This window comes from Natator depressus, chromosome 2 (assembly GCF_965152275.1).
Source record: "Natator depressus isolate rNatDep1 chromosome 2, rNatDep2.hap1, whole genome shotgun sequence".
In the NCBI taxonomy this organism is placed as follows: domain Eukaryota; kingdom Metazoa; phylum Chordata; order Testudines; family Cheloniidae; genus Natator; species Natator depressus.
In genome coordinates this window covers 92,316,539-92,460,717 of record NC_134235.1, presented here as the reverse complement: position 1 = coordinate 92,460,717, position 144,179 = coordinate 92,316,539, and the positions used below count along the sequence as shown (strand labels likewise).

Genomic DNA, 144,179 nt, shown 5'->3' with positions numbered 1-144,179 from the left:
TATATTAATATCCTCATTTAATATGAGGCACTCTAATTCACCCATCTTATAATTTAGACTTCTTGCATTGGTATAAAAAGCACTTTAAAAACTTATCACTTTTTACCTGTCTGTCATTACATGATGTAATTGAATGAGACTTTTTTTCATTTGACTGTTTCTCATCAGATCCTACCCGTATTTTATCATCTTCCTTCCTCTCCTCCTTACTAGAACATAGAGAATATCCATTAATAGGTCCTCCCCTAAGGGATGTTTCTGTCTGAACCATGTGCTCCTCTGCACTTGTCAACTTTCCCCCAGCCCTTAAAATTAAAAAGGTCATTAAGCATTTTTTTTAAACTAAGTGCCAGCAATCTGGTTCCATTTTGGTTTAGGTGGAGCCCATCCTTCCTGTACAGGCTCCCCATTTCCCAAAAGTTTCCCCAGTTCCTAATAAATCTAAACCCCTCCTCCCTACACCATCGTCTCATCCATGCATTGAAACCCTGTAATTCTGCCTGTCTAACTGGCCCTGCACATGGAGCTAGAAGCATTTCAGAGAATGCTCCCATGGTAATCAATGTCTGTCCCCACATACAACACAAAGTGGACCATTTAAAGCCACCACCTGAGTTAAATTTTGTGGGCCAGATTCTTTCTTGGAAACATTATAAAGAGACTATAGATGACAGGAAGGATTCTACCATCTCCAGTCCTTGTCCCCACTTACCTTTCTAAAGTTGGTCCATCAATCAGTGAGAAATACAAAGAAAGTGGCCTTATTTTTTAACTGTTGTTGAGGTATATGCCTGAGAAATTTTGAAATTCCAGCTGTCACCCAGAGATATGGTTTGAATCTTGTGCTGAGATTTTCAAAGCTGCCTGAGAGATGTGGATGCCAATTTCTATTAATTTGCATGGAAACTGGGTATCCCAAACTACCAGATTTTTAAAAAGATCTCAGACTTACAGAATGAAAGGTCAAGATGTATGAGGGGATGAGGTTACCAAGTCAGGCTGAGAGGTTATGGTAGGAAGACTTCACTTTGTTTTCTCACATTCCAGGCAAATCCAGACCAGTGAGAAGTTGTGTCACTGCCTACCCCTTAACCTTAGGTGCCTCACAATGCTTTGCTGCTGTAGCTCCCAACCCAGGCTGCTCACAAACACCCTAACAACATGCAGGTCACACCCTGAGTGTCTGTGTGTAGCTACAGCCCTGGTCCAACAGCTCTGATCCCAGGAGCCTGTCAGCAACACACCAGCTACCCACTGGCTTCCGCCAGCCTTGGTTACTCTTGCAGGGTGGCCCCCAACACATTCCCAGTCACGAATTTCCCCGAAAATGCATGTTCTGCACTGTCTAGTCCTCTCCTGGGCAGTTCAGGTATTTGTGGTCTGTTGCCCCAGAAGGGGTCAATATTCAACAGTATTCAAGCAATTTTACTTGTTGCTGTTCATCTTACTGTGATTATATTGGAGTTACTTTGGACTGGAGGGTAATGTCATTTCATAACATTTGAATATATTTGTTCAAGATCTCTGTCCACAAGATGTGTTGATTTTTTAAAATTGTTTTTATGCTTGTTTAAATTAGCCAGGGAGACAGTGCGATACTTGATCTATTGGGACTGTCACACCCACCATTTTAAATTGTTCTCACCTGCCTCGGAAACAAAACCACAGAACCTTGCTAGCTGTAATCTGAAAGCACCCATGCAACTTCTTAGAAAAACAATGTAACCTGCTTTATATAATTGTAATGATAGAACTAATTTTTCACCTATCCAATTGCTGATGGTATTGAAGCAGCACCTCAAGATGTCAGATAATAAATTATAGATTCTGCTGGAGTTAGCATAAACTTGGATAGGATTGTTAAATCTAACACTCCCTCTGGATAGCTTCACCCATTGCCACTTTGCAAGGCCACTACATTCTGAAAAGCAGGAGACATGAGTCTACTGGAATCTTGTGGGGCTCTCCCAGAAGATAAATTTGATATCAGATTAAAGATTGTATAGAACCTCTATGTAGGAAACAGTTTTCACACCAGCTTTGCTGAATTATGGTTACATTTGGACGAGACTGTTTCCGTGTCTCATTATTCAGGATTTGAATTTAAATGTACAGATCTTAAATAGTGTTACATTGCACCATTTATCGCCACTCATTTTTATTCTATGATCTATTTATGACAAAGCAGGACATTATTGCCTTTGCTTTTAGTAATTGAGAGTAAGACTTGGTCTACACTACATACTTACTTTGGTATAACTATGTTGCTCAGGTGTGTGGAAAAAAAAAAACACACCCCTGAGCGACATAGTTATACCGACCTTAACCCCCCGTGTAGACAGCACTATGTCAGACTCCAGCTGACATAGCTACTGCCTTTCACGGAGGTGGAGTTATTAAGCAGAAGGGAGAGCTCTTTCCCATTGGCTTAGAGAGTCTTCACTAGATGCTCTACAGTGGCGCCGCTGCACCAATCAAAATTTGTAGTGTAGACCTGCCCTAAGAGTTAGCTAAGGACCATGGAGCCTGAACCTTTCAGACACATGTCTTTGATGGAGAATTATCAATAAACATTTATAATCATTCATAGGTTTTAAAGCCAGAAGGGACCAACATGATCATGGGATGGGATTCAAAGAGGGGACTTTGGCATTGCCTAATGAACTTTGTAACCCTGAGTTAAGCACCCAGATTCCCTATACACTGTAGGGGTAGAGTTATGTACTTAAAGGCATTCACAAAAGTCCACATGCTGACTGCAGAGCTGCCTAAGGTAAATGCCTGGAAGAGGTGTATGGCCTAAACACCACCCTTCAAAGAGAGTTGGGCTTTTAACTCCAGGACAAAGGGAGGCAGTTCTCTTTGCTTAGTTCACAGCTGTGAAACCCCTCTCCCAGTTTAGTGTTTTATATTTGGGGGTGGGGGGCAGGGGAGTTGTGGAAAAGCAGGAAGAGGCTGTACTCCCTCCTCCACATCCACACACCCATTAGCCCAGTGGTTCTAGCACTCATGCAGAATGCAGGAGACTTGGATTTGACTCCCTATTCTGCCCGATGTGGAGCAGAGACTTGAGAAGAGAGGTCCCTGGCTATGACACATTCTGAGGTAGGTCTCCCTAAATCTTTCCTGTTGGAGCTGTCTCACTTGGTATAAATAATACATTTTGGAATTAAATTTAATGGAATGAGATTGCCATTTAAAGGGCTGGTCTTACAGTCCTACTCAGGCAGAACATGCACTGAATGTTGTCCAGGATGTGTATCCATTTCTTTGTAAAGTAATGAATCCTCTTTCACTCATCAGACTTACGATATTTAGACTTAATATGAAGATGTTCATATTGTTTTAAAGGCAGAAGGGACCATTAGATCATGTAGTCTGAAGTTATCCCAGTAATTTTTAGCATTTGGGGTCTTTCCCTCTCTGAAGGAACTATTGATTATTAGTGTTTCTGTGACAAACTAGAGAGGTACTCCAGCATGCCAGGGATTACTGGGTACCTGCCTATCATGTGGCTGATCTGGGTGGGGTTACAAAAAGGAAAGGAGAAACTGGTGGGAAGAAGGCTATCTTCTGGGAATAGGGCCTCCTCTCTCGTACCAGCTGGTTGAAGAGGAAGGGCCTTGGCTAGGTAGTAGTTTGCTCTGGGCTTCAGCTTGTTGTTTTGTAAATAATGCATGTCCTAACTATAGTTGGGAAGTATTTTTCTTTACCTGGCTGATGAATCTTGCAGATTGGCTTACAATGCCCAATCCAGATTTGGGATCTGTTACCAGATTTGCCCTTTACTTTGGGGTCCACTCATTTATTAGGATTACTCTTCTGGTGGTGTGTGGGGTGTGTGTGTGTGTCTGGGGGGGATTTCTGTAATTCTATTAATGTACTGCTTGTGTTACTTGTGTTTTCATATGGAGCTCTACTTCTCCCTTCTGCAAGTTCCCTCCCAGTGGAGCTATCCTGCAAGACCTAGGTTCCCCAGGGCTGGGTTCTTCCAGCCCCAGAATCAGATGAACACACATACACATACACACACACTCTCACTCTAATAGAGTGCATTTGAGCAAACAGTCAATCAGCACTCCCACACTGACCCCTTATATGCCCCTGGACTTAGCAGGCTGGGTCGAGCAGCACTTCCAAGCTGCCGCCCTCCTATGCCACAGGTTCAGTGCGTCCCTATCCCCACTTTCATGTTACAATTGTTCTGGTAGTAACCCACTTGATGAGCAAAGCCCATTTTGGGGAGCTACAGGGATCTTTAGCTTAGGTAAGAGAAGCGTTGTTGCAGAGCAAATGGGGAAGCTAAAAACATAAGAGAGAAGCAGCCAGCTTAACCATTTGCCAGGTAATAACCATACAAGGAGAGCCAAACTAACAAAACAGTTACCATATTAAATCTAGCTTAAATCTGATTACAAAAAGTCAGGTTTAGAAAACTATATCTAGAGTAGGAAAAAAAAAAAAAGAGAGAGAGAGAGAGAGAGAGAGAGAGAGCTGGGTTCTCACCACTCTGTGAAGCTTGAACTGGTTGGAATTCCCAGGTGGTGGTGGTAGCTGAGGGGCTGGAGTGCTGGAGACAGGCAGAGCCCCCAGTATGGTCAGTCAAGAGAAGATGAAGTCCCAATGGAAGTGATGCAGATTTTGGGATCCAGGCATAAGAACCCTTACTTGAGCGTGGGTAAGGGTTTTTGTAGAGAAACAACTATGATTCAAGGGAGAACATTAGATTTGTTTATGGGTAAACTGATGGCTCAAGGGAGTATACCAAAGTTGTTTTGTTCAGACTAGACAATAGGGACTGATCATTCCTGGCTCTGGGCGGTGTTCCTTCGAGGGAGCTCACAATGTAATTAGGCAGCTTCAGTATTTTGGATACCAATAAAGGATTTATAACTAGAATTGGTCTGAAACTACTGAGAAGGGTGTATGCAGGTGTGGATTCATTAACATCTCGAGCAGAGATCACTCATCATGCAGTGCTTTTCTGATCCCAGAGTTCAGTGCGGTTCTTGCCTTGGAATCTCTGTTCTCCATTCTGTATGCTAATGGAGATGCCTCCCTGTCCCATCTCCGATACAAATGAGGCTTGGGGAGTTGCCTTAATCCTGTCACCTTTGTCCGGAGGAATTAAGGTGTGTCTCCCACTGTTTTTTCATTGCTTTTCGTAAGTTTTTCTTCTGATCGGTTTTGGTTCAAGTAGAGGCTGGAGTCAGGGGTGGAAGGCATCCTTCGTCAGTCTCACAGGCTGGATACTGCGCCTTGGTTCACCAAGAACACAGAGCTGACAGATCAGGGGGGAAAAAAATGTGAACCTTCTCTAATCAGATGCAAAAAGTTTTCTCCAAACCCATCTTTTCTTTAATCAACTAAAACGGTGTTGCTGCTAAGCAGGATCTCGGGATAGATACACTGCATTCCATCAAGAGGTTTTGACATGCAGTTTAAGAAATATCTAGGTGCTTACTGCCTTAGACTATGGCAGTGAAAGAGTTAGTAAGATTTTCCCCCTCTCTTTGACAATGAAATACATAAAATATGTGGCAGCACAGCTTTAAAAAAAAAAAAAAGCTAGGTCATGCCCTTGCTCTCTATTTATCTCCTCACTGTTCTTGAAGCCATTAATGAAAGACAGCACTGACAGATTTCCTGCTGAGTAGGCAGCTGTACGCAGATCTTGACATAGTGAACTGAGTTGGAGATTTAATACGGCGCTTAAAAGTTCTGTGTATGTTTTCGTCACATCACTGATTACAGAGATTGCAAAAGTAACTTTTTGAAATGGGAAAGAATGACCCTTCAAGGAGTTGAGGAAATACTTAGGGAGACTCCAGCCACAGTGAAAAATCTCAGTACCTCAAATCGAGATCAGCCAGTTGCAATTTAGAGGGAGGAAGGAATGTAACACTGCAATTTTTCAGGACTCAAAATTGATAGGCTCCTTAAACTAGGACAAACTGTACACATTTGTATGGCTACACATCTGTGATGGATAACTGTTAATTGATACGATAGCTCACTTCAAGAGTCAAATTTATATTGACTTTACTCTTGTACAGGAAGATCAACTGCCTATCAAACTAGTGTAAACTGGAGGTTGCCTATTGCAATTGTAGTTATGGAGCACACTGAGAGTATATTGGTATTTTGAACCATGTTAATCTTGACTGTCCTTTTCACATCACTTGTAAAATGAACTCATACTGACAGTAATCAAGCATGAGATTTCCTTATGAAGATTTAGTAGTGATCATGGCAAAAAAGCATGAATAGTTTAGTGGTGAATACTCCATATCAGGAACAGAATTAGGATCATTCTTTCTATATACACTGGTGCATCCTTAACTCCTCTTTGAGGCTGCTAATTTGGAACACAGATGTGTTCAGCTGTAAAGTCCTTTTACGTTGGAAACACACTCCTTACCAAAGTTATACAACCTATAGTAAGCTCAAAAATGCAAGTTCTGTATTTTAAGGCAAGGTCAAAAGAAAGTAGGCAGTGGCGATCCAGGGCCTACAGTACTAAAAATAATTTTAATATTAATTTAATACTGTTATATTATCTGAATGTTTATGTAGAAGTAATAAAATACATTGCATTGACATAGCACCTTTATTCCAAAGATTTCAAAGCACTTTACAAAATGTGGGCAAGTATAATTATTCAGTACTTACAGGCAAGAATACTGAAGTTTTAAGTGACTTGTCAAAGCTAATCAGTGGCAGATTGTGAAATAGAACTAAGTACCAGTCCCCTCTTCTAGTACTAGACAATTCTGCCAAATGTAGATTTGTCCTTGAGCATGAAAGGAAGTGAGGGACTGAGAGTAGGTTCAGTAGGAAGTTCTTATGGCTAGGGTCCGTTGATCCTTTATCTGTTGACAAAGATTATGCAGTAATAAAAAACTGAAGTTACACTTTTCAGTTTACTACTACAAAACATTAGTAAAACAAATCTTTAAAAAAGTTTTTCAAGACTCAGCATAATCACAGACAAAAACCTAAAATGTGACTTCCCAGCTTTGTTAAGAGATTTATTAGAGATAGTTTTTCTGGGGCCAGTCTCTCTCATCTGTTTTAATTATGGCTTCAGACAGTTTCAAAAGTCATCATGGGTATTCTCTCTTCATTTTGAAAAAAACATTAAGGACATGGGGAGGAACAGGAGAAATGGAAGATATTGAAGAGCAAAAAGAAATAGAAGAGAGGGAAACAACTCAGAAAAGAAAACTGTCTTCAAGAGAATGGAGAGCAGAAGGAAAAAGTGTTAGATTTAATGCTTTATCATTCATTTTTTAACCTAACAAACCCCAACTCAATCTCTACTCAGCGAAAACTCTCACCAAAGCTAAACCAAAGAGTTCTGAGTATGTGCTTCATGCACACACAAATGCTGTAACCTTCTTGGGAAAGTTTGTGAACTCTGACTAATACAGTTTGAGTTTTGAATTTATAATGGACCTTTAAACCACTTGGATTTCATATGGCCCGAGTTTCTTACAAACAATTTGTGCAATTCTATTGGGCTAATTCTAGCCCCACTTCATCCTATATTTAAAGCATCAAAAACATTATTTGAGTCTGAAGAGAAAATATTGGAAGAGCTACTTTGACTGCTATAGATCGGGTGTGTTGGTATGGAATTATATTGCTACTGTAGCAGTCACCTGTAAATTCATGCCCTGACCAGAAGAAAAATTACAGACGAGTTTAAGGAAATGACTTAGACTAGAAATATTATGTGACAATCTTTTTAACCTGCAGTCTGCTGTTGAAACTGCACCACAGGGAGAAGGTACAATTCTGGAAGCTTAACACTTACAGGTGCTAAGGGTATTGACCTTGCTATTATGATGATTGATGTTCAGAAAGAAGTCACGTACTACTGGAATCAAAAGCCATCCCCATCAGAACTGAGTTCACTAGCTGACAGTGTGCACAGGTGAAAAACTGGGAAGCCTGTCTACTCTTTAGAACACTTTGGGGGTCTCTGCTTTGAACTCCTCATAACAGATTTTGTTGATTTGTTAATTTGGATCAGTGTATCCAAGGCAAGAGAAGGCTGACCAGTCAAGAAGAGCTTCACGCTCTTTGACACTGTCCCTGAAGCCTGGAGAGGAAAAACAGTTCTTTATGTGCACAAAGTCTAACCCAAAACACATTCCCAAACTGCAGGCAGAATGTAAGGTGCGCTGAACTTTGTCTTCCCTGGAATTCTTCATTGCTAGAGTAGTTTCTACACTACACCTCTATTGTCTTGTATCTTTTACATTGGCTCAAATATGGTCATGTATTTTCTTCCTTGGTATGACATACTAGAGAATTACCATCGTCTGTAGATTCAGATTGACCAATGGATGAATATACTGGCCAACTGAACTTTCCCTTCTTTTGTTGGTGTTGTTTCTCCAAAGAAAACAACAATCATGATAAACATTTATACAGTGGAGTATAACTGGTACTTTAATATTCAACAAAACAATAAATCAGATCACACTTAAAGTACTAATCAAAGTGGGACTCAGGTAGAATTTTCTTTAAAGAAAGGGAAGTTAAGAAACTTTAAATAAATTGCCCAGTAGTAGTCAGTAGGATAAATAAAAGAAAGTTGGGTGTTTTATTTGTTTGCAAAGAATGAAGTAAGAATGGGTGTGCATTCTCTCCATGGATTAGATAGACAGATAATGTACAGTATAGCTTGATTCTGGCTTTAATCAGAGCAATTAATGGACCCTGTGACTTTCTAGTTCATATATATTCATGTGTTCCCAATCATTGGTGCCGTCTTCATGAGTTGTCAGAGATACTCGACCCCCGCTTCGCCCCAGGCCCTGCCCCGCCTCCACCCTTTTCCCCATGCCCCCAGCTCTGCCCTGCTTCTTCCTGCCCCCAGCTGTGCCCCTTCTCCTGAGCACATCCTGCCCTCACTCCTCCCCCTAGTGCCTCCTGCATGCCACTGAACAGCTGATCATGGTGGGGGAAGAGCTGATCGGTGGCCCGTGGTGGGGGAGAGGCGCTCTGGTGGGTGCTGAGCAACCACTATTTTTCCCCCGTCAGTGCTGGAGCATCCATGGAGTCAGTGCCTATGTTCCCAATTAATATATTTGAAATGGACAGACACCAGTTAGTTACGTTCAGTCTTTTACAGAGGATCAGTGGCATTAATGTAACACCACCACAGGTAAAGTTACTGAAAATTGCACATATGTCCAGGAAAACACAGATATTAAGAAATATGAATCTTTGCTAGGAAAGTAAAAGGGATAATTCCAGCTGTATGATTTTCAGCTAGCAATGGACCAGCCATAAAAAGTCCAGCTTTTCTATAAACCAACACTTACATTTCAGTATCAATTAACAGCAAAGCAAGATTTTTTTTTAATAGCTAGAAGTTTAGATATTTCAGCATATAAGCCTCATCCTCAACCTCCTTAAACCCAGGGTCTTTCCCCCTGTAGCTAAGCTCCAGAATGCTCTCAAATCCTGTTTCTTACACTCTCTTCTTATTTGTGTCTTTTACTACATACAGACAGACACATTGCTCTCCCAAACCAGCCTTATGTCCCAGCCCAAAGTGTTTGACTAGTGATCCCATCTGCTCTTTTGATTCAGCCTCACTCCTGAGCTGCCAGTGGACCCCTATCCAGCACTCTCACAATCCTTCAGCACCCTATTCTCCTCATTGTCCTCTGAAGCATTTGGTACTCTTAGCCCCACTTCATCTTCTCCGGGTGCCTTCTTTTCCATCAACCAATTAGAGGAGGCTGCATCTTCCTATCTGGACACCAACCATTAGTTTGCTTGCTCAAGACAGACAAACTAGACAGAGAAGAATTATTAAAGGTATATGGGGCAGTTGAATATCAGTATTAAAAGGAGCAACTAAAAATGTACGAAGATAGCAGAGGATGAAGTTTTAAATGAGCAAACAGCTCAGAACTGAGTCATGTAGGACTTTGTAGTGGTGAGTTCTGGGAACACAGGAACAACTGCTGCTAGAGACTGAGGTTATATTTACAATAGAGTCTACATTCACAAAATGACTTGCGTATCTAACTACCACTCTGCTTAATCCAACGTTGAAACTGTTGCATTATGAATCAATGTGAGAGAAAGCAAGTAAACATGAGAATGTGTAGCCTGGTCCCAAGAGCACTCACCTGGGTGGTGGGAGACCCCAGATCCATGCCCTCCCGCCTCAATCCACTGATTTTTCCAGAGTGGCACAGCTTCAATAGATGTGACTGAGAGAGCCCTACATCAGAATATCCCATTATCTACTATCATGGCACTCACCTTAGAGGTGGCAGATCCCTGTTCAAATCCATTCTCCCCTCAGGTAAAGGGGAGGGACTTGAACTGGAAGACTCCTACATCCCCTGTGAGTATCCTGGTACTGCTGCGCATCCCCAGACCAAAAGTTTCTTTGTGAATCGAGCTCTGAATTTTCAGACAGGGATGGGGCTCAGGACCTACCCCTTACCTGGGCATTCACCCATTGACTAGCTTACGTGGGAAGCTGCCTTGTGGGCTGGATTTTGTGAATCCCTTTCTTTCTCTTCCCATTCATTGTATGGAGAGCCTAGGTGCCCAACCCAGGCTTTGTGAATCCCAGTGATTTCCCATCAACCTAAAAAGTTATGTGTGGTGGTGCTCAGCACCATCACACCTAAATTTATTTGTGAATCTAAGAGATAAAAAACAGAGCGTAGGAATTAATGGTCAGTTTTCACAGTTGAGAAAGATAAATACCGGGCTCCCCCAAGGATCTGTACTGACCAGCCTATTCATAAATTATCTGGGAAAAGGGGTGAACAGGGAGGTGGCAAAACTGCAGGTGATTCAAAATTATTCAAGATTTTGCAGTTTGCTTTGGACTGAACTGAGTTACAAAGGATTCTCACAAAACTGGGTGACCGGGCAACAAAATGGCAGATTAAATTCAGTATTAAATGCTAAGTAATGCACATTGGAAAACAATCCCAGCTATACATGTGAAATGATGGGGTCTGAATTAGCTTTTAACACTCATGAAAGAGATCTTGTAATCAATGTGCAGCGGCAATCAAAACAGCTAACCAAATGTTAGGGACCATGGTACGCTCACACCTTAAATACTGTGTGCAGTTCTCGTCTCTCCATCTTAATGGAAAAGGTACACAGAAGAGCAAAATAAGTGATTAGGGGTATGGCACAGTTTCTGTATGAGGAGAGATTAAAAAGACTAGTATTGTTTAGTTTAGTTTAGAAAAGAGACAGCTAAGGGGGGGGATATGATAGAGGTCTATAAAAATCACGAAGTGTTATTTAATTTTTCACATAACACAAGGACCATGTGTCACCCAATGAAATCAACAGGCAGCAGGTTTAAGACCAACATAAGGGTGTATTTCTTCATGTAATGCACAGTCAACCTGAGGAACTTGTTGCCAGGCAATGTTGCGAAGGCTGAAAGTAAAACTGGGATTCAAAAATAATTAGATAAGTTTGTGGAGGATAGGTCCATCAATGGCTATTAGCCAAGATGGTCAAGGACATAACCCCATGCTCTGGGTGTCCCTAAACCTCTTACTGCCAGAAGCTGGACTGGATGACTGGGGATGGATAACTCAATAATTGCCTCTGAAGCACCTGGCACTGGCCACTCTCAGAAGGCAGGATACTGGGCTAGATGGACCATTAGTTTGACCCAGCATAGCTGTTCTTATGTTCATCTATCCCATGGTAATTAACCACATTCTGACTTGTTGGCATGTGGTTGCATGTTAGCCAAGCCCACTGCCAAGAATCCACTGCTTAGCCACACTTGTGCCATATGCAGCATATCCATATCTACACTGGCACTGTAGCTACATGTATTTTGTGTTTGGATTGTGCGGTGTACATCCCAAGGTCTTTAGCACTTGCCATCTGAAGCCACATCAGAAATTGGCTTATGGTGTACTCTGGGGGAAGAAAGTGAGGAAAACAATAAATGATAGCAGAAAATTAAGTTTCTATTGATATGGGATCATTTATAAAAACAGTTTTCTATAATCCTAGTTTCAGGTTTCAAAATTTCTGCCTAAAATGTTCATTAATAAGCACTATGGGCCATATTCATACATGGTATAAACACCCTTAAGTCAATGAAATTATACCAGGGACAAATCTGGCCTTGAGTCTTTCCAGTTTATCAATGCTAGGGTAAGTTCTAGGTTTAGAACTTTTATATTAAACTAAAATGTACCCCGTCACTCACAAGCCAGTCTTGAGACTATACCCAATTTGTCAGTGCTAGGGTAAGTTCTATGCTTAAAGTATTTATATTAAACCTAATATATGCCACTTCTCACAAACCAGAAACAGTCTCAAAGCAAAATTCATCTTCGGTATGACTCAACTGACTTCACTGTGTTTATAAAACAGAAATGAATTTGGGCCAGAGCCCTTATTAATGTAAAGTTTAATAATCAAGTACAGTTGAGAGATATAGCCATATATATCCAGGTCAGATGTGGGTTCACACTTTCACATGATCAACTATAATTAGCTACTGTGCACATTCATGGTATTCAGAGATAAGGATCAAGATCCTTGACTAATATTCATTTTAAAAAAAAATTCTTTCCCAGTACAGTCTGAAAAGATTAGATTTAATTGCATTTTTTAAAAAAATCCAATATAAACTTCAAAACATTCTCTTGTTACAGTACTTGCAGAAGACACTATCCAGGTCACACTTTCATGAGCTCAGCTTTTTTCTTGGCAAACAGCATGACAAGCAGGTTAATGGATGAATTACCCCCTTAATAATTGGGTATTCTCAGCTTCAATAAATCAGCATTCTAAGTTTAGAAACACTTAGCAGAAGTCACCTTCTTAATGTTACTTTTATAGCAGATACAACCTACTAACCATCCAGTATATCTCAGAACATTTTTTTTAAAAACCTGTACTAAACTGGTTCCTGTCTCAGAATCCTGTATGTTACTGAAATCTGAAGCTATAGCAATGCCAATTCTAGTCAGCCCTTTCATGGACACACACTTGGGTGGCAGAGGGAAGGAAAGGGAAGGGAAAGGGAAGCATTCTAAAGCCCATTAGATTTTCACAGCAAGGAACAGAATTGTAGCAATTCACTCAGGTCAAAGTTGCTTTTGAGATACTCCAAGGACACACAATATCCCAAACGGGGCAAGGAGATGTGTAAAGTAGATGGAGTCATGGCTCTGCCTTGGGAGGGTCGGGGGGAAGGGGCAAGGAGGAAGTCATGACAATCTGTACCAATATGTTCACCCCTTTTATAGAGCTATGATTCATACTTTGTACAAAAATGTCTTGTGAGGTATCATTTGAAAACTGCATTTACTGATTATTGTACTGGTAAAATATCGGTGGCAACATTGTATGTAAAAGTTATAAGATTCTACTATATTATATTACTAAGAAATCACAAACCAGTTCTCCAGAGACAAAAGGCTGACCGACCCCTCAGGCAAGCATCAACAAAATCAAGTGGACCATCACCTGGTTAAGTAGCCATTTCTTGGCAGGAAGAGGGTGTGTGGGCAAAAAATAAAAATAAAAATCTATATCTTGACAAAGAAACAGCTTGGGGTTCCTGTCCACACAGGCTTTGTCTCCTGAACCTCAGCTGGAGATGATTCTCAAAGAAGAGAAAATATAAGGGAGAGCAAACACCCCAAATTATTCCTCCCTTTCTCTCTACCCATAGCATCGAAAACACCTGAAGAACAAGGGAATCAGCTTTGGACTGGGGGGAGGGATCCTGACCCAAAGAATTTAGCCAGTAAGACTGCTAGAACATGTGGTAAGAGAGACTTTGCTTTCAATTCACTTAGCTTGTTAAATTAGGCATTAGTTGCTTTTTACTTTTATTTTCTTGTAAACAATTCTGAGTTTTATGCCTCATTTCTTGAAGTCACTTAAAATCTTTCTGTAGTTAATACTGGTTACCTAACCAGTGTGTTTGGATTGTAGCAATGTTTGGGAATAACAGGATTTGTGCATATAATTTTTTTTATAAATAAAATGACAGTCTTTATATGAGCTTGTATTGTCCAGGAGAAAGCTGGGCAGTACACGATGCATGTTTCTGGGCGAAAGTTTGGGACTGGGAATTTCCTGGTGTTACTCTGCAGTGTAATTCAAGAGTGGCTGGCTAAAGCACTCATGCAATATAACTGGGAGTAACTTACATGCTGGAAGCTGTGTATGAGCTGACCAGGAGTGGATGCTCTCACAGCAAAGCTGTGAAAAAGACACCCCTACTTGGAGAAGTGAGGGGAAACAGCTATTCATCAATTCAAATTGTATCCTGAGTAAGGTCACAGAAATATAGTGTTCATTTAATAGAGGGTAGAAGTTGTGGTCCCCTCCTACCCCTGCGCACATCACTTTGGCGGGCAGGGAAAATTCTGGGAGTCAATTGATCAACACTATCCTCAAATCAGTGATGTGCCTTACATCAAGCCCTTAATATGCTACATATTGTAAGCAGTTTTCCTGTCACTGGGAAATAGACACAAGCAATATCATACTCGACTATCCTAACAGAACATCTTAGAACAGTTCCTGTTCTCAGTTGAATTCAATGGGAAAATATGGGCATAACCAGGGCAGAATTCCACCTGTCATGTTTTATTCTCTTCCCCCCTGCTAAAAGCCCTAGTAAGAGGGTGACATTATTTGAATTAGGATATAAGGAATGAAAAAAGGAACAATAGATATCTTTTAGACAACATCAGGCCTGGAGGAGGAGGGTAAGAACAAAATATCCCTGGGCCTACTCGCAGAGTACTCAAAACTACATGATACCAGGGACCTGTTAAGTATCCAAATCTCTGATAGGTAAACTGCCAAACATACATCAAATTGGTTCCTAAATTATATCAAAAGCAAATTAATTATTTAAAACACACATCTCCAACTACAGTATAAGACAACCAGGATAATTTACTCATCAGTAAAGGTCTAATTTTATTTATATCTTCAAATCAAGATGCTATACATTTCTGGAAGTTAAGATTTAGTCATATATAAGTTATTGGGCTCAATATAGGAGTAATTGAGTGAACTTTAGTGGCCAGTGATATACATGGGGTCAGATTAGATGATTTAATGATTCCTTCTAGGCTTAAACTCTATGAAACTATGAGTGAGAAAGTAAGAACAAGGGAAGTTTGACTCACAAGCTGAGCTGGTTGAAAGTTTGAGTTGGAAGTCTGCGTTTCCTCAGAAAATACTGATTCACCAAACCCAAAATGTTTTTGAAAACATCTTGGGTTGTCAATTTTGAGAAAAATCACAAGAAAACTATATCTGGTTACTTGGTGGATTGCTATGGAGCCCAGAATTCCAGGGTCCACAATTCTAGGTAGGTCTGCCAAGTGACCTGTCTTGGGAACAGGGACCCCAGGAATTCTGGGCTCCCTGCCACAGAGCTGGGATCCATGGAGAAGTATTTCTTTCAGAAACACCAATGTCCATGGACTAGCAGCTTTCTGAAATTGTCATGGTTCTTGTCAGTTTTGTAGCTGCTCACCATTGAATAGCAGTGGTGAAACTGTCAGATTCCTTGGACATAATGAAACTTAGAAGAATCAATTTCATAGAGCTGAAAGAAGAGAATGGAGAATTATTCCTTTCAGAAAAACCATGTCTCTGTATTCCTGAAATGAACTTTTTTAGAAATGTGTGGGAAATTTCAAAATTTTCTGCAAACCTGAAATTCTGAGTTTTATCCAATTCTACTCACAAGCTTTCTTGATCCAGCATTAGTTCACAGAACAGGTTCACAACTGTTTATATGTCAGGAAAGCAGATTGATTAATTCCTCAATGTTGGCCCTCTCTTGTAGCCACTAGTATCAATGGCTGAACTCCCATTGACTTAACTGCGAGCACGTTTGCCCATACTAAGTAAATTCCACTTGTTAAAATATGCTTTAGTTAAGGTGCAATAGATTATAATTACTCTAAATAAGAGAAGTGCAAGGGGCAAAAAGGAGCCAATGTGATTTAACAAGAGACTGCTGAACAGTTTGAGGTTTTGAATGCCCTGTACTGCAAATAGAAAAGCCAGGAGTCAACCAAACAAGAATGCACAGATTAGGTTAAGGATTGTTCAGGGGAAGAGAGAAACACCACAAAATGTATAATGAGAAAGTGCTATTCAAAGGATTAAGTGGAATAAGATCAGCTTGTATAGCTATGTCAGAGGAAAACTAAACAGAAAATAAAAGTTTATTAATAAAGGAGGAAGAGACTGAAATTAGTGATTCAACAATGGCTGAGAAAATAGATTTTTACAAAGTAGTTCATTTTCAAGATAAATAAATGCAGTTTGGACAACCAGAAAACAGTAAGCTTCTATATAAATAGCTATTTCTTTATAAATCAGGTAAAGGAATTCTTGCAAAATCTGAACATATTCAAATCAGTGAGTGCACATGACATTCTTTCTAGGATACAGAAGGAATTAGCAAGTGTACTCACTATGATTATTTTGATGGTTATCATAAACCGAGTATTGACTAGATGGAGAGAAACAAGTATGGTACCACTATTCAGCAAGGAAAGAAGAGTGATCCTGGTAATTGCCATCCCTAGTAAGAAAGCTGAACAAGGGAGCTGAGCAAGGGCTGCAAGATTGTGAGCAAGGGACTGAGATCACTTATAGCTTTGTTATTTATATGTTATGTAGAAGTAATACCATGAAATAAAAAGTAATACTAAATAATTTTCTGTTTCTAAAGCACCTTTTATCCCAGGATTTCATTGTGGCAGATTGAATTATTTAAAAAAAAGCTCTCAGGCTACTGTCAAAGAAGAACTGGGAGCTACAATTAGGATGTTATAGGAAGAGAAATTGCAACAAACATATTTCTGGGTAGAACTTCACAATGTCATTAATCATGATAAAAACATTTGTTATGTAGTAGGTAGTTTATGATGAAATGATATAACTATACATCTCAACTCTAATTCCAAAAAGTCATGCAATTGTGGCTTGCTTACTCTCTATTGCAATAAGCGCTTGCAATTCATTTTCCATCACTTTTGGAAACCCGCTATAGATGGTTCCAGTTAAGGGATGCACAATGAGATACAAGTCACCTGTAAAAATAAAAGTCACCCCATGCGAAGAATACTAGCTACAGCATTATGGATACATACACTGAGGATGCCACAAGGTAAAAATTATTCTATACTGCACACAGTGCAGAATTTGAGCAGCAGAAATAATATCAGCATTCTTTATTTCAAGAGTTAAAATATGTAACCTTGGGGTAACAAGCAAGGATTACTGCTTGCCTGAGGAAAAATATATTAGATGTTATCCTACTGATTACAAGAGAGTATTGAAAATAGTACTGAGAAACGGAAGGAGAATGGTAGAATCAGCTGTTGAATTTTAAGGGGAAAGACAAGTTGAAGCTGAGAAGCAAGTTCTTGTCTTGAGCTGTAAGTAGTATATAGGAATATGGTACCAGAATACAGAGAAGGAACAGTCCCAGAAATATGTCAGTAATTGTAAGGCATTCAATTTCCACAAAAGATTTGAAAAGTTAGCTTCGCTCCAGAGTTAACAGATATTGAAAGGAACAGGAGGAAAAAAAATCTGGAATATACATAGAAATAATAAAGAACGTATGAACAGATGGATTTTCCTCCCTGCCCCGCCAACTTGTTCAGCAATCCACCATTGAATAATGGCACATCAATGGATATTAATGTTAAGGAAAGAAAAAGAAAATGCCACCAGACATATTAAAAAAAAATTCTGTCATACAAAATTAGTCTGCATTAATGAAAATCTCTTTTAAAATTGTCAAAGACCACCGGGAAGCACACTAAGTATATTTTTTCCAATATGTTTTGAATGTATGTAGATATTGGCATGAACCAGGATTAAATGGAATGAGTTTGACCTAGGTCCAAGTGAAGTGGAAGTGGATGCTGGTTGGCAGTGGGAAGCGCTTTGAATAAATGGCAAAAGCTATGATTTCCTCACTCAGCTGTCCATCATTTATTAAAGTAGGTTACATTTTGGGGGTTCTACCATGTTCACTTATGCTCCTGAATACACAGATATGAACAGAGGGCAGGAATACTCCCCCGCAATCTTTGGCTAGCCAAGACTTTCCTTTCTGATATAGACTTATTTATGTAAGCTATGTGCCTCTAGGCTAGACTTTTGGAGTGTATTCTACATCATATTGGCCCTAGAGGCCATCTGGAAACTCCATTGGCTCATAATTCTGTCCAATTTACCTTGATCACTGGTCCCTGATGGAGATTCCATCACTGATTATTCTCTTGGGTGTCTGACAGGGTGCTATCAGCAGCACCTGATCACTGACATTGCTGCAGCCTGAAGATGACTGCAGGCCCAGCTGGAAGCAATTTCTGTTGGGGGATTATTAGCACATGGGTGGCAATGATTGAACTAACAAGGTAATTGTGAGGATATATATCAGAGGAACAGGAAACAAGGGGCAGCTCAGAAGGTAAGCCTGGGCTGAGGTGTGAAGGTGGTATGGAAGTCTGCATCACACTTACTTAGTCTTTTCTTACAAAATATCCTTTCATGAAGTGTGTAACAAGCTGGTGTATATTTGACACAGCAAGACCACGTGAACCTACGCGGCACTAGAGTACACTGGGTAGTGACAAATGCGCTGTGATGGTATTCAACAGGGCTAGTCAAAATTTTGCCATTGAAATGAAAATGTTTAATAAAGTGCATTTTCTGCAGAAAATTAGATTGTTCTTTGAAAAAAAATCAACTGACTAAAAACCCATTTTTCTTCAGTTTGGATATGCTGCCATAGTGCCTCATGTCTCATTCTCCTTTATTGGCTAGGCTTTCTTGTTAGACTACATAACCCATAACACACCATGGGCAGGGCCTCCCATAAGCCCAAACTTTATTACCTTTAAGGTGCACAGAAAAACCTTAGACCTTCTCCCATAACTTTGAAAATCACCTCAGCAATTTTCCCCCTTTGATTCTAAGTATCTTGTTGTGGGTTGGATGTTAGCACCACCTTTCATTTAGGATGAATGTAAAGACATGAATGAAATAATAGCAGTCTCCAAGCCTATAATAGGAAAATGTGTCTGCCAAAAAACAAAAGCAAATGCAAGTTTGCTGAGAAATTTGAATGACAAGGGTGGAAAAGTTTATTTGTATTGCTTACTAGATGTAGCTCCGTCAGAACTAGCATGGGTATGTTTACCTGAGCTGAAAATTACATCTTTTAGCTCCAATGTAGTTGAACCCAGAGATAGCACACAGGAATCACAGAGATACACAGCCTGGACAAGCATGATACGTGACCCTGAGAGAAGTATAGGGATAGGGCTTTTTGGTTTGGTGCTGGCTAATGAGACTTGGGGCTGTAAACAAAGAAACCATCATCTGTTTGATTCCTTCTGTGTTCAGGGAAACAGGACTTTGCACACTGCTCGTAAAAAAACAAGATTGCATCAAAAACTATATCAGACTCATTAATTTCTCCTGCTAAACAGAACAAAACACAACAGCCTAAATTTGACTTGCATCCAAAAAAGTAACATGATATAAAGATGTCAGTATTAGAAATGGATCAGCCATTTAGGTTTCAGGTCTGGAGGTCCTTAAGCAAAATTGACATTGAAATAAATAGTTGTTTAGGTAGGAAACTTCAAAGGAGCCCAAGGAATTCTGGTCAGTGCCCAGATCCTATTGAAATTCAATGGGACTGAGGCACTGAACTCCCTAATACTCCTTTGAAAAGCTCAGCCTTAGGTTGAATGACAACTGAAAAATTGGCTGTAAATGGTTAAGATGAAGTTAGGATCTTTTTTTATAAAATAATCAATATATTAAAACAAAAAATGCACTGTATAGTGTTTATATAGAAAGGTTCACCCTTTGAAATGAAAAGGATTCTTGTTTCATATCAATCACATAAGATTCTCATTAAAAGTTATATGGTTAGAAATATTCAACTACTTGAAGGATTTAACTATTTATGTCTCAAGTTCTCTCTATATAGTACAGTATATTATTTGGTATTTCATTAATTTGTCAATAACACAAACATGTGAATATCTTACCAAATTAATTCTAAAGCCATCATCTTTATTTTATTGTGTCTATAGTTTTAGCTTGGTTTGTTGTTTGCTTGCAGTTGTGTTACAGTAAATGTATATGGCAAAAAAATAATTGGATGATTCTGACAAATAAGTGATGGAAAGCAACTCTTTAACTGTTGGTAATGAATTAGTCCTGTACTGTCAGGTTACATTAGTGGCTTTGTTTAGTTAGTATGTCTCTGTATTGTGGTTGAAAGAAACACGCACACACAAGAGGTTAAAAACCAACATCCTTTGCTGTTGAAAAGTACTTCAGACTGATTTACAGTAATGCTCATGGGCTTGTTCTATTCCCTACACAATGCTTCTCTTATCAGATTGCTTAAAATGAAGACAATAGATTTCCCAATGCAAGCTGCTTGTATTCAGTAGGTATTTGCAAACAGTTAATGGAGTTATTAGATCAACCATTTCCTATATAAATTAGTGGAATTTGATATTTCATCATCATGGAAATCCGTAGGATTCCATAACTATCACACAACAATCACATAGAAATCCATGTACGTAACTGGTGTGGCAAGGCAGTCCTTCTGCCTCTCTAGACTTAGCGCTCTCTCCTCTGGCAGGGACAGGGTCTGGGGTAAATCAGCCCCACCCCCTCTGAAGCATGTCTGTCTTCCCTCTTTAGGGTTTGTTTCTGAGAGACTTCCCAGTAGACCTTTGGGGCAGGCCTGAGGAGTGCTCCTCTGCCAAACAAAGGAAAAAAGTCTATAACGCACCAAAACAAAAGGGGAATACCTTTCCCTGTACCCCTTCATGGGGCAGGCATTATCCTGTCACTGGTCCCGGGGTGTCAGTCCTTCCCCTAAACAGGCACTGGGTTTTGGGTGTCTCCCCTATAGGGAGGAGTGCAATCTCCTTGCTGCCTCCAGCCTTGCAGCAGTTTCTCTCTCCCTGCCCTCCTCTCACCAGGAGAGAGATTTTAACAGGTTTCAGGCAGTCCTTAATTGGACTCAGGTGTCCCTAATTGATCAGAAGTAACCCCTTCACAGCTTGTAGGGAAAAGGGCCTTTAGCATCCTAGAGCTAACATACCTGTTTTCCCAGACCCTCATGCAGCCGTCCGGCCTGACTTTGTCACACTGGGTGAGCAATTCTTGAGACTGGTTAGTTCAGGGATTGGCAACCTTTGTCATGCAGCCCATCAGGGAAATCCGCTGGCGGGCCGGGCCAGTTTGTTTACCTGCAGGTTTGGCCAATTGCAGCTCTCACTGGCCGCGGTTTGCCGTTCCAGGCCAATGGCCTGGAACGGCGAACCACTGCCAGTGGGAGCTGCGATCTGCCAAACTTGCAGACGCTGCAGGTAAACAAACAGTCCCAGCCTGCCAGCAGATTTCCCCAATGGGCCGCATGACAAAGGTTGCCAATCCCTGAGTTAGTTAGTGAATTAATTGTTTTCAAGAGTGATGTGTTGAGTTTTGGATCCTATTCATTTATACAGAGCTGTGTTAGGAGTTGATTTCTCTTTATTCTTATCGGGATGTGCTTGCTAAAAAGGGAAGAAATCAGGGTTTACTCTACAATTACAGTTAGGATTGAATTAGAATGGACCCTGATATTGAATGATGATTCAATAGCAGTACTAATTGAATAAAAAGATAATTGTAGAAGAGGTTTTCCAAAGACTTTTGGTAAATGTAAACAAAAAAGCACAAGGATACTGACTCAGCTCTCTCTCTCCACTCACACACTTTTTATATATATTCTGACATCCACAAAAGCATTAGAATTCACAGAACTTAGAAATACCAAGTCACCATTGAAGTTATGCTAATATGCTGATTGGATGTAAAGAGAGAACCTAAACATTATTTAAATATAGAAGGGCTTTTAAAATAAATATTAATGAGCTTTGAAACTGTGCATTAAATCTTAACATTGTAAAATATTTCTTCTTAAGGGCTAGATTCTGACTCCCTTACCCAGATCGAGTAACACTGCATAAGTAGTCCCATAGGTGTAAGTGTATGAGAAGCTGGACTAGAGCATGTATGAGAAGCTGGACTAGAGCAGCTTGTAAAAGTCAACAACTATTTAAAATGTGTGGAAACAAACTGAATCCTGTTTCAGGTTCACAGGATTCAAAATAGACATAATTGAAATTATTGCAACATCAGCTGAATAAGTGTTTGTAGGATCAGAGGCTAATTAGTTAGTTTGTTGACTATTTTGAAGATGAGAAGTGTTACACCCGTGCTATCAATATTTGAATCCCATCGTCTTCAATGCAAGTTGGATCAAACCCTATGATTTGCTGAATTCAGTCGACATCAGAATATGGTTACAAAGGTGGTCTAAGTAGTAACAAAAATATAAGTGGCATACAAACATTTAGGCAAGATTATGACAAGCCTTGCATTGGTGAATGGAGGTGAGAGGGTACAAGAAACCCTTCCTTCTTAAATCGGGACCAGATACAATGTAGACTTCGCTCTACCCTTAACATACAATAAGAATATAACTGTGGTGCTTGCCTTTCAAAAATTACCAGAGAAGGGGGCCAATAGAGCTCACCAAGTGAAGAGGGAAGTAGATGCTATACCTTATGTCATGGGGTCCACTCACCACAGGTAGCACTTCCTCCTGGTCACTTTGGAGATTAGCTCTTTCCAGGTCCAAGGCCCCCTTCTGCTGCTCACCCTGCTACCATTCTCTCTCACTTTCTGTGACTCAGTGTGCTCCCTCTTCATGACTTGGCCCTCCAGCCAGGTCACTATGCATGTTTCTCCCTTCCGGGGTATCAAAGTCTTTCTTTACCATCAGTCCTCTCATTCACTGCCCTTATGTGCCACTTCCCCTGTGGCTGGTAGGGGAACCCAAGCCCACCCTCTACTCTGGTTTCCAGCTCAGAGACCCTCTAATTAGTGACCAAGGTTTGCACCCTCCTCGGCCTTGCTGCCTTTTCCCTCTCCTTCTGGCTCCCCAAGTTTGCCAGCCCAAACTTCCTCCTTCTAAGGAGTAACTGATGCCTAATTTCTATAGCCTCAAACACACCTCCATTTCCCCAGGAGCTGACTGCCCACTACTTCTCTACAACCCCCTTTCTGCTGTCAGCTCTTTGGCTGTACAGAAGCCCTACCTTTTCCTCCATAGGTGAGCTTCTGCTTATTGGGGCTTTCCTCTAGGCCTTTATTCCCTCAATTGCAGCATAATGAGTTAATTGGCCCCTCTGGCCTATATTAACATCTTCAGGGTTCAGAGTAGCAGCCTGTTAGTCTGTATCCGCAAAAAGAAAAGGAGTACTTGTGGCACCTTAGAGACTAACAAATTTATTTGAGCATAAGTTTTCATGAGCTACAGCTCACTTCATCAGATCTTCAGGGTGAGCATGGGGATCGCATCCTACCACACCTTCTTAAAGGCCAAAATGCATCCCAAAGCTCCATATAGGGGAGGAGTGCATTGCCACATTACCCTTAACAAAGGGTGCCTTAAATTAAGAAAAAAATATATATATATATATATATATATATATATATATATATATATATATTACACATACACACACCACAATAATATACTACATATTTTCACATCCACAATATAGCCCCATAGTTCATGTACCCTCATTTTGGATCTCCTGCACTATAGTGTATTGTGAAACCTGCTAAGCAATCTTTCCCACACACACACTGGACATTTTTATTAGTTTATCAGTTTTTCCATTGCTGAAACAACTTATAAGGTATCATCAAAGTGACCAGAGTTGAGTGACTAATTTGCAACAGATAATTTATTCTAAAACATGTAGGGTTTTTATCTGTTTATGAAAAGATTGAAAAATTCTCAAGTGTGTTTGTTAATCAAAAATCATTTGTGCATTTCCTCCTTAGATAGTTTTTGGTCTGCATGTCGTTCATGAACTTGGAAATTAGCAGTATTTCCATTAAAACGTGTGCTGTATTTGTTAGTTTTATAAGTCACATGGTATTGTTGCTATTGTCTAATTGGATGATTCCTGCATAGTGCATATTGCAATTACTACTACTGAATATGCAATTCAAAAACTAACTCTGAATCAGTGAACTACATTAATCACCCAGTCATGAGCCATGAGCCTTGGTTTATCTCTCAACTTCCATAACCTATTTCCTCCTCAATTGCATATCTATAGCCCAATAAAAGCACTCAATGTTCCAGGATGAGGGGACATAGTGTGTTTGGATGCAGATTCCCATCCATTCTGTCCCAGCCTGAGCATGGGGGGAATCCACATGGTTCATCCCCCCTGAGGTTATGATGATTTTTACTTTATTGTAGGTAATGCCTGTGAAAAAAACTGTGTAAAAACTGTAAAAGGCAACAAAAACAAATTAATGGAGCAAAATCTTCAGTAAGTCCCAAAATGGGAAGTTCAGTAGGATGTCTCTGAACTGCTTCCTTTATGCATTCTGGTATAATTATAGAGAGAAGATAAACAGTATCTTGGTTTTATCCTTACCGGTTGTTAAGGCTGAATCCCCACTCTCTCACTCCAAGTGCAGAAAGTGGGGGCCCACAAGGATTCTAAATATTAATACTTGCCACTCCAGGCTTGTATTAAACTCCCAATTACAGTTTTTCTCTGACCTTGGCTTGGTAAATGCTGCCACCGCCTAAATGCAAAAAAAACCCTTGGACTCAGGAAGGAGCATTTGGGAATTCCTCACTGTGGGGTACTCGCAAGCCCTTTCAACCTCCCCTTCAGGGAAGAGATGAGAAAGAAAACAAAGGAAATTAGCTGTTGCCACCAGCTGATCAAACAGCATATGCACAAACCTGTTAGGACACCAAAAATCCAAACCTGTTCTTAAAAAGGTAAATTTTATTAAAAACAAAAAGGAAGAAAATACATTTGGAACCTAGGTTTTTGCTAGATTTTTTAAAAAAAGAGTAATTCCAAAAACCAACCTCCCAAAATAGCCTTCTTGGGGGTTCAGATTAAAGGTTACAAGCAAACAAAAGCATCTGGGGTTAGCACATAGGAGTCCACAAGCCAATAAGAAATAAAAGAAATAACCCTAATCACATCTTTTTAGACATTCCCTAATTTTACTTACAAATCTGAGGCTAAAGATAAGTAAGTTCAAGGCATGAATTGATAACCTATAATCATACCTGATTTAAGCTGCTTACAGCATTGCTGCTCCGTAGCCCTGAGAACAACAGACAAAAGGAAAGTTTCTTTCCCAATTTAAAAAAGTTCTACCTTCCCATTGGCTCTTTTGATCAGGTGCCCACTTTTTTTTCTTTACCTGTGGGCTTGCTAACTCTTTACAAGTAAAGCAAGGAGAGAACAGACCAAGAGGGATTTTATAGCGAACTGGCTGGCTGGGTATCCATTAAAGGGAGCTACTCCATCCCTGATCATGTCTGACACCTGTGAATTACCCCCATCACAGATTTTAAATTATTTCTTTATTTTGGTCATCAGAATCTTAATATTCTCTTATACAGATTTAGTTCTATGTTTTGTTAGAACATTCTGTCATTCTCATTCAACTTAAGCAGGCAGCTGTCACATGACACTATATAAGACATATTTTTAAAATAATTTAGGTCAAATGTATATTATTATATTTTTGAAAAGTGGAGCAATTTCAACGTTCTGTACCATCTCCTGCACCATGCACTTAGCAACATATGTCTATAGTTGGAAAGTGCACCCGTCATAAATTTTTACATTGAAGACAGAATATTTCAATAGAGGCTCTACCAATATCTTTATTTATTGCAAGATTTATTAACCAAAACACCTAAATAACAACACATTTATTTTGAAGAATACACTTTTTTTTACTGCAAGTGCAAATTGTTCAACACAAAGGGTTTCTGCAAGATTGCAGAAGCAAACGCCTGCTTTTTCTAACCTTCAAATATATAAAGAAAAAATTCTAAGAAATTCTCTAAAGAAAATAATTACTTTGATAAACAACCTATTGAAAATAGTTGGAGGAATTTTTCTTCAGGGTACATTGCATTTGAGGAATAATTCAATGAAATTAATTAAAGCCCCACTCAAACCACCTTTCGTTGTTCACTGACTGAGTCATTTGCTGGCCAAAACAAAATCAAATTTAGTATAAAACAGAATCAATTTGTCTGTCAGTGAAATCGTGAAAAAACATAATTAATTGAGAAATTTTGGTTTTATTTATCTTGGATAAAGGACACGGCAGGCATGATGCAATAAATTGGCTAAGCAGAAAATCTCTGGAAACTTTGGTTCAGATTTTAGCTTAACCACAATGTAATAGGTTGTTTTTATTTCCTTGGACATAGGTTAAAAATATTTTATGTCCCTTTTTGTGCACTCTGTGCTCACATTAATTGCAACAGAAAGAATTTCTTGACCACAAATACTTGAACACCATTGGAGCACAATATCAAGCAAAACAACTTCAACAGCTTGGGATTTAAAATTCAGTTTAGTAGAGTGCATATTAAGAGCTCTTTTCCAGTGAAATAACTGAAAACAAAAAAAATGTATATTGCGTCATATTTGAATGCACTGTATTTTATTAAACTGATATCAAGGTAATATGAACCTGGGAGAAAATATACTGGTTAACATAATATTTAACACATAGTATTCTAACTGCACATTTGAGGACAAGCAAGTCCATAAAATTGATGAAGTTACAGACCTGCCAAAATAAACAGGATATTGAAAGAAGATAGAGAAATATTAATGTACCATTTATGTACTAACATGCTTCATATGACCAAAATCAATATAAAAGCATTCATAAACCTCCATATTAAAGAGTATGCGTATCAGAGTTATGCTCCAGTCACTTTGGCCTAGAACATCATCAAAAGTATGTAGAAGCCTAACTCCCAATGGGAGGATCTCAGCCAATATCTTCCTCTGGCCCATGCCCTCAGGAGCAATGATAGGAATGAGCCATTATGCTGGCACTATGCAGCATGGGGATTTCTCTCACGCAAGGTAAATCTTCAGGAGGACAGTTAAACTGTTATTTATTTTTGGCAGTTTGTTGCCTCAAACTACTGCCACATTGAACAAAACAAAATTTTGAAAGAACGAAATTTCCTGAAATCAGAAATCCTATATTTTGGCCACCTCTACTAGCCATTGAGATGAATGGGACTATTTATAGTCTAAAGTGCTACTCCAGGTGAGTAAGGTGTGAAAACCTGGCCCTAACGTTCAGTTTTTAAGAAGCTTGGCAGGGATTCTCTTCCTCTCCCCAGCCCAGCTTCTGTGAACTGCTCCAGCAACCTTTTCTTTGAACAGCTATAGAGTTCCCAGGCTTTTGAGCAAGGACTTGACATTCAGTAGGGATGTGCCTTTTGCAGTCCCCATGGCAATCAGCCCACGCTTAGCAAAGTGATAAGTCTTTGACAAAATTGTAGTTTGTACATGCTCTTTAGGGAGGTCTTAGATTTTTATCAGCTAAATTTCTGGAAGATTTCACTCACATTGGGAATGCTTGTCTTCCCTTCAACTGCAGCTCTAGACTTCTGTGGGTTGTGTTCGGTCCAGGTCCAGCCACCTGAACTAAGAGCAGAAAGCTTCTCTCTCCTGTTCTGTGAGGTTTCAGAGTAACAGCCGTGTTAGTCTGTATTCGTAAAAAGAAAAAAGAAAAGGAGTACTTGTGGCACCTTAGAGACTAACCAGTTTATTTGAGCATGAGCTTTCGTGAGCTACAGCTCACTTCATCGGATGCATAGCATATCGTGGAAACTGCAGAAGACATTATATACACAGAGACCATGAAACAAAACTTCCTCCCACCCCACTCTCCTGCTGGTAACAGCTTATCTAAAGTGATCATCAAGGAGGGCCATTTCCAGCACAAATCCAGGTTTTCTCACCCTTCCCCCCCCCCACAGACACACATACAAACTCACTCTCCTGCTGGTAATAGCCCATCCCGCTTTGAAACCTCTCTTTATAATGCGCATGATAATCAAGGTGGGTCATTTCCAGCACTAATCCAGGTTTTCTCACCCCACCCCCACACACACACCCCCCTCCAAAAACCACACACACAAACTCACTCTCCTGCTGGCAATAGCTCATCTTACAATGTGCACAGCAATAATCCAAGTTTAACCAGAACGTCTTGGGGGGGGGGGGGGTTGTAGGAAAAAAACAAGGGGAGATAGGCTACCTTGCATAATGACTTAGCCACTCCCAGTCTCTATTCAAGCCCAAATTAATAGTATCCAATTTGCAAATGAATTCCAATTCAGCAGTTTCTCGCTGGAGTCTGGATTTGAAGTTTTTTTGCTTTAAGATAGCGACCCTCATGTCTGTGATTGCGTGACCAGAGAGATTGAAGTGTTCTCCGACTGGTTTATGAATGTTATAATTCTTAACATCTGATTTGTGTCCATTTATTCTTTTACGTAGACACTGTCCAGTTTGACCAATGTACATGGCAGAGGGGCATTGCTGGCACATGATGGCATATATCACATTGGTGGATGTGCAGGTGGACGAGCCTCTGATAGTGTGGCTGATGTTGTTAGGCCCTGTGATGGTGTCCCCTGAATAGATATGTGGGCACAGTTGGCAACGGGCTTTGTTGCAAGGATAGGTTCCTGGGTTAGTGGTTCTGTTGTGTGGTATGTGGTTGTTGGTGAGTATTCGCTTCAGGTTGGGGGGCTGTCTGTAGGCAAGGACTGGCCTTTCTCCCAAGATTTGTGAGAGTGTTGGGTCATCCTTCAGGATAGGTTGTAGATCCTTAATAATGCGTTGGAGGGGTTTTAGTTGGGGGCTGAAGGTGACGGCTAGTGGTGTTCTGTTATTTTCTTTGTTAGGCCTGTCCTGTAGTAGGTGACTTCTGGGAACTCTTCTGGCTCTATCAATCTGTTTCTTCACTTCCGCAGGTGGGTATTGTAGTTGTAAGAATGCTTGATAGAGATCTTGTAGGTGTTTGTCTCTGTCTGAGGGGTTGGAGCAAATGCGGTTGTATCGCAGAGCTTGGCTGTAGACGATGGATCGTGTGGTGTGGTCAGGGTGAAAGCTGGAGGCATGTAGGTAGGAATAGCGGTCAGTAGGTTTCCGGTATAGGGTGGTGTTGATGTGACCATCGTTTATTAGCACTGTAGTGTCCAGGAAGTGGATCTCTTGTGTGGACTGGACCAGGCTGAGGTTGATGGTGGGATGGAAATTGTTGAAATCATGGTGGAATTCCTCAAGGGCTTCTTTTCCATGGGTCCAGAGGATGAAGATGTCATCAATATAGCGCAAGTAAAGTAGGGGCGTTAGGGGATGAGAGCTGAGGAAGCGTTGTTCTAAATCAGCCATAAAAATGTTGGCATACTGTGGGGCCATGTCGGTACCGTCAGCAGTGCCGCTGATCTGAAGGTATACATTGTCCCCAAATGTAAAATAGTTATGGGTAAGGACAAAGTCACAAAGTTCAGCCACCAGGTTAGCCGTGACATTATCGGGGATAGTGTTCTTGATGGCTTGTAGTCCATCTTTGTGTGGAATGTTGGTGTAGAGGGCTTCTACATCCATAGTGGCCAGGATGGTGTTATCAGGAAGATCACCAATGGATTGTAGTTTCCTCAGGAAGTCAGTGGTGTCTCGAAGGTAGCTGGGAGTGCTGGTAGCGTAGGGCCTGAGGAGTGAGTCTACATAGCCGGACAATCCTGCTGTCAGGGTGCCAATGCCTGAGATGATGGGGCGCCCAGGATTTCCAGGTTTATGGATCTTGGGTAGTAGATAGAATATCCCAGGTCGGGGTTCCAGGGGTGTGTCTGTGCGGATTTGATCTTGTGCTTTTTCAGGAAGTTTCTTGAGCAAATGCTGTAGATGCTTTTGGTAACTCTCAGTGGGATCAGAGGGTAATGGCTTGTAGAAAGTGGTGTTGGAGAGCTGCCGAGCAGCCTCTTGTTCATATTCCGACCTATTCATGATGACAACAGCACCTCCTTTGTCAGCCTTTTTGATTATGATGTTGTTGTTTCTGAGGCTGTGGATGGCATTGTGTTCTGCACGGCTGAGGTTATGGGGCAAGTGATGCTGCTTTTCCACAATTTCAGCCCGTGCACGTCGGCGGAAGCACTCTATGTAGAAGTCCAGTCTGCTGTTTCGACCTTCAGGAGGAGTCCACCTAGAATCCTTCTTTTTGTAATGTTGGTAGGCAGGCCTCTGTGGATCATTATGTTGTTCAGAGGTATTTTGGAAATATTCCTTGCGTCGGAGACGTCGAAAATAGGATTCTAGGTCACCACAGAACTGTATCATGTTCGAGGGGGTGGAGGGGCAGAAGGAGAGACCCCGAGATAGGACAGCTGCTTCTGCTGGGCTGAGAGTATAGTTGGATAGGTTAACAATATTGCTGGGTGGGTTGAGGGAACCATTGCTGTGGCCCCTTGTAGCCTGTAGTAGTTTAGAAAGTTTAGTGTCCTTTTTCTTTTGTAGAGAAGTAAAGTGTGTGTTGTAAATGGCTTGTCTAGTTTTAATAAAATCCAGCCACGAGGAATTTTGTGTGGAAGGTTGGTTTTTTATGAGAGTATCCATTTTTGAGAGCTCATTCTTAATCTTTCCCTGTTTGCTGTAGAGGATGTTGATCAGGTGATTCCGCAGTTTCTTTGAGAGCGTGTGGCACAAGCTGTCAGCATAGTCTGTGTGGTATGTAGATTGTAATGGATTTTTTACCTTCAGTCCTTTTGGTACGATGTCCATCTGTTTGCATTTGGAAAGGAAGATGATGTCTGTCTGTATCTGTACAAGTTTTTTCATGCAGTTGATAGATTTCCACTCCATGCGGCTAAATGCAGTGCCTTGCATAATGACAGGTTTCAGAGTAACAGCCGTGTTAGTCTGTATTCGTAAAAAGAAAAAAGAAAAGGAGTACTTGTGGCACCTTAGAGACTAACCAGTTTATTTGAGCATGAGCTTTCGTGAGCTACAGCTCACTTCATCGGATGCATAGCATATCGTGGAAACTGCAGAAGACATTATATACACAGAGACCATGAAACAAAACTTCCTCCCACCCCACTCTCCTGCTGGTAACAGCTTATCTAAAGTGATCATCAAGGAGGGCCATCTCCAGCACAAATCCAGGTTTTCTCACCCTTCCCACTCCCCCCCACAGACACACATACAAACTCACTCTCCTGCTGGTAATAGCCCATCCCTCTTTGAAACCTCTCTTTATAATGCGCATGATAATCAAGGTGGGTCATTTCCAGCACTAATCCAGGTTTTCTCACCCCCCCCCCACACACACACCCCCCTCCAAAAACCACACACACAAACTCACTCTCCTGCTGGCAATACCCTATACCGGAAACCTACTGACCGCTATTCCTACCTACATGCCTCCAGCTTTCACCCTGACCACACCACACGATCCATCGTCTACAGCCAAGCTCTGCGATACAACCGCATTTGCTCCAACCCCTCAGACAGAGACAAACACCTACAAGATCTCTATCAAGCATTCTTACAACTACAATACCCACCTGCGGAAGTGAAGAAACAGATTGATAGAGCCAGAAGAGTTCCCAGAAGTCACCTACTACAGGACAGGCCTAACAAAGAAAATAACAGAACGCCACTAGCCGTCACCTTCAGCCCCCAACTAAAACCCCTCCAACGCATTATTAAGGATCTACAACCTATCCTGAAGGATGACCCAACACTCTCACAAATCTTGGGAGAAAGGCCAGTCCTTGCCTACAGACAGCCCCCCAACCTGAAGCGAATACTCACCAACAACCACATACCACACAACAGAACCACTAACCCAGGAACCTATCCTTGCAACAAAGCCCGTTGCCAACTGTGCCCACATATCTATTCAGGGGACACCATCACAGGGCCTAACAACATCAGCCACACTATCAGAGGCTCGTCCACCTGCACATCCACCAATGTGATATATGCCATCATGTGCCAGCAATGCCCCTCTGCCATGTACATTGGTCAAACTGGACAGTGTCTACGTAAAAGAATAAATGGACACAAATCAGATGTTAAGAATTATAACATTCATAAACCAGTCGGAGAACACTTCAATCTCTCTGGTCACGCAATCACAGACATGAGGGTCGCTATCTTAAAGCAAAAAAACTTCAAATCCAGACTCCAGCGAGAAACTGCTGAATTGGAATTCATTTGCAAATTGGATACTATTAATTTGGGCTTGAATAGAGACTGGGAGTGGCTAAGTCATTATGCAAGGTAGCCTATCTCCCCTTGTTTTTTTCCTACAAACCCCCCCCAAGACGCTCTGGTTAAACTTGGATTATTGCTGTGCACATTGTAAGATGAGCTATTGCCAGCAGGAGAGTGAGTTTGTGTGTGTGGTTTTTGGAGGGGGGTGAGAAAACCTGGATTAGTGCTGGAAATGACCCACCTTGATTATCATGCGCATTATAAAGAGAGGTTTCAAAGCGGGATGGGCTATTACCAGCAGGAGAGTGAGTTTGTATGTGTGTCTGTGGGGGAGGGGGGAAGGGTGAGAAAACCTGGATTTGTGCTGGAAATGGCCCTCCTTGATGATCACTTTAGACAAGCTGTTACCAGCAGGAGAGTGGGGTGGGAGGAAGTTTTGTTTCATGGTCTCTGTGTATATAATGTCTTCTGCAGTTTCCACGATATGCTATGCATCCGATGAAGTGAGCTGTAGCTCACGAAAGCTCATGCTCAAATAAACTGGTTAGTCTCTAAGGTGCCACAAGTACTCCTTTTCTTTGTTCTGTGAGGGATTCCCTTGCTGGACTCTGACATATAGAGGAGGAAGCTTCCTGATTCAAATGCAGAGGTGACAGGACAAAGAGCCTGGTGGAATGCCAGGCAAAAACTGGGACTAGGAATCTGAGGGGAGACTTGGATTGGCTGGGCAAGGAGAATGGGAACCAGTGGGGCCGGGGAAGGAGATAGGGGGGAAGGGAGACAGACTTGACCAACAGCCAGTTTCCCTGGGGACAAGAGGGTCCAGACAGGCAAAGGGACTGGAAAAAGGAGATGAGGGAAGGACAAGGCACTGAAACTGAACAAGAAGCCCAGGCAGTGTATCCAGTCAGGATGGGGGAAAAGGGTGGTGTGTATGTGACAGGATGCCAGGGTTACAGAGAGACAAACTTGATGAAGAGCTGGGGATTGATGGAACAGGGACTGACTGTTCAAGAAGACTGGGGACAAATTCATGGGGGATGGGGGAAATGGATTGTGATGAGTGGGAAGACTGGAACTGCGACTCCAGAGGGGTGAGAGGATGAGGAGCCAAAAGTAGGGAAGTCATAGGACTGGACAGACATGTTGGATGAGACAGGGCAAAAGGATTCTAGTTTGGGATGGGGGGTGGGCAAAATAGGCTGTGCCTATTAGAATGCACTCCTTTCCAGAATGTGGAATAGAACCAGAGATTTCTGTGTCTCACCATTCCTCTGCTGTCAGCAGATATCTGGGGAAACCCGCTGAAAATCTGCCCCATCTTCTTCTATTGCTTGTCCATGTAGCAATAGCAAGTTGTCATCCTCCATCAGTCACTGTTAGCACATGTGGCAGAGATCTGTATGGTGGATCTAAAGGTTCCAAACCTGCTGGTCCCCTATGTGGGTATCAATATGATGCCACTTCATTAAATTTCTGGGTGTTTCTTCAGTTTGCTTTTTTTAAAAGCAGTCTAAGAAATTATACCCCCAAATTATGTCCAAAGAACAATAAGGTTGCACAGTCAAGCACTCAAAAGTTAGGAAAGACCACAACTGAGGTGCCTGAACAATTCATGGCCTGACTTCCTATACACGTTTCTAGCAGCTTGTGAGTTATGGGGCTCCAAGGATGGTCCAAGCTCCTGTACTCTCAAAGAAAACTTGGGAGATATAAAAATGAAAGCAACCATAACTCACCTACATGATACCTGTGCTGTATATTAAGACATTAAAGTTAGTACTGTGCAGAGCAATACAAAATTCTACAAATAGCACAAGAGAGCAGAATTACAGCTGCTGTGGAAAATATAACTTTGAATTTCTTGACATAAGTGCATGCAGAACACTCAATACCCTCTCTCCTTACCGTCATACACCACTACTCCCTTTGCTTACTTAATTACCACGTATGGACAATCACCACAACATGGAGAGGAATGAGACTGGCAGGATAGCAATAATGGAAATTGCATTCAGTACCTAACAGTAACATAAACTGTGTTCAATAAAGAGCAATAATGCACAGTGGGTGTTTCCATACCTATAACTTTTGTTTTGTCTGAGTTAAGAGAACCAGGGGATATACTTTTTGAAGTCTGATGAGTGTGAAATTTTGGGCTCCAGTTCAGGAAAGTGCTTACTTATGGACTTAACTTTAAATATATGCATAAGGGCTTGTCTATGTGGTGTTGCAGTCCAGACTGAAGGGTGTGAATTGTAAAGCACTCTAACATGTTGCGCTCAAACTGCCCCATATATATCCTACTGAGAAAGTAAAAGTTACCTAGTTTGCATTGTTTGAAGCAGGACTACATTAATGTGAACAACTCACCTTCTAGTTTCAGAGTAACAGCCGTGTTAGTCTGTATTCGCAAAAAGAAAAGGAGGACTTGTGGCACCTTAGAGACTAACCAATTTATTTGAGCATAAGCTTTCGTGAGCTACAGCTCACTTCATCGGATGCATCCGATGAAGTGAGCTGTAGCTCACGAAAGCTTATGCTCAAATAAATTGGTTAGTCTCTAAGGTGCCACAAGTCCTCCTTTTCTTTTCACCTTCTAGTCTGTACCAACAGGGTCTACTTGAGGCAATTAGAGTGCAACACATTACGACTCTGTAAATCACACCTCCATGGTCTGGACTATGGTGGCATGTAGACAACCCTGAGGTCCCATTGACTTTTGTGGAGTTTGAGCACATTCTTAAGTGCTCTGGCTCACTGTGGTCTTGATAAGGTGATAGTTGAATATGGAAATTCTCTTTGCTTATCTTTCCACACACTTTAAGGACAGAGATACAACCCACACAAGCAGTAAGGGCTTGGCTACACTTGAGAGTTACAGCGCAATAAAGCGGTCCCGGGCACCCTAGCTCACTCCCCGTCCACACTGGCAAGGCACGTAGAGCGCTCTGACTCCACAGCTACAGCGCTGCTGGTACTCCACCTCGGCAAGAAGATCAATGCTTGTTGGGTAGTGACTGAAACACCCGGGTGTCAGTGTGAATGAGGTGTTGCATTACTGCACCCTGATCAGCCTCCAGAAACTTCCCATAATCCTCTTAAGTCAAGTGGCCACTCTTCTCATTGTTTTGAACTCGCTGTAGGAATGCAGATATGCCCTTTGAAAGCTCCATTTCTGACAGCCGGCTCCGAGACAAAGCAAGCCATTACTGTGGAATGCTGTGTGTCTGAGAGAGAGGTGGGGAGGAGGGGGAGGTCTGCTGCTGTCTGAACTTACAAGACAGCATGCTGACATGCTTTAAGCCCCCCAAAAACCCACCCTCTCCCCCCACATACACACAACACACTCCCTGTCACACTCCACCCCCCCATTTGAAAAGCACATTGCAGTCAATTGCATGCTGGGATAGCTGCCCATAATGCACCACTCCCAATGCCGCTGCAAGTGCCGCAAATGTGGCCACGCCAGTGTGCTTGAAGCTGTCAGTGTGGACAGACTGCAGCGCTTTCCCCACTGTGCTCTACGAAGGCTGGTTTAACTCAAAGCGCTCTACATCTGCAAGTGTAGCCATACCCTAAGTCAAAATGGATTGACAGGTTCTGCCAACACAGTATAAGCATTTTCACAGAACTAAACATTCTACAGGTCGACTGCACTTCCATCAAATGCTTGATGTCCAAGTGTAGCTAATTTCAAGCCTTTATTACCCTTCCTTCACAATTATTGTTTAGGAGAAATATATATATGAGGATGGTATAAATATATATGTATAAATATTTATACATATATAAATATAAGTGTATAAATATCAGTCTAGTTCCTATTGGCTTCTGCACTGTCTCTTTCACCTTTATACCAATTTTTTGTATCTTCTAAGAAAACCTCCCTCTTCTCTTGATTTTTCACAGTGCAGAAAAATGCTCTATTCCTTCTCCAGGAACAGTGATTGCCACTGATAAAAAGTGAAAGTGATCTGATCACTTTAAAACAGCATAGCATTTGAATGCGTACAATGGAAAGAGAATGTATTGAAACCATCAAGGAATCAATTAAAACTGAGAATGTTTCCTTAGTGAAGACTGTGCAAATTTGGTAAATGCAGCGAGTCCCTCCTTACCCAGCAACTTGAAGGTATTTGGGAAGGGGGCAGGAGAAATAGGAATGCAAGAAAAAAATCAAATTGGGTAATGCAGAAGCTAAAGGTGTGGCATGAGTCCTTTGTCCACTAACTATTAGGGGAGAGCCAGTCATACACATTGAGTATACTAAAAACAATTACTGATAATTATAGCAACCTGTCAGTCTGTATTATTAGATTCCACATCAGCCTTTTATGTTCTGTGCTTTAGTAATCTTTAGCTCATCAATTTTATCTAGATGTCAGTGCCTTTTCTATATACTGTTACCTGAAGCACATGAAGACAGAAAGCATAATCTAAGTGAGTAGTTTTGCATGTAATATTTTCTAGATTTACTCAGCATATTCTCACATCACTGACAAATGGCTGTAAACACACACACACACACACACTTGCATTGAGGCAGAAGGAAACAAAGGAATATATGTACCCACATTTCAAGGCTGAATCCCAACTCTGTCACTCCGAGTGCAGAAGTGGGGCCTGCAAGGATTTTAAAAATTCATACTTGCAACTCCAGGCTTGTATTAAACTCCCAAGGTTACAGTTTTTCTCTGACCTTGGCTTGGTAAACGCTGCCACCACCCAAATACAAAAAAAATCCCACACCCTTTGAACCCAAGAAGAAGCACTTGGGAATTCCTCCCTGTGGGGTACCCTCAAGCCCTTTCACCCCCTTTCCAGAGAAGAGCTGAGAAAGAAAACAAAAGAAATTAGCTGTGGCTATCAGCTAATCAAACAACATGCACAAACCTCTTAGGACACCAAAAATCCAAACCTGTTCTTAAAAAAGGTAAATTTTATTCAAAACAAAAAGGAAGAAAATACATCTGGAACTTAGGTTTTTGCTAGATTTTAAAAGAGCAATTCCAAAAATCAAGCACCCAAAATAGCTTTCTTGGGGGTTCAGCTTAAAAGTTACAAGCAAACAAAAGCATCCGGGGTTAGCACAGAGGAGTCCACAAAGCAATAAGAAATAAAAGAAATAACCCTAATTGCATCTAGCTAAACATTCTGATCTACTTACACAGTTGGAATTCAAATAAGTAGTTCTAGGCATGATCTGATAATTGAGCAGCCATGCTATAAGCAGCTTAAGCCAGGTATGATTCTCTATGTTTTGAATCTGATTACCCTGTAAGGAATTTACCATCCTGATTTTACAGAGGTGATTCTTTTACCTTTTCTTTAATTTAAAATTCTTCTTTTAAGAGCCTGATTGATTTTTCATTGTTCTTAAGATCCAAGGGTTTGGGTCTGTGTTCACCTGTACCAATTGGTGAGGATTCTTATCAAGCCTTCTCCAGGAAAGGGGGTGTAAGGTGTAGGGGATATATTGGGGGAAGATGTCTCCAAGTGGGCTCTTTCCCTGTTCTTTGTTTAAAGCTTTTGGTGGTGGCAGCAAACTGTTCAATGACAAGGCAAAGTTTGTACCTTGGGGAAGTTTTTAACTTAAGCTGGTAAGAATAAGCTTAGCAGGTCTGTCATGGAGGTCCCCACATCTTTACCCTAGAGTTCAGAGTGGGGATGGAACCTTGACGAGGTATCACATACCAGAGCCAGGATTTAATGGTTTTAATTCCTAATTTGTTTTGGTTTGTCATGGAATATGAAGCCACTACTCCCCCCACTCTGATTTCTCCATCTCTAGTTACATTATTAAGAGATAGAGAACTGATTAAAAAGTAATCAGAGGAATAACAACAAGAAAGTAGTGAGACAATATTGTCAGAATATGGTATAACATGAACCAAGGCCATAAAACCAAAGAACAAGCAACACCCATCTTAGTTTATCTCAGGACTCCTGGATGGTCAATATCCCTGGTTCTATTTCTGCATAAAGCTAGGGGATATACCTACTAGCTATAATGTGCTGTATTTCACTTAAATTTTACACTTGCTCCATAATTTGAAACAGGTCTCAGAGTAGCAGCCGTGTTAGTCTGTATTCGCAATAAGAAAAGGAGTACTTGTGGCACCTTAGAGACTAACCAATTTATTTGATCATAAGCTTTCGTGAGCTACAGCTCACTTCATCGGATGCATAAAGTGGAAAATGCAGTGAGGATGTTTTATACACACAGACCATGAAAAAATGGGTGTTTATCACTTCAAAGGGTTTTCTCTCCCCCCACCCCACTCTCCTGCTGGTAATAGCTTATCTAAAGTGATCACTCTCCTTACAATGTGTATGATAATCAAGGTGGGCCATTTCCAGCACAAATCCAGGGTTTAACAAGAACATCTGAGGAACAGTGTGTGTGTGTGTGGGGGGGGGCAGTGGGTAGGAAAAAACAAGGGGAAATAGGTTACCTTGCATAATGACTTAACCACTCCCAGTCTCTATTCAAGCCTAAGTTAATTGTATCCAATTTGCAAATGAATTCCAATTCAACAGTCTCTCGCTGGAGTCTGGTTTTGAAGTTTTTCTGTTGTAATATCGCAACATTCATGTCTGTGACCAGAGAGATTGAAGTGTTCTCCGACTGGTTTATGAATGTTATAATTCTTGACATCTGATTTGTGTCCATTTATTCTTTTACGTAGAGACTGTCCAGTTTGACCAATGTACATGGTATAGGGGCATTGCTTGCACATGATGGCATATATCACATTGGTAGATGTGCAGGTGAACGAGCCTCTGTTAGTGTGGCTGATGTTATTAGGCCCTGTGATGGTGTCCACTGAATAGATATGTGGGCACAGTTGGCAACGGGCTTTGTTGCAAGGATAGGTTCCTGGGTTAGTGGTTCTGTTGTGTGGTATGTAGTTGCTGGTGACTATTTGCTTCAGGTTGGGGGGTTGTCTGTAGGCAAGGACTGGCCTGTCTCCCAAGATTTGTGAGAGTGATGGGTCGTCCTTCAGGATAGGTTGTAGATCCTTGATAATGTGTTGGAGAGGTTTTAGTTGGGGGCTGAAGGTGATGGCTAGTGGGGTTATGTTATTTTCTTTGCTAGGCCTCTCCTGTAGTAGGTGACTTCTGGGTACTCCTCTGGCTCCGTCAATCTGTTTCTTCACTTCAGCAGGTGGGTATTGTAGTTGTAAGAATGCTTGATAGAGATCTTGTAGGTGTTTGTCTCTGTCTGAGGGGTTGGAGCAAATGCGGTTGTATCGCAGAGCTTGGCTGTAGACGATGGATCGTGTGGTGTGGTCTGGGTGAAAGCTGGAGGCATGTAGGTAGGAATAGCGGTCAGTAGGTTTCCGGTATAGGGTGGTGTTGATGTGACCATCGCTTCTTAGCACCGTAGTGTCCAGGAAGTGGATCTCTTGTGTGGACTGGTCCAGGCTGAGGTTGATGGTGGCATGGAAATTGTTGAAATCATGGTGGAATTCCTCAAGGGCTTCTTTTCCATGGGTCCAGATGATGAAGATGTCATCAATATAGCGCAAGTAGAGTAAGGGCATTAGGGGACAAGAGCTGAGGAAGCATTGTTCTAAGACAGCCATAAACATGTTGGCATACTGTGGGGCCATGCGGGTACCCATAGCAGTGCCACTGATTTGAAGGTATACATTGTCCCCAAATGTGAAATAGTTATGGGTGAGGACAAAGTCACAAAGTTCAGCCACCAGGTTTGCCGTGACATTATCGGGGATAGTGTTCTTGATGGCTTGTAGTTCATCTTTGTGTGGAATGTTGGTGTAGAGGGCTTCTACATCCATAGTGGCCAGGATGGTGTTATCAGGAAGATCACCAATGGATTGTAGTTTCCTTAGGAAGTCAGTGGTGTCTCGAAGATAGCTGGGAGTGCTGGTAGCATAGGGCCTGAGGAGGGAGTCTACATAGCCAGACAATCCTGCTGTCAGGGTGCTAATGCCTGAGATGATGGGGTGCCCAGGATTTCCAGGTTTATGGATCTTGGGTAGTAGATAGAATATCCCAGGTCAGGGTTCCAGGGGTGTGTCTTTGAGGATTTGATCTTGTGTTTTTTCAGGGAGTTTCATGAGCAAATTCTGTAGTTTCTTTTGGTAACCCTCAGTGGGATCAGTGCGTAATGGCTTGTAGAAAGTGGTGTTGGAGAGCAGCCTCTTGTTCATATTCTGACCTATTCATGATGACAACAGCACCTCCTTTGTCAGCCTTTTTGATTATGATGTCAGAGTTGTTTCTGAGGCTGAGGATGGCATTGTGTTCTGCACAGCTGAGGTTGTGGGGCAACAGTTTTCTCTAGCCAGGAACTTTAAAGTGCCTTCATGTTAAAATCTTTTTTGCTGGACCAGATATCCAATGATTCCAAAAGATAAGTGACCAGATACTCAAGTGATCTAGAAAGAGAAGATACTTATGATGGATGACTTGATGGATAATCTTATTTTGAAACATATATTCTTGAAATCTGCTTTTGTCATATAGAGCTGTGTTAAAAAGTTTGTGGGAAGGTGACACTCCAGTGCCTCTCTTTAATGGTCACTGGTCAAATCATGTGAACCATCTGAAATCACCTCTACTTGGAGATGATCTCTTTGAGATACACTTCACATGGTTGTGGTTTTGTTTGTTTCTACTCACATAGCTCCATACACATTACTTCCAGCTGAACCCCTCATGCACCATTACATGCTTCGACTGTGAGAATCCTAAACAAGTTTTTTTTTTATGCTTTTTATATGGAGTTCATAAAACATACAGAGATATGGCAAAATTTGGATGAGGCTTAAGTGAAGTCTTTTCTAATGATCAATACACTGTTACATACCACAGTTTGAGTCAGCACAAATGTACATTCTGTATTTTTGATTGTATCACAGGTAATTACTCCATAGACATAATATTCCAAATTTACATCTGGTGCATAACTATACTGAGTTCAATGGAGGTACGCTAGGAGTAGATTTTAACAACTGGATTATTACAACAGGTGCCTACTGATTGTACAGCCTTGTGGAAAGAAGCATCCCCACAGAATAACTTTTTTTTTTTAAATAGGAAATGGGAGAGACCTCTATTAGCAATGTTTGACTTTAATTGCTTAATTGCATTTTTTTGTCTTCTTATTTCCATTATGTTCTGATTTCAGTGCAGACAATGGATTTGCATTGCAGTTATTTCAATTTGTTGGGTTTTTTTAGTAATTTCATACTTGTGTTCTGCAGAATTCAATTTCAAAATATGTTGTTTTTTTTTCATTTCCAGGTTGCAGCTTCAAATCCATGCACAATTAGAAATCACCAAATTCCTATAATCTGTTGGCCAGTGAATGGGTATCTATATCACAAAAGCATCACCACAAGTGGCACACATATGGGAAGAGAGGACATGCACCTAATCGGATTAACTACCTCTAACCTCCTAGAGATGACACTGCTATGTCTGAGTTAAGGCAGTTTGGAAGGGAAATGGTCAGCTGTCTCCTCCTTCTTATAAACTAGACATGATCTTACAGAACATAGGTCTCCCTTGGTCAGCCACTTTCCTATGTGTCCAGTCCTCTCCTGCCAACCAAGGGCGTCAGAACCTTTGAGGAGAGGGTGGGGGGGCGCAAGGCCAAAGTGCCCCCTCCCTCTCCATGGCTGGTTGCTCTGGCAGTGAGCCAGATGCCCTCTCCTCTGGTGCCCTAGCAGTTTCTGGAGGGATAAAGGTATAATTTCAGCACTTTCCCAGCAGAATCTATTAATCTGCCAGGGGGAAAAGAATCTGTGGGGGACATAAATTCTGTGCTTATGTTTCTTTTGTTAAAAAGTGGGGGGTGGCATGTCCTTCCTACTTTTAAAAGAGGCAGGTGTGGCTACCTAGCTCCCGCAGTTCCGGCACCAGTGCTGCCAATTATATTCAAGAAATGAATTCCCAGAAAGGAGGGGGATCCAGATTTGTCACTGGGATGTCCTGTTGTGACACTGAGTCCATTGCAACTGCATGTGTAACAGGTCAGGATTGTTGATGACACTTGAAAACAGTTGGTGTGAAGAAGATCCATTTCTGCTAGACTTGTCCACTTGAGCCTACAGCAAAGAAACTGTCTTCTTCAGTAGCTCTATCCTGTCCCCGCTCATGAAGGAGTTTCCTATGTGTTCTCAAGTGTCCAAACCCAATTAATGAGACTGCAGATGTGGTTTGCAAACCAAACTACCCACCGTAATCTTTGTGCTGTCATCCGAAGAATGAGCAATTATATTGCTGTCCCCTGGGATGAATACTTTTGACAGCTGACCCAGCTTCATTTTTATTTTTGTGGCTGCATTTTAAAACTTGCATTCAATTCATTATGATACTTCAGAATTATTCCAGTTTAGAATTCATTATAAAATAACAATTACAGTAAAATAGGATATAGAGTTACTATGTAACTCAGTGTTTTCCTGTTACTAATGTGAATGAAATTCTACAAAATTCACCGTTAAGAGATGTGCTTTGCAGAAGGATCAAATCATTACATGTGGACAGGATCTATTATCTATCTCCTAAAAATGCCAAGAGTTAATGCCAATGAGCAAATTATTCTGAACTTAAAATTAGTAAACATAGAAGAAAAAGATTATACAAAATATCTCAATTAGAAAAACTACAGTTATCACCCAGAGCCCATATTTACCCAATTGCTTATCAGTTCATATTAAAGATTAAACAATAAATGGAATCTATTCATTGCAGAAAGTTTTATTGTTTTTGTTTTGTTTTTAAACCTGCTTCAACAGACTGCAAGTGGTCCCCTGAAGTACACAATTCTTTTAGCAGGTATTGGTGCTACTGGGAAAACATTAGGTGGGTTCTGATAAGTTAATGAGGTGGGTAACTCATTACATCTCCTGGATGTGAGGGAGGAAGTTACTTTTTAGAGAGGCTCTAGGATGTGGACTGAACACAGTCCTAAGGGAGGAACTGTAAGATCAGCCAAGTCTGTGGAGAAGATCTGAGCTGCTCTTTGTTAATTAATCAAAACGCAGGAAGGATTTGGATTTATTAACAAAGAAGACATAAGTAAAGAACAGAACTTGTGTGTATTATTTTAGTAGGGCAGTGGGAAAGGTGTCTGTGCGTACTTGTATTAACTTTCAGTTTCCTGGAATGATTCTTAGGGTCATAGGAAAAATACATTAATGCTACGGGCCAGAAAAGGGGGTAGCTCCCATCCTTTGTATTCCCAGCAAAAATTAATTAGAGATAGCCATAAAATATTTGTGCCTTCTCATTTAAGGCCCATACCTGTTACCAGTATTATTAAATACTAGGGTCTCTGTCAGAAATATGCCTTTATGGCTCCACAAAAAAATCACTGTGACTAATTTAACATACAGTTATTATTACATTAATTTTAAAGATGTGCATCACTTTACCATCTGGGCACCATTAATACAATTAAGAAGATTCAAAACTGGGGAAATATTGTAACAATACTCTGTCTTTTCCTTCAAACCGCATCGACTAATATTGCTTTCTTAAAGACATCTTGGAGGGTTCACAAAGCATAGGCAGAGAGAAACAGATGATAAAGGTCCATATGCAATCATTTCTGTGTAAAGCTTCTAACATAGATCCCATGTTGTGGAGTAGTATTCTCCTCTTACCACATTGTACCCATGAGTCTGAAGGTGATTGAACATCATTGAGTTGATTGTACCCCAGGTAGTGAAAATACTGGGCGTAAACCAGTATTTCCCAGAGTGTGGGGCATACCCTATTGGGGAGGCATATAGGACTAGCTAGAAATTTGTCCACACATGCCCACAAATTGTTCTCCAGAGTCTCCACTTTCATTTACCAAAAAATAAAAATAAAAAGTCACGTTGTAGCCTCATAGACATTAAGGCCTGAAGGGGCCATCATGATCATCTAGTCTGGAGATCATCCAGAATTGGACACTGTATTCCACATAAGGTCTCACGAGTGCCTTGTATAATGTTACTAACTTTTCCCTATCTCTACTGGAAATACCTCACCTGAGGCATCATAGGATTGAATTAGCCTTGAGCATGGCCACATCACATTGGCGGCTCATAGGTATTCTGTGATCAAGCAACACACACAGGTCTTTCTCCTCCTCTGTAGCTTCCTACTAAGCCCCCAGCTTATAGCAAAAATTCTTGTTGTTGGTCCCTAAGTGTATAGCCTTGCATGCTGCACTGTTACATTTCATCCCATTTCTATTATTCCAGTTTTCAAGGCATCCAGATCTTCTTGTAGGATATTCTGGTCCTCCTCCATTTGGCAGTACCTCCCAACTTTGTGTCATCCACAAATTTTATTAGCACACTCCCACATCTTGTGCCAAGGTCATTAATGAAAATGTTAAGTAAGATTGGTCCAGCCTGACAGTTCATTTTTCAGTATGACCTGTTTTAGTCTCCCCTTTAACCAGTTCCTTATTCATCTTTCAATTCTCATATTAATCTTCATTTTCTCAAATTTAACTAAAATTTACCATGTGGAAATGTATCAAATGCCTTACTGAAATCCAGGCAGGTTAGATCTATTGCATTTCCTTTTCTAGAAAATCAAAGAACGAGATCAGATTGGTTTGGTACAATCTACCTTTTGTAAAACCGTGTTCTATTTTATCCAAATTACCATTTACCTCTATGTCCTTGTTAGCCGATGGCCAGGGATGTTTGGTGAGGTGCCAGCTATGCCCGTTTATACCATCCTTGACTTTAACCGCTAGGACGCACTGTCCCTTCGCGGCGGGCAGCCCGGGCTAGGCTGACGGATGCCCCAAGGTCCTAACCACCCGTGACTTTAACTGCTAGAGCTCAGAGCTCCTTCGCAGCGGGCAGTCAACACTGACTGACAGGTGCCCCAAGAGTTTGCCCCGTGGAGGCGGCACAACTCAACGCTAGGCTCTTAGTACTCTCACCTAATGGCCAGGCTTTATAGCCAAAACGGCTGAGGTTCTTTAATTGTGTTGGCTGCTTTACAGTAAACCAGAGAAACAAGTCAGGCTTATGCATAAATGGTTACCAAAATTTATTAAACTAGATTCTAATCATGTGGTTACAAAATTGCTAGTGCCTACTTATTTAAATGTAGAGATGTTACACACACAAACAAGTTACAAAACTGAAGCTACAATCCCAAAGAAAGAAAACAAAGTATAGAGCTCTATTTCAAAATATGTGTACACTAAAGATAGGAGATCAGGTGTGGGTGCTTCTTACCCTCCTTGCATCTCTCGATTCCAGCGGTGCCAAGCCAGGATCGGTCACTCAATTCCGCGGAAAGACGAATAAGGGACAAGGCTTAGGGACCCTCTTAGCTGCAGAAGCCTTGGGAGGCTGTCACTTATCTGACCAGCAGATAGATAGTGAAAAGCACTCAAAAATCATGGTGCTGTAGGTCCCCTACTTATACCTCTGTACTCCTTTATTCTCTTTCTCCTTTCTTGTGCCAAATTGGGGCTGGTCTATCTGGGTGACGCCAGCTTTCGCAAGAGTAGTTTACACTTGCAAGGGAGAGAAACAATAAGTGTCAACTACTGGACATTCCTTTTATTAGGGTAAATATTTTCCCACCTAGGATGTTGGTGTGTGTGCATCATGCTATTTAGTAGGGGCTAAGAGCCATATCTGTCACAGCGCCTCTGCCTGCTGTGAGCCCAATTGTTGTATATGTTCCCAGTGGCACATTGTAGCAGCACACCTGTGCTTCTCACAGCTTCAACGGCTGTGCTGGAATTCATGTTAAGTGCCCTGTGGTTTTTGGCTCCCGTGTGTTTCCAGCAATGCTGGTCTGAGGGTGGGGGGTGGCTGTCTGGCTACAGTCCTTAATTTCTTTCTCTTTCAATATTTGTTCCAAAACCTTGCATATAACTGAGGTCAAACTGACAGGCCTGTGGTTTCCCAGATCACTTTTTCCTCCCTTTCTTAAAAATACGTATTATATTAGCAATTCCCCAGTCATAGGGCACAACCCCTAAACTTATGGATTCATTAAAAATCTTTGCTAGTGGGTTTGCAATTTCATGTGCCACTTCTTTTAATATTCCTGGATGGAGATTATCCAGGTTCCCTGATTTGGTCCCATAAAGCTATTTGAGTTTGACTTCCACCTCAGATGTCTGTAAGAAAAACTTGTAAAACATGAAGCAAGTATGACCATTGTGCTGATATTTGCCTGAGTTTGCAGAGTGTTTAAAACAATAGCCCTGAGGTACAACATGTCCCATTTATATCAATGGGTGTTAACTCAGATGTCTTAAAGTCTCAGTATTGTTAACTACTTCATGAAAACACTAGATCAAAGCATGAGAGAAAAGTGAGAAATTCTCATATTATGAAGCTCTACAAAAGTTTATCAGAGTGGAGGGGTGTGTAATTGATTAACTGTAGGTAGGGTGTGGTGTGGCAATGCCAAAGAGATATACAGTAAAGCTGTGTTATCTGGCACTTTACCAACTGGAAAATTCTATTAACCGCCATTTCTGTATCTCCCAATACAAATCTTCAATCTAGTAACTGGGACTACTATGCTGCCCAGGAGGTTATGCAATTGCATTTCTGCACTCTACTTTTATGCAGAAGAGGCAGAAGACAAGTAAGCAAGCTGACATCAGGGATTTATTCAAAAAAGCAGCTTCCAGGGTGTGTCATAGGGTCATTACAGATTCAGCCCAATCTCCTACACCTTCTACATCTACAATGATAATTGATATTGATAATGATGATCCTGAGGCACTGCAAGATCCAGAAGTGCATTCTGAATAATCAAAGAGAGATTTCATTATGTTCAGCATAGTTTTAGTGTTAAGTGTAGTTTTAGTGATCTGGGCGTACGCCATGCACTGCCCATAGTTATATGTAGTGTCATAAGATAACCTACTGTATAGAAAACTTTACCTGTATACACCTAACTGCTTCAAGAAACCAACCACTCTGCAGTGCAGTACTGGATTGGTGAGTACTTGTATACTATTTTATACTTTATTCATTTTATTGGATTTGAATTCTTTGAAAATTGGTATTCCATTGGTAAGTGTAACTCTTAATTAACCAGAAACAACAAGGAATCCTTGTGGCACCTTAGAGACTAACAAATTTATTTGGGCATAAGCTTTCATGGGCTAAAACCCGCTACATCAGATGCATGGAGTGAAAAAAAATAGGCAGGTATAAATATACAGCACATGAAACGATGGGAGTTGCCTTACCAAGTGGGGGGTCAGTGTTAACAAAGCCAATTCAATTAGGGTGGATGTGGCCCATTCCCAACAGTTGACAAGAAGGGGTGAATATCAACAGAGGGAAAAAATTGTTGGCCTTTAAGGTGCCTCAAGGACTCCTCATTGTTTTTGCTGATACACACTAACACGTCTACCACTCTGAAACCTGAGGGAAAATTATTTTTTGTTGTGCTAACAAGGCCAATTCAATCATGGTGATTGTGTCCCATTCCCAACAGTTGACAAGACGGTATAAGTATCAATTAATTAACTGGAATATTTGATTAATCGTCACCCCTCGATCCCCCAAAATGCCGGATAACAGAACTTTTACTTTACATTAAGTTGTGATGGTCTTTAACATATAGTGGAGTTACAGAAATGGAGAGGATCCTGGTGCAGAGGGTTTCATTTTCCTGAAGCAGCACTCAACTTTCAAAAATTTGGGAAGCGCTTATTGAAATGAATACAGATACTCACAGCTGGAGGAAATGCAAGTTCCTTGAATGTACTTTACAAACATCCTGAGTCAAGTCCTGTATTATATACATGCAAATTCCTCACTGTGCAGGCCCTACTTCTTTCTTATGGTTCCTATTGGTATTTCTCTCACAAGGTAGCAAGAGGAGTCTGCATGTATACAGCAAGCTCCACTGACTCCAACCTGTACGTCGGTTCAATATCTACTTCACAATATTTGCTTATTGGGGCTGATCTCTTTCCACTAGGTGGAGTAACAGAGTTTAGCTTCCTTAAAGTCACAATGCCCTTCCTAAGGGAAAAAAGACTTGTCACAGTATGTGCATAACTTCCATTAGCATTAATGTGAGTAATCCAGGCACACCAAAAGGACAATATACCCCTATACCCATATTAGCAAGCATCATCACTGCTCCATACAGATTGAGGCAATGCACCATAATGGCTTTGAAGGAGATGTTAAGATGAATCACATCAAATATTTCGTATTATTAATGCTTTCACTTTTTAAACCACTGGCCAGTGATACAAGGACATACTGAGGTGCCCTTTGCCACACATTGAAGCATCCTTGAAACCCCCATTTCATGGACTGACATGTACTATAGATGCCTGGAAGCAAAACAGAGTACAGAACAACTATCAGCGGTCAGACTGTTTCCTTTTATATTAGACTTATGCATAAAAGGGAATTGCATACAAAATAGTGACTGTGATTTAATATAACAATGTTTGTGACTGACAAAAGCAACATGACAGAGTGAAGTAGGATAAATAGCATTCCTAACATTTTAACATTCCTAACATTAGTATTTCTGGCAATTCCTTCCAATTTTCATCCATTATAGACAACTAAACAGTAAATATAAAGAATGGAGCTAAAGGAATGTAATATGGCCATGCTACTTTTTTTTGTAAATAACATATCCTCATATTTCAATATTTTATATTAGAAGCTGTAACTATGTGCCTATGTTTTCAGGTTGTTCATCTCTACAGTGGATCTAGTCAGCCAAACTATGGAACTTGAAGGAAAACTGAAGTCTTCTCTGTGCTCATAATCTTGTACCCAGGTAGTAACCTATCCCATTCTCAAAGCACTTCATTTTCTTTCCAGGGGCACCAGCCAGCAAGAAGCCAAGTAATTCTCCTAACCCATCTCCATTTGGATAAAATAGAAGAGTATTTTATACAGAGTAAGAATATTATACAGAAAGTGACAAAAATCATAAACATTACTGAAAGCATTGGTAGATGGTCACTACAATTTGTTTCTGGGTAAGCCAACTGAAAAACAGCAACCAGTTTTCATGAAAAATATAATTGGAAAAAAAATCTGTTTTTTGACTAGCTCTCATTCTGAATTACCAGAGTTGATAGAAATAGCCCTCTCTCACAGGGCATGGCTATCTATTTTTCTAGCAAGGACTATCTCAGAGAGTCTTTCAGTATAATAGGATGTCCATCTACCCCAAAGCCCAATTTGACTTTTGATGACTGGGAATCAAGGATTCGAGGATTGTTTCATCTTTAGGTTGACACACATTTAAATTCTGGACAACACATTTTAAACACACTTCAAAATGCTGTATAGATGTCCTCGAATAGCCCTAAATCAGCATGTTTCAGACATGCTTGGAATTACTTGAGTATGTCCTCTCATGCACTGCTAGAAGCTTACATATGAGCAGCAAGTTTAATTTAGCTATCAATTAGATAAGACATGTCAGGCAGCATTAAAAAAGTGGAAGAGGTGGAGCTCCTTGAGACAAACATATATAAAGATAGGGTCAGATTGTGATACACCTACACGCATTGAAAAGTACCTCTTACTTCGTATGTGGTCCCATAGATTTCATTGTGGTTACTTATAGAATAAGATACTAATCAGGGTAGTAAAGGTGTCACAATACAACCATAATCATTAGAAGTGTCAAGTATCAGGAAGCCCTTTGATGAATTAAGTCCATGCATTGCATACCAGAGATGAGGCAAGGTCCTTTAGGATGTGAGTAACCATTATTTCTTTATAATTAATGGTGTTCTAATAATCTGGTCAGAATTTTTAATAAAATGATATAATTAAAATTTAAACAATTTAAGACAGCAAAATACCTTGCTAGGAACTAAGGGTAAGCAGCTCAGTGCCAATAACCAGTCATAAACGGAGATAAAAAAAAATTGAGGACCTTGGGAATATATTGGTAATTCTTATATTTATATATATATATATAAAGCAGGAACTAATTACCTTAGAAAATAAAAATGAAACAGTGATTTTTAGGGCTAGCTTCAGTATTCACTACTACTCAACCATAAGGCTATCAGTCAGTGCAGAATAATACTGTCTTGTATTACTATGCTCTGTTAATAAGCCAATTATTTTACTCTAGATAATATAGTTGTGGCGATTAAATAATTTTTTAAATGAACAGTTAAAAATGTAAACAAAAATTAAACATTCTTATTATTCATCCCCTAGTGTGTGTGTGTTTAACATTTCTTTCCCCCTCCGCCCTTTTATTTTTTTAAAAAGAAGCCTCACATTGGTATAACACATCAATATAAGCAATTTCTTTAAAATTATGAGCTAAAGAGTGATAAGGTTATTAGGGCAGGGTACTGCAGGAGATGTAGGAAAAATTACATATCTGGGCAGCATTTTCCTCTTTCACTGTGTCTTCCCAGCTCTGCTAGGTAACACCAAGTGGTGGATGCGAACATAGCACATCCTTGTGCCTCTCCCTACACCTTTTGCAAATGCTTAGCATTTCCAGTGGCACTAGCTCTATAAAGCCATTGTGCTTCTCTGCCAAAGGGACATAAAGAGAAGCAGCATTAGTTGAAGCAAAGCCAAGGCCTCTGCAAAGCCATTTGTCTGTATTGCCAGTTGCAAAGCTCAAGACTTGGTATTCAATCTTCTCATTCAACCTGCGATGCATTACTATTTGACAGCAGATAATCTAGTCCAATGGAGAATAGCATTAATGAGCACTGTGCTCAGAAGGAATGAAAACAAAATTTGAAATGCTGAATATCCCACACAATAGAAATTCTATTTTCCAGACAGCTTTAATGAGCACCCATTTTCCATTTCATTCTTCTTGGAAACCAGGCAAATTAGAGCCGTCTAATTAAAAAAAAAATAAACAAATTGTCTTTTTTAAAGAAAGCAAAAACAATTGCTAAATGATTTCTGTTTTTCAAAATCTTTTTCCAGCCAAAACTGAAAATTTCCAATTCTTGTGCCGCCACACTCTTTCCCTTTCTGTCCAACCCCCACAAGATACAATAGAATGAATGATGTCTGGGTTCCCCTCCCACACTTTTCTTTCTTTCTTTTTCCTTTTTTTTACCTCTCACCTTTTCCAAATCTTCAACTTTGCAAACATTACAGAGTGGCAAAAGAAAAGAGAAAAGGAGCTAGGACATCATTGAGCGAATCTGTATAAGGATCTCTAACAAAATGGAGCATCTACTCCCACTCATTTGGGGTTGGCCAATCCAGTAGGCCTATGGTTAGTATTCTTCCCCACTGAAGATCTGGGTTCTGTAGCATGCGTATGAAATATTAGTAGGCTAGTTACTCCACTTTCTCTGTGCTTTAAAATGTGTTCCAGAATCTCAACTAGTATTGAGATAGTTTTAAGCAAATGAAAATAGGGATTTACCATGTTAATATTAACATATTCTTAGCTCTATTTATGTTAGTAGGGTTCACTAGTCTTCAGATAGCCGAAGTCAGAAGAATAAAGTGTTCCCAAAATAGCAGCAGAGTTGAATTTATTTCAGTGAAATTGCTGCCAAGTATCATAACAGAAATTGCACGATGTATTGTACTTCATGTCTTGTGCTGTGGGACTGATTATTTAACATATTCTCTTATAGTGTTGTGGAGATAACTTATCAATTTCCCCACAGTAGTCTCTTGGAAGGCTCCCTCTATAGTACTTGACTTAACAACATTTTAATTCAAAGTGGTAGGACAAGGTGTGTCAGGTGTTAGTCAGACATTATGGGTAAAATAGTGCCAGAAGCTACATGGATGCAAAAGGAAGGGAGAGGGTACATGGTTCCCCTCATGCCTTTATTCCCTCAAACACACAGGAGTTCAGTTCAGTAGGAGTACTTGCATTCAGAGTAGTGTGCCAGAGGGCTAACACTGCTACTGGTGGTAGCTTCTACGAAGGGGATGCAGAGGAGCATAGTTCTAGGCCCTCTGGCCATGGGCCTTTCCACAGAGTTGGCCATCTGGAGAAACTATAATGTACATGCTGCTCATGATTATGGGGGCTGCAACAGCTTCACCTCCAGGATGTTCCAGAGGGTGTTGTGCTTCAGTAAGGTTCAATGGTTCCTAGAGCTCCTGCTGGAGCATTCTACCAGGGCAGAACAAAGATTATTATGTGGGTTTTTGCAACCAACTAGACATACCCATTCTGACTCATGACATATAGGAGGATTACTATTTAATATGGCTTTTGTTAACTTGTTTGCTCTCAATTTGAGACATTGGATGCAGCCTTTTTAATTTGCCAAAGTGGGAATAAGGTTACCCATTACTAAATAAAATAAATAATAATAAAGTAAAATAATAATAATACCATTAGCGTGTATTTTTATCCCAATCACAATTCTAAATGCCTGCCAAATCTCTTGTAATTTCAAGATTTCTCTCTCTTTATGTTACAGGGCATGTCATTTTAAGAGTAGTAGGACATAATAGAATGAGACTTCCTGCTACTCTGCTGAATAAATAGGATTCTAACTTTACTTACTTGAGTAAGTATCTGGCTTTGGATAAAGTGATGTGTTTACTGTTCCCCTATCTGTCATAGCAAACATGCAACTTCTGTCTGCAGCTCTACTAATGAATTACTAATTTTAGTAATATATTGCAATGTGTTTTTAATGCAGCCTCACATATTAATAACATACACTAACAGTAAATCATAAGAGTATCATTATGCATTTAATAAATTTGAAGAAATTAACCAGAAAAGTAAATGTCTGCTTCACTGCAACTTGCAGGTAGGATATGGTAAATTGGAAGGTCAGGCAAAGCAGATGTGCTTTAACCTTCTGGTCCTTAATAAATGTCTCTGGCCTGGGGTCACATCTGCATGGTGAGTTCTAGTGTCCATCTCTAGTCTTCCTTCATGCTGGAGCAAAGTTGCTTATGCTGTCGTAACCTGTCATGCTTGCCCTTGCTATGATACAATGGAGTGCAGTTAATTCTAAGGCTGGTCAAGCTTACAATTGACTAGACACATCACAATGAAGAAGCGGGACAAAGAAATAAACAAAGACAAAGAAACCCCGTCATTTGAGCACACCAGGATGCACCTCTGTGACGTGTTCAGAAGGGACATAGCCAACCACCATTGTTTAGACTTGAAATTAGATGAATTTCTAACCATCAGAGGAGTGAAGTTTTGGAATAGCCTTCCAAGGGAAGCAGTGGGGGCAAAAGATCTATCTGGCTTTAAGATTAAACTCTATAAGTTTATGGAGGAGATGGTATGATGGGATAATATAATTTTGGTAATTAAATATTCATGGTAAATAGGCCTAATGGCCTGTGATGAGATGTTAGATGGGGTGAGATCTGAATTACCCAGGAAAGAATTTTCTGTAGTATCTGGCTGGTGAATCTTGCTCATGTGCTCAGGGTTTAGCTGATCACCATATTTGGGGTCGGGAAGGAATTTTCCTCCAGGGCAGATTGGAAGAGGCCCTGGAGGTTTTTCGCCATCCTCTGTAGCATGGGGCAAGAGTCACTTGCTGGAGGATTCTCTGCTCCTTGAAGTCTTTAAACTACGATTTGAGGACTTCAATAGCTCAGACATAGGTGAGAGGTTTTTCACAGGAGTGGATGGGTGAAATTCTGTGGCCTGCGTTGTGCAGGAGGTCAGACTAGATGATCATAATGGTCCCTTCTGACCTTAGTATCTATGATCTCTTTAAATCAATCAAGACCATTCCTGAGGAGCTAAATAGAGGTATTTATTTCCATTTCAGGGAATTTATGGTCCATCGTTATGTCCACTTGTAACCTAATGAGAGCCCTAGAGAGTTATTTCAGCATCACATTGTAGTCTAAATACATTCAATTCATCCAATTAATTTGACTCCATTGGGCTTCTTTGGGCTTGTGATTATCAACAACTGTAAGTTACTTGTTTATAGGTCAAGAGGAAACCCTGTAACTTTTCAGACCTTTTACAAATTCTGTCTGCAAAATTTTGGGAAAAACCTCAGGGTCTAATTTTTAAAGCACAGGTCTTTGCTGAATGCATTCTTAATTGGAACAGATTTGTGCTGACTTTGCTAGCTCATTCATCACATTAGATATGTCTCTCTACACAAATAAACTTATCCCATGTTCTTTATGTATAGGAACCAATTTTCATAGCAGTTATATGTTTTAGAGCTGCTAAAAAAATCAATATTTTTTTACAGGCGATTTTATTAAAGACTTGTGTTTTTGTCGTCCCCCCCCCCCAAAAAAAAATCCCACAAACATTCTGCTGTTTAACCCAAAATGATATTGGTTTTCAAAAACTAGTTTTGATAAACCTATTGGAAAAAAAACACAACATTACTGAAACCAACCCAACCCCCAACAATTTATATCAATATTGTTTGGCTTTCAGGTTCCAGGTTTTTGTATAAAAATAAAAGTTTCAAGCAGTAACAACATTTTCTACAAAAAGCCGTTTAAAAAAAATTGTGAGGAAGAGATTCCAACCAGCTCTGATGTTTCCTTTTATACATTCACTGTTTCAGCATTTGACATACTCTGCCTTTCAGGAATTTCAGCCCCCATCACTGAAATGAGCAGTTTGTTCACAGAAGTATTAGCTCTATCCCTTGTGGAAGGTGTGCTATTCTAGTGCACTATATTCTGTTTAGTTTCTTTTAGCATGCTCATCACTGACTATATAAGCATCAGTAGTAACTCTCAATCGCATATTTTTTTCAGAATTAGAAAGCATTGATGTTTGCACTTCATTTTTACAACCTAGTGGATTTAATTTTACAATATCAAGAAGACTGGAAATGTACAGACAGCAGAAATACATATTTTGTCCTTTTTTGTTGCCTGCATAATGCCTACCAATGTAAAAAAGAAAATGAAATGGAAGAAACATGCATTCTATTCTAGTATATTCTATTTCCCTCCATTTTCCAGAACTCCTAATTTGCTGTGGTACTAAATACATTGTCATGGAATTTTCTCTATGTTTAAGCATATCCTTGACCATGATAAAGTTGCTTTGGTGGCACAAAGCAGCCTTGATGCTAGCAAAAGTGGCAGCTGGGGGATTCATATGGTATAGGGGAATCCCCAAGTGCCCTTCACTATGCCACTTCCCAGATTTGGGAGGTGTGCCACAACGGGGTGCAGGATCTGGCTAAAGCACAATACATTCCAGCAAGCTCCAGCAGCTTTGTTGCCGATAGCCCTAATTTAGAACAGGCTAGGTGCTGTGCTAATCCTTGACAGGAGCCACATTAGCTCTTGGAAATCAGATAAACCCAAACATGGCATACATCTACATTCTCTCCCTCACTCTCCACTCATTTGAAAAGAGCTGGACCCAAGGTTCAAGGCTGTAAGCCAGTGATATTCAGACTGAGGCTTGCAAACCACAAGTAGCTCTTTAAGTGTCTCCTGCAGATCTTTGCAGCTCATGATGTTAAAACACTGTCTGATTTAATTATTAGCCAATCTAAGTTATTAACCAATGAGAATGCTTTCACTATGTTATTAGTCAATTGTAGTTGATAAAATAATAATATATTTTGCTGTGAGAATAATATAATATTATATATATATATATATATATATATATATATATATATATATATAAACTAAATGTTTTCTCCATACTGATTAAATATGAATATATAGTACTATAGTAAATGAAACAATGAATTCATACTACTGGGGCTCTTTAGAAGGGCTGGATTAATGCAGAAGCTTTAGGATCTGCAGCCGAGGGCCTCAGGCTAAGGGACCCCCCCCCCAAATAAATCCATAATTATATACAATTCAGTGGTCACCATTAATCCATCGATCGTGATTGACTGGTTGATCCTGGAGCCTCTGCCAGTCGATCATGATTGCCGGGCCACTAAAAGTCCAACAGCGCAGCAGGGCTCAGGCAGGCTGCCTGCATGCCGTGGCCCCATGCCGCTCCCAGAAGCAGCCGGCTGCTGGCATGCCTCTGCGGCCCCTGGCGGTGGAGCGGAGACGACTCCGCACACTACCCCTGTCCCCAGTGGGAGCTGCAGGGGCACCACTTTCTGGCACGGGCATTGCACAGAGACACGCTGTCCCCCTGCCCCCAGGGGCACGCAGAGATGTGCCAGCAGCTGGCTGCTTCCAGGAGCGGTGTGGGGCTATGACAGACAGGCAAGCAGCCTGCCTGAGCCCTGCTGTGCCACTGGCCAGGAGCTACCTGTGGTAAGCGCCTCCCGGCCGGAGCCTACACCTTGCACCCCCCTCCTGAACCCCAACCTCCTGCCCCAGGTCAGAATCCCCCTCCTGCACCCAAACTCTTCCAGACCCCGCACCTCTTCCTGCACCATAACCCGCTGCCCCAAGTCAGAATCCTCTCCTGCACCAAACTTCTTCCCAGAAAGAAACTAATATAACAGCTGTTCTAAGGTAAGAAGTAGGCTATTTTGAATTAACTTAACTATATTCTACACGTTTAAGACTGAAATGTAACCACAGAACAACTTTATGTTAATTAAAAGGCAAGTTTAGTATAGCATTAATAGCCTCGATGTCATAATTGTGATAATTTTGTTTTAAATTAGGAAAAAGACTTGTCTACAGGGGCCCCACAAAATCTAATAGCTCCGGGCCCACAGGAGAGTTAACCTGGCCCTGCTGTTTTGGGTAATGCTGTTCACTAGTTTGGCTGCTGAACCACTGAGGTCTGGGTATCACTGCTCTAAGCTATAACATGAAGCAAGAGAATAGACTTAAATGTATAGTAATAGTAATTTTTTTTTCTTTTGTAAGATATTTTCTCCTTTTAATAGAATAGGTATGACTTCAGGGCTAGAGCTGGGTGAAATTTTCTGGACAAATCATTTATTTGCTACAAAAATGCAATTTCAGGTCTACCAAAACAGTTAGGGAACACAACATAAATTTGCTGAATAGTTTCAGTGGGGAAAATAACTGGGTGAGGTTCAGTTAGGTGTCATTTACAAAACCTGAGGCTGTAGTAGTGGTGTTGTAATGTTCCTTACTCTGCTTATATCCTGTAGGGCTGTGGGTACTGCACTCAGCAGAATGGAAGTAGACCCAGGTATAAGTCCCCGCCCACACATGATTTGGTGCAGAGATTTGAACTGGGATCTCCCATATTGTAGGTAAGTGCTTTAATCCCTCTGCTATTAGGTATTTTGGAGTCGGAGTCTCTCTTGTTGAAGTTGTTCCATGTTATATAAATAATTAAGTATACACTGGAGAAAGAAGTAGAATCTAGGGTTCCACACTGCCAAGTGAGTGCCCTAACCAGCACCATTTAGGGTACATCTACATGCAGTGTGGGTGTAATTTTTTGTTCTGGCTGATGTACCCATGCTAGCTTTGATCAATCTAGTGTGCTAAAAATAGCAGTGTATCCACAGTTCCACTTGAGTGCAAGTCCATAGGGAGTGGGCCAGATTGTACTTGGTAAGCTATCCTGTATAGCTGTGGCTATGCTGCTATTTTTATCACGCTAGCTCAGTTAAAGCTAGCACGAATACTTCTACCCGAGCCTAAAATTACATCCCAGGCTGCAGTGTAGATGTATCTATATTCATTCTCTATCTGCCCTAATAAATATTCAAGCATTTTATACAAAGTAGAACAGGCTTGACAGAGGCTCTTGGGTGGAAACTAGTATACTCATCCGAAAGGCACGCAAGTCGAGCATGTTGCCCAACGCTTCCAAGGAACTTGTCACATCAACCAGGATATTTTTTACTCCACAAATACAGTGAGATTTTCCACCAAAATATTTGCAGGATCTCACAACTCTTGAATTTGGATATCTTATAAAGTATGTGGAGACGGAAGAGGTTTTACAGTGAAGTCTGTGACAATTTAAAAATCCTCTCTCATAACAAATTTTGATATGGAGAATTAATAAGGGAGGTAACAAAGCACCCAGTGAAAGCCTGGTAGTTTGGCATAGAGAGTCAGCCATCCTCCTTTGATGTTAAAGCAAAAAAATATTGTGCCTGCCACTTGAAATTCATGTATATGTGTTTCCTGATAAATGCCAACTCTGTGCTACTGTCCCTTCCTATATTAAGCCAGTGTCTAAATGAATCAGAGTGGACTGGTCTTCTTCCCTCTCATCACTCATCTGACCCTTTAACCAAATGAAATGTACATTTTGGTACTTCAGATTAACTAAAATATTCCAACCACAGCAGTGTTTGATAAGGGAAACAATGAAAGGATGGCATTCTGTCCTGCACTGTTAGGAAAATGTCTCCTAGATGGCGGAAAAAATATAGAGATTTCTTTGGCACTGTCTAAAGAATAGGTCCAGCACATGCTCTTCTGATGCCAGGAGTTCATTACTTCTTCCTTCTTTGGGGCTTCATTCCCCATTACAGCTCTCATGTGACAATACAAATTAGGGAAACACAAGGTGCAGTGGAATATTTCAGTCCTTGCTGTTTGTGGTAACCATGTGTCTACAGCAAGTGGAAGAGTGTCAGTTTGAAAATGCTTTGTGAAGCACAGAAGGCATCCTGCAGCTAAATCATTTGGCTGAATTGAATAGAGTAAATCATATTTACTCTAATGTGCTTTGTTTTTCCAAACACAGGATCCCATTAACATTTGGGGGAGTTTTATTTTTTCATCCAAGATTTTGTTAAACACACGTGGCTGTGTTTGGTGATGATTCACTCATGTCTCTTTTAGTTGTCTGTTCAATCTCTGTTGTAAGAGACTCCGGCTCTTCTCGGAAACTCAGAAAAAAGTCACTTTGTGGTTAAATGTTTTTTAATAAATCTGGAATTTTTGTCCAAGACTGGTGTGTGTGCATAAGAAAAAGGCGCATTGTTACAAGGATTGATAGCAGTATGTAGCTTGTATTTTCATTCCATGTAAACATAGAAATATTTATTTACTGGTTTTATATAAGGGGTGGCCCAGAGAGGTAGACGTAGATCACTGCCTCCTAAAGAGCAGCTTGCAGCCACCATCTGATTCACTGTATCTCTGTGATATGGCCCTTAAGGACAAAATCCATGTCTGCTGTTTCTCAAATGGCTCTGTGAATTATTTTTTTGTTTTTATGCAGGTCCTACTACAGGTGACTTCTTGCTTTGCAGGGTTTATATCACCCAATACATGGAGTTGTCCCCTGCCCCAAAGCTCTCTCTCACTCCCCCGCACCTCATTCAAAACAAACAAACAAACCAAAATTCCTTACAGCAGAAGTGTCGTTTTAAAGCTCCAAGATGGTGTCCGGTAAACCTAGCCAATGAGTAGTATCTTATTCACCTATTCAGGGAGATAAACTATTGACCTATACATACAGTTCAAGTGTGTATGAAAGTTTGGTGTGGCCCAGAGACACTTCACTGATTAAACCTATTGTTGCAAAATTTGGATAGACCTATTCAAATCAAAACCAATATTAAAGATAGATTTGGAGGGCAAGATGGGACAGTATTGCCAACCACAAGTGCTCAAAAATCATTAGTCAGCCCTCCCCCAGAATCATGGGATTTTATAAAATAATAAATGCAGCGTTCTTTTTATTTACCTCCTGGTTTCTGAGCTTCTGGTAGTCACATTGTCATGCTTTTCTCTGCAACTATGAAGGCTAGAAACATTTTTGAATGAAATCTGAGATTCATGACTCCATGAGTTGGCGCTTTTATACATTTTAGGACTTAAGACTTGTGATAAAACAACTTTGAGGGGAAAGCTTCTGACACAAAGCAGACCAGGTACGTACTGCAATGACTATAATTGCAGTACATACCTGGTCTGCTTTGTGTCAGAAGCTTTCCCCTCAAAATTGTTTTATCACAAGTCTTAAGTACCAACTCATTGTACCAACTCAACAAGCAACAACATAACACCAATAACAAGTTAGCATAGATCAGAAAATAAGAGCATATATGGAATATTTCAGTCAGCATTTAAGAAGTTACCCTGGCCAATATGTATGTATTTATGTACCTACATGTGTGTTTGTGTAGATGTGTATTAGTGTGATCGCTCCCAGTAGATAGGCAGGTTTCAAATAAATTTGTTAGTCTCTAAGGTGCCACAAGTACGCCTGTTATTTTCCTCAGTATATAGAGCCTCAAGTGTGCATGGCATTCAGCAGGTTAATAGAATCACAGGACTATTACTGGTTAGCCAGATAAAGTTGATATGTAATAGCACTAACTGATGTTACATATTTGATAGAGAAAAAAAAAACCTCTCTCCAGTCCCTTGCCAAGCACTGCCTGTTCATTTGTTACTAATCACTTCATTCTCCTTGCTGAATCTCTCATGGGTATTCTGGGCTGGGTAAAAAGAACATGTTATACTCATTTCTGAATCATGTTTATCTTGCAATGATTTTCCAACCTTTCTTACAAGTGGAAAGGATACAGGTGCTTCTGTGGATTAGAATATCACTGAGGTTGTGTTCAAGTGTTGTGTCTAGGGATTAGACCAGTGGACTTGGAGGTAAGGGTCCTGGGCCTACTACTGTTTCCTTTGTGACCTTCAACAAGTCACTGGACAAGTTTTTCAGAAGCAAGACCTTAAAACTCCCACTGTAGTCCATTGGAAGATGCAGCTACTCAGCACCTCTGAATGGGAAGTCCTTAGCCCATCTATTTCTCAGTTTACTTACGTACCTTGCAGAGGCAATGTTTAATGTATGTAAAGTTCTTTGAGACTTTAACTTGAAGGCACTATTATGAGGACTAAATCCTACAAATCCTCTGCATAACTTTACTAATTTAGTATTCCCATGGATTTCAGTGGGCTACTGCCATGAATAAAGGTAGGCATGTATGCCCATGATTGCAGGATCAAGCCCTGAACACCAAGTATTATTTATATTACTATTGCAATTTATAATATTGTTAAATCACCAGAATTACTATTACTATTAGGTTTTAACTATGTGATTCCCATTGGCAAATTGTCTCCCTCTTCCCTTCATCTCTGTGTATTTGTTTCCTAATTCAAAATATTTCACGAGTTTATGCAATTTAAGAGTGTGTATTCAGGGGAACACCATGTTTCTTTCTATTGTTACATGTGCTCTCTCTCACCAGTTGCTCTTTGTGGAGAGGTACATGATTGCCAGTAGCATTACAATAGTTGATTTTCTTTTTTCGTAGCCTTCCTCCTTATTTCCTGCCTTGTTAATACTAGTGTTGTCATGATGTTTGTTTCCTTGAAGAGCTTAAGAGGGTTTCACATCTCAGTTAAAAGAGTATTCTTCTCTGTCCTCCCTTTGCGACAAAATACGTTTTGAAAGTATATATTCTTTTGTAAATGTAATTTAACTTCTGATAGGCCTCTGCTGCAAAGTTCAGAACTGATTCTGTATTTTCTCAAAGGTCATTAGACATTGGTTTCTCATTTGAACAATTAAATTAAAACAAATTGTTGAATAGTGCTTGCTGAAATGAAATACACTGGAGTTACTTGATTAAAACCTTCAGGGTCATAAAACAATTCATTGGAATAGAAATGATGTTCATGTTTACGCCTATGCTTCATGCTCTTTAACTATCACTTGTCTGTAAAGAGTTGGGAAAATATCTTGTGTGAATAATTTTTTCCACTGAAAAATGCAGAAACAAGTCAACCGAAACTATTAATGAATTTGGGTCAAATTTGGCAAATGATTTTGGCCAAAAAAAAGGGGGGGGAAATACTTCAAAAAATTTTTGAAACATTTTGTTTTGGCATTTCCAAAAGGAAATATTTTGACTTTTCATTTCAGAAAGTCTTTCTGTTACATAATATACCTATATTTAATTTTGAAAAGCCATTGACAAACTATTTAAAACCCTCTTGAAAAATATTTCAGATTAAATACAATGTTTTGTTCAGGCTAAAAGCATGTTTTCCAGTTTTTATTTAGTTGAAAAAATAATTTTGGTTCAATCTGAAACAAAATTACCCCCTACACAATTTTTCAGCTCATCCACTAAACCAAAAACCTGGTTATTCATCCAGCCCTATATACGTAAACAATCCATTGATATGCTGCCAAAATTTTAACAAGCAGATTGCTCAAAACATTTCTGTCTCAGTCACTGATTCATGCAACTTTCCGTAGGTAAAATACTCTCCCCGACCCACTCAAAAACAAATTAATCAGTTCCACAATCTCCCTACCACATGTCACTCCCAACTAAATCCATCAATCTTTTTATCCCCCTTGGCCCCCACAGTTCAGTACCTTTCAACCCGCCATGCTTCTCCACCCATGGAAATTCCCCTAGTAACCACTCCTTCTTGGTAGCTGCTCCCTAGAGCAGCAAAAGCAGGTAAGTTTATCCTAGGGCCTGTGTTGGCTGAATTAGTGGCAAGCTGGCCATTCTGTGGTCTTTACCCTCAAACTGGTCTTGTCTAATTCCCTTCTGGTAGTGGGTGGTATGGGAAGTTGGGGAAATGGGTTCCCTGTGGTTCTTGAGGTGGCAGGTCTTTCCTTATTGCTGGAGCTCTTCCCTAGTTGCCATAGGAATAGAACTTCCCAGGCTGATTGGAAATGGGGATGAAGAGGTAGAAATTAGCTAGCAGAGCATATTTGTCCTAGTTGGAGGGTGGGGGAACAGGACTCCAGGTTCCCTCCCAGTACCGGCTATTCAGACTCTGGGAACCAGCCACTAGTAGAGAACTCCCACACATTTCAGAAGCAGCTTTGTTCTGCATGCTCTACTCCTCAGACTTGGCTGGAGCGACTGGCAAGCAGAAGGCTTTGGGGATTACACAGTTAATACTATGTACACTTAGCATCACTGTTGAGGGCATAAAGAGGGAACTGCCCCTATTTTAACTGTGACAGTTTTGTCAGTAATGGATAGATTGAGAGACTGCTGACAATGTTCATAACTAGAGCTGGCTTTAGCATTTTTGGGTGGGTACAAAACTAGTGGGGTTGTGGGTTGTTGTTCTTTTGCCAGTTTATGTCCATCATATCACTCCATGATGCATATGGCTAATCTATGGAATTTGGGAATGATCTTTTGGGATAAACCCCAGACTCTGTGTGTGTGTGTGTGTGTGTGTGTGTGTGTTTCAGCTTTCTGTCTTCCCTTGCCTTCAGCCTCCTGCTGCAAAATACAAATATCAAGAGATTGACTATTTTGCTAAAGATTTTTTCCACCCCTTTAGAGGGCAGGGGGGTAAGTGGATAGAAGAGGATCACTTTGTTACTTTAATCATTATACCCTGGCTATTGTTAGCAACAAAAAAGGGAAGAATTTGGGTTTTTTGTCCTTAGAACTCAGTCTCTCTCACGATGATGGTTTATTTCACTCCAGGAAAAGGTAGTCATTAGCTTCTATCTGTCATCTGAAGCAGAATCTGTTCACAAAAGACAACAATGTACTGATGAAAGCATCTCTATATGGAGATTTTTTTTTCCTGTGATGAAAAGCATTTTGCACCTGTGAAGTCAAAGACAGTAGTTTCTCCCATCTAAAATTGCACATTACATAATGATAATAGTGATGCTTCTATGACTCAACTACTGTAGTATTTCAATGGTGTGTGACTTATTGAGTTCCAGTTCAGTAAATTGCATTTCTTGTCTAGATTTATGAAATATGGAAGGTATTAAGCACTGGAGAAATGCCTACTGAGTTACCTGTAAAATGAATTAAGAAAAAAAGAATAGGCTATAGTGTATGCATTTAAAGTAAAAGGCCTCAATAGTTTGTGTTATTAAAAACACCTGGCATTTGGCCATTTGTTTCTCTCTTTCCTACTAAGAAATTGTTTGCAGATGGGCATCTCTTTGAGAAAAAAGTAAACCCCTTCTAGTGTCTAATAATTGATAAATGTACACATGCTTTAGCTCCAAATGGTCCTGAACAAGGACTCTGGAAGCTTGTGTACATATAGTTGTTGTTACATTTCCAAGATATTGGCCCAGATCTTGAGCTGTAGCCAAAGAGCCCTCAGGAGATGATAGAGGGTACCCATCTGGTCCCTAAAATAAATGAGAAGCCATGCACAATCCTTTTGCTGGCAAGGTAGTCTTCAAGGTAGCTTTGTGTTAGTGGGTTAGTACACAACTACCTTCATGCGTGACAGGATCTGGGTGAGTGTATTATCTACCTCAGCCATTTTTATAAGACGATTAAAGTACATGATTTTGCACTTCCAGCATTATTTAGGAAACACATTTAAAAGTCAGTTATGATATTTTTGTTTAATTCCCATCCAAAATCCATGTCATGTGAGATTTTATCATTACAGAATAATCTCAACTAAAAGACAGAGACTATTTAAACTCTCTTTTATTAATACTTTGACACTATTCACTGATAAAGGAAAACAACACCTTGGCCTTATTCTTTTTTCTTTTTTTTTATAAAGTTATTTTTGCATTATTGTCAGTATAACTAGCTGCAAATCAAAGTAACAATGCTATATTTTTCTATCCACTTATCACTTTTCTAAAATAAAACTCCTGTAACAAAAGTATTGGTCTCTTGGTATTTGTATTCGTAGCAGACATGACTCAAAGTCACTATAAACCTATTGTTAGCTGTATGATTTAAAATGTAATAACAAGAAAACACTGGGACTCTGTGTGTGTTGTGCATTTGTTACAGAAAAGCAAATGGCATTGGTATAGCCCTCACAGTCACACCCTCACAGTAATGGAATTGACTGATTGCTTATTGTTATGCTCACAGCTGCACAAGGAATCCAATTATCTGTACAAAGCTTTTGGGATTTGAAGGTGCAAGCAGAATAGCTAATGTTTTATAGGAAGAAGTCATTGAACTCATTGGCAAAAAGTTTTAGCACCCACTTTTCAAGAGAGTTGGAATTCACTTTGTAAAGGAAATCAGACAGGGTAGCATTGTTTTTCTCTCTATTACAGTCATAAGCCTCAGTAACAGAGAAAATACGAAAAGGAAATCTAAAGTTCTCCAACAAATGCTCAGAATTTATTCTGTCATAGCATATTAGGAGAGCACAACAAACCAGTGAGAGAGAGAAAAAGAATGAGAGTTTCCCCTACCCAGGCTTTTAGTTTATTCGTCAACAGTTTGATCCAAAGTCCACTAAAGTTAAAGGGAATATTTCCACTGACTTCACTGTGTTGGGATCACGCTCCAATAGTGTCCAACTTGACACACTGAGGTTTGCCCACCAGAGTGCAGACATTTACAATTTGTATTCCCTAAAACTGCTCTTGCCCTACAAGGGATTTCACTCAACATGTAATTAGCCTACAGAACTTGCTACCACAGCATGATGTGGAGACAATAAGAGGTCAAAGTATAAACCACAGGTAGTATCTGGTATGGCAATTCCTATAATCCTATGATTTCTTGCTGTGCAGGGGTCTGTTTAAAGAGAGAAACAGAAAAAAACATTTTCTGCAGGACAGGAAGAAATGCCCAGCTCCAGAACTGTACTTTCCTAAGTATTTCACTTTCCATTCTCTCCCTGTCCCCCACTATAATGTTCAACTCCCCTGTCCCGAACAGAAAAAGTGACCCCTGCCACCTTCCTAGCACTAATGTAAGAACTAGAAGCAGCTCAGCTCTGGCCTATTAAGCGGGCAATCTCACACTCCATGATTACATATCACCCTGTCTCTCTGCACGGAGTTGAGTTGGTTATGATTATTCCCTCACCTCAGCCTGACCCACCCAATGCATCAGACTGACCCATTACTGGTGGCCACTCCTTTAGGCAGGACAATGTCAGAAGGAAGTGGGTTTCTTAGATGTAGAGAAGGGCCAGGCAAAACTTGATTTTGGACTGAAATCCTGACCTGCCACCATCCCACACAGACCTTCATAGATCTTCTCTCCTTCAGGCCACAGTGACCTCCCTTGTCCAACAATCTTCTTCCTGACCATTAACCACTACCTAAGTGTTAAATATATACCAAAGAGTCAAAGGAATATTGTGCTATGAGAGCTATTCTGATCACTACCTCTAATGACAAGAGTAAATAACTAAAAATAAAATGTTAAAAGGTGTTGTACATATAATAAAAATGGCAATGAATAATAAAACAGAGAGCTGTAGAAAATATAGCACAACATTTGGAGGCATGACAAAAGTAGAAGACCTTCAAAACTGTGGCAAGTTTTATCATTTCAAACTATTTTTAAAGAACCTAATCTTTATACAGTTCTTAAAATATACATAATTTACCTTTACACTCATATCAAAGACCCTTTTCACTTCCAGAATTTGTAAAGTGACCTTATTGTAAATGAAAAACAGGCTCCTTATCATTATTAACATATAACTTTTTCTTACAACTTTCTATCTGTCAGTATGAGTTTTTATAATGGTACCCATCATCATATATCCTCTAAAAGAAAAGGAGTACTTGTGGCACCTTAGAGACTAACCAATTTATTTGAGCATAAGCTTTCTTGAGCTACAGCTCACTTCATCGGATGCATCGGATGCATCCGATGAAGTGAACTGTAGCTCACAAAAGCTTATGCTCAAATAAATTGGTTAGTCTCTAAGGTGCCACAAGTACTCCTTTTCTTTTTGCGAATACAGACTAACACGGCTGTTACTCTGAAACCTGTCATATATCCTCTGAAAGTCTTTCAAATGCATCCAAATGTTGATCTATATTTTTGTTGTGTTTTAGAGGATCAGAGAGGACTTTCTATTGGGAGTATCTGACATTTCTCATTGAATGAGACACAAGCACAATTCACACTCATGGAGATAAATAGTGAGAGATATTTCTAAAAAATGCTTTCAAAATTCCAGATCTGAATGCTGCTTCTTCAGCCCTTCTCTACATATAGTACAACACAGAAAGGTCCACTGAGATTGGTTTGTGGCAGTTAGAGACATTCTGTTAAAAAATAGTGCTGTTCATCAAAGCCTTTGGTGCTATATTACATATATATTATATTATATTCTATCACTTACAGTATTGTACTGTCAAAACAAGCATGTTGACAGGACCTGGTGTAACATGATATGAAGAGCTGTGATAGATGCAGTGTGACACAACATAATTACAATGAAAGCCATCAAAAGAATATTACATTCCTGAAAACACCAGCCTCTCACATATACCGTCCCTAATCAGCTAAAAGCAGATATTTCAAACTCTCCAGATAGCCTGAGTGCAGATAAATGAAAGTCTGCTGAATATTGCTCCAAAAGTACTAGTAACTGAAAACAGGGAAAAGAACAGCCAAATAGCTCGGACCTTTTCATATTTGCTAGTGGAATTGCTCATGTCAGATGAACCTCAACGTTGAGGGCCTTTTTTTTTTCCTTTTTTTAATAAATTGAAAACTTTGGATGTTTAACGCTATCTATCAAGTTCAGAAAAATCTCATTGGAACAAAAAAACAAACATATAAATATGTTTTTATCACTTTTAATTTGAGCATAAAAAAAGGTTCAGCTTGGATTTCATGTGGGGTGGAAGTTTACTTCTTTTTGTATCAGCACCAATTTATGAAGCCATAACATACTTGGCACTGTATAAAATCACCATCACTAATAGATGTGTGTATTCAGAACAGCGACTAGAACAGTTTACTTGTCCATCCACAGTATTTAAATGCTTCATTTCACTGTCAAGAAACCATCAAGATTTCCATTCCAGGTCAGATCATTAACAAGACTCTTTTTTCCAAAAAGACAGATGTTCTTGCAGTGTCCTTCAACAAAAACATCTATAACAACTGGATGCTTTTCAGTGCTGCCTTTTTATGATGAAGAAATGTATAGCTAAAATTACAGATAATTTCATTGTTCTGCTTCTAATTTTCAAAGATTAATTTCCCCCCTGAAGTGGAGTTTTGATATTAATGAAAGGGTCTCTATTTTGGACACCAGAGTATACACTGGTTAGCCATTATGGTTAAAATATTTTTATTAGTTATACATAGGTATTGTTATCTAGTTAATTATCCCAGTGCAATAACAACTGAAGAACCTTTCCAGCTGCAGTTCTATACTTGGATCCAGTTTAATAATTTGATCATTCCATGATGTTTATTCTGAATCCCAAAATGGCAATGGAGGTTTGCAACTGAGACCAGGTATACAGGAACCTGTACAACATCACCACTCAACGTAGTGCTTAGCCATCTGTCTATATTTACTACCTGATGAATGAGTTTACTATTGGCTATTTTTTTATATATATAGTGAATGCATACTAAACAAACGAATAGAGAAACAAGTTTAAAATAGTCTAAAATGTCAGATTTTCCAGTTTCTTAGTCTATTTAGAACCTCCTTTCTCCTTAGTATCTTTCTACTGAATAACTTAGGGCTGCCATACTGAGATATTAACAAATCTGAAAGTTAGCAATAATAATAGTGCAATGTCATATCTGGAATTACCACTTATTTCATTAACTACATAATTTATGCTTCAATACTTTGATACTTTGATGTCCTACCTATGGATCTCCAAATACAGAACAACCACATTTGTGCAAAACCAAGTATTATTTACAAAAAAATACAGTTACATTTTAACTTATAGCAACGTGATCTTACTATCTGTGTAAATTTATATACCATGTGCATACTATATATATGAGCATATCACACAAATTCAGTTTATCTGCAAGAACTAGATTTAGTTCATAGATTAGATTGACTATAAATCTAGATGAGATCACTGTGTTTATCTAGTCAGACCTCTTGTATAACACAGGCCACAGGATTTTCCTGAATTAATTCCTGTTTGAAGTAGAACACATCTTTTAGAAAAATATCCAAATTTCATTTAAAAAATTGCCGGTGATGGGGAATCTACCACAACCCTTGCTAAATTATTCCAATGATTAATTACCCTCACTATTAAAAAAATGTGCCTAATTGCCAGTCTGAATTTGTCTAGCTTCAACTTCCAGCTATTGGATCTGTTATACCTGTCTGCTAGACTGAAGAGCTCTGTATTATAAAATGTGTTGTTTGTATGTTTGATTAGAGGTATTTTTTGACAGTTGAAAGACTGGGTCAGAAAGGTTGGGTTTGCTCGTTGCTTTGAAGGTGCTGTGGTTTGTGATCATCTTGAATTTCAATTTGTGGAGTAGTGATTGAGAAATCACCTGAGAAAAAATTGTTTAGAAAGAAAAATAAAGAATGTTTCAGCATTTTAAAACAGAACAGATTTTCCATTGTGAAATTACTTTTTCAATGTTTTAAATTACGATATATGTATTTTTTTAAAAAGCAGAAATCAGAATGAAACATTTTGATTTTGTTCAAGCAAAAAGTTTCAAATAAACCTGAAATGTTTTTTTTTCTTCAGAATTTTGTTTCACGGGGAATTTCCAAAGATTTTGAAATGAAAGAAATTTAAGATTGCAGAATTCCCCATGAAATAGAAAATCCAGTTCTTGGCCAACTCTAATGCTTCACATGCTTATGGGTATTTGGATATCCAGAAACAATGAAAAGTTCTAGAAACAATTCTAGAAAAGACACAGTTCTAGAAAAGAACTGAGGCTGTGGATAATTTGAACAATGTGAGGACATATTCCCTCAATGTAGGGCAATGAAGATGGTGATTTTTTTCTAATGCATCCCCCATAATCAGTTTTGGTCATTTGCTCTTCATCAAGCTGATCTCTCATCCAAATTCCTAGATAACTGGGAGATGATGCAGTTTGAGTCTGATGTGAAGGTCACATAAGGCAGGGTGTCATCTGATTGATTGTTGGCATTTGAGTCCGTATTGTTTTGAAATCTATCCTGATGGCTTCATATAAAAGCATGAGCCAGGATGTAGACTTTAGGCTGTAGTGACTTAGGATTCCCAACTACTCTGGGTGTAGTCAGAAAGAGCTGACTGGAGCCCTCCTTACTATCCCACTAATACTCTGATGTCTCTGAAGTGGGTCAGCAGGATTCTGTGGCCCACTATATCAAATGCTGTGAAATGACTCTTGTCCATGTCCAGGAAGAAATCAATCAGTCAGTCAGTACTGTCTATGCCTCATGTGCTGGAGCAGTCATGGGTAGTGACAGAGTTTTCCTATGGAACTGCTCCTATCAAATTTCTAAGCTCTACTGCCTGACATACCTGGTTCAAGGAGATAGAAATAATCTCTGTAGTAAAAACCTGCCACGCTCTATGCCATGCTCTATGCCACATCTGAAGCAATACTATGCCATGGGATATCAACAGTTAAAATAATAGTACACACAAGCTGCAGCAAAGGAGTTGTTAAACAGTAGTCATTGCTGAATGTATTATTGACTCATTTAGAATCCACTTACATGCTGTGAATTGGAATATTTACCTTAACACTGAATATAATTGGGTTTACTTTCCATTCAGGAGCAGGGAGAAAAAAGGAGGGCTAGAGAAAATTAAAAAAAAAAAGTTATATAGTACTTAAAGTGTATAAAGGGAGCTTACCTTCTGAGAGGTGTTCATGTATTTTTAATAGACAGCACAGCTTCCCTCTCTCCTTATTCTACTGAGGTCAGGTAACAATCTGATTTTTTTTTTTTGAGTGGCTGCTTATGTCTACATGAGATACACACACAACTGAAGTTGAAATGCCCTGATTGCAACAGGAGAAGGAACAGTAAGTATCCACAATAGCAATGCCGCTCTACTTGAACTACAGCTTCTGTAGGGGCTTGTAACCATTGTTATGGTAATAACTTGACCTATTATTTTTGTAAGGCATATTTTTTTCTGGAAATACTAGTTTTGTTATGTACGTAAACATTGGAAACCCCAATAAATCCTGATATTTAGATTTTGGTTAAGTTATTCCAGGAAAGATAGGTTTTTTAGTATCATTTAATTTTCTGCTGGATGAAATACGACGATAATCCTTGGATAGGAGTGATTCTGTTTTAGGCTTTTTTCCAGACTACCCTGAAATTGCCTCTACCACGATCAAACTAGTCCCAGATATGATCCAACTACATAGTCTGCACTTCATAACATTGCTAAATGAGTGGTAGGTTATCAATTTACTAAAGAAGATTTTGAGAAGATTCATAGATAAGGCTGAGTACAGTAGGCAACATTATTCACCTTCAACCACATAGCAGACATGAATGGGACTTCTTAAATGCTTTGGTTTAAAGAGTGAAGGCTTATTAATAAAACAAAATGCTGGCCTTCTCTCTCTGGCTGTTACAATGACTCTTAAGGTACATTTTCTATTTGTTTTGGTAGATGGGTATTCATTTTAAACCTTACATCCAGACAGCCTACAACTCAAGCCATTTGTTAAAACATCTATTTGCATAGTTTTTTTTATAAGAAACTACAAGTTATGAGTGCCACAGAAGTGCTTGCATGTATTTATTTCTATGTACACACTGTCAATTTCTATGTACACAATGTTCAGGTCTAGGCCCCTTTGACAAATATTTTTAAACTACAGTTTTTATAAGTTCTAAATCCAGCAATTTAACCTAAGACAATTTGCCCCTGACCTATCAAGGCAAAGTAATGAACAATCCCTTTCCTTCCCTCCTCATCACCCACACAGAATATATGGGGTTTGGGAAAGGACCTTAAAGTCAACCCCATTTCAGATCAAATGGTTGAATGACAAGGTTCCCCAGAAAGAATGCCCTCTTATTATCTCCCTGTCTATTAAACCAAAGGAGCTCCTGTTCAGGCATCAGTGCTGGTCGCAGTTTTTATATTGCATGAAGAGATAGATTCACAAGCAGGTGGGTCCAAAGACATTTAGTAGAGATTTTTAAAGACACCAATTATACACCCAATTTCCACTGAAAGTCAATGGGTACCTAATTCATATTTGTGGTTTTGAAAATCTCACCTATTTGGGGCTTTGTAGGTGAAAAACAATTATTTTAACTCAATGTGGAAACAAAAGCATGTTTGTGGAACATGGAGTGCAGGTGTAATGTGCCACTGTCAAATACAGCACTTAATAAGCCAGCTGCAGAATTCTGCACATGTATTTTCTGGATAGATTTACAATATAACCCCATGTGGAGTGCATCACAGCAATAGAATGTAGAATTTAGGCATGACAAAGGCATGCAAATTTAAGGAATAAAAGTTGAACACAATCATGGGAGCAGATATATCTATTGCCTTATCTTCTGATTGCTTCTACCAGCTGTGCTTCAGTCATACCTAAACTAACCCTATGCCAGCTCTAGCTATCACTCATGCCTCTGTCTCTACCAGATGATAGGTAAGGTGCTCAGATGAGATGGAAATCTATCAACCATACCAGAAATAAAATCTCCCCACTAATTCCCCCAAAGCCAAGACGTAGGGGAAAACATGATGGAACCTGTGGAATCCCACATGAGAGGACCCTTAAAGGGGAAACGCATTTGCCATTGTATATGCCTATAAAGAATTCCCACTTTTAAAGTAAATAAATGTAGTGCAGAGCAAAGCTTCTGAATCTCGGTTATGTAGAAGCGAGATGGATAGATAAATGCTATTTCCCCTGTACTGGGCATTGCTGAATCATTCTCATTGCCTATTGTTATTTACATGTAAAAATATCAGGGTTTTCCCATTGGCCAAAATTCTGACAACCAATGAGTCATCCGCCATGAATTTTAACTATGGTCAATGTCAAAGAACCAAAATTCAAATGATCATTTAATGTTGTCTGACATGAGAGAAAACATAATTGAATTCCACACAAGTAACATCAGATTCTTCAAAAATGATGATGTGTGCTTGGCTGGCTGCAATAACCCCCCAAAGAGCTGCTGGATTTCACATAGAGAAAGGATTTGAAGAATAAAGCAGCAGCAGTTTTGTGTAAATATTGCATAACACCTCCTCCTCATTCCCACCCCCGCCCCCAAAGCAAAAATATAGATTGCAAGGGAAACAAACAAACAAAAAATACTTCTGAAATACCACAAAGCAAAGAACATGCTACCAGGAGGATAAGACAACTTTAATTAACAGCTCCAGCTAATAGCAATATCTTTTCTCATGTTGCATTGTAGTATTACATAAGGTGCCTGAGAATGTGCAAGCCTGAATGAATATGAAAAGTAACATCAACATGAGAGCTAGATGGCTTGAAGGTAAACAGAATATGGTGGCCTTTTGCTCTATTCCATCACTGCTAAAATACAGTAATTTATACTGAACTCCCTTTTGCTTATGGTTGATTCTTTATATCTTAATACTATACTCAATTTTTCCGAGTGGCTGCTGATTTTGGAATCCTTCATTTTTGGATGCCCAACTTGAGACAGCTTGTGCCTAGCTTTTAGATTTGCTGAGCACCCTCAACTCCAACTGAAGAAAATGGGAGGTTCACGGAACCGCTGAAAAAAATCAAGCCCTAAGTGGGGTACTTGAAAGTAGAGGCATTCACGTTAGACCACACTGAGGTCACTTTTGAATATTTCCACCTTAATTGCTGAAATCCTCCATTTTTCCTGCTGTAAAATGGGCACAAAAATATTCACCTGCCTCATAAGGGTGTTCATTAAACAATGTATGGAAATACTATATACAAAGTATTAAGATTTTTAAACACTGGAATGCGTTACCTAGGGAGGTGGTGGAATCTCCTTCCTTAGAAGGTTTTAAGGTCAGGCTTGACAAAGACCTGGCTGGGATGATTTAATTGGGGATCGGTCCTGCTTTGAGCAGAAGGTTGGACTAGATGACCTCCTGAGGTCCCTTCCAACCCTGATATTCTATGATCCCACTGAAGACTCAGGAATTCCCAGCTCCCACCTCTGCTCAGTCCACTTCCTGTTCTACCCGTGCGACTTTATATAATTACAAACTTTTTGCATTATTCAGATTCTCTCTATAATCTGGCTCTGATTGACTGTTACAAAGCTATCAGGCCACATTCTCAGCATAGGTCTATTAAAGTCAGGTCTGTTAAAGCTATGCTGATTTACACCAGGTAAGGATCTGGCCCAGACTGCTTCCTGACCCTTGCATAGTACCCTGACGTGATTTATACTGTATTTCTGCATGCTTATTTATGCATAGCTAATGAGACCATATAAAATACTATCTAAATAATTCAAAATATTGCCAGTGAATTATTGTTCAATCAAATCCAAATTGGGTATTTGTCACTTCCTTATATCGATCACATGGAGTATATCTGATTGAATATAATTTCAGTCACTACTAAATTGTTTTATAACCCAGTCTATTAGGACATTTGATATTACAATGCCATAACATTCCATGGGATGTTCTATTCTTTATAACCTCTTAAAAAGGATATTTCAGGGTGAATGTGATGGAATATATTTTAAAGCATTATGCTCATTTTATTTTTAGATGCATACAGACAGGACTGCTTGTATGACAGCAAATCTTTACAACTGAGATTTTTCCTGTCACTGTCATCACTCTTTGACTCTTGAATTTGAGCATCAGCATTCTGTGTCAATACATCTTAGTATTGATCTCAATTAAAGTTAATATGTCCTTATTATGCTTAGAACAGAGGTGTCGCAAACAATTTGTTGTATACAAAGACCGAATGAATTTAAGCATTTTGCCCGATACAGAAGTTAGTTGCCATCTATGTCAGATAGTAAATTCGCTGCTTATTTGGAGCCATAGTATTGTCTCCAGCTAAATTAGAGAAGAATGCTTTGTATTTCTGCAGGTTCCTTTCATCTGAGGATTTGAAAGCATTGTGGTCCTGAGTCAGGAAAGCACTCAATTAGTGTGTAAATCCATCCCTATTCAAGACAGAACTTAAGCACATGCCTAATGGCCAGAGCCCAAATCAGGAGCCAAGTTACTAATCCCAGGTAGTGAGCCAGGGCCAAGATCCAGGAGGTCAGAGCATCAGCTGTACGGGGAGATCTTGGCAAAGCAGTAAAGTGCCCAAATCACTACTGCTTATTGCTAAAAGTAGCCAAGCTAGCAGGCAATCAGTGGGCCTATGCAGCAGCCTTAGCATGACTGAGTCAAGAGGGCAGTGGGTTTGGGTGCCACAGAAAGGGCAGCTTGACCCCAAGTCCTTCCTGATAAGATCTCTGTTGAAATTGCTGAGGTGTGCATTAGGAAAAACAGGATGCTTGTCTATATGCACCCACAGCCCGGGACCATTCACAGAAAAAAAGTGTGTGTGCTCTGAGCACACACTGGCGGCCCCACAGATCAGCTCCTCCCTCTCATCTCCAGTGCCTTCCAACCACTGCTGATCAGCTGTTTAGCGGCAGGCAGGAGGTGCTGGAGCAGGGGAGAGGAGCAGGGGCAGGAAGAGACGGAGTAAGGGGGAGGGCACTCAGGGATGGGTGTGGAATGGGGCAGGAAGAGGTGGGGTGGGGACTTGGGGGAAGGTGTGGGGTGGAGCAGGGCCTGGGGCAGAGCATGGAGTCAAGCATCCCCAGGGAAATCAGAAGTCAGTGCCTGTGCACCCCCCCATCCCCCTATGGCCAGAGACCCCCTGAACCTGCTATGCCCAGTGCCCTCCAGACCCTCACATAAATGCACAACACCCTGCAAACACCACCCCGCCCAGCACCCCCCGACCACAGCCCCACTACAACTGCCTAGAACCCCATACAGAACCCTCACTCCCTAGTGCCCCAACCCACACACATCTTCCTGCCCCCCACAGCCCAGCACCCTCCTCAGACCCACTCCCTCATGCCCTGCCTCCCAACCACACTCACCAGCCCTGCCGGGAAGTGACTGTGTCTACTGGGCTGAGCCAGCAGCGCACCCAGGGCTGGTCCTGGGGCAGGGAATCGCTCCAGCCCCTTGGGAATGGCACAATCAGCCAGGCCAGGGCCTGCCCTAGCCAGGCTCCCTACAGGACCCACTTGTCTGGAGGGGCCCAGCTAAGCCCCCAACACTGTCATCCCCCCAACTGGCTGAAACTGCACCAATCCCAGATGGCTCAGCTCCGGGGAGACAGGTGGGGGCCTACAGCTGATGGGAAGCAGAGACAGGTGGGGGCCTACAGCTGCTGATGGGAAGCCTGGAGCCGGAGGTGCACCGGGATCCGGCCAGGGGGCAGAAAAGAGCCCTTGGCCGGGTGGCAGGCAGGCCAAGAGGAGCCAGTGGTCTGGTAGGGTCTCAGGGCATAGTGTAAGCAGAGCAGGCCAGGGCCCCTTCTGAGTATGAGCGCAGATCCATGGCACCATTGTAAACCCCATACTGCCAGAAACACAGCATGGAACACTATTGAGCAGGCAAAGACCCAATCCTGCTGTAAGGTTTAAGAATGTGCCTGCTGGAATCTTCAGCCAATCAGGAGGCCAGATTCATTAGCTGAATCAGCTGAGGGCAATGAGATGGGCGTTCAGCTGTGGGTCCCTGATAATAAGGATGTGTTTGTGAACCAGGAGCTATACCAATATGAACTTATTTAAGTCTCATAAGAGCCCTTTTGAGATAAGCCAGGAAATTTCTATGACCTTTGCTATGTCTACACGCTCAGCCTAAGGCCTGAGTTGTTGACTTCAGTGGAACTACTCACTTGCATAAAACTAAACACATTACTAAATGTTTGCTTGATTGGGACCCTGGTGGGTGATTTGTTGTATGCCCTTATAAGCATTAGAAATATCATTCTGAGTGTGTTTTTGCATATAGGCACTCTGTCATACCACTGTTCCAAATTATTTCAAATGTCTGCCTTATTAGTGAGAAATGTAGAGCCTGGTCTTTTCTTTTTACATCACTTTTTCCCAACTTTTTACAAAGATGCAAAACCTAGTAGAAAATTTTCAGCTGTTCATAAAATGTTGGATGCATGTAGATTTTTGTATAGAAGAGAATGGGATTTGTTTGAACTCTGTAGCACTTATATTTGATCATCTTCACCTTTGGAATTCTCAATATACTTCTGTTGCATTTACAAAGCTAATTTTCCATATGTAAACTCCAACAGATTTTAAACAAAACCTTTCTGTTTACTGGATAAAGTGTGCGCCTCATATTTCAAAGATAGGAGTTGAAGGCACTGATATGTTATACATTTATTAACATATCCATTTGTTATTTTTGCCTACTGAAATTGACTGATTGATTCTTACCACTTTACTAAAGCAAATATATGATCCAAAATATCATTTCAGGTGAGACAAAGAACATAGAAAAAGTCTGAAAGCTCACAGGTGGTAGGACCACAAACGTGATTAAGATAATCTTTTACTCTCTCAAACATTAGAAAAATACAATATGTACCTGTCTAACATGGGAGGGTTTTTTTAATAATAAAAATAAACTCTTCACTTCTGCCTACACCCACCACCTGCTGCTTTCTCAGCAGTTCACAGATACAGTGAATTAAACTCGTAAAGGCACGAAGAGGGTGAAGCCCCAGCTGTAAATCATTTATTTCAAACATTCAATTAGTGACCAGGTCAGCTTTATTTAAAGCAACACACAAACTGTTGCATACCCAATTAATAGTTGCCATGGCAAATGTAAGTCCACTCAGTCCCATCTTATTGCAACAGATGTGGCATTTGCTAACAGTATTTCTCTAATGATATTATCCAGTCTGTCCAGTGCCAGAGATCTAATTTTCTGAAACATCAGGTGCTAAATATTTATCCTCACAAAAGAACACAAACATTCCCATCGTCAGAAATACTTCCCTTTACTTAATACCATCCCAGTTTAGTCAGGTTGTACACTCAGTAATTTTTTTTCTCCCTGAGGTCTGGTTAGGAAGGGAAGTGGGTCCTGGATCATGAGACTTTTTTCTGGCAAAATGTTTTTAATGGCCAAGTAGAATGTCATTTTAAAAAAATGATGGTTTCATACCATTTTTTGAAGATTGCCCTTAAAATTTCTGTCTCCCTCTACTGCTTGATAGTTTCACTGCTCCAGTAGAATGTAGTTGTACATGGGAGACCATGTTGGAAAATATGATCTCTCAGGTAGCTTGGGCCAAACCATGGATGTTATGGAGTATCAGGACAATCATGAAATGGACTCTGTATTCAATAGGGACTAAATAATATATACAGAAATATAACTAAGACTAGGAACTAATGGGAGAATCCTAATCTGATTAAAACAAATACAAAGAAATATTGCTTGATTTCAAGACACTTTATAATATATAGTAGAAGCTGTCTGCAAATGAATTTTATACCAGCCCAAAAAAATCATTTCAAAAACTCCTACACTAAAAATACAAAAGCTCAGAGGGGATACAGACATAGCTAGTTCAGAGAAGCTGAGAAATCAGTTGTCACTATCATCATTTTCAACATAAAATTCTGTAAGGCTTTAGTTTTGGGTTTTTTGACACGTGTGCATCCACTAACTGACGGCTTCCTTCAGCAATATCCTGCAGTATAATGAATCAGATTATTTTTTAAATAAATGAAACTAATTTAGCTTGCAATAACTTATACAACACCAGCTGTTATAGTTATTATCACTATCATCACCATCATCAACATAAATATAATTACATTTACAAAGACAAATCAGAGGAAATGTGGCAGAAATAGGCTCTAGTGCAAGAGCTTGGTGTTGTTCTTTGTCTCTGACTCTTGATACCACTGCTTTAATGTAGGTAGGGCCCTACCAAATTCGTGGCTGTGAAAAATATGTCATAGAAATCTCATCTTTTGTGTACTTTTACCCTGTACTATGCAGATTTCATGGGGGAGGCCAGTGTTTCTCAAACTGGGGATCCCAACCCAAAAGGGGGTCACAAGGCTATTGTAGGGGGTAGCAGTATTGTCACTGTCAAGGTTCTTTCCCCACTCTGAACTCTAGGGTACAGATGTGGGGACCTGCATGAAAACCCCCTAAGCTTATTTTTACCAGCTTAGGTTAAAACTTCCCCAAGGTACAAACTATTGTACCTTTTGCCCTTGGACTTTATTGCTGCCACCACCAAGCGTCTAACAGATATATAACCAGGAAAGAGCCCATTGGAAACGTCTTTCCCCCCAAAATCCTCCCAAACCCTACACCCCCTTTTCTGGGGAAGGCTTGATAAAAATCCTCACCAATTTGCATCGGTGAACACAGACCCAAACCCTTGGATCTTAAGAACAATGAAAAAAGCAATCAGGTTCTTAAAAGAAGAATTTTAATAGAAGAAAAAGTAAAAGAATCATCTCTGTAAAATCAGGATGGTAAATACCTTACAGGATAATCAGATTCAAAACATAGAGAATCCCTCTAGGCAAAACCTTGAGTTACAAAAAGACACAAAAACAGGAATATCCATTCCATTCAGCACAGCTTATTTTCTCAGCCATTTAAACAAAACAGAATCTACCGTATATCTAACTAGATTACTTACTAAGTTCTAAGACTCCATTTCTTCTCTGTTCCCGGGAAAAGCCTCACACAGACCGAGAGAACCTTTGTTTCTCCTCCCCACCCACCCCCCCGGCTTTTAAATTATCTTGTCTCCTCATTGGTCATTTTGGTCAGGTGCCAGCGAAGTTATCCTAGCTTCTTAACCCTTTACAGGTGAAAGGGTTTTTCCTCTGGCCAGGAGGGATTTTAAAAGTGTTTACCCTTCCCTTTAGATTTATGACAGTCACCCTCACTTCTGTCCTGCTGCTGGTAGCAGTGCTGACTTCAGAGCCAGGCAGATGGAGAATGGTGGTTGCTTGCCGGGCCCCCAGGTCTGAAGGCTGGGCTGCCGCCAGCAGCAGCACAACAGTAAGGGTGGCCACAGAGCTATCACCCTACGACAGCCTTGTGTCCCCCCCCACCCCCAGGGCTCCTTTCTGGGTCAGGACCCCCACAGTTACAACACTATGAAACTCCAGATTTACATATCTGAAACCATTAAATAAGATTTTTTTATAACCCATGACCCTGAAATTTACCAAAATAGACTATGAACTTGGTCATCTGTAGTGTGCATTGTTTAATGTTCTTTGTTGATGGTCACTAGAAATGGTAGTGACAAATCATAATCCTCCTATAAAGGTATAAGCAAACAATATTAAATTACTTGGTGATATTTTTACTTTAAGTATAGGCTATATGAATTATAGGATACATGCTTTATTGAACCATCTTCTATAATTAAATATAGACCACATGTATTTAACAGCTACTTGTATTACCATTTACATGCAATTTGCCTGAACAAGAAACAAAACAGAAAATGGTAAAAACCTAAGCACCCTATTTATTTGAATAGTATTTGTCTGGATATCCCTGGAATGCTCTATTCACCAATTAATAGAACCAAGGTTAATTTCTGTGATTAATTGCTCACCAATTTTTCACAAAGTGGTATTAGTTCATGGTTATAATTGACTTCACAGAAAACATGATCGTAAATATTTGCAATAAAATAAAATTAATTAAAAATACCATAAAATTCACAAAATTCAGTATTACTGTTGGGTTTTTTTCTTACTTTGAACTCCCATTAAGATTTGATTCCTACGGAGTTATTAAATAACAGGAGACACATTAGCTTTGCAAAGTAAAACAAAAGAAAAACAAACAAACAAAAACCTCTTCAAACAATTTGCAAAATCTCAGATTCTACAAAATCCTACCATCTCTAATGAAAACATTTCTAATAAGATTAGTTTGTTACAAATCTCATTCCCCATTACCATATACTTTAAACAAAATCAAGAGAGGAGCCTAAAATACTTGACAGTGATTCTTTATCATCGGCTGATTGTACCTTGGACTATGTGCTCCCTTTACACAGGCTACCCATATTTTAGGTCTCTCCATACAGGAGTCAGTAGAGCCTCTTACATGCTTATCTCCAACTCTGAGGCAAGTGAGTGAGCAGTGGGTGGGAAACAATAGGTTAAGGATGGATAATGTTCATACTTTTGGCTCTATAGCCATCTACTACTCTCAGATTAGAATAGCTCAGTTAGCCAAGTGAATGGGGAGTAATTTGCTACTGGTTTACGTCAGCAACATGTTGCTATCTGTTTCTTATCATTCCACCCTCCCCCAAGAACAAGAAGGAACCACAGGTATGTCTATAAGTCACAGTGCCTCTCAGAGATACTCCTGGGAGATCTTGTGACTCAGTCATAATCCTGAATCCAAATTTTTCTCTTATTCAGGGCTGTGCATAAAGTCACAATCTGAGCCATAAGGGATTAAAAAACAAGAAACCCACACACACCGTACAGAGCTAAATATTTTACTCCTCTCCTGAAAAATAATAAATTTTAAGTGATGTAATGTATTTATGTAGTATGAATAATGTGTCAGTGAAGTTACTTATGAGCAGAAACATTGTACCTACTTAGACATATTTGGATCATTTAATTGTAAAATAATGGTTGCTCATCCATAACATTATTGTGAAAATTGAACCTGCAATTTTCTGATCCAGTTACCCAATGAGGTGTTAAAAATGTGCCACAGAGTTGCCATAGGTACAGAATGAGCATAGTTTCTTCATAACAAAATAACTTTTTAACCAACGAGGTGTGGTACTATAACAGTAACCACCTATTTTAATTTATTTTTTCACTGTCTGACACTGCAGCAGTTGCATGGCTGTTAGAATCTGAATTGTGACAAAAACCATAGACACCTGTTTTGTGAATTAGGTTCACAAAGTTGCAAGATGCTATTTTTGTTAAAGCCATGTGCATCTGACGGTGACTCAATGATGGCAAACAGTTTGCATAGTTAGGCTTCAATTCAACAAAGCACTGAAGTATGTACTTGACTTTATCCATGTGGTTAAATACCAGTGGAACATCAGCATATGATTAAGGGTGGGAACCATGAAGAGACTTAGGTGCCTAAGTCCTGATTTTAGGCACCACTACAATCCACAAAACTCCCATTTGGTTTGCTGCCTAATTAGCTATGTAGGCACTTAAACTTACTCAGCACCTAAGTTTTTTCCTTTGGGCATGCCCATCTCAGCCTCACTCTTGGCACTTGGCTGTCTACCTCCCATCTGAGCATGTACACTACTGACTCATGATAGGCATCCAGTTGCTTATCTCCCACCATAGCCTCTAAGCAATTCACAAACTGGAAAGTAGGCATTCGGCTGACCAAGTTGCATGCAAGGGTCTGATCCAGTAGATGGTCTCTGAGCCCTCCTACCAGATAGGGCACCTCAGGTAAGTGCACATAGAGCAACTTAGCATGCTGGCCATGTGCAGCGGTTCTCAACCAGGGGTTCAGGGACCCCTGGGGGACCATGAGCAGGTTTCAGGGGATCCGCCAAGCTGGAAAAGTGTTAGACTTGCTGGGGCCCAGGGCAGAAAGCCTAAGCCCTGTTGTGAAGGGCTGAAGCCCAGGGCCCTGAGCCTTGCCACCTGGGGCTGAAGGGGAAGCCTGAGCAATGTAGCTTCTCGGGGCACTCTGGAGCATTGTGCCTGGGCAACTATCCTACTTGCTACTCCATAACATCAGCCCTGGCTTTTATACGCAGAAAAACAGTTGTTGTGGCACAGGTGGGCCATGGAGTTCTTATAGAGGGGTGGGGGGGAGAAGAAAAAATGGTTGAGAACCCCTGATATAGGGAACCTAGGTCCCTCACTCAGGCTTTATGGAGCGCCCTGATGCTCAGATTTGCAACACTTAAAGTCCCTTTGTGGATCCACCCGAAGTGCTTTGCTGAAGAGAGATGGATTTAAGCATTTACTTAAGTAATTCATGTAGTCAGGGTGGTGAGCCTGTCCCCTGTTCCTGGCTTACCATGAAGAACTACCATTAGAAACTACCTTACTCTGTTTAGAGAAGAGCAATATTACAACAGTGCACAGACTACACTCTGGTCATGAAATGTTGTATGAAACCTAAAGTTATCTATTACTATCTGAAGAGTAATAAACGAAAAATGGTCTAGGGTCTTCTCATTGACTATCAGGAAAGTCCTCCTCCTGTTCTTTTTAATTTCTTCCTTGCCCTTTTTCATTATCCTCTCACAGCCATTAGGGCTTTTCCTGCTGTGGAAAAATTAAAATATATCAGTATTTTTAGCACTGAAAAAAATGAGACAGGACTGCTGAGCATATTAACACATTTTCTCTTTTTGTTTAAGCCTGTTTAGACTATTCCCTGAAATCAAATTTAGCTACATGAGTTCATGTCTCAGTTATATGAAGAATGTCTTCTACATCACTATGAGCTCAGCCCATGGCAATTTGTCCGGTCTTTGGGGGACCTTTGTTGAGCACCCCTTTTCATTGTGTGCTTAGTTAATGAGTTATTGTTGATAGGAACTTACAATTATTTAAATAATGATTTTACAAATAATGCTGACAGAATCTACTTCAAAGGAACTAAACTTAAAGGTTTTTTGTTTTTTTTTTTTTTTTAAAAACTAATCAATAGGAAGGTGGCTGGCCTGAGATGATCATTCATCTGTTAACATCTGGAAAATGTCAAAAATGGGTCCACAAATTGATTTGCCAGCAACGGCTTCCCAAGTAGTCTGACTGAATTGAAAGAGGGAAAAATTAAAATGAAGGAAGGAAGAAGTGAACTATCTGTGTTTAATCTCCAATTTCATCAGAAATCGATTAACTTGCTGACTTTGGGTCCAAAAGAATTAATTATGCTTAGTCTCTGGCATAATTAACAACACTATAGCCATCTCCCAAAATATTCATTAAACAGTCAGGAACAATATGAAATTCAAATTCAAATTGGAAAAGAGATTAAATAGAAGTAGTCATCTCTAAAAAGAATCATACTACATCTGAGATGAAATCATTTGAGCAATACAAAATATGGAAATACATTTTGTGTTACATTTAATTATCATTAATTCCAGCACTGCAAGCTGGCAGCTATTTTAGGTTCATTACAAAGACTAAAACGGGCTGGAATTTTAATATGAATCAATTCTCATTGGAATAATGGGAATATGATTCAAACTTTCAGGAAGTTTAGTCTTAAAAATCCAAGTTTTAATTTTCAGTTCCTAAGTTCAGCTAAGGAGATCTGCATTCTGCAGCAAGCCTGCCTGAGCATTTTTCATTACTGCAGGAAAACATTGAAAAATAAAGACTGAACAGGGTTGGGAGTAGGGGGAAGATAGATGAAGCCTGAATGCACTATATGGAATCCTCAATTTTGGGTTTCCCAGTTAAATGTGTGTTTCTGTGGAGCAGGAGAAAAATAAATAAAACAAAATCTCTACATTTACTGAATGGGACAAACATATATGTCATATAAGCAGATACTGTATTTTTGCCTATAATTTCCCACAGAGCTACATTTAGGGATTAGACCGTGAGATTGGATTTCCAGGTCATTCACTAAGTAAAATGCAAGTTTGCTTTTTAAATACAAGTATCATAAACCCCTTTGTATAAAGTGGGTCTTTTATCCCTTTCTACAGCAATTATTTTGCTGCACAACAAGGGTAAATGTAAATTCAAAATAAATCACCTCAGGGTTTCTTTTAATGGCTTACAACATTGATTGCATAGAATGCACAACATCAAATCAATTAGGAAACAAAATATCCAACTATGCAGCTCATTAATGATCAGAATTGGGTCATTTATTCACTCGTCATTTTTATTTCTAAATGATAAGATTAAGGGGTTTTGTTTTTGTGTTGTTTTCAAACACAACATTCCAAATTTTTGCATTTTTGACTGGTCAAAATAAAAATACTTCTGTTTCCTAAACTGTATTCAATTCTCTTGATCTCTCCCCTAGTTCTAATTATATCCTTGCTCAATTATATACTGCAGGAAGGATAGGTGAGAAAGATGTTTCTTTGTTAGTTTTTTGTGGTTAGACTCCAGCCTGGTCTGCACAGGAAAGTTATATCAACATAGCTACGTCAGTCAGGGGTGTGAAAAAACACATTGGACTGACATAGCTGTGCCAACATCACACCCAGCATAGACACAGCCCACACTCATGGATGAGGGCTTCCATTGACACAGTTAACTTAGTTCAGGAAGGAGGTATTCTTACACCAACATAAAACCCCCTTCTGTTGGTCTAGGCTTCATTTACACTATGGTACGATGCTAGCATAACTACTGCTGACAGCTATAGTCTCTGTAGTTTAGACATAGGCTTATAAAGCTTGAAGATCCCAAGGACTTAAATGTGGAGGAAGCTTGGAATTTCTTGAAATCAATTATACAAAAACTATCTGAAATTTGTATCCCCAAAAAAGGGGGAAAAAGCTAAGCGAGAAAGGCTTTAGACCCAGCTGGATGAATAATCACTTCAAAAAATGTTATTAGGAGAAAATAGAGAGCATATAAGGAATGGGAAAAAAAATTGACTAATCGGCATGGAAACATAGATCTCGGAGGTTAGAAAATTTAGGAGTAAAGTGAGAATTGTTAAAGGTCAAGCTGAATTAGCTCTTGCCAAGGAAATTAAAATAGTAAGAATATTTTTGATTTATATAAATAAAAAGAGAATAAGGAAGGATGAGGTCAGGCCACTATGCAGTGTGGATGGCAAGAAGATTAAAGATAATCTAGGTATGGCCCAAAATTAAATGAATCCTTTGCCTCAGTTTTCAATATGGATGGTAATATAAAGCATGGGTACGAAGGTAGGGTGGCTGTTGAAAATGAGTATATAGAAAAGGAAATTACCATGACTGAGGTGGAAGAAAATCTTAAAGAGATCAATGCACCCAAGTCAGGGATAGGGGGACAAATGTGGGAGTGGATAATTTCCATCCCAGATTACTGAAAGGATGGGCACATGAGATTGCTAGACCAGTAGCAAGAATTATTAATAAATCTATTCATTTGGGGTTAGTACTATATGAGTGGGGAATAGCTAATGTCATACTTATATTTAAAAAAGGGAAAAAAAGTAAACTGGGCAATTACAGACCTGTTAGTCAGACCTCAGTAGTGTGCAAGGCTTTTAAACAAATTGTGAAGGAAAAAATAATTAAATTAATGGAAGTAAACAGTAAAGGGGATGTAATTCAACATGGGTTTATCAAAGGTAGATCATTCCAGACTTATCTAATTTTCTTCTTTGAGAGGTTAACTGATTTTTCAGGTAAGGGAAGTGCAGTAGATCTAATATACTTGGACTTCAGTAAAGAATTTGACACGGTACCACATGGAAAATTAGTAGTTAAATTAGAGAAGATGAAGACTAGTACAAGTATGGTAAAATGGGTAAGGAACTGGTTAAAGGGGAGAAGGCATTAGGTTCTGCTAAAAAGGGAACTGTTGGACTGAAGGGAGGTTATGAGTTGAGTTCCTCAAGGATCGGTCTTGGGATCAAAATGATTCAATATTTTTATTAATGACCTTGAGACAAAAATGAAATTTGTTGATGACACAAAATTGTGAGGCATCATCAATACAGCAGAGGATCTGATTATTAAACAAAAAGATCTAGATGACCTGGAAGACTGGAGTTAGAGCAATTCAATAGTTCAAAGTGCAAGATCATACATTATTAGGATCGAATAATAAGAATTTCTGCTACATGCTAGAGGCACATTAGCTGGAAGCACAGAGGAGGGGAGACACCAGGGTGTGTGGGTTGATCACAGGATGAGTATGAACCACCAATGTGATGTGGCTGTGGAAAAGACAAATAAGATCCTAGGAGATATCAGGTGAGGCATTTTCAGTAGAGATAGAGAAGTATTAATGCCATTGTACAAGGCACAGGTAAGACCTCATCTGGAATACCGGGGGCTCTAATACTTTGGTCTAATTTCAGTTGCTGGGTTTATTGTGCATCTTGCGGTGTGTCTCTGGTGTTGGTGGCCTGCGATATACAGGAGGTCAGACTAGATGATCTGGTGGTCCTTTTTGGCCTTAACTCTGTGACTGTATTAGAGCCAGATTCTCTGGTCCAGGGTGATGTGGCCACTCTGGGTAACAAAACCTCCTCATTGTGGCCCTAAAGCTGGTTTAACTTGCCCAGAGAAGATTACCCCAATGTGTACATCATATAGCCAATATAGCTACTCTGGCCATGTTTTCTATACCAGGAGCCTAAAACTGGGCTCCTGTAGCTGCTGGGTGCTCCAAAGATTTGAAAACAAGGCTAATTATATATGTGCCTGAATATGCATTAAGGATCCTAAGATTAAAATTGTGGCTTTGAAAATGTTGCCTTCTGACCTAATTCCTTCCCCCACCCTCCACTTACAGTACTACCAGTGTGTTACATGGAAAAGAGGTCACATGTAGAAGAAAGGGAGTGTAACCAGGATACCCTTGCATCATGATGATGCGTGACTTGGGATGAGTGGCTCTTAGATTCTTCTAACCTAGTTCATGGGGACCAGGTAGATACGCTGGAGGGTAGGGATAGGATACAGAGGGCCCTAGACAAATTAGAGGATTCGGCCAAAAGAAATCTGATGAGGTTCAACAAGGACAAGTGCAGAGTCCTGCACTTAGGATGGAAGAATCCCATGCACCGCTACAGACTAGGGACCGAGTGGCTAGGCAGCAGTTCGGCAGAAAAGGACCTAGGGGTTACAGTGGACGAGAAGCTGGATATGAGTCAACAGTGTGCCCTTGTCGCCAAGAAGGCCAATGGCATTTTGGGATGTATATGCCAGCAGATCGAGGGACGTGATCGTTCCCCTCTATTTGACATTGGTGAGGCCTCATCTGGAGTACTGTGTCCAGTTTTGGGCCCCACACTACAAGAAGGATGTGGAAAAATTGGAAAGAGTCCAGCGGAGGGCAACAAAAATGATTAGGGGACTGGAACACATGACTTATGAGGAGAGGCTGAGGGAACTGGGATTGTTTAGTCTGTGGAAGAGAAGAATGAGGGGGGATTTGATAGCTGCTTTCAAATACCTGAAAGGGGGTTCCAAAGAGGATGGATCTAGACTGTTCTCAGTGGTAGCTGATGACAGAACGAGGAGTAATGGTCTCAAGTTGCAGTGGGGGAGGTTTAGGTTGGATATTAGGAAAAACTTTTTCACTAGGAGGGTGGTGAAACATTGGAATGCATTACCTAGGGAGCTGGTGGAATCTCCTTCCTTAGATATTTTTAAGGTCAGGCTTGACAAAGCTCTGGCTGGGATGATTTAGTTGGGGATTGGTCCTGCTTTGAGCAGGGGGTTGGACTAGATGACCTCCTAGGTCCCTTCCAACCCTGATATTCTATGATTCTATGATTCTATGACCTGCCTTGCACAGTGTTGTAGCAGAGTTAGGGCAGTGCCGAGGTTAGTTACAGCCCTCCTGTACACACCAGCCCCAAGACTGCTGTGATGAAGCTGGAGCTACTCTGCCATAATTTATGAATGCTTTATGGTGGCCTGGTTATGGCGGTTCTTTCAGTATGAGTATACTGATTTCACTCAAAAAGAGTCTGTCTGGAAAAAAAGAACAGTCCTGAAGGAAAATAGTGGCTCAAGCTAAGCCAGTCCTCAGCAGACACTTGTATTTAAGGGTCAATTCCAGAACCACTGACTGAGTGTTCTGGTCTGGCTCCTGCTGAACTTACAAGACTTGTTTTGATCAAAAGGGCCAAAATCCAGGAATACAGAAGAAGAAGAACAACAACAAAACTATAGCAGGGTATAAACGGGAAGTTCTCAAGACAGAGGTAGTAGTTTGGGGGAATCAAGATGAGACACTGGATCTCACTTTGAGGGTATCTGAATGTAGGCCTGCCTCAGTTACCATCAGAGAATGGTAAGATATTAGGTAAAATAGACATGCAGATAGATGGTTTGTTGTTTGAACATCTCCTTTCTCTTAATACTTTATTCCTACTGCTAAAATAAAAATGACTTTTGTTTTAAGAAGGCTGTTTTGGATCACTATATTCACCATTGGTCACAGGCTCCTGAAGGATAAGAATGGCTGATACACAGGGTGCTATAGCCCAGCGCTTGGACTAAGAGAAGAAAAAAATGTGGAACTCCACACTGGCATAGGTAAAGGCAGGATGTCAGGTCCCTATAGGGTGCACTCAGAGAGACCAAAAAGGGGATAGAGGAGCAGCAAGCCCTGTAAAGTACCTCTGCTCTGTGCACTTCAGCCTCAGCCTAGGATCTGGCCCTAAAACAAAAAGTAAGTTCAGTTATTCTTCCCAGTGTAGCATTGCTGTGTTCTGCAACTCTTGTAAATAATTTTCCTTATGCCATCATGAATCTTATAAAGGGCTAGTTGACATTTCCCTCACCATCATCCTGCAAGTTTTAGAAGATGTGTGTTATGTTCATTGTGAACAGAAAGAGAAATTAGATGAAAACATATAAGCCCTCTTTCTGGAAGGCTGTAACACTACACTACTATATTGCTTAGAATTCAGAAAGATAATACACAAGAACCTGAAAACAGAGACACATAAAGCTGGCTGCTCCATAAGGCATCATCCCACCTTTTTCCGGGCTAGACCAGGGAACCTCCCACTCCTGCTCTCCACAAATACTCTTAAAGTGATAGCTTGCAATTCCAGCATTCAACTCATCTACACTACCCCCTAGTTTAGTCTATGGGGATGTGAATAGCAGTACACACCAAAGTGCTGCACTGTAACCTGATTGCCTTCAATGATGAGATAACTGGCTCTGTGGATATGGGGAAAGCAGTGGATGTGATATATTTGACTTTAGCAAAGCTTTTGATAGTCTCCCACAGTATTCTTGCCAGCAAGTTAAAAAAGCATGGATTGGATGAATGGACTATAAGGTGGATAGAAAGCTGGCTAGATTGTTGGGCTCAATGGGTAGTGACCAATGGCCCAATGTCTAGTTGGCAACCGGTATCAAGCGGAGTGCCCCAGGGGTTGGTCCTGGGGCCAGTTTTGTTCAACATCTTTATGGATGACCTGGATGATAGGATGGATTGCACCTTCAGCAAGTTCACAGATGACACTAAGCTGGGGGGAGAGGTAGATACACTGGAGGGTAGGGATAGGGTCCAGAGAGACCTAGACAAATTGGAGGATTGGGCCAAAAGAAATCTGATGTGGTTCAACAAGGACAAGTGCAGAGTCCTGCCCTTAGGATGGAAGAATCCCACGCTATAGGATGGGGCCCAGCTGGCTAAGCAGCAGTTCTGCAGAAAAGGGACCTGGTGATTGCAGTGGATGAGAAGCTGGATATGAGTCAGCAGTGTGCCCTTGTTGCCAAGAAGGCTAACGGCATATTGGGCTGCATTAGTAGGAGCATTACCAGCAGATCGAGGGAAGTGATTATTCTCCTCTATTAGGCACTGGTGAGGCCACATCTGGAGTATTGTGTCCAGTTTTGGGCCCCCCACTACAGAAAGGATGTAGATAAATTGGAGAGAGTCCAGCGGAGGGCAAGGAAAATGATCAGGGGGCTGTGCACATGACTTATAAGGAGAGGCTAATGGAACTGGACTTGTTTAGTCTTGAGAAGAGAAGAGAAGAGAAGAGAAGAGAAGAGAAGAGAAGAGAAGAGAAGAGAAGAGAAGAGAAGAGAAGAGAAGAGAAGAGTGAGGGGGGATTTGATAGCAGCCTTCAGCTACCTGAAGGGGGGTTCCAAAGAGGATGGAGCTTGGCTGTTCTCAGTGGTGGCAGATAACAGAACAATGAGCAATGGTCTCAAATTGCAGTGGGGAAGGTCTAGGTTGGATATTAGGAAACACTATTTCACTAGGAGGGTGGTGAAGCACTGGCCTGGTTACCTAGGGAAGTGGTGGACTCTCCATCCTTAGAGGTTTTTAAGGCCCGGCTTGACAGAGCACTTGCTGGGATGATTTAGTTGGTGTTGGTCCTGCTTTGAGCAAAGGGTTGGACTAGATGAACCTCCTGAGGTCTCTTCCAATCCTAATCCTCTATGATTCTGCCATGTAGACTTTGTAGGCACAAACGAAAAGGTTCCTAGCTCATGTTAACATAGGCTTCTTCAAACAGGACTATATAAACGCAAACTAGGAACCTTTTTATTCACACTTGCAGCATCCACCTGGGGCTATTAGAGAGCAGCACTTTTTTGCACGTTATTCACCCCTGTACTCCAAACTACAAGGCAGTGTAGACATAGTCACAGTACTCAGTATACCACATTATTAAGGTCCACTGCAACTCTCCTTTAGACTAATAAGCCTACAGTACAAAGGTCCATGCGGAGCTGGGATGATGCCCACAGTGTCTCCTAAAACTTAAAGTGGCCAGGAGGTCCCAACAAGCCTAAGGCTTGTGTCGGGTGAGGTTCTGAAGAAGACTCCTGGATGTTTCCTCTACATTGGAGGAATTCCCAGATGGCCACATCTGCTGACTTACAGCCCTTTTGTGCAAGTGGAAAGGGTGGTATGGGAGGAAGAATATCCTGGGGAGCATAGAGCTCTGCACTCAAAATATATGATCTAGTTCAAACAGGAATCATTTTGGGGAAATTGTATGGCTTGTGTCATGCAGGAATCAGAACAGAGGATTACAATGGTCCCTGTGGGCCTAGAATCTTTGAATAAAGCTGAGTGGAACCTCATGCTGGGGAGTTTCTGGTTTTGTGTTCTGTTCATATTAACCATAACACATCCTCTACTGTGCAGGGAAGGAGAGCCAATAACTGATGGGTTTGAGAAGGCTGAGGTGTTTAATGCCTATTTTGCTTCAGTCTTCACTAAAAAGTTAATGTTGACCAGATACTCAACACAATTAATATTAACAACTACAGGGAAAAGAATGCAAGCCAGGGAAATGTGGTCTAGATAAAATGGCTATAAATTGGGTTCACAACTAGTTGCAAACCAATAGTCAAAATGGTTTATGGCGAAAGTGGGAGGACTTATCTAGTGCGGTCTCATGGGTCAGTCCTAAGTCTGGTACTATTTAATATTTTCATTAATGACTTGGATAATGGAGTATGCTTGTAAAATTTGCAGATGACACCAAGCTGGGAGGGGTTGAAAGCACTTTGGAGGACACAATTAGAATTCAAAATAACCATGACAAATTAGAGAATTGGTCTAAACTCAACAAGATGAAATTCAGTTAAGGCAAGTGCAAAGTACTTCATTTAGGAAGGAAAAATCAAATGCACAACTACAAAATGTGGAATAACTGGCTAGATGGTAGGTGGGATAGCTGGTAGAGCAGCACTATTTCTGTGTTACTTCAGGGTGTGGTTGCCCCTGCCAACGTAAGCCTCAATTCAGGCTCACTTTGGTTGGTGGCATCCGATAAGGGCCCTGCTCAGGGTTACAAGTGAAGGCCAACGGAGGACCTCAGCAGAGAAGAGAAAATATTTCCCAAATGTTGAAGAAGATGAATGAGCTATGACCTCAAAACCATCTGCTTCACACAGAAGGGATTCTGCGAAGCAGGCTGGAGTTCCCAAAGAAAAATACAATTCTACTACATCCTAGGGAGATGCAGTGAATCAAAGGGGCAGCCGATAGAATATGGTCCGCGCTTTCGGCCAAACTTCATAATGCCTATTCCATCCACGTGTGATTTGACAAAATTCATTGTCATGCGGTTATCCGCCATTGACCTAGCTGCACCAGGATCTTTTAGACTCCTGGAATAACCCCATACAATCTGGCCATTGGCCTTTGGTGCTACAGACCCTTGGTGTCTAAGTGTTGTTGTTGTGCTAGTATTGTTGTGCTGAAAAGGATCTGGGGGTTATAGTGAATCACAATATACTGCAGTTGCAAAAAAGATTAACATCATGCTAGGGTGCATTAATAGCCGTGATGTATGTAAGACCTGGGAGGTAACTGCCCTAGTCTACTCAGCCCTGGTGAGGCCTCACCTGAGGTATTGTGTTCAATTCTGGTTGCTACACTCAAAAATATTTCGACAAATTGGAGAGTTTAGAAGAGAACAACAGAAATGATAAAAGGTTTAGAAGACCTGACCTATGAGTTATTAAAGAACACCGGGCATATTTAGTCCTGATAAAATTAGACTAAAGGGGAGTAGGTAACAGTCTTGAAATATGTTAAGGACTGTTATAAAGAGGACTGTGATCAGTTCTTCCTGTCCACTGAAGACCGGATAAGAAATAAAGGGCTTAATCTGCACCAAGGCAGATTTAGGTTAGAAATTAGGAAAAACTTTCTATCTGTGAAGGTAGTTAAACTCCAGAAGAGGCTTCAAAGGGAGGTTGTGGAATCCCCATCACTGGACGTTTTTAACAACAGGATGGACAAACACTAGTCAGGTATAATCTAGGTTTACTTGATCCTGCCTCAGTGCAGGGGACTGGATTTAATGACTTGTCAAAGTCCCTTCCAGCCCTACATTTCTAGGATTCTATAAAACTGTTATTTTCTCATTATAAATTCTTCGCCCTAATCTTCAAGAATAAATCTAGAGGCAGCTGGCAAATTAATTATGTACCATTAATTGATCACCTAAGTAGGCCGTGGTCTGGTGCAATTACAATATGTCCATTTTAGAATCATTATGACTACTAGAGAATTAATTGAAAAGTTTGTTATTTAGGCCTGCATCAGTTCAGTACAGAGCAAGAAAATGACTGAGCCTTGTGTCCATAGCACAATTATTGTGCCTTGTCGGAATCCAGGAGAAAATGCAGTTGTGGGTTAACATTCATACAATATGAGAATCAAATCTGACTAAAGAAAAACATTCAGAGATTATCATTTATCCAACTGAATTAACCTTTTGGAGAGGGCCAAAGCAATAGATTTCCCACTTGCTGTTTCTGTCTTAACCCTCATTCCAGAATGTGAATGAGTTATGAGATGATATAGTAACAGACAAGAGTTCTATGGAATGCCCCTGTTGTCAAGCAGCCTAAAGAGTAAAAGAAAATTGAGATTCCTACTGTGTTTGTACACAGAGACATTAGGCTTCTATTCTTTCATGTTCTTTTCTTGAAGAGATGCTTTGAAAAGGTTTTAGAGATCATTGTGTTCCTTTAACTACTAAAATTGTGATCAAATGCTAATTATAACATTTGGTGATGATATTGCAATGTGTGTACAGTACATCTGAGCTGGAACAGTACATAGAAGTCTAGATGAAAGTGTATATTTTCTTTAAAGAACACTTCCAAAATGAAATCTACCTGTCTATGTTTTAAATTACAAGTTCAGGCATTCACATTACACAGAGCCCTGTGCAAATAACAATTTCTCCCAATCTGCGTTCACTCAACCTTTTGGTTTCTTGTGCTTGTGAAAACAGTCTGTTGACATTTACAAGAATCCTATAATTGTTGTAGTTTGGATATTCAGGAGCAGGAAATTATAGCATGCGGTCCACTCACAAGAAGAGTAAAGATTGGCCCTCCAAAAGAAAAGTATGCTATGCATTGCATGACTATGGTGCACGACTTTCCCAGTCATAAGGGAGCATAATTCATCACAATATTCAGGACTCCTCTATAGATTTAAGAACATGTTCCACAAAATTAAAGAGGACTCCAAGAGCATATTGCACCCCCCACCCCAAGTCTTTATTGTATTTTACCACACTGAAGTATGGTAGAATTGCAGTAACAGCAGGGGTATCTATTATATCCTGTGTTGGATTACCTTCATATAATTGCCAGAAAGGCTGATCTTTAACACTATAACAGGACAATCAATTGGATCTTTTAATTGTCATGCATTAGCCAACTAATGGGAATAGAAAAATTACAAGACATGTTTTTTTCAGAGGTGCAAAAATACGTAAAATATGTTCTTTGGAAAAGTGAGGGGACCTCAAAGGTAGATAAATGGACCAAGCTTTTTAGAAGATTGCAAAGCCTGAGAAAAATCTCCTTTATCAGATAAAGTATGCTGTATGTATAGGAATGACTCTGACAGAACTCTCCTCCTATGGTGAGACTACAATGGATGAAGCGATGAAAGAGATGGCAGAGGAAACTGACCCCTTTCCCACCAAGTCAGACAAAGCTAGCTAAAAATGGTATTTCAGGCCTGATTCCAGAGGCTACAAAGCCAGCTTACTTGGTCCCAGGGAATATCTCCAGCACTGGGAAGGTATAAGGCCAGTGTATGCATCTTTACAACTGTTCCCCCCAACATTGCCTCTTTGTAATCTGGCCTTTCTGGACTGAGGAGCATCCCACAGGTGGTTGTGGGCATCCCCTGTAGTGTAGAGCAGCTCTGTGTGTGTGTGCTCATGTGTACAGGAGACAAAGACAAACCAAAGAGCTGTGTTTTTCATTTAGTTCTGGAAGTGATGAGGTCCATAGTCACTTATCTCTTTGATGGTGAGTTCAATTGTCTAAGTCCAGCTCCTGTGAAAGTTCTGTCTCTTGTACTTAAGGGCCTCCATGTATTAGGTGATAATGTTATAGTGTTATAGTTCTTATGGAATGTAGCTGTCATGAGAGGTCACAGACACAAAGGGAGAAGGCCTTGTCTAACGCGGGAGTAGGAGGTGCTCCCCCCATCACAGCTACAGATAGTCGCATAGAGAGCTTTGAATATCTGCACAAAGACTTGCAATTGGATTCTGAGTTTGATGGGGAGTAGAACAGAAGATTGATGTACTTCTGTCATTAAGCAGATGGGCTACTTTGCATGAGCTAGAGTTTATTCAGGGTGTGGGTCATGAGTGACCATAATGAATGCATGAATCTGGGTGGCTGGGTCGGAATCCCATAAGAAATGGGACATTACTCCTGCTAGCTGCAGATAGAAGTGGGAGATTTGGCAACCATGGCTCTTAATGCAGACAGTAACATTGGTGAGTTCAAAAGGACCCTAAAACTAAACTCCTTTAGCAAATGGGGGAACATTACAAAAGAAGCAAGTTCTTCTAAATATCCCTTTTCTCCCAACATCACCTCAGTTTTCCCTGGGTTCAGCTTTACCCAACTTCCCTTGGTCCAGATGTTGGTTTCCTCTCAGAAACATAGCACTGGATTAGTTTAGATTCATAGATATTAAGGTCAGAAGGGGCCATTATGATCATCTAGTCTGACCTCCTGCACAATGGTAACCTCCCTCCAGCCTGACAGTTCACCTTTCAGTAGGACCCACTGTAGTCTCCTGTTTAACCAATTCCTTATCCACCTTTCAATTTTCATATTGATCCCCATCTTTTCCAATTTAACTAATAATTCCCCATGTGGCACCATATCAAATGCTTTACTGAAATCTAGGTAAATTAGATCCACTGCATTTCCTTTGTCTAAAAAATCTGTTACTTTCTCAAAGAAGGAGATCAGGTTGGTTTGGCACGATCTACCTTTTGTAAAACCATGTTGTATTTTGTCCCATTTTCCATTGACCACAATGTCCTTAGCTACTTTCTCCTTCAATTTTTTTTCCAAGACCTTGCATACTACAGATGTCAAACTAACAGGCCTGTAGTTACCCAGATCACTTTTTTTTCCTTTCTTAAAAATAAGAACTATGTTAGCAATTCTCCAGTAGTACGGTACAACCCCTGAGTTTACAGATTCATTAAAAGTTCTTGCTAATGGGCTTGCAATTTCATTTGCCAATTCCTTTAATATTATTGGATGAAGATTATCTGGGCCCCCCGATTTAGTCCCATTAATCTGTTCGAGTTTTGCTTCTACCTCAGGTATGGTAATATCTACCTCCACATCCTCATTCCCATTTGTCATCCCTAAGATCCTCATTAGCCTCATTAAAGACTGAGGCAAAGTATTTGTTTAGATATTGTGCCATGCCTAGATTATCCTTAACCTCCACTCCATCCTCAGTGTTTAGCAGTCCCACTTCTTCTTTCTTTGTTTTCTTCTTATTTATATGGCTATAAAACCTTTTAATATTGGTTTTAATTCCCTTTGCAAGGTCCCTTTGCAAGATCAGTGGTTCCCAAACTTTAAAAGCCCGCGAACCCCTTTCACTAAATTGTGAAATGTTGTGAACCCCCTCCTAAAAATGAATATTTCCAGGGATTTAAGTTTAAATTTCCTCCGCACTCCGCAGTCCGTGGGGCTCCTGCTGCTGGACCCCGTTGACCACCCCGGTCAACTGAGCTCCACTGAGCTCAGGCTGCAGGTCCCGCTGACTGCCAGGGCTCGGGCTGCCAGCCCCAACTGCCTGGCCCCACTATCCTGGGGCTCGGGCTGCCAGCCCCACACGGAGCACTGGGATTTGGGCTGCCGGCTCCCCCGCTGATGGGGGCAGGGCTCGGGCTGCCAGCCCAAACTGTCTGGCCCCATTCTCCCTGGGGCTCAGGCTGTCTGCTCTGCAACTGGGTCCGACCTGCTGCCTCCAATGCCCGGGGTCCTCTGTTAGTGTTAAGTATTAGCCGCCATTAGTGAATTTTTTCTGGAGAACCCCTGTAACTTCCTGCGAACCACCAGGGGTTCGCAAACCCCCGTTTGGGAACCACTGGTTTAGATTAATAAAAACAAACCCAAAAGCCAATATGGTTTTAAGTGAATTCAGGTATAAGAGATGAAGTTAGAAATGGTTACAACCAAATGAAAATGAGCACACACATCTAAGAGTCTGAAATGTAATCTAGCACATTTTGGTTCAAGGCTTTGTTTAAGATGGACTTTCTTGCCTACAGTCTTACAGCAAGATGGTGACTGACCCTTTTCTTGGTTAGGATCTCTCCCAGAGGCTGCAAGGTGCTGGTTTCAGTGTTTTCCCCAGGAATTGAAATTAGGGGTGGGGGTGTTTAAATATATTCGGGGGTGGGGGGGTAATGGCTGATGAGAGGTGAGACCATGAGGGTGAAGGTGGCTGTATCGCACTATAGTAAAAACTGAAAAGTTTTTCATGATGATTTTATTAAATTTACCTCATGTTTTAAAATCATCACACAAATTAAAGTTGGTTACTCAAGCCTACTATGAAGCATTACATCTACATCCTTCTTGGTTTCTTGTAACTTTGCACAACTCTGTTAATGAAGTTCTCGAATGCAGTGCATTCCTCTTTGGTGGCTTCTCCTGTGTCTGGTACTTCCAGTCCTTCATAATACACTCATGATCAGGCAGAAGGCGACTCCTTTCAGAACACAAAATTCTGTTCAGTGAGGAAAAAGAATGCTCAGCTGTAGCCTCTGTGACTGGGAGTAGCAAGAGATGAATTCCTACTTCTTTCATCCCAGGAAACATAGAATAAAGATTGGGTTGAACCGCTAATGATGACAAAGAAGTTGAAGTCAAATCTTCATTTGTTTGTTCTATGATATTCCACTCTTTGTTCAAATTCTCTGTTCTGTCCTGATCACATAGCAGGCCCATTGTTGGTAGTGTCTCACTTCACTTAACTGTGGGTATTTTATAAGATGGGCATCTGTAAAAGCTATGTGGAGTTTGAGTACAATACAGAAGTTGCTGTTGTAGATTTGTAAGTATCAAGTCTGTGTACTTTTTTTCAGCTGGCTTAACAAACACTTCTTGTCCTCTTCACTTAAGGAATCAATACAAGTGCCTTAATTACTCAACTTCTGAACTGAAGTCTTTGCTTCTTCCAGTGCGTTTTCAATGGATCTCTCTCTGATTGATCCAAGAGTAGCTTCTATTGCTGAACAAAGATCTACTACTGTTAAACAATGCCATTGAGACATTTGCTACAATGATCCAAGTGGTTTCAACAGTAGACTAACAAGATAGAAAATGGCAATACTCTTCTCTGAACTTAGTAGCAAAAGTAGTCCACCAACTGCACTACATAGATCTGTCCCATCTCGGTAGATACTTTACTGCAACCATTATTATTGGCTTTGGAATTTTAAGACAACAGTCAAGGATCGCTTGGTTGGGCTCATATGAACTTCAGTTCCAGTGTATCTTCTATTTTTTCCAAAAAGAAAAGGAGTACTTGTGGCACCTTAGAGACTAACCAATTTATTTGAGCATAAGCTTTCGTGAGCTACAGCTCACTTCATCGGATGCATACTGTGGAAAGTATAGAAGATCTTTTTATACACACAAAGCATGAAAAAATGGGTGTTTACCACTACAAAAGGTTTTCTCTCCCCCCACAAACCCACTCTCCTGTTGGTAATAGCTTATCTAAAGTGATCACTCTCCTTACAATGTGTATGATAATCAAGGTGGGCCATTTCCAGCACAAATCCAGGGTTTAACAAGAACGTCTGTGGGCGGGGGGGGGGTAGGAAAAAACAAGGGGAAATAGGTTACCTTAATGACTTAGCCACTCCCAGTCTCTATTCAAGCCTAAGTTTGGATATTAATAAAACTGGGACTTTTCAGCTTGGAAAAGAGATGACTAAGAGAGGATATGAAAGAGGTCTTTAAAATCTTGACTGAAGTGAAGAAAGTGAATAAGGAAATCAATGGCAATTAGCAGGATGGGCAGGGATGCCCAATCTCTTGAGGTTCCACCCAGCTCTCAGTGATTTCAGCTCTCAGTGGGGGAACCTCACTGAGGCTAGGCAGTCTCTTATACAGAAACACTGTCCCACAGCAGGTTTAAGCACTTAGACCTGATTATTAGTGATTTCAGTTCTAGTGGTCACTTAACAAAACAAAAAACTCTGATTGGAGCCTAATCAGTTCTATCTTTAAACAGGGGAGTGGGGCAGGACAAATACCGCCTGTGACTCTTAGGCAGAGCCTACACCACCAAGCAAAACACCTGTCCCCATCCTCTCTCTCTCTCTCTCTCTCATGGTATCTGCCATGAAAATCCCTTGCTTAGTGAGTGCAGTTCAGTTGGGGGTTACCAGTGCTTAATTTGTAATGAAAGAAGTGCCAGGGCTCAAGCAAGTTATTTATTTTCATAATTGATGTGGCAAGCCCAGAGGTCCCGAGCTATGAACTACCAAGCCTAGACGTGCCAGAGTTCAGACTTGGCAAAAATTAAGCACTGAGGGTGACCCCCCTCAATCGGGACAGACTAAGTACAGTTCTGCTGCCCTTTACTCACACGATAAAGATAACAACATGTCATTACCCCGCATTCAATACTAAAGTGATTTGTAACCCAACACCAGCTAAAATTGATCACTTGGGCAATGCAGCTCTGTGTGCTGGATACCTAGGCAGAATAGGTGTGTTCATGTAAATACAGTCTGGTCCTGAAGCCTTTCCCCCCCCACCCCCAATCCCACAGTCATCATTATCTGTCAAGGGAGAGCTCATTCAGACCTATTTTACAAATCATAATTTCAATTTATTAAGTTGGACCAACATCAGGGATCAGGGTGTTGTGGAAATTTTTGGGGGGGGAGGGTGCAGGGAAATCCCTGGTTCATTTCTTTGTCTTCATAGGTGTGTGTGTGTGAGAGAGAGAGAGAGAGAGAGAGAGAATATGGGATTATCTTCCCCATTTTACAATCCAGTGAAGGTTTGGTGTGACTTCTTCTGAAGATTACACATCAAAGCAAAGTTTATTTCAACAATAAAGGAGATGACATGGTATCTGGTGGTAAAGAAGGCTCCATGCTCCCATCCCTGTTTGTGAAATGCAAATTTACTTTGTCTCTTGCCATTTCTTCCCCCTGCTGTCTTGAGGATCCTGTTTACTACTTATATGTAAACTGAAGTAAACACACACTCCTCTGTTTAGGATAGACCTGTTTACAACCTTTGCCTAGGTAAGGCTGTGTGGTTTTAAACATGTGCTATCATTATCATACAGGGGTTTCCATAACTTTACATATCATGTTGCTACATACATTTCACCATATTATTGTCCAGCAAGTCATTAGTTTTCAGATGATACCTCACAAGGCATGTTTTGTTCAAAGATTATTGCAATAGTGTGTACAGTGTGAATACAGGGTTCTTTTGGTCACAGCAAACTTCAGAACACATTTTATAATTTGTTTTATACATGTCTCCCATACCAGCTTTGTTGATTTGTCATCACTTTAACCGTTGCTCTCTTCACATAAGTGCTGCAATTTCATAGAATCATAGAATATCAGGGTTGGAAGGGACCTCAGGAGGTCATCTAGTCCAACCCCCTGCTCAAAGCAGGACCAATCCCCAACTAAATCATCCCAGAAAGGGCTTTGTCAAGACTGACCTTAGAAACTTCTAAAGAAGGAGATTTCACCACCTCCCTAGGTAACGCATTCCAATGCTTCACCAGCCTCCTAGTGAAAAAGTTTTTCCTAATATCCAACCTAAACCTCCCCCACTGCAACTTGAGACTATTACTCCTTGTTCTGTCATCTGCTACCACTGAGAACAGTCTAGATCCATCCTTTTTGGAACCCCCTTTCAGGTAGTTGAAAGCAGCTATCAAATCCCCCCTCATTCTTCTCTTCCACAGGCTAAACAATCCCAGTTCCTTCAGCATCTCCGCATAAGTCATGTGTTCCAGTCGCCTAATCATTTTTGTTGCCCTCCGCTGGACGTTTTCCAATTTTTCCACATCCTTCTCGTAGTGTGGGGCCCAAAACTGGACACAGTACTCCAGATGAGGCCTCACTAATGTTGAATAGAGGTGAATGATCTGCTGGCAATGCCCCTACTTATACATCCCAAAATGCCATTGGCCTTCTTGGCGACAAGGGCACACTGACTCGTATCCGGCTTCTCGACCACTATAATCCCTGGGTCCTTTCCTGCAGAACTACTGCCTAGCCATTCGGTCCCTAGTCTGTAGCGGTGCATTGGAATCTTCCGTCATAAGTGCAGGACTCTGCACTTGTCATTGTTGAACCTCATCAGATTTCTTTTGGCCCAATCCTCTAATTTGTCTAGGGCCCTCTGTATCCTATCCCTACCCTCCCGCGTATCTACCTCTCCTCCCAGTTTAGTGTCATCTACAAACTTGCTGAGGATGCAATCCATGCCATCCTCCAGATCATTAATGAAGACATTAAACAAAACCGGCCCCAGGACCAACCCTTAGGGCACTCCACTTGATACCGGCCACCAAGACAGGGAGCATTGATCACTACCCATTGAGCCCGACAATCTAGCCAGCTTTCTATACCCCTTATAGTCCATTCATCCAGCCCATACTTCTTTAACTTGCTGGCAGGAATACTGTGGGAGACAGTGTCAAAAGCTTTGCTAAAGTCAAGGAACAACACGTCCACCGCTTTCCCCTCATCCACAGAGCCAGTTATCATAGAAGGCAATTAGATTAGTCAGGCATGACTTGCCCTTGGTGAATCCATGCTGCCTGTTCCTAATCACTTTCCTCTCTTCTAAGTGCTTCAGAATTGATTCCTTGAGGACCTGCTCCATGATTTTTCCAGGGACTAAGGTGAGACTCACTGGCCTGTAGTTCCCAGGATCCTCCTCCTTTCCTTTTTTAAAGATGGGCACTACATTAGCCTTTTTCCAGTCGTCCGGGACTTCCCCCGATCGCCATGAATTTTCAAAGATAATGGTCAATGGCTTTGCAATCACATCTGCCAACTCCTTTAGCACCCTCGGATGCAGTGCATCCGGTCCCCGGGACTTGTGCTTATCCAGCTTTTCTAAATAGTCCTGAACCACTTCTTTTTCCTCAGAGGGCTGGTCACCTCCACCCCATGCTGTGCTGCCCAGTGCAGTAGTCTGGGAGCTGACCTTGTTCGTGAAGACAGAGACAAAAAAAGCACTGAGTACATTAGCTTTTTCCACATCCTCTGTCACTAGGTTACCTCCCTCATTCTGTAAGGGGCCCACACTTTCCTTGACTTTCTTCTTGTTGCTAACATACCTGAAGAAACCCTTCTTTTTACTCTTAACATCTCTTGCTAGCTGCAACTCCAAGTGTGATTTGGCCTTCCTGATTTCACTCATGCATGCCTGAGCAATATTTTTCTACTCTTCCTTGGTCATTTGTCCAATTTCGCACTTCTTATAAGCTTCTTTTTTGTGTTTAAGATCAGCAAGGATTTCACTGTGAAGCCAAGCTGGCGCCTGCCATATTTACTATTCTTTCTACACATCGGGATGGTTTGTCCCTGTAACCTCAATAAGTATTCTTTAAAATACAGCCAGCTCTCCTGGACTCCTTCCCCCCCTCCTCCCCCCCATGTTATTCTCCCAGGGGACCCTGCCCATCAGTTCCCTGAGGGAGTCAAAGTCTGCTTTTCTGAAGTCCAGGGTCCGTATTCTGCTGCTCTCCTTTCTTCCTTGTGTCAGGATCCTGAAGTCGACCCTCTCATGGGCACTGCCTCCCAGGTTCCCATCTACTTTTGCTTCCCCTACAAATTCTTCCCGGTTTGTGAGCAGCAGGTCAAGAAGAGCTCTGCCCCTATTTGGTTCCTCCAGCACTTGCACCAGGAAATTGTCCCCTACACTTTCCAAAAACTTCCTGGATTGTCTGTGCACCGCTGTATTGCTCTCCCAGCAGATATCAGGGTGATTGAAGTCTCCCATGAGAACCAGGGCCTGCGATCTAGTAACTTCCGTGAGTTGCCGGAAGAAAGCCTCGTCCACCTCATCCCCCTGGTCTGGTGGTCTATAGCAGACTCCCACCACGACATCACCCTTGTTGCTCACACTTCTAAACTTAATCCAGAGACTCTCTGTTTTTTCTGCAGTTTCATACTTGAGCTCTGAGCAGTCATACTGCTCCCTTACATACAATGCAACTCCCCCACCTTTTCTGCCCTGCCTGTCCTTCCTGAATAATTTATATCCATCCATGACAGTACTCCAGTCATGTGAGTTATCCCATCAAGTCTCTGTTATTCCAATCACATCATAATTTCTTGACTGTGCCAGGACTTCCAGTTCTCCCTGCTTGTTTCCCAGGCATTTTGCATTTGTGTATAGGCACTTGAGATAACTCGCTAATCATCCCTCTTTCTCAGTATGAGGCAGGAGCCCTCCCCTCTCGCGCGCTCCTGCTCGTGCTTCCTCCCAGTATCCCACTTACCTCAGGGCTTTGGTCTTCTTCCCCCGGTGAACCTAGTTTAAAGCCCTCCTCACTAGGTTAGCCAGCCTGCTTGCGAAGATGCTCTTCCCTTTCTTCGTTAGGTGGAGCCCGTCTCTGCCTAGCACTCTTCCTTCTTGGAACACCATCCCATGGTCAAAGAATCCAAAGCCTTCTCTCCGACACCACCTGCGTAGCCATTCATTGACTTCCACGATTCAACCGTCTCTACCCAGGCCTTTTCCTTCCACGGGGAGGATGGACGAGAACACCACTTGCACTTCAAACTCCTTTATCCTTCTTCCCAGAGCCATGTAGTCTGCAGTGATCCACTCAAGGTCATTCTTGGCAGTATCATTGGTGCCCACGTGGAGAAGCAGGAAGGGGTAGTGTTCCGAGGGCTTGATGAGTTTCAGCAGTCTCTCCGTCACATCGTGAATCCTAACTCCTGGCAAGCAGCGGACTTCTTGGTTTTCCCGGTCAGGGCGGCACATAGATGACTCAGTCCCCCTGAGGAGAGAGTCCCCGACCACCATCACCCGCCTCCTTCTCTTGGGAGCGGTGGCTGTGGAACCCCCAACCCTAGGACAGTGCATCTCATGCCTTCCAATCGGTGGAGTCTCCTTCTGTTCCCTTCCCTGAGATGTATAATCTAGTCCATTCTCCGCATTAGTACCTGTGGAGAGAACATGAAAACGGTTATTTATCTGTATCTGCGTTGCTGGTACATGGATGCTCCCCTTTCTTCTTCTGGAGGTCACATGCTGCCAAATTTCTTCACCGTTCTCCTGTCCCCGCAGTGCAGCCTCCTCTGAATCTTCAGAACATTGTGTCTGTAGACGCATATCCTGACGTCTGTCCAGGAAATCTTCAGTTTCTCTTATGCAACTCAGGGTCGATACCTGTTCTCCAGACCTTGAACCTTCTCTTCCAATATGGAGACCAGCTTGCACTTTGTACAGACAAAGTCGCTTCTGTCGTGTGGAAGAAAGACAAACATGGCACATCCAGTGCAGGTCACAACAGCTGAACACTCCCCATCCATATTACCTTCCTTCTATGAGCTTCCTCAGGAGTTGTAGTAACTACTCAGAGAAGCCGGCAAGATGTAAGCCTCAGTGGGCTCTCCCTAGGCAAACTCCCTTTGTTAGCCTCTCTGCTGTTTGCTGCTCAGCTGGTTCGCAGCTGACTGGCTTTTTATAACAGTCAGGCCCATTCAAGGCTCACCTGGGACAAAGCACTCCCAATTCACACTTTTCAAACAATCAATCAAGCACACGGTCAAACTGTCCCCACAACAGACACTCATGATATTGTCATATGATGTTTGTATGACCCGACTTACACAAATCCGCATTTACGGAAAAAGGTCCATAAGCTAGAAACAGGAGGTTGGATTTGGGGGGGTGGGGGGGGGGGGCGGGTTAATGGTCGGGTATATGTTTCCGACTTACAAAGGTGTTCTGGAACGGAACGATTGCGTAAGTCGGGGAGCATCTGTATATGGAAAGGCATCTTTGTCTAGTGATACTTGGATAAATGGCTGGCATATGAAATCATTAGGCCCAGTCCTACTGTGAGACCCTCAATGGAGAGTGTGAAATTAACCTTCTGTATGCTAATTGTCAAATTAAGAATTTGTAAAATTCATTTATCAATGCAATCTATGACTGTAAAGAATCCCATACAGTGAAACAACTACTGTACAATTAAAGTGAAGTGATTATTCCCCTCTATTCGGCGCTGGTGAGGCCACATCTGGAGTATTGCGTCCAGGTATTGGGCCCCCCACGATAGAAAGGATGTGGACAAATTGGAAAGAGTCCAGTGGAGGGCAATGAAAATGATTAGGGGGCTGGGGCACATGACTTATGAGCAGAGTTGTCCCTTGGGTAGGGAGAATTGGGGACACTGCTCTGGGCCCCGTGCTTTGGGGGGGCCCACGTTTCGAAATCACGGTGTCAGATGGGGTGAGGACAGAAGCTGTCTGCTTTGAGCAGAGCAGGCAGAGTCAGCCAGAAAGCAGGAGGCAGCATGGTGTGTCTGGCCCCGCCTTCTCCCAGCAGCTCATACCATTTGGCATAGCTGGGGAGGGTGGGGGAGCTCGGCAGGCCTGGGTTAGGAGTTTTTGGCTGCCGTGCAGACAGTTGGGCTCCCCCGTGGCACCTGCACACAGATCATGTGGCACCTGCCCCCCTCCCTGGGCTCCTGGGCCCCTGCCAGGCCCGGGGCAGCACTGGCAGGAGGGTGCTGTTCATGCAGCTCCCCCACCCCTGTGCCCACGCCAGGCTCACCATTATTCAAATGCAGAGGCTGGGGAGTGTGGGGGTCCCGGCCCAGGCTGGGCAGGAGGCAGCACCGGCATCCACCAGACAGGCATCCCCAAGCACCAGTGGGTGCACCTTGCTCCAGGTAAGCCTCCTTGGCCCATGCCCCATGGAGCAGCTGGAGCCCCATCGCCACCACCAGCACGCCCCCTGCCCTGTCCCCCCTCAACATCACCCCCAGGGGAGACCCAATGTGCCCCTTACCCTATGGTGGGCCCTTACAGGCTGATTTGTCCTGGGCTCCGTACTCCCCTGAGGACCGCCCTGCTTATAAGGAGAGGCTGAGGGAACTGGAGTTATTTAGTCTGCAGAAGAGAAGAGTGAGGTGGGGATTTGATAGCAGTTTTCAACTACCTGAAGGGGGGTTCCAAAGAGTATGGAGCTCGGCTGTTCTCAGTGGTGGCAGATGACAAAACATGAAGCAATGGTCTCAAGTTGCAGTGGGGGAGGTCTAGGTTGGATATTGGGAAACACTATTTCACTAGGAGGGTGGTGAAGTACTGGAATGCATTACCTAGGGAGGTGGTGGAATCTCCATCCTTAGAGGTTTTTAAGGCCCAGTTTGACAAAGCCCTTTCTGGGATGATTTAGTTGGTTTTGGTCCTGCTTTGAGCAAGGGATTAAACTAGATGACCTCCTGAGTTCTCTTCCAATCTTAATCATCTATGATTGTATGAACTCTGCCATGTAGACTTTGTCGGCACAAACAGAAAAGTTCCTAGTTCATATTAACATAGGCCTCTTCAGACAGGACTACATAAATGCAAACTAGGAACCTTTTCATTCACACTTGCAGCATCCACCTGGGGGTGTTAGAGAGCATCACTTTTGTGCACATGTTATTCACCCCTGTACTCCAAACTACAAGGCAGTGTAGACATACTCACAGTACTCAATACACCACATTATGAAGGTCTCTTCCAACCCAAATCTTCTATGATTCTAAAGCATTCTAGTATTTCTTGTCACTGATTTTCTCAGGGTATCCCTGTGGGGGCAGGCTTACGGGGTAAAAATTCTGGCTTCCCTGAAGTCAGTGGCAAAATACCTATTGACCTTAATGGGGCTGGGATTTCATGTAAGGTATTTTGATTACCTGGCCTACAAATACCTGTCTTTTCAAGGTCTGAATTAATTAACAAGTTTAACCTTAACTCTGTTCTTCTTATGTTTTTGCATTTATTTTTAAACTCTAGCATTTCTGAAAGTTTTATTACACCACTGATGTCTGCAACCTTAGCTTCACTTGAACAAAGTCTTTTTATGTGGTTGTACATGACATGAAATTGACCACCTAGTAAAAGTAATATTGGATAACTTTAATTTATTTCCATTATCCTATATTTATTTGGTATAAGGAAGGATAATTATGATTACACTAAGGATGGAAAGGAAGAGAACGACTGGGAAAAATAATCTTGGTAATTCCGATAGCAGCATAAAGTAGTAAATATAGTTTGGGGGCACATACCATATGCTAATTCACAGCACTGATGCAGCCTACTTAAAGATATATTTGAAAACTGGTGTGCATCACTTTTCATGCATCACTTTGAAAATGTGCCCCTTAATCCTTTTCATTTGAGACATCTTCCAACACCAGATAAAATCAGTCACATCTTCATAGGCTTGATTCTGAGCTATGTGAAAAAAATCACAGCTTTGCACTAATCTATCTGCCCCACACAGGGCCTGCTGCATGTGGGTTTATTTATTTATTTATTTTTAAATATAGTCCAGAAGCTTTAAGACTGTTTCCTGCCTTTCCCATCCCTCTATTTATATTCAACCTTCAGCTAATTCACCATGAATTTAATCACCAAAATGAAAGATGCACAGTATAGTATGTCCCTCAGTAACACTTGATAAAATATTTCCTAAATCCTATCTAGAGACAGAATGACTGCATTTAAGTGTTTGTGCAGGAGCATAAGGGATTTTGTTTTTCAGTGGAGCGTTTTTGCTTCAGCAGAGAAAGGAAACATTTACAAATATATTGGCTGATTGCTTTGGGGTTTGAAGTAATCAGCCAAAATGTTTTGTTGGCTTATTTTCTGTCATGGATTGGACTCTTTTCTCAAAGTACAGTCATGAAATTGCTTTGTATTTTTTTCCCCCAATTCCCAATAAAACTTGTCAAGGAGTCTTGTTCAAAAAAGAGAGTCATTAGGATGACTAGATTTAAATAAAAACAGCCAACTACCTAAGTGTATGTCAGAGTGAATGGGCCAGTCTAGCTGCAAGCTTGCAAGGTTATTATCTACCCCTATTCCTGTGACATGCTCTAATTAGATATAAATTCAGCCTATTTTTATTTGGTTGTCCAAAAGTACATAGTCCATTCACTAGCACTTTATATAAATTATTTTGTTCTGCATTTGCACTGATTTTAGAGACAGATTCATTCCTAATGCAAGAATTAAGAAATAGTTTATACCCACTTTAGCTGCCTGGAAATACAGTTGCTTCAGTTCTCAGCTGAACCGAGCTCATGTTCCACACATCAGGGGACAGAGGGGGCAAAGGTGGCTTACACTTAGATTTGGAAGGTTCCAGGATATATATTTCTGGGTGTTTGTCATCCAGCATTTTAACTTGAAAATTGTACCACTATGAAAAGTTAAAGTTGCGTACTAATGATATCTATTTATTTAGGTCTTTAAAGTGGAACAATTTTTTAGACTGATAATAGAAAATTGGAAGATTTACCCCAAAAATCCAGGGTTCAGTTTAGGAAGGCACAAAACCAACCACATTCGAATCTAGCCATTATGGATTAGTTTTGGACTAATAATATTACCTTCTTAAATATGCTCTCCAGAGGAAGGATTACAGAAATATTTGAATATGTATTTATTGCATGTTGGGTTCTCTCTTTTTTCATACTTAAATATGCAGTACTCTTTGGAAAGAGTAGGGTTTTTTTTTCATTCCTATCTCTTTAAAATTATTTTCATCTTGATTTTTAACCCCCAATGGAAAATTGATCTTCTCCCAAGGAAGATTGAGATTCAGATAGGAAAATATTTTGTTCATTGTTCTAATAAATACTCAACTTCAAGATCAAAAGATTACAGATTTTGGCCAAAAAAAAGTGTTCCACACAGGCACAGAGCTTGTTATGCTTTGTCTGCAAACATTTCATCATGGGCTTAACTTTACTCATCTGAGTAGTCTCAATCAGTTCACTGAAATCACTGCTGAAATGTTTCCAGGATTAGGGTTCCTTTTGCGTATTTTTATTGAGATTGATTTTGATTTTTTTAAAGAAAAGAATATTTAAATGTTTTTGCAACTAAATATTTTAAGGTTTCAGAGTAGCAGCTGTGTTAGTCTGTATCCGCAAAAAGAAAAGGAGGACTTGTGGCACTTTAGAAACTAACAAATTTATTTGAGCATAAGCTTTCGTGAGCTACAGCTTTATGCTCAAATAAATTTGTTAGTCTCTAAGGTGCCACAAGCCCTCCTTTTAAAAAATATTTTAAGTAATTGACTTCCAGAATCAGCAAACCATGTCTGTAAAAGAGTGAGGTTCCTGGAACTTCTATGTTTATATTTGAGAATCTGCAGGAAGAACCAAAATGCAGTTCAAAATACATAATATGCCAGAGCTATAGCAGGTGTGGGACGGGTTAAGGTCATATCCTGCTAATAGTCTTGGAGAGTGTAAGAAATATCTTTATTACAAAAACTCAGGATGGTGCTGAATGAATAAACTGAACCAAATCCTTGTGAAATCTCTAAAGCTTTATAGGGGTATTATGTTTGAAGAGCCCTATTTACCAGTGTTTTAGTTGCCTTGTGCCGCTCTGGCAGCACCAAGCAACCATAAATCCTGCTTACCTGCCCCCAGGAGGATTCCCCCTATGTAGAAGAGAGAAGGCTGTTTTGTAGGGCTGCTGTTGTGGCTCCTACATTACCTCCTATTTCCTAGCATAGTGCGAAATAGCTGAACAAAAGAAGACAATAGGGCACACCTGCAGTCAGCTGATACCTGGATGTCAGAATAGCCTCTTAGAGCTGTGGGTGCTGCCTGTAAATTAGAGCAGTTTGGCTTGAACCAAGACAGGGTTAGGACAAAAGTGGCTTAAAGTTATCTTTTCCTCCCCTCTTCTGTTTTTGAGCTTGTGCAGTTTGGCCAGACTTAATAGATTGGGACCCTCAGATTAGAGAATGAGGAATATTTTAGGGTTGGCTAGAGGGTATAACAAAAAGTACATTTTAGGGGATAAAGTTAAGCATGGGAAAATTTAAGCTGATAAACTAAAATTTCCAGACATTGAGGTCAATAAGGCTATGAAATCATATCCAACAGAAAGTGCTGGAAGCCCTGTTGATTGAGTCATTATACATTTTTCTTGGTAAGGCAAGTGGGAGTCTTCTTTAAAGAACCATTCAGTGTTGCAAAATGATGAAATGACTTAAGTGCCTTTTGAATTGCTTTGGATTTAGTTCCCTGTAATTTTCATTTTTTTAACTGTAAAAAAAATTATACAGAAAAATAGAATTAACCTCCTTCACACATACCTTTTTCAAGTAACCTGCCAGCATTCACATTCATCATTGTACTAACATCCAGACATTAGTAGGAGCTATCACAAAGTTGGCCTTAGGGATTTTTTTCTAGAATGTTTCCAAGATGTATATTTCGGTGCTTGCTTATATTCACTAGTGATATACACAACTTTTTGAACCAGAGCACAGACAGGTGCAGTAGAAACTGTAGAAGGTAACTGGATGTGGGGTCAGATTTTCAAAAGAGCTCAGGTCCAGATTTTCACATGTTCAGCATCTAGTTGCTCCTATTGGGATACTTAAGGCCAATTTTTTTTAAAAAAAAAAAGCCCAGTAGCCAATATGCTGACCTCCTTTAAAAACCTAGCCACTTATTTTTGTGTGTTAGTGAGTACTGACTGAGATCTTTAAAAAAAAAAATAGACAATAGCAACTTCCTAAGCTAACTGAAAATTATATAGTCTGCAACAGTGTGATTATTTTGTTTTATATTTTATTGTTTGTGGATAAGATAAAGAATGCAGTTTCTTTCCCTACCTTAATCATTTTGTCCTTTCCCATTTGGTAGCATCAATTCAGTGTAGACGTACCCTATAAGGTCCAGCTTCGGACATGGGGCAATTCCCCCAAAGTAGGAACTGCAGACATAGCTGTGTTTCCAGGACCCCTTTGCAAAGATGTGATGAAGGTGGTATGCTAGGGGTGCTGGGGACAGAAGGGGATTTTGGGAAGGACTGCAGCCCATAGAGAAGCCTGGTGAGGATGCCATAACTTAGATAGCAGCCCCCCACCCCAGCATATCTATGTTATGCTAGGGGCGCCAAAGCAGACCAAGACTGGAAGGCTACAATTAGCCCAAAAATAAAAGGAGTACTTATGGCACCTTAGAGGCTAACCAATTTATTTGAGCATAAGCTTTCGTGAGCTACAGCCCACTTCATCGGATGCATACTGTGGAAAATACAGAAGATGTTTTTATACACACAGACCATGAAAAAATGGGTGTTTATCACTACAAAAGGTTTTCTCTCCCCCCACCCCACTCTCCTGCTGGTAATAGCTTATCTAAAGTGATCACCCTCCTTACAATGTGTATGATAATCAAGGGGGGCCATTTCCAGCACAAATCCAGGTTTTCTCCCCCCCTCAACCCCCAACTCCACTCTCCTGTTGGTAATAGCTTATCTAAAGTGATCCTCTCCTTACAATGTGTATGATAATCAAGGTGGGCCATTTCCAGCACAAATCCAGGTTTTCTCCCCCCGCATCACCCCACTCTCCCTCAGACAGAGACAAACACCTACAAGATCTCTATCAAGCATTCTTACAACTACAATACCCACCTGCGGAAGTGAAGAAACAGATTGATAGAGACAGAAGAGTTCCCAGAAGTCACCTACTACAGGACAGGCTTAACAAAGAAAATAACAGAATGCCACTAGCCATCACCTTCAGCCCCCAACTAAAACCCCTCCAACGCATTATCAAGGATCTACAACCTATCCTGAAAGATGACCCAACACTCTCACAAATCTTGGGAGACAGGCCAGTCCTTGCCTACAGACAGCCCCCCAACCTGAAGCGAATACTCACCAGCAACCACATACCACACAACAGAACCACTAACCCAGGAACCTATCCTTGCAACAAAGCCCGTTGCCAACTGTGCCCACATATCTATTCAGTGGACACCATCACAGGGCCTAATAACATCAGCCACACTATCAGAGGCTCGTTCACCTGCACATCTACCAATGTGATATATGCCATCATGTGCCAGCAGTGCCCCTCTGCCATGTACATTGGTCAAACTGGACAATCTCTACGTAAAAGAATAAATGGACACAAATCAGATGTCAAGAATTATAACATTCATAAACCAGTCGGAGAACACTTCAATCTCTGGTCACTCGATTTCTGATCTCAAAGTGACTATCCTTCAACAAAAAAACTTCGAAAACAGACTCCAACGAGAGACTGCTGAATTGGAATTAATTTACAAATTGGATACAATTAATTTAGGCTTGAATAGAGACTGGGAATGGTTGATTCATTATAAAAAGTAACCTATTTCCCCTTGTTTATTCCTTCCCCCCCCCGCCACTGTTCCTCAGATGTTCTTGTTAAACCCTGGATTTGTGCTGGAAATGGCCCACCTTGATTATCATACACATTGTAAGGAGAGTGATCACTTTAGATAAGCTATTACCAGCAGGAGAGTGGGGTGGGGGGAGATAAAACCTTTTGTAGTGATAAACACCCATTTTTTCATGGTCTGTGTGTATAAAAACATCTTCTGTATTTTCCACAGTATGCATCCGATGAAGTGGGCTGTAGCTCACGAAAGCTTATGCTCAAATAAATTGGTTAGTTTCTAAGGTGCCACAAGTACTCCTTTTCTTTTTGTGAATACAGACTAACACAGCTGTTACTCTGAAACCTACAATTAGCCCCTCATTCCCTGGACTGAAGCAATTAGCCCCTCATTGACCTAAATATCCATAGTGTTCAAATACTGGCCATAACCTGCAGCCTTGCCTACACATATGCTCTGGCCACTACCAGGTGATCCTATGCTATCAATGGTAGGAAATTTTTAGAAAAAAGTCCTTGTTCAGACACCCCTTTGTGTGTTCAAATAAATGTTTAATAGACACCTCCTTTCTAATTGTAATTTCTTAATTAAGTTAATAGAGAGGAGTACTGTGAAAGTGCATATCATGGTGTGAAGAAAATCCCACTCATCAAGCAGCACATCTCTCACTGAAGTGATAAAACCCACAGAACTGTAATTAAACAAACAGTAACTGTTAGTATCACAGGCTTAGTGTTCCATGCTACTTCACAGGGTGATTAAAAGAGCTCTCTTAAAGAAATATATATAGCCTTGATGTGTACAAGAAACCTGCGTTGCCTCTGAGTTCCATTTTATGCAAGAAGTTTATTTAAAGGGGAAACATAACATTTATTTTAAAACGCCTTACATTGGTTTGGGATCACTTATAAAATATCTTGATTAAAAATGATGAAATACTTATACTTTAAAAACCCACAATAATCAAACTGCTTTCCCATTCACCTTTCCAGTGCAGTTGTTTATTGTCAAGTGCTATACACACTTGCTCCCCAAGACGAATAGTTCCTGATTTCTTCCAGTTTCTGAATGTATAGATAACACAACTCTATACATATATTGCAGAATGAGAGTTGAGTGGTTTGGGCATTAGACCTAGGTTCAATTCTCTGCTCTTCCAGAGACTTCCAATGTGACCCTCAAGAGGTGCCTTGGTTTCTTTATGCCTGAATTCCATCCCACCTGGAAAGCAAGGACAGTAGTAGTTCCCATTCTCATTGGCATGTTGTGAGACTAACTGCATTAGAGGTTATGAGGTTCTCAGATATTTATATGCCCTCCAGTAATAAAGTATCTTAGATAATGCTCCTGGGGCCAAACACAGCTCTGGAATAGTTTGGTGGACCCAAACCCATTTACAGCAGGCTTGACTTCGGCCCTTTTATCATTAATGAACCTAACAGACTTTGGGGAAATTTAAATGTAAATGATGTGATAACCCCACTTTTGCCTATTGTGGCGTTCTTACACTTTTCTCTGTGACAACTGATGCTGACTGATGTCAGAGACGAGATACTGGACAGGATGGCTGTCAGATCTGATCAAGTATGGTAATTCCTATGTGCCTATAATTTTAACTAAAACAACATGTATGTCTAAGGCACAGAATATTTCTGAGAGTCTAGGATGTCAATGTTCAATTAAAATAGTTACTGTACAGCCTGTGTAAATGTTTATCTTTAACAATTTTACAATTGAAATGCATTTTTTGGCAAGCATAAAAAGATGGAAATTCAGCACAAGTGCAGACAGATGTCTTAATAACTTCAAAAGCCAGTGACTTAGCATATGTGTAAGAGTGAAGTCAGTGTCTGCCATGGCTGGTGTGCCATTAAGCAGCTGGAGGACCACATAAAAGGGGCCAACCTAAAGAATCCCTCCATCAGTCACTACTCAGAGAGGAAACACTTATGGAACTTAAAGGACACACAATGAGCAGCCCAGGAAAGACAGGGATGGTTGAACCTTGTTCGTGTCCTAAGTGACATCTGATGGTGTAGGAAAGATTCAGATACAAATAAAGTCCACGTAGACAACTGAAAATTATGATTACAACAGCTAGATAACTAATCATAATAATTTCATTGTTCCCTTCTGACCCCTCATATGTTTGTTATATCTACCTACTGTGTTTTGTCATATGCCTAGGCCCCACTTCTATGAAGACGTATGTATGCTCTTATCTTTATGCCTAGTGACTTGAATGAGACTACGCACAGTGCATAAATGTAACCACTATAGCTGGTAACAGAAAACTTTTGGTGGAGAGCTGTATATTTACTAGATTGTAAAATCTAGACATTCCACAGGGAATTGTTGATGTGAAGAAAAAAATTGATGGAATAAAGTAAAAATGAATTGTTTCTACTTTCTCATTTCATTAAAGTCAAAATATTTTGAGAAGATTAAAAAAGGTTTCATTTTGATTATTTCATTTTGCCTTAGATTACAATATTAATTTTCATTTACTTTTTAATAGATTACTACTTTGACAATATCAAAATTGAAACAGTGGTTCCAAAGCTATTTTTTTCAGAATTTCTGTTCAGTGGGAAATTTTTGTGATTTTTGTTCCTTTTCAAGTTTTTTTATTCCTATTCAAAACAAAAACAAATGTCAAACTATCAGAATTTCCTGCAGAATGGAAAACCTGTTTTCTGACAAGCTTAAGGAACAACATATGTAGGTCTTTCCAGCAGGGCCGGCTCCAGCTTTTTTGCCACCCCAAGTGGCGAAGAAGAAAAAAAAAGAAAGAAAAACCTGATTGAGCTGCCACAGAATTGCCACCAAAGAGGAAGAGAGGGAATGGAGGACTTGCCACTGAATTGCCACCGAAGACCCGGACGTGCTGCCCCAATAATGCACGGAGTGCCGTCCCTTTCTATTGGCCACCCCAGGCACCTGCTTCCTTCACTGGTGCCTGGAGGTGGCCCTGCTTTCCAGAACCAGGATCTTAGGGCTTGTCTATAAAGTGAGATAGTTTCCACATGGGGTATAAATCTATAGTGCTCCAGTGTGCTACACACTAACTGTCCATGTGGACCCAGCTGCGGCATACTAAAAAAAGCTTCCTAGTGCTCTGTCTACTGTGGTTTCAAACTGCAGTAAATCAAAACACACTATGGAAATTTTAATGCACAGAATCATAGACATACAGTATTAGACCATCCGTGACAGATGTTAGTATCTGTTAGTAAATATTAACCCCTGTAGTCCTTACATTTGATTCATTTGAAAATTAACTATTCTTTGGAATCTTTAGGATATTAACAAAAAGTATGTTATTAATCGAGGCCCAGCGTTCTGGGCCTTAGAATTCAAGTAACCCAATTCAGGAATTCTGTGTGTTAGCCTGTATCTAATAATCTGTGACATCTCTGTGTCTATAAAACTCCAGATATTCTTGGGAACCATTCCACTGAAAGATATTTTTCTGAAGAAAGTCCTCTCAGTTGTAAATAATTATGCTTCACACATAAATCAGGTAAACTAAGAATGTATGGAAATGACATCAAAACGTGTTTCTTTTTGCAAAGAGGGTCTCTTTGTTTGAAAACCCTATATGACGACATTGGTTTTGGAACTTAGCTGGGGAATGAAACTGCACATCCCTCCAGTTACAGTGAAGGAGAGACACAGAGCCAGCTCTTCATCACATCAAAGGTGGTAGTGTATCTATTCTTTCTGTATAGTGCTGTACTAATCTCTGATTCATAATCTTTGATTAAATAATTCCAGTTGAGCCTGTTGTTTGATATCTTGAGTCGTCCTAACTCTGACACATAACACAAGGGTTTTTAAAAAGAACAAGGTGTACTTGTGGCACCTTAGAGACTAACAAATTTATTTGAGCATAAGCTTTCGTGCCTCCAAGTGACAGAGATTTCACGACCTCCCTATGTGCGTTTTCCTGTGCTTAACTACCCTTACAGTTAGAAAGTTTTGCCTAATGTGTAACCTAAATCTACCTTGCTGGAATTTAAACCCATTACTTAACCTGTCCTCAGTGGTTAAGGAGAACAATTTATCACTCTCCTCTTTAGAGCCACCTTTTACATACGTGAAGACTTATCCTGTACCCCACCCCCACCTCATCTTCTCTAAATAAAATACCCCCCCTTTTTCCCCAGTCTTTCCTCGTAGTTCACGTTTTCTAGACCTTTCATCATTTTTTTTTGCTTTCCTATGGACTCTCTCCAATTTGCCCACATCTTTCTCAAAGTGTCGTGCTCAGAATTGAACACAGTACTCCAGCTGAGGCCTTATCAGTGCTGAGCAAAGCAAAAGAATTACTTCTCGTGTCTTGCTTAAAACACTCCTGCTAATACATCCCAGAATGTTGTTCGGGTTTTTTTGGTCAACAGTATGACATTAAGCATCAGAGGGGTAGCTGTGTTAGTCTGGATCTGTAAAAGCGGCAAAGAGTCCTGTGGGACCTTATAGACTAACAGACGTATTGGAGCATAAGCTTTCGTGGGTGAATACCCACTTCATCGGATGCATGTAGTGGAAATTTCCAGTGGCAGGTATAAATATGCAAGCAAGAATCAGGCTAGGGAAAACGAGGTTGGTTCAATTGGGGAGGATAAGGCCCTCTTCTAGCAGTTGAGGTATGAACACCAAGGGAGGAGAAACTGCTTTTGTAGTTGGCTAGCCATTCACAGCCTTTGTTTAATCCTTAGCTGATAGTGTCAAATTTGCAAATGAACTGAAGCTCAGCAGTTTCTCTTTGAAGTCTGGTCCTGAAGTTTTTTTTGCTGCAGGATGGCTACCTTTAAATCTGCTATTGTGTGTCCAGCGAGGTTGAAGTGTTCTCCTACAGGTTTTTGTATATTGCCATTCCTAATATCTGATTTGTGTCCATTTATCCTTTTACATAGGGACTGTCCAGTTTGGCCAATGTACATAGCAGAGGGGCATTGCTGGCACATGATGGCATATATTACATTGGTGGACGTGCAGCTGAATGAACCGGTGATGGTGTGGCTGATCTGGTTAGGTCCTGTGATGGTGTTGCTGGTGTAGATATGTGGGCTGAGTTGGCATCGAGGTTTGTTGCATGGATTGGTTCCTGAGTTACAGTTACTATGGTGCGGTGTGTAGTTGCTGGTGAGAATATGCTTCAGGTTGGCAGGCTGTCTGTGGGCGAGGACTGGCCTGCCTCCCAAGGTCTGTGAAAGTGACATTGTTGACTCTTACTCAGTTTGTAATCCAGTACAACACCCAGATTCTTTTCTGAGATATTCTTTCCTAGGCAGTAATTTCTCATTTTGTGTTTGCACAATTGATTATTCTTTCCTAAGTGTAGTAAGTTGTATAATAGTAGGGTCACTTGGACAGTTAGCATGCACCACCCTGAAGTGCTTTATCCTAGCTTGTCACACACTAATTTGTTGTAGAGACATATCTTTAGATTGTAAATGCATTTGGCACATGTTTTTAAGATTAGAACTGTTTTCTCCCTTTGCAAACCTCGCTTCAGAACATTAGGTGCTATGCAAGGCTTGGTCCTACTAGTCTTTGTAATTTTCAGTTTGAAATACTGCACTGAGAACTATTTTTCTTTCAGGTTATTTTCACTCCCAGAGCCTACCTAACTCATCCTCAGTGTGGTAGTCTTGTAAAGGCACTTAGCTCACGGCATTAAAACTTGTGTTAATGTACATGTCCCATAGGCCTCCAAATATGCAAGACTGATCTCTCTATTATTTCTATTGCATATCAATCAACTCATTGCTATTCCTTCATCCTCTGCCCAAACAATCTTCTTTTGCTTCCAATAACCTTCCTGGCCTGGATTTTATTTTTTAATTCATAGATTCCCTCCCTAAGCCTCTTTCTCTACAGTGCACCATACTCTTTCAGATCTTCCCCTGCACCTGTGATCCTAACTTACTTTTCACATCTCCCTTATCTTTCCCACCTCATGCGATTTTAATTATGTCTCATCAGCCATCTCAGCCACTATGGCTCCCTTCACACAGTTGTCAATTCTCCTTCAAATCCCTTGGCTTAGAATCATAGAATCATAGAATATCAGGGTTGGAGGGACCTCAGGAGGTCATCTAGTCCAACCCCCTGCTCAAAGCAGGACCAATCCCCAACTAAATCATCCCAGAAAGGGCTTTGTCAAGCCTGACTTTAAAAACTTCTAAGGAAGGAGATTCCACCACCTCCCTAGGTAACTCATTCCAGTGTTTTACCAGCCTCTTAGTGAAAAAGTTTTTCCTAATATCCAACCTAAACCTCCCCCACTGCAACTTGAGACCATTACTCCTTGTTCTGTCATCTGGTACCACTGAGAACAGCCTAGATCCGTCCTCTTTGGAACCCCCTTTCAGGTAGTTGAAAGCAGCTATCAAATCCCCCCTCATTCTTCTCTTCCGCAGACGAAACAATCCCAGTTCACTGGCTTCTCCAGTGTTTCTTAGGCCAGCCACTTTCTTCAGCCCTATCTACAGAAAATCCCCACCCCTACTCCCTCCTCCAAATAGTCCCAGTCCTCCCTGAGTGGCAAACTGCTCATCTCACAGATTCATGAATTCCAAGGCCAGAAGAGACCATGGTGATCATCAAGTCTGACCTCCTGTATAACACAGGGCATAGAACTTCCCCAAAATAGCTGCTAGAGCATAGCTATTAGAAAAAAAAATCCAATCTTGATTTTAAAATTGCCAGTGATGGAGAATCCACCACGGCCCTTGGTAAATTGTTCCAGTGATTAATTGCTCTGACTGTTTAAAATTTATAGCTTATTTCCAGTCTGAATTTGTCTAGCTTCAGCTTCCAGCCATTCAATCATGTATTATCTTTGTCTGCTAGACTTCAGAGCCCATCATCAAATATTTGTTCCCCATGTAGATATTTATAGATCATGATTCAGTTGCCCCTTAATCTTCTCTTTGTTAAACTACACAGATTGAACTCCTGGAGTCACTGTCACTATAAGACATGTTTCTAATCCTTTAATCATTCAAGGCTCCTTTCTGAACCCTCTTCAATTTCTCAACATCCTTCTTGAATTGTGGACACAAGAACTAGACCCAATATTACACCAGTGGTTGCATCAGTGCCAATACAGAAGTAAAATGGCCTCTATTTCTACTCGCAATTCCACTCTTCATGCCACTCTGCTCCAAAGGCAGCTCTCAGCTCACCAGAACTGGACTATAAGGAGGATAGAACTGGACTATAAGGTGGATAGAAAGCTGGCTAGACCATCAGGCTCAACGGGTAGTGATCAATGGCTCCATGTCTAGTTGGCAACCGGTATCAAGCAGAGTTCCCCAAGGGTCAGTCCTGGGGCCGGTTTTGTTCAATATCTTCATTAATGATCTGGAGGATGGTGTGGATTGCACCCTCAGCAAGTTTGCAGATGACACTAAACTGGGAGGAGTGGTAGATACGCTGGAGGGTAGGGATAGGATACAGAGGGCCCTAGACAAATTAGAGGATTGGGTCAAAAGAAATCTGATGAGGTTCAACAAGGACAAGTGCAGAGTCCTACACTTCGGATGGAAGAATCCCATGCACTGCTACAGACTAAGGACCAAGTGGCGAGGCAGCAGCTCTGCAAAAAAGGACCTAGGGGTTACAGTGGACGAGAAGCTGGATATGAGTCAACAGTGTGCCCTTGTTGCCAAGAAGGCTAACAGCATTTTGGGCTGTATAAGTAGGAACATTGCCAGCAGACCGAGGGACATGATCATTCCTCTCTATTCGGCATTGGTGAGGCCTCATCTGGAGTACTGTGTCCAGTTTTAGGCCCCACAGTACAAGAAGGATGTGGAAAAATTGGAAAACGTCCAGCAGAGGGCAACAAAAATGATTAGGGGACTGGAACACATGACTTATGAGGAGAGGCTGAGGGAACTGGGATTGTTTAGTCTGCGGGAGAGAAGAATGAGGGGGGATTTGATAGCTGCTTTCAACTACCTGAAAGGGGGTTTCAAAGAGGATGGCTCTAGACTGTTCTCAGTGGTAGCAGATGACAGAACAAGGAGTAATGGTCTCAAGTTGCAGTGGGGGAGGTTTAGGTTGGATATTGGGAAAAACTTTTTCACTAGGAGGGTGGTAAAGCACTGGAATGGGTTACCTAGGGAGGTGGTGGAATCTCCTCCCTTAGAGGTTTTTAAAGTTGGGCTTGACAAAGCCCTGGCTGGGATGATTTAGTTGGGGATTGGTCCTGCTTTGAGCAGGGGGTTGGACTAGATGACCTCCTGAGGTCCCTCCAACCCTGATATTCTGTGATTCTATGAATTGCTATGTTTGGCTCTTCAGTTTTCTAGAATGACTTTTGCTTTTCATTTCAAAGCCAATCTTGACCTTTGTTCCATTCAGGTCACTAGCAGCATTACCCACTCTCTTTTCTTTGATCCTATCTATCAACATACAAAATCTAATTCACGTTCTACAGAATACAGATATCAGGTGAAAAAGAAAAATAATTTCAAAGATTCATGTTGTGTGAGTGGTTATTTTTCTAACATGAAAATAATAGTCTAAAATAAGTACTAATTTCTATTTGCTAAAATACATACATATGGTATAAAATATTATTTTAGCTCCAGGTGGACAAAATAAGAGAGAGCAGCCTGGATTATTTGTATTGTACAAGTTATTTGTTTATCGCTTCTAAATGGCAAAGTATGCCTGAATAGATTTTGGTGAACTAAATGTATGTCTGTGCTGACAGCCATTATCATACTCTATGTGAGATTATCAGGAATCACCATGAAGGGATGGTTCCTCTCTGAAGTCTTTTCTAATATTAATAGATTTGTGCACTGTCAGTTTGTGGTACCTTGGAAGGTATGATTCCATCAACATGATTTTCATGCAGTTTTGATCAGGGAACTATATCAAACCATGAAATTGCTGCTGACAAAAAACTCCATCTCACGCTGCGTTCTAACACAAACTCAATATCTGAAGGATAAAAGAAGCAGATTGTAGGAACAGCAGTGCATGGATGATACAGGCTTCCATTTTTTCCCCTCCAGTAAGAATCTCCACATTTAAAATAAAAGTTCTAAATAATGGGAAGTTTCTTTCTCTTCATTAGCTCTAGTAATCACATATGAATTTAAAACATATATAAATATTTGGGAACCAGTTCAAAATCAAAGTTCCCAACAGCAAGGCAAGGGATCTTTCTACGAAAAAGCCGCTTTGATATGCTAATCATGTAGTGAATTATTCACAAGATCTCTCTCACCCAGGACACTAATATTAACACTTGCTGAGGAAATGGTTTTATGGCACTATCTGTTTTCTTTCATTTACATTCCTTCCTAGAACGGGAACAAAAATATAAAGGACAATACTATGTTTATCTCTGGTGAGTTAAGACAAGATCAGTGCTATACCAAGTAGGCTACCCATGTATTTAAATTCACGATTCAAAAATGAAATGTACTATAACTAGAACTGGTCAAAAAAATTCATCTAAAGTCCTCCCCCCAAATAAGTGCAGATTCAGGTGGATCGAAACATTTTGTGAATTCATATCAAATATGCAAAATTGTTTCAGTAACAAAAATCAAAATGTTTAATTTGACATTTTTGAAAGGAAATATTTCAATTTCTTTCTAAAATTCATATATTCATAGATATTTAGGTCAGAAGGGACCATTATGATCATCTTGTCTGACCTCCTGCACAACACAGGCCACAGAATTTCACCCACCACTCCTGCAAAAAACCTCACACCTATATCTGTGCTATTGAAGTCCTCAAATCATAGTTTAAAGACTTCAAGGAGCAGAGAATGCTCCAGCAAGTGACCCGTGCCCCATGCTACAGAGGAAGGCGAAAAACCTCCAGGGCCTCTTCCAATCTGCCCTGGAGGAAAATTCCTTCCCGACCCCAAATATGGCGATAAGCTAAACCCTGAGCATATGGGCAAGATTCATCAGCCAGATACTATAGAAAATTCTTTCCTGGGTAACTCAGATCAAGTTAACTTTACTTAGAAAAAACTTCAACTTAAAAAAAACCCTCAAACAAAATGTTACATGAGAAATTACCTTTCCCCCCACCTTTTGCTTCACCAATTCACACCTCCCCGCCCCCAAACCTCTGCAGCCTCTTCTCCAATTTTTCAGTATGGCCAAAGAACTGAAAAAGCAGTTATTCACACTACTCTAACTGTAATAACAGTGAAAAGGAGAAGTATGTAATTCTGCTCTTGGTATTATTTATTCTGTCACAAATCAGCCAATTATATTAATGAACATATTTATACATCTATACTGGCAATAACCTTCATGGCCTAAAACCACTTCCAATAAACTCTCCTCTGCCACACTGAATAGGCCTAGCCACATTCTGCTATTACTGGCTAAGATAAATCAGTAGAAAATTAAAAAAAATATTCTTCAGCATTCTTCCCTTTTTTTGGTGACATTGTCCCTAATACTCAGCTCCATTGAGGCCCTGTATGCTGGCTCTCGTGAGATACAGGGCTGCAAAGCTGGTGGAACCAACTACTTTATCAAGCATTCTTAAAACTACAGTACCCACCTGGGGAAGTGAGGAAACAGATTGACAGAGCAAGATGGGTACCCAGAAGTCACCTACTACAGGACAGACCCAACAAGGAAAATAACAGAACACCACTGGCCATCACATACATCCCCCAGCTAAAACCTCTCCAGCACATCACCAGCAATCTACAACCTATCCTGGAAAATGATCCCTCACTCTCACAGACCTTGGGAGGCAGACACTTACAGACAGCCCCCAACCTGAAGCAAATACTCACCAGCGACTACACACCACACCACAGAAACACTAACCCAGGAACCAATCCCTGTAACAAATCCCATTGCCTACTCTGTCCCCATATCTAATCTAGTGACACCATCAGAGGACCCAACCATATCAGCCACACCATCAGGGGCTCATTCACCTGTGCATCTACTAATGTGATATATGCCATCATGTGCCAGCAATGCCCCTCTACCATGTACATTGGCCAAACCGGACAGTCTCTACGCAAAAGAATAAATGGACACAAATCAGATGTCAAGAATTATAACATTCAAAAACCAGTCGGGGAACACTTCAATCTCCCTGGACATTCAATAACAGATTTAAAAGTAGCCACTCTGCAACAACAACAAAAAATCTTCAAAAACAGACTTGAAAGAGAAACTGCAGCGCTACAATTCATTTGCAAATTTAACACCATTAATTTGGGCTTGAATTGGGACTGAGAGTGGCTGGCTCACTACAAAAGCAATTTTCCCTCTCTTGGGAGTGAACCACATCCACCCTGATTGAATTGGCCTTGTCAACACTGGTTCTCCACTGGTAAGGTAACTCCCTTCTCTTCATGTGTCAGTATATTTATGCCTGCATCTGTAATTTTCATTCCATGCATCTGAAGAAGTGGGGTTATGAAAGTTTATGACCAAATAAATCTGTTAGTCTTTAAAGGTGCTCCTCGCTGTTTTTGTAACTACTTGAAAGTCTTTCTGGGGTAACAGGAATTTACCAGTAGTGAAAGGCCATCCTACCTGTCTAATGATGCTGCCTTCACTGCTCCATCATAGGACAATTAAAAAATGCGGTAAGGGATGGGAAGAGGAATGTCAGGGGAAAGTTGGAGTATAATTGGGGTAACTGGCTACTGTGGCCCACTACAGCAGTCCTTAGGAGTGCATAGTAGCACACCATAATTTAGAGCAACATCTGGGGATCATCTACTTTACATGTGGGATTTCTCTGGTCCTCATTGACCCCAGGATCCAGGAGTTACAGCTTTCCTCTCCCTGTGCTGAGCTCAGCTCATCTGGAATGGAGAACTAAGGTCACTACTCCTAACAACAATCTGAAGTACTTCACTGTATGAAGAGACCAGGGTTAACAGACTTTTCTTTCCTTCAAAAGTAAATTTGGAAAATGGGTTCATTTGGAGAGGTGCGTGTGGGGAAGAGAGTGATTATATTGTACAGGGAGAAGAAAAACAAACTTTGTGGGACAACATCAAGAGGTGCATATATGATAGCCACCACAGGAGAGTGAACTGGTTATAAGCACAAGTCTATACAGACAGGCTGTCAAGGAAGAAGCTATAGTAGACTCATCTCCTCCGTGGATCAGGTGTGGGGGAGAACGGGGGTTGCAAACATTATGGATCATGTATATATCAACAATGAATAATCCATCACATGATTCTATTGATATATTCTTAGCCCCTTTATTGTTTGTTACTCTCACTTATTGTGGCATGCCCATAGTTTAACTGCTCTTCAGTGCAGGGAATTGTCTTTGTTTTATGAAGTACCTAGGCATGCTTTTTGGCTTTGTATACATGATAAATCAAATAAACACTGCTAACACAGCAGTGGAGAATTTTCACAGTTTGCCCTTTTCCTCACTTCGTTTCTTAAACAGTAGTTCTAAGTAGACTGTAACCTCCATTAGGGGATGAGAGCTGGACAATCAGCATCTTTATTGACATTTTAAGTTAATTAGTATTTTCAGAATTACTGTTCCCCATGAATAGAAATGTTCTCTCACACAGGTAAAGGAACGATGGCTGTAATATAAAAGATTAGTCTACTGTTGACTTCAAACCAGTCATTTTGTTTTTCCTGAACTCACAGTGTGAGATATGTTACTTCTTATTGAACATTCTATTGCCTGGGAAGAATTCTGAGAATGCAATTTCTATTTCTAAATAACCCAGAGAAAAATTGAGTTTTCCCACTGGCTCGATAATGAATGATGCTTCTCCCAGGTAAACTCAGCATGCTATACTTTAATCTCCTAATAAGTCAGGCAAGGTTGTAAATAATTCATGCTGGAAAGAGATGATGTGGACATTTACTACATCTGGAAAAATAATTCCTTGTAGCAAGAATTAGTAAAAGAAAAAAGAAAAAGAAAATGGCAGCTAATAGCTACAGCAAATTCTAGCTATAAACATGGTTAAAGGCAGTTTAGATTGATCAAACTGTCTGATGTAAGGGAAATACTTTGGGTTCCTGAATGCTCAGTTATTCTTGAAGGTTACTGGGAAGACACCACACCGGTGAAGTAAGTATTTTAGTCTGGAACAGCATCCCAGCTTGTGTAAGTGAGTGGGGGATGAGAAAGGGAATGGATAAGAGGGAAGGGCAGGATAGTTTGAGTCAGGATTGCCATCTGGATTATTTACTTGCTTCAATCATTTGACATTTGAACTTAGTGCTAGAAAACTATAAGGCTTAATGGTGATTCATCAGACACAGCTATGCATTGAGGAAAGTGTAGAAGTGGATTACCATAATGGGGGTTTAAGAGGTATTGCGCCTACAGATTCCAGTACCCCAAGGAGCACAGGGGGAGAATAGCTTCTGCACCACCCTTTCTAAGTAACTATCACCAGGAATGCTGGCTGGTGTGTAGGGAAGAACCATTGCCTCACCCCTCTATACTCCTGCCAGTGAGCGGACTGCAACTTCATGATAACGCCCAGCTTTTATTTTGTTTCTGCTCTCTCTTACCTTGAGCATGCTTATAGGACAAGACATATTCTGAAAGGAGCAATCCTGAATTGGTAAATGGATGGAATAAGTCATTTCCATCTCTAACTTCCATGATTTTCTGTTACTGACTCCTATTGCAGACATCATCATTTTGGTGGTAGGTGTCAACCCTAAATAAAATGCCTCTTACAAAGTTTTCCAAGGCCAAACAAACTCACAGGACAATCCACTTTCAGTCACAGCATATATGCTTCCCCCCTGCCTATGACAGAATATACCTCCGTGTCCACTATTGTAATAATGTTTATGCAAGGTATGCCTTGTGAGATGTAATTTGAAATTATAATTTGCAGATTATTATTGTTATTATTATAATTAGCAGATTATGATTGTCCTGGTAAAATATATGTGGTGTATTATTATAAGATTCCCCTCTATGGTGCTACTAACACAGGTTCCATATCTGCGGAGTGGCCAAACCAGTTCCTTAGAAATAAAGGGCAAACTGACACCTCAATCAGGTATAAACCAAGGCCAATGGGCCCTAGTGCATGGGACTGGACTAGATGACCTCTCAAGGTCCCTTCCAGTCCTATGATTCTAGTATTAAATGTTAAATGGATATTGTTTGACAGGAAAAGGGGCATGAGTAAAATTGTACGTCTTATAGAAAAGAAACAGCATGGAGTTCCCTTCCACACAGACCATCTGTCGTCTTTACTCCCAGCTGGAAATGCTTCTCAAAGGGGGGGAGACAGGACCATAAAAAAGGGCAGATACCCCAAGACATGCCTTCTCTCTCCAGCAATGCACTGCACTGAAAGGGGCAAAGGAAGCAGCCATTAAACAGAAGAAGGGGTCCTGGCCTAAGAAGTTTGGCCAGTAAGACTGCTGAGAAAATGTGGTGAGAAAAACTTTGCTTTGAATTTAACAGTTTGTTAAGTTAAGCATTAGTTTTGTTTTATCTTTATTTTTCCTGTAACCATTTCTGAATTATGCCTCATTACTTGTATTAACTTAAAATCTCTCTTTATAGTTAATAAATTTGCTTTTTCTAATCCAGTGTGTTTAAACTGAAGTGTTTGGGAAAGTCCATTTGAGAAAACAAAATGTGTGCATATTATTTCCATTGTTGAAATAATGTACCTATATAAACTTATACTGTCCAGGAGAGGGATGGGCAGTACAGGACATACATTTTGGGGAGAAAAGTCTGGAACTGGGAGTATGTTGGAGTCACCCTGCTGTATAATTCAGGCTGGTAGGAACCTGGTGTGGCTGGCAGGCTTCAGCGCGCACACACAGACACACACATAACTGGCAGTGACTTGCATGCTGGATAGTGTCTGCGAGCAATGCAGGCTGGTTTGTAAAGGGCAAGGCATTGTAAAGGGCACCCCAGGTTACAGGGCAGCAGTGACACAGCTATTCATTGTACCCAGGGTATGACACTCCTCTACCAGATATAGTCCTTGTTCAGCAAGGGCATTGTTTAGACCATTTTAACCCCATTTTACGTAGTCACATTGACTTCAAAGTAAACTGATATTTTCTTTGTGTTGAATTCTTCTACAACTGAGCTCAAGCTGCCTTTGTGTGTATATAGCCCATTGTATCTGTGAACTCACAATCATCCATCAATTGTATCTTCAGAACACCCTGTGAGGTTAGGACATACTATTAACAACCCCATTTTACAGATAGGGAATTGAGGAACAGAGAGTAAGTGACTTGTTCAAGTTCACACAGGAAGCCCCTGGTGTCTTGAATCCTATCCAGTGTGCTAGCCAATAGACCAGCTTTCCTAGCTAAGTTAGGAGTGCCAAAGCCTGCTACCTTGCCCTGAGATGCTATCTGAATGAGTGTTGGGTTTACATGCCATGATAATTTGTGCTCTCTGACAGCAGGGGTGTGCTAATGTTCTCTGCTTCATTTGTCTCAACTACCTGGGAATCCTCATTACATCATAGGTAGGAAAAACACTTTCTCCTTGGAGTCTTGTTCCTTTATCTTAGCATGTTTGCTGGTACTTTCCCCAAAACTTTGCAGTGTTACATAGAATACCAGGTCAACCCCTTTCCAAACTCCACATTTTCAGAACCTCCTTCCTTTCTCCTTGCAGACAGTCATAAGCCAAATTTCTTCTGTAAGGGACCATTAAATGGAAACAGAAAAAAAAGTGTCCTTTAACATTTGGCTTTTTAAAATGAAAATTGGAGCTTCAGTGTAAAAATGATTATGTGCATGAATGAATGGGCTCAAAGTTTAAATTTAACAGCTAAAAGAAGAGTCACTTAACTAGGATTTCAGTGCCTGTGGATTCTCTGTAATAAAACAGTTCTTTATTTAATCTTGGAGTTCTTTAATTTTCTGAACTGAATAAATAGGAAGAGAAAACTGGTTAAATCAAAATAAGAATTGGTCCCCTCCTTCCACAAGCATCTTTAAGAATCTAAAATGGTCTCCCAGACCCTAACCTTTAATGGTACGACTTGCACAGTGGTTGGTGCCTTATGGGCTAGCTAGTATTTAGGCTCTAGATGCTCTAGGTGCTCTACAGTGCCCCTGGGAATCTCCAAATTTCACACAATGGGAATACACCTCCAGTTGCATTTGGAGGTGTAATAAGAGTGTGTCTCTGAACATGAAAAGTAGGAGATGTAGTGAAGGAGGCACTATCACTCCTGCCTTCTACTGCTGCTGGGGAAAAGCTCAGAGTCTATGCAGCAAGCCTCCTGCTATGAGGAAAGGGATTGCAGAAGATTCCCCAAAGTCTTTGAAGAGGGCCACAGATGCAGGTAATGTTTAGAATAAATAAAATATGATAATTTATTAAACTGGTGAGTTCAAGGCTACTTTGCAAAAAAGGTGCCAAATTTCCAAGTGGACTATACAGATAAAGATGGGCCAAGGAAGCAGTGTTCCAGTCCATTTCTGAATCCAGATTAGGTGTTGACAAGGACACAAGGTGTGCCTTTGAGGTCAAATCAGGTTTAACGTTCAGGACTGCATTTGGATTCAACTGCACAAAATCTATATAATCTATCATTTCTCATGAGATTTTGGGTACATCCAAACCGAAACTGGAAAAGATAGCCCCTTTCCATGATAGGGCTACCTGGAAATGAAACAGTCAGAGTGGGTTATGACCTGGGCATTCAAACTTTTTTTTGTCTCACCTCTCACTGGAATTCAAAGGGATTCAGATGGGAGGTTCCAGTTTTGGTCCCTGTTTACTCAGGATATGGCAGCAAAATTAGGTGTGAGAGATTTTCTGGGAGTACACTCTGTCCCTGAAAGGGGATAGACAGCCTATGCATTCTGGTAACGGAAAGAGTACTGTATGCTTACAGTCAGGGTGGATGCAATTGTTGGGAGGATTTTTAATGCTTTTTATCATAATAAATAGCACATCATTATAGAACATCAAATTATCACTGGGCATATCCTCATTACTGGATATTTACGAGGTTAATGTTGAAACGTTGGTGGGTAATCTATTTGTACATCTTCTTATATAACCCATTTTGAAAGTTGGCGACATTTTTCCTGTTGCAAGGCTTTGATTTAATAAGGTAGTGTGCTTGATTTATTTCAGAGTAGCAGCCGTGTTAGTCTGTATTCGCAAAAAGAAAAGGAGTACTAGTGGCACCTTAGAGTAGTAGCTCATCTTAAGTGATCACTCTCCTTACAGTGTGTGTAACTCCCATTTTTTCATTTTCTGTGTGTATATAAATCTCCTCACTGTATTTTCCACTGAATGCATCCGATGAAGTGAGCTGTAGCTCATGAAAGCTTGTGCTCAAATAAATTGGTTAGTCTCTAAGGTGCCACTAGTACTCCTTTTCTTTTTGCTTGATTTATACTGCACATTACCTGAATCTGTGCTCCTCTGTAAAGATTATTTGAGTTTAGGAAAATCTATACATTAGCACTGGTTCAATGCTGTCGGATGTTAACGCTATGGTTTGGGCAGCAATTATTATAAACCTAATACTCAGCTTTCATATTTGAGGGAAAGGAGTGTGGCTTCTCAAGAAACTGAGCGTGGGGAGTTCCACTGTTTTGAAATACAGCTACCCCCTCTCTCTCCTCCTCATTTCAGCTGAGTATGTGTTGAAGCAAGAAGAAAATTAGGTCTGAAAAAGCATGGCTGGATGAATGGATGCTCGCAGGTCAATCCAAGAGGCCAGGTACTTTCACATGACTGAAAGATGGCTGAAAAGCAACTCGGTGTGTGGCCATGTGTAGTGGAAGGTTTCAGGCGGCAGAATCTACAGTGTAAAGCTACTTCTGAGCAGCAGGAAACCAAAACAGCAAAGTAGTAGTAAAGTGCTTTCAAGGGGAGGGAGGCCTCAGGCGCTGAGAGGCCAGCACCAGGGTACTGGGAGAAGTAGCTATAGAGGGGAGAAGCTGTAGGCAGTAGCACCTTGTACAATAGGTCCACCAAGGGCGGGTGAGCCTATAAATCAATAATAGTACCAAAGATGTGCCCTCAATGAATGATGATATTGCATCAGTAATCAGCAGCAAAATGGCACAGAATGGAACAAGGCACCCAGTACATCCAAAGGGTGATGTAAGAGCAATTTTTTCCCCCTGAACTCAAGCAGTAAATCAATAGGAACTTTCCAGGAATACGGTCACAGTGCCCCATTTTCTAATCACTAATTATGGTAATTGGTAAGATTTCCATTTCAGTTCTGAGAAATTTCTCTCTACTCTCCAGTTTCTCAAGCCAAACCTTCTGTTCAAAATAAAAAGAGACAGGCTAATAAAGTCACAGACCCCAACATCACATACTGCTTGAAGGGCTGAATTTCCCAGACAGTGTCTGTCACAGAGTGCTACCCACTCTTTTTATTAGGTACAGCCAGTTGGGAACAGGCATGGAATATACCAGATCTCTTGTAAGAATCTTAAGCATGAGAGAGAATGACTCTATAGCCTACTGATTAGGGCAGGGCCCTCACCAAGACTGTGATAGACCCAGGTTCAAGTCCCTAACCCTGCTCTACTGACTAATAATTTATAGAACATGGCTAAGCTTCAGTAGGAGAGATTGAGACACACCTGGACCAGAAGACAAGTTCAAATCCCTTCTCTACATCAGATGGGGTCGGAATTGAACCTAGGTCCCCCATCCCATGTGAGTGTTCTAACCACTGGCTTTTAATCTATAAAATCTTTACCACTGTCACACATAAAAATCCATTTCAGGTTGATTTGTTCAACCTGAAACAGATATTTTTCATTTATCCAAAATGTTTTGCAGCGTTGTCTCCCTTCCCCACACACATTTTTCAGAACTGCCAACAAAATGGGGAAAAAAGGTTATTTGCCCAGCTCTACTATAGAACTCCAGTGGTCATTTTTCCTGCCTGGGGAATAACAGATCCTGAAGCTCTTGAGTGGGTAATACCTTAGAGGGACAGTACCACACTCTCTGTATGTCTATTCTGAATGACTCTCACTGCCCCTATACTTTTGAAATCTGTTATAAACTTTGGTCTGGTAGATCTATGTGTTAGAAGAAAAAAGAGCAGGTTGACCCAGAGGCAGATTGAGTATATCAGGGATTGTCAACCTTTGGCACATGGCCCGCCAGGGTAAGCCCCCTGGCGGACTTGGCCAGGCCGGTTTCTTTACCTGCCACATCTGCAGGTTCCGCCAATCATGGCTCCCACTGGCCGTGGTTTGCCACCTCAGGCCAATGGGGACTGCAGGAAGCGGTGCAGGCTGAGGTATGTGCAGGCCACCACTTCCTGCAGCCCCCATTGGTCTGGAGTAGTGAACTGCGGCCAGTGGGAGCCACGATCAGCTGAACCTGCGGACGCAGCAGGTAAACAAACTGGCCTGGCCCACCAGGGGGCCTACCCTGGTGGGCCGAATCCTTTATTACGATACTTGTTCCCCTGGACCCAATTGTCCAGTAAGCACTGGATTAGTTACATCACAGTCTTTTTATTTAAGTTAGCATGTAAACTCCTACATCCAATACAACACCCCAAAAATCCTTATTAATTATAGAAACTCCCATACTATGATTATAGCCAACCCAACTGACTGATTACAGCATTACGCATATTATATACACATATTTACCTTGAAATTACATTTTTTGCCGTAATTTGTTGCTACAGTTTTTTTTAATTTGCAATTCTCAGGGAAGGGAGGAAGGGGCCATGACCCAGGGCTCGCTTATGTAGCTGGGAAAGGAAGGAAGGAGGAGATAACACTTCTTTACCCAAAATATATCCTTTAGATCCCCACATTTCTTATGCAGCTGCAACACTTATGAATTCTTAACAAGGAAAAGGAAGGGGAAAGGAGTAACTCTTTATCTATTAAGCGAAGGAATAGTGCGTGCCCATGCCTACTCCCTGATACCATGCCGGCACACCAGCAGTTTTGCATGTCTGTACTTAGCCCTTACATATCCCAGCACTATGCATCCTCAATTACCCTGCTATACCCTGCTGTATTCAATATAACAATATAGCCATATTGCTAAATGGATAGAGGCATCACTCAGTCTGGTCAAAGCAGGTGAAACTTAGGTGCAGCAGCCTACACCAAATGAATTTGGCCCACAGAAAAAGGGAAAAATTGAAGTATAATTTACAGTATATAAAGCAGCCAGGTTGGATAAATTAAAAGCCCACTCAGCTCTTTATCCAATATGTGACAAACTTGAACTGGTTTACTTGAGGATCAAAAAACTTTGGGTAAACACACACATACTCACAGCCACTATCGTTATCATGAATCTCTAGAAATTTGGATTCTGGGGTGGGTGGGATGCAGAATATGGCCCCAGGAGAACAGTAGTTCTGACTCTCTAATTCACAATGAATAGCATATTACTCCACAACTGATCCACCAGTGAGACAAGAATTAGTTTCTACTCAGTGTGGAAAAGGGGGATCTGAATCTGGCTGCATAGTATTTCCAGATGAGCCCGAAGCAGAAAGTATGAATAAGAAATCTAATGCCTATTTTTTTAAAAAATGAGAACCCAGTCTAATATGATAATTTGGGTAAGTATAGACTAATTCCGCTCCAGTGAAGTCAATGGTGCATTTGCCAATTTACCATTGATTTCAACAGGAACATTATCAAATGCTATGTGAGTGAGCCGTGTGCACTTGTTCTAATCCAGCTTCCAAATATATTGAATATTTTACAGCTGATATAGAAGAAAATAAGATTTGATAGAAATTTCTAAGAGAAGGGTCTATACTCATTAGTCAGCAGAATTAGTGCACAACAGTTTATGGAAATATAGCACACTGCATTTGATTCAAACATTGCTGGGTACATGGACCCTTTTTTTTATTGGGCAGAAGGCAGCTCCATTACAGCTAAAGCAAACCATCCCGATGAGTCGAAAGAATAGTAAATATGGCAGGCGACCAGCTTGGCTTAATGGTGAAATCCTAGCGGATCTTAAACATAAAAAAGAAGCTTACAAGAAGTGGAAGGTTGGACATATGACCAGGGAAGAGTATAAAAATATTGCTCGGGCATGTAGGAAAGATATCAGGAGGGCCAAATCGCACCTGGAGCTGCAGCTAGCAAGAGATGTCAAGAGTAACAAGAAGGGTTTCTTCAGGTATGTTGGCAACAAGAAGAAAGCCAAGGAAAGTGTGGGCCCCTTACTGAATGAGGGAGGCAACCTAGTGACAGAGGATGTGGAAAAAGCTAATGTACTCAATGCTTTTTTTGCCTCTGTTTTCACTAACAAGGTCAGCTCCCAGACTGCTGCGCTGGGCATCACAGAATGGGGAAGAGATGGCCAGCCCTCTGTGGAGATAGAGGTGGTTAGGGACTATTTAGAAAAGCTGGACGTGCACAAGTCCATGGGGCCGGACGAGTTACATCCGAGAGTGCTGAAGGAATTGGCGGCTGTGATTGCAGAGCCCTTGGCCATTATCTTTGAAAACTCGTGGCGAACGGGGGAAGTCCCGGATGACTGGAAAAAGGCTAATGTAGTGCCAATCTTTAAAAAAGGGAAGAAGGAGGATCCTGGGAACTACAGGCCAGTCAGCCTCACCTCAGTCCCTGGAAAAATCATGGAGCAGGTCCTCAAAGAATCAATCCTGAAGCACTTACATGAGAGGAAAGTGATCAGGAACAGTCAGCATGGATTCACCAAGGGAAGGTCATGCCTGACTAATCTAATCGCCTTTTATGATGAGATTACTGGTTCTGTGGATGAAGGGAAAGCAGTGGATGTATTGTTTCTTGACTTTAGCAAAGCTTTTGACACGGTCTCCCACAGTATTCTTGTCAGCAAGTTAAGGAAGTATGGGCTGGATGAATGCACTATAAGGTGGGTAGAAAGCTGGCTAGATTGTCGGGCTCAACGGGTAGTGATCAATGGCTCCATGTCTAGTTGGCAGCCGGTGTCAAGTGGAGTGCCCCAGGGGTCGGTCCTGGGGCTGGTTTTGTTCAATATCTTCATTAATGATCTGGAGGATGGTGTGGATTGCACTCTCAGCAAATTTGCAGATGATACTAAACTGGGAGGAGTGGTAGATACGCTGGAGGGGAGGGATAGGATACAGAAGGACCTAGACAAATTGGAGGATTGGGCCAAAAGAAATCTGATGAGGTTCAATAAGGATAAGTGCAGGGTCCTGCACTTAGGATGGAAGAATCCAATGCACCGCTACAGACTAGGGACCGAATGGCTAGGCAGCAGTTCTGCGGAAAAGGACCTAGGGGTGACAGTGGACGAGAAGCTGGATATGAGTCAACAGTGTGCCCTTGTTGCCAAGAAGGCCAATGGCATTTTGGGATGTATAAGTAGGGGCATAGCGAGCAGATCGAGGGACGTGATCGTTCCCCTCTATTCGACACTGGTGAGGCCTCATCTGGAGTACTGTGTCCAGTTTTGGGCCCCACACTACAAGAAGGATGTGGATAAATTGGAGAGAGTCCAGCGAAGGGCAACAAAAATGATTAGGGGTCTAGAGCACATGACTTATGAAGAGAGGCTGAGGGAGCTGGGATTGTTTAGTCTGCAGAAGAGAAGAATGAGGGGGGATTTGATAGCTGCTTTCAACTACCTGAAAGGGGGTTCCAAAGAGGATGGCTCTAGACTGTTCTCAGTGGTAGCAGATGACAGAACGAGGAGTAATGGTCTCAAGTTGCAATGGGGGAGGTTTAGATTGGATATTAGGAAAAACTTTTTCACTAAGAGGGTGGTGAAACACTGGAATGCGTTACCTAGGGAGGTGGTAGAATCTCCTTCCTTAGAGGTTTTTAAGGTCAGGCTTGACAAAGCCCTGGCTGGGATGATTTAACTGGGAATTGGTCCTGCTTCAAGCAGGGGGTTGGACTAGATGACCTTCTGGGGTCCCTTCCAACCCTGATATTCTATGATTCTATGATTCTAAATGCCTGGAGGAGAATTCCAAGAGTGAATTTCGAAACACAGGATTACTTAAAGTAAACTATATAGCTACTTTCTGAGAGGCAGGAGTTTTCTGATAGTCACGTTTAAATGATACAAAAATTGTATGGTTCCCTTCAATCTTGCTCTGTTGATCTTAATGGACTTTATTCTGCAATAAATATTTCCCAGAGAATAGCTGCATAAAAAGCAATGAGAATGAAGGAAACTGGCTCCACTCATAGCCAGCTGATTGCCTGAGAAATTCATCCACTTGGGAAATCTCTTATTTAATACTTTAAAATTAGGGCCTGATCATGCAATGAGTACAACATGGGATTGCAAGATTGGAGCTTTAAATCATAGTCTTTGTGGGGCCATTACTTCTAGCTACAAAATGTCATGTATTTGTAGTATTGTTTAAACAATTTTAAATTCAGATTCTAAGTTGTATGGAAGGATATGAAAAAATAAATGGGAAGGGAATAGCACTACTTGAGATATATAGCATGGTCTAGTGGATGGGGCAGCGATCTGGGACCAGGGGATTTTGTTTCTCTTCCTCGCTCTCCCACACAGTCCTGTTGTGTAACTTTGGGCAAGAGTCATTTAATCTCTCTAGGCTTCTGTTTCTTCTCCTATCCTTTATCTTCTCTATTTAGATAATTTCATTGAGGCAGAGACTACCTCTTGCTTTTTGTACTTTTCCGAACACAATGCGGGCTCTCATTTCATTTGATTGACTTGTGCACAGTCACAGAAAGTCAGTGGTAGCACTAACAAAAGAATTCTGTGAAAGCCTTCTCCACTGATTACATTTAAATGTGTTTTCTGTTTTAAATCCTTTTTATTATATAGCATCTAATTGAATAGTATTCTTCCTGATCTATCTACAGATTTTTTGTGAATTTAGTGTAGTACATTTAATAAGGAGTCTTCCTTGACAAATCCACTGTTATCTCCTCCCTCTCTTGGGTGATGCTGACTTGTGTTACAAAAGCTGTGCTATCCTATTTTTGAACACAAGGGGGGTATATGAAAATAGTTATATTTCATGGGGCACAACATTATGGATCTCTACATTTGCCGTCGGACAAAATGCCATTTACAGTAATCACCATTTAAAGATTAGTATCTAAAGCAAGTCACCACAATCTGTTCAACACTAGGCTATTTCCTTATACATAGTTCAGAAAATAAGGGCAACATCACATATACCCTTGATTATTTTTAATATGAGCCACTGTACTGCTATTTTTGGAAAAGTAAATGTTTTTTTCCAGGGCAGAGAAAGTAGTTTCAGTTACTGTGTCTGTTCAGTTTGTGGCATCCCTAGTAAGTCTGCAGTAAGGGTGTTACAGCCTTATGATGCTGTTTTTGTCATAGTCATTTGACAGAGTAGAGCTGGTTGGAAAAATTTCAACAGAACCATGTTCTGTTGAAGTATGCAGTTCCGTCAAAGTCAAAACCCTCTGTGAAATGGGGTGCATTTGAGCTGAATTTTGTTTTGGAAGAAACCTGGGCAGGGGAGGAGAGGAGGGAAGTCAAATTCCAACATTGTCAAAACACCCTAAGTGTTTTGATGTTGACGTGTCTTTGTTTCTTTTTTAAAAACAAATATAATAAAATAAAATACAAACTGTAAAAGTCAGTCACATGATTTCCAATCTCTCATACTTACATGGGCCTCATAACCATAGTATCAGAGTGTGTCACAATCTTTAATATATTTGTCCTCAACACTCCTGTGAGGTAGGGCAGTGCTATCAACCCTATTTTTAGCTGGGGAACTGAGGCACAGAGGGACTATGTGACTTACACAAGGCTGCAGTGAAGACAATGGCAGAGCAGGGGGTTAATCTTGGGTCTCTAGAAGCCTCGATAGTGCCCAAACCATAGGATCCTGCTTCATCTCAGTGCATATGAACTACTGAACAGACATGGGGCTATGCCCCCATTCTACCTGCCTCTCTTCCCACCCCCAAATTGTTCACTAGAAGCTCCTCTGTTGAAAAAACAAAACTAAACACCCATTCTTTGAGAGAGTTCATTTACTGATTTGGATAGCAACAAAGGATTTGTGGAACAGCACCTTCTCCCACCCAATTCCCCTGTTCTGTCTAGTCAAAAAGCAACAAAATAAAAGTATATGCAAATAATAAAATGCATACAGTTCTGGGCTTGCTACCCCAGCCTCTTGAGGGAAAATGGAGAGCACTTCCCTTAACAACTTCCGTCTTCTTAGGAACTGCCTTCTCTTGTAGACTCCATTAATGAAGAAGTGCAGCTGCCATTACTGAATCAGTCTCTGATGCGATGGTGTTCTCTGAACTCCTCTGATTTGAGAGAGAAACCTCCTGGCTTTTAGCTTCCTCTTCTGCTTTCCTTTTCCATTTCCTATTATGGGGAGATTGGAATGGGTTGTACCAGAGCCTTGAGGAGCTGTACCTCTTATCACAAGCCATCAAATGGATATGTGATGTCAGGTCATGCCACCCTGGCCAGAAGAGGAAGGATGGTCTTATCGTTAAGGGCTAGGATTCAGGAGATTTGAATTTAATTCCCAGCTTTGCGACAGACTCCATGTGTGGTACTGAGCAATATCTCTATGTGTCTGTTAACACGGTTAATCCCTCTTTGCCAATCTGTAAAACATGGGGAAATTTCCTTACTCTGCAAGGGTGTTCTGAGGGCAAATTCAAAAATACAGGTGAGGCTCATATACTATGGTGATGAGGACCCAGTTAGGTAGACCTGAATCATTGGCCTAAGTTTGAAACTTTGCATACCCCATTACCAATTTCCTGAACAGAAAAGTCTCTCCAAAATATGAACTTCCAGCTGTTTTTAAATGTTTCAAGTGCCAAATTAAGCAGTCTGGATAAACTGAAGAGATGTAGACTCTCTCTAGTACCTGAATAAGACAGAGGTCTCATAAATGCCCTGCCTGGAGCAAACTTCTTGCTGAATCAAACTCAAGTGTGTAGTATTCAGTGAAAACTGGAATGCAATTAAGGGATAAATTAGAAGCAAACTGTACACCATCTCTAAATACACATTATTCTGTTTTGTTTATGTTATGATGAGAGAAAACTGTGTGCTCATCTGTTTAATTGCTTTGTTTCATAACATCAAATTAAGTTGAATTGGTTTTAATTTTGTGGGGAAGGGGATTTGCTGCCTGTTTTGTATACATGCAGCAACAAGACAGAAAGGTTGATTCTCCAGGCAGAAAGCTGGCAGAAACAGCTCCTTAGGAATACCACTGAATGCAGGAGACCTCCTTGGCCAGCGTAGATATGGCATGAAGGTACTTTGCTGGCCTCCCTCTTAGTTCCCATCATGAGAGCTATGTTGAGAAAATGGGTGTCAGTGTAGCAGGTTCTGGTCTAATTAATGTTGGATGTGATGGCCCCGAGGGGTGTAGGCAGCTCTAATGAAAGCTCTACTGATTTCTCTTTTGGCTTCTCTATCTTATGTGAGGGGCCAGACAGACCCCTGGCTGCTTTGAGAATATGGGGACTGCAAAGGCTTGCATTATAAATGAAGCAATGGAGACTTGGGGCCAGATAATTCTGAACTGCTTGGAGCCAGGAATAGCGAGGCTAAATATTTTGCAAACTCTTACACACTGCTCTGCCAAGCTACTTCAGGATTAACCTCCAATGACACTGTCTCTTGTCCTAAACCTGTTTTATGCAAAGACACAGTCATAGTCATGAAAAACAATAAGGTGGTCCTGTAAAGTAGGTGGAAGTTTACCATGTTTACACCAAAAACATCATTTTACCTTTGTCTAACTCCTAACCTGAAAGCCACGTTACTAAATGTTAATAAAGATACTGTGTAATTTGGCTGCAGAACAGCATGATTTATATTCTGTTCTATTCCAGATATTCAGTATAAATTATCTGAATTCAATGGATACCATCTGTAAATATGTTAAACAATTGTATAGTTTTCTTAATAGGATACATGATTCAGAACTTTTTCTCTTTGTTCATAAATTTAGAGCCATGGCATACATATAAAAAGAATGAAGCACATGCCCAGCAAACCAGACTAAAATTAAGGCAAAATGACTACAGGCAACATGTGATGAACAGACAAAAAATGCCTGTCACATACCACTTTTGATCCCAGTAATGGACCAGTATTATTGATTCCCACATTGTTTCAGCTGAAAAGTATTTGTAAAGAGCACTTTCTAATCATAGCTTAAAGGGTGCTAAATTAAGGCAACACATATTCAGCCATTCAAATAGATTATTTGGGTTGAGAGCTTGGAAATAATCTATAGAGATATAACAATATTGCTAAAGGCATAGAGTAAATACAGAGTTTCAGTATTTCTTCCAGCTGGATGACTAACCAAATGGCAGGAAGGCTAAAGTACATTAAGTAGTGATATATGTCGCTGTACTCCCTTATGTGGGGTATTTCCATACAGTGGCATTGTAACTATGAATTTCAATCTATGGATTTTCCTCTTAATTTTCCATTGGGTCTGTGGTGTTCCTTAACATCATCACCACTATGGATAAGGTGAGAAGTTCAACCTTGTACATACACAAATCTCCAAGTTTTTCTGAAGGCCAGAGATTTCCTCTTCATGGCAGAGTTCTCTTCCGATTTCTTTTTTATGTTTCTGTCTGCAGGTATGGCATTATCAATTATCATAGTCTTGTTTGTCTTCTTTTCTATAAGAACTGGCCTTTTTGCCTGCATCGTTTGGTCTGTGGCAATTGCCATAGTCCATAAAATCTTAGCCTCTTCATCCTCCAGAGTGCTTTCAATTCAGTGGTTGTAATAACGCTTGGTTTGTTTAAATCTGTATTAAATCTGTATTTGCCACAGAGGCTCCAATGCAGACATTTGGCAACCTCATTTGTGTCTGTTCCTATATTCTCTCCCAGCCAGGCTCCTGCAGGCACACAGCACATGCTCCACCATCTCTTCCTTTTCAGAACACATTCTGCAGTTTGGGAAGCAGTTCTGTTGGTCAATTGTTTCAAACTTAATTAAGCCTTAAGGAGTGCTCTTGTGCATTCATAATGAGGCTTTCCGTCTCTCTTTTGAGGTATCCTTCTGTGCCGTGAGTTGGTTAATCTTCGATCACTAATAGGTTAGACCACTGTCGGTGCATTGATTTCTGAGTAAATCTTTGGAGTCTTTCTTTGGCTATGTGCTTTCTCCTCTCTTTTATGTTTTCTTGGGCTGGGATGCACCCTCAGACATCACTTGTTATTGTGACCAGATGACCTTGTTATTTTGAGATATCAGTTTTATTCTTCATTGGCAATTTCCTCCATCACATTTGTTGGTTGTACAACCTGCCCATGTCTCCATTGACATTCATTATTTTAGGCATCACCAACAGCTTTCTTGTCTGGATGTCATTTTTTTTTCTTCTCCTCTTGATTCTACTAGACCACTCAGGCAGTGTATCAAACTACTGGTATCATCCACATATTAATGGCTCAGATCAGATTCTTCCTGTTGAGTTTTGTCCTTGGAGCAATTCTTTTTTATCTGTAATATTCTTTCCTTGCATCTTCTTTGACATCCTTATGTTATAACTCCAACATTTCCCTGATTCCAAGGTATTTGTAGGGGGACATGCTGAAAAGTATCTTGGATAGTACCTTTCTTAACTTTCACACCATCTGATTGTTCCAGTTTGTCCCTCTTTACATATGCTGACACACATTTAGCCAAACCAACCCCTAATTATATATTCACCAAACTTTTCTACACATCATCACTCTCTGTATCTCCTTTTGTGACTATCCATATAGTTTCAGACCATCAGTGTATAGAAAATGGTTAACTGATTGTTGCTCTTGGCTCATATGATAACCACAATTTATCTCACAAAGCATCTATATCAGCGGCTGCATCACAAAATAGCATTGGTGATAAAGTATCCCCTTGAAAGACTTTTTTTTTTAAACTTTGGACCTCTTCAATGGGAATCCCATTCAGCTGGAATGAAGTGTTCCATTTAATCATTCCTTGCTGCAGAAAGGAAATGATCTTTAGATGAAGCTTGTGCATTTCAATGTCTCAACAATCATCCATAAATGTGGATTTTAGTAGTCAATCCACAGTATCTCTAAGCTTTACTTTTTTAGTTATGTATCTTCTATGATCTTCCTGTTCAGTCTTAGGTGGAATTTTGTCCCTTTTGTGTTCACTGTGCAGCCTTTTTGTTCAAGAGGAAGCATCCCAGTATGAGCTAGCACTATCTCAATCTTCTTTGCCATAATTACCACTGGACATGTCCACATAGTTGGTAAACACAAGATTAGACTATAATTCTTAGGATCACTTTTGCCTTCTTTCTTTTTTTATATGAGGACAGTTTGTATGGAGGGTTGTTACGCATTTCAACCAGAATCCATGCACCACAGCTGGTCTGGGTGCTTTTTCTCTCACATTTTTAATCCAGTCCGCTGTCTAATTTGTTGTACATCCTCAGACTAGATTTCATTCCACATTACTTATTGTGTCTTTTTCCCCCATTTTGCTTTTTAACATTGATCTGATCAAAGAATTTCTTAAGGTCTCTCACAGAAAATCTGTTCTCTTGATACTGACAGCTTCATGCTGATAACTTTCAAGTTTATGACTCAATGTGATCAGCTTCTGTTTACATTGCTCCTTCACAACTCTCGCACCGCACTCATTCAGTTGATATTTCATCTGCAGCGCTGTTTGCTTCTATTTTCTCTTCAAATGATTTTTCTCAAATTCATCCAGTTGGCTGATATCTCAATATAAAAGCTTAATCCTCTGGTTTAACCTTCATTTCCATGGAGGTTTTTGATTATAGGGAGCTTTCTGGTTGTTCACGTCCTCAGATGGCTTGATGTTAAGCTGATGAGCTGTTACCATTGCTGTAGCATAAATTATATCATGGCTAATACTCATTAGTCTTATAGCTTCTTTGAGTACTTCATTCAGTTCTTGCACTATATCATCCAGTCTTTGCTGGTCTACAAATTCCATCCTTGGTGGTGACGGTCAGTGCTCACAGTCTATTACACTGTGCATCATCTCAATCAACAAATCATTCACATTGCCAGTACTTTCTTCAGTTGCTGTTTCATTCATATTTGTCCTTGATAGGTCTCCTATTTGTGGTGACTGTTTATCCTGTATCATTGCTCCTACCAATATGTTTGCATGTGATTAAGCACCAATAATCTCCCCTGTACAGGGATTCAATATCTATTTGCATAAATTCTCCTTTTTGAAATATAGTTCTTAGTTGTCTGGTGAGTCTATGTTTGGTTGTTTCTTTCTCTCTGTTGTTGATTCTATCCTTCCAATGCTGGAGCATTCATTTCCTCCAGCTTCTGTCTTCCAGACTTGCCAAAATGCAATATTGGATCACTTCTTGACATTTCCCTCTTTTATCAACAATAAGCTCCCATTTTCTTGGTCTGTTCAGACAGTAGCAATTATCTTCAAAAACTCATGGAGGATAAGTGAGGTCCTAGAGGGAAAACATAGTACATATCTTTAAAAAGGGGAACAAAGAGGACCTGGTGAATTAGAGACCAGTCAGCCTTACTTCCATACCTGGAAAGATACTGGAACAAATTATTAAACAATCAATATGTAAGCACTTTGAGGATATTAGGGTTATAAGGAATAGATAGCATGGATTTGTCCAGGAAAAATATGCCAAACAAATATAATTTCCTTCTTTGACATGGTTACTGGCCTGGTGGCTAGAGGGGAAGCAGTAGACATTATATATCTTGATTTTGGTAAGGCTTTTGTGACAGTCCCAAATGACATTCTCTTAAGCAAACTAGGAAAATGTGGTGACCAGTGGTTCTCAAACTAGGGCCACAGCTTGTTCAGGGAAAGTGCCTGGGGGCCGGACTGGTTTGTTTATCTGCTCTCTCCTCAGGTTCAGCCGATCGCAGCTCCCACTGGCTGCAGTTCGACGCTCCAGGCCAACGGTGGCTGCAGGAAGGGCGGCCAGTACATCCCTCGGCCCACGCTGCTTCCCACAGCCCCCATTGGCCTGGAGTGGTGATCCGTGGCCAGTAAGAGCCACAATCGGCCGAACCCATGGATGCAGCAGGTAGACAAACCAGCTCAGCCTGCCAGGGGCTTTCCCTGAACAAGCAGCGGCCCTAGTTTGAGAACCACTAGTCTAGACTATAAATTCAGTGCACAGCTGGTTGACGGACCATACTCAAAGAGTAATTATCAATGGATTGCTGTGGAAGTCGGAGGATATATGTTGTGGGGTCCCACAGGAGTCAGTTCTGAGTCTGGTATGATTCAATATTTTAACTAATGACTTGGATAATGGAGTGTGCTTATAAAATTTGTTGCATCAAGCTAGAAGGGGTTGCAAGCACTTTGGAGGACAGGATTAGAATTCAGAATGACTTTGAGAAATTAGAGAATTGGTCTGAAATCAACAAGCTGAAACTCAATAAAGACAAGTGCAAAGTACCTCGCTTAGGAAGGAAAATTCAAATGCACAACTAAAAACATGAGGAATAACTGGCTAAGTGGTAGTACTGCTGAAAGGAATCTGGGGGTTACAGTGGATCACAAATTTTACTTGAGTCAACAACATGAGCCTGTTGCAAAA

The 144,179-nt window shown here is 40.8% G+C and overlaps 1 long non-coding RNA gene across 1 annotated transcript; it reads left to right on the top strand.

Moving 5' to 3' along the window:
* Window positions 1–52,666: 52,666 nt before the first annotated feature.
* On the top strand, window positions 52,667–115,467 carry LOC141981469 (uncharacterized). Its single transcript, XR_012637788.1, has 3 exons — window positions 52,667–52,734; window positions 57,244–57,348; window positions 115,378–115,467. It is a non-coding gene; the product is annotated as an uncharacterized LOC141981469 (long non-coding RNA).
* Window positions 115,468–144,179: the final 28,712 nt, after the last annotated feature.